The 133,054-nt window shown below is 44.4% G+C and overlaps 3 protein-coding genes across 4 annotated transcripts; 2 read left to right on the top strand and 1 right to left on the bottom strand.

Moving 5' to 3' along the window:
* The first annotated feature begins 2,238 nt into the window (after positions 1–2,238).
* LOC139419050 (SNF-related serine/threonine-protein kinase-like) lies at positions 2,239–6,956 on the top strand. Its single transcript, XM_071168918.1, has 3 exons — positions 2,239–2,246; positions 2,380–2,514; positions 4,889–6,956. The coding sequence occupies exons 1-3, from the start codon at positions 2,239–2,241 to the stop codon at positions 6,282–6,284; spliced, it is 1,539 nt and encodes a 512-aa protein (XP_071025019.1). The 3' UTR covers positions 6,285–6,956.
* Positions 6,957–15,800: 8,844 nt separating this feature from the next.
* Positions 15,801–59,926, bottom strand: LOC139420191 (anoctamin-10-like). The gene is made up of 14 exons (XM_071169998.1): positions 59,873–59,926; positions 58,691–58,912; positions 57,410–57,569; positions 56,560–56,757; positions 56,129–56,263; positions 54,395–54,514; positions 53,607–54,176; positions 53,304–53,359; positions 53,126–53,200; positions 47,346–47,528; positions 46,717–46,908; positions 46,365–46,493; positions 33,148–33,264; positions 15,801–18,700 (listed from the first exon to the last, which is right to left on the bottom strand). Exons 3-14 carry the CDS (start codon positions 57,546–57,548, stop codon positions 18,659–18,661), a joined length of 1,956 nt encoding a protein of 651 aa, XP_071026099.1. The 5' UTR covers positions 57,549–57,569; positions 58,691–58,912; positions 59,873–59,926; the 3' UTR covers positions 15,801–18,658.
* Positions 59,927–62,420: 2,494 nt separating this feature from the next.
* On the top strand, positions 62,421–77,067 carry LOC139420181 (1-acylglycerol-3-phosphate O-acyltransferase ABHD5-like). 2 transcript variants are annotated; one of them, XM_071169973.1, is made up of 10 exons: positions 62,421–62,477; positions 68,109–68,207; positions 68,551–68,648; positions 68,740–68,909; positions 69,460–69,662; positions 74,569–74,723; positions 74,879–74,990; positions 75,363–75,549; positions 75,759–75,827; positions 76,006–77,067. In XM_071169973.1, exons 1-10 carry the CDS (start codon positions 62,446–62,448, stop codon positions 76,102–76,104), a joined length of 1,224 nt encoding a protein of 407 aa, XP_071026074.1. In that variant the 5' UTR covers positions 62,421–62,445; the 3' UTR covers positions 76,105–77,067. The 2 variants fall into 2 exon arrangements, with proteins under 2 accessions (XP_071026074.1, XP_071026084.1); XM_071169983.1 differs by lacking the exon at positions 68,109–68,207 and having other exon boundaries at positions 62,426–62,477.
* Positions 77,068–133,054: the final 55,987 nt, after the last annotated feature.

The following is a 133,054-nucleotide window of genomic DNA, read 5'->3' as shown; positions in this document are numbered from 1 at the left end:
AGAGATATTAACCCTGTCTGAAGGAAGGGCTTTACTGATGATGAGGAGAGAGCAGAGGGATATTAACCCTGTCTGAAGGAAGGGCTTTACTGATGATGAGGAGAGAGCAGAGAGATATTAACCCTGTCTGAAGGAAGGGCTTTACTGATGATGAGGAGAGAGCAGAGGGATATTAACCCTGTCTGAAGGAAGGGCTTTACTGATGATGAGGAGAGAGCAGAGGGATATTAACCCTGTCTGAAGGAAGGGCTTTACTGATGATGAGGAGAGAGCAGAGGGATATTAACCCTGTCTGAAGGAAGGGCTTTACTGATGATGAGGAGAGAGCAGAGGGATATTAACCCTGTCTGAAGGAAGGGCTTTACTGATGATGAGGAGAGAGCAGAGGGATATTAACCCTGTCTGAAGGAAGGGCTTTACTGATGATGAGGAGAGAGCAGAGGGATATTAACCCTGTCTGAAGGAAGGGCTTTACTGATGATGAGGAGAGAGCAGAGGGATATTAACTATTAACCCTGTCTGAAGGAAGGGCTTTACTGATGATGAGGAGAGAGCAGAGGGATATTAACCCTGTCTGAAGGAAGGGCTTTACTGATGATGAGGAGAGAGCAGAGGGATATTAACCCTGTCTGAAGGAAGGGCTTTACTGATGATGAGGAGAGAGCAGAGGGATATTAACCCTGTCTGAAGGAAGGGCTTTACTGATGATGAGGAGAGAGCAGAGGGATATTAACCCTGTCTGAAGGAAGGGCTTTACTGATGATGAGGAGAGAGCAGAGGGATATTAACCCTGTCTGAAGGAAGGGCTTTACTGATGATGAGGAGAGAGCAGAGGGATATTAACCCTGTCTGAAGGAAGGGCTTTACTGATGATGAGGAGAGAGCAGAGAGATATTAACCCTGTCTGAAGGAAGGGCTTTACTGATGATGAGGAGAGAGCAGAGGGATATTAACCCTGTCTGAAGGAAGGGCTTTACTGATGATGAGGAGAGAGCAGAGGGATATTAACCCTGTCTGAAGGAAGGGCTTTACTGATGATGAGGAGAGAGCAGAGGGATATTAACCCTGTCTGAAGGAAGGGCTTTACTGATGATGAGGAGAGAGCAGAGGGATATTAACCCTGTCTGAAGGAAGGGCTTTACTGATGATGAGGAGAGAGCAGAGGGATATTAACCCTGTCTGAAGGAAGGGCTTTACTGATGATGAGGAGAGAGCAGAGGGATATTAACCCTGTCTGAAGGAAGGGCTTTACTGATGATGAGGAGAGAGCAGAGGGATATTAACCCTGTCTGAAGGAAGGGCTTTACTGATGATGAGGAGAGAGCAGAGGGATATTAACCCTGTCTGAAGGAAGGGCTTTACTGATGATGAGGAGAGAGCAGAGGGATATTAACCCTGTCTGAAGGAAGGGCTTTACTGATGATGAGGAGAGAGCAGAGGGATATTAACCCTGTCTGAAGGAAGGGCTTTACTGATGATGAGGAGAGAGCAGAGGGATATTAACCCTGTCTGAAGGAAGGGCTTTACTGATGATGAGGAGAGAGCAGAGGGATATTAACCCTGTCTGAAGGAAGGGCTTTACTGATGATGAGGAGAGAGCAGAGGGATATTAACCCTGTCTGAAGGAAGGGCTTTACTGATGATGAGGAGAGAGCAGAGGGATGTTAACCCTGTCTGAAGGAAGGGCTTTACTGATGATGAGGAGAGAGCAGAGAGATATTAACCCTGTCTGAAGGAAGGGCTTTACTGATGATGAGGAGAGAGCAGAGGGATATTAACCCTGTCTGAAGGAAGGGCTTTACTGATGATGAGGAGAGAGCAGAGAGATATTAACCCTGTCTGAAGGAAGGGCTTTACTGATGATGAGGAGAGAGCAGAGGGATATTAACCCTGTCTGAAGGGCTTTACTGATGATGAGGAGAGAGCAGAGGGATACAGGGAGTCTTGAGTAAACGCCAGAGGATTTATCCCCACTTCCCAGGCATTCAACAGATTGTCCCGCTGAAGCCCCCACCTCCCACCTGACAGACAGACAGTTACATTCTCACACACACACACACACACCACAGCACTTGGCTGAGGATTTCACTTGATTGTTCATTAGCACAGCGTAGAGGAATCCCAGAGGCTGTCGAGGGACGTGAACCAGCCACCTACTGTCATTGACTCCAGAGGGGTTAGAGGGCAACGAAAGGTTAGAACCTGTTATGTTGCTTTGTTACATTTTAGATACGTCGAATGCCGACGTGATTGGGTTTGCTCTGCGGTGACTTGCCTGTTGACAGACCGTACTTGTCTCTCGTATGTGGGTGTGTAACCCTCTCTTGGCCTTCACTCCCAGCCTGTCCTAACATGTTCTGTCCATGGTGTTTGTTCCAGAGCCCTGGAGACCAACAAGTACAACCACATCACTGCCACCTACTTCCTGCTGGCTGAGAGGATCCTGAGAGAGAAACAGGAGAAGGAGGTCCAGACACGCTCCTCCAGCCCCAGCAACATCAAGGCCCAGTTCAGGTGACACACACACATGCAACACATACAGTTGAAGTCGGAGGTTTACATACACTTAGGTTGGCGTCATTAAAACTTGTTTTTCAACCACTCAACAAATGTCTTGTTAACAAGCTATAGTTTTGGCAAGTCGGTTAGGACATCTACTTTGTGCATGACGCAAGGAATTTTTCCAATTGTTTACAGATTATTTCACTTATTCACTGTATCACAATTCCAGTGGGTCAGAAGTTTACATACACTAAGTTGACTGTGCCTTTAAACAGATTGGAAAATTCCAGAAAATTATGTCATGGCTTTAGAAGCATCTGATAGGCTAGTTGACATCATTTGAGTCAAGTGGAGGTGTAGCTGTGGATGTATTTCAAGGCCTACCTTCAAACTCAGTCCCTCTTTGCTTGACATCATGGGAAAATCAAAAGAAATCAGCCAAGACCTCAGAAAAAAAATTAAAGACCTCCACAAGTCTGGTTCATCCTTGGGAGCAATTTCCAAACGCCTGAAGGTACCACGTTCATCTGTACAAACAATAGTACGCAAGTATAAACACCATGGGACCACGCAGCCGTCATAACGCTCAGGAAGGAGACTCGTTCTGTCTTCTAGAGATGAACATACTTTGGTGCTAAAAGTGCCAATCAATCCCAGAACAACAGCAAAGGACCTTGTGAAGATGCTGGAGGAAACAGGTGCAAAAATATCTATATCCACAGTAAAACAAGTCCTATATCGACATAACCTGAAAGGCTGCTCAGCAAGGAAGAAGCCACTGCTCTAAAACCGCCATAACAAATGCAGACTACTTCCGAATTTAACTGTTCATACATGCAACACACACACGCATGTGACGCATACACACAACACCAAAACTATCCCCTCCAGATGAAACCCACCAGATCCAACCACTCTAACTGCAATACCAATGCCTGTTTAATAGCCTGCTACACACACACTCATCCATTTATTGGGGCCATTCAGATTGTCATAATGACGACGACTCAATGACTAGGAGGAGGAAGCAGCCAAGGCTCTGACGGTAATTGACCTCTTGGGTGCTGCTCTGCTTGGTGTCGTTGACCGTGCATTAGGAGGAGAACCCATGCTGTCCTTTCCTCATGGTCTGGTTCCCCTCCCACCCCCTCTGGTCATGTGATCCCTCAACGTGGTGACATGTGTTGTTAAGGCTGACTGCAGTAAATGCTTTGGAGTGACCTAGAAAGGGAAAGTCTGGATTTGATATTCCGAGAGAGAAGCAGAGAGAGGGAGCCACTCCTTTTGGAGGAAGAGGAGAGATCAAACGCATGCAGGCTAAAGCTGCTCCCTCCTGGCCTGCTCGCTGTAACCCATTTGGCCAGAAACCCATTGCCAAACAGGTGCTCGGAGGGAAAAGGCCCAATTTTTAGCTGCTGGGTCGTGGCCCCCTGGGTGCAGGAGCAGAATGTGAGTCAAATCCACTGTCATGTATAGTGCAGCAGTACAGGTTTCTACATCTACTGTTTCTACTGGCCTGCGCTCCTCCATTCACCACTTAGTTTTTGAGGGTTGTTCTGTATTTTAACACAAACACTGTCAGCGTGTGGCATCAGGCAACATGGCATCATAACAGAAATAACATTCTGATAGTGGTTCAATTATTTTTAGGAATAACAACAGTCTACTGTGTATCATGCATGCCAGTTTATATATGCCCAAAACAGTGACCTGGACAAGAGGGCGAATACTAAGTGTGTTAGCATAGTGCCCCCGTGCTCTCTCGCTCTCTGTGCCATCGTGGGCTGAAGCTGAGCTTCATCAGGTAGTTGGCTTCAGGGATTGTCTGTAGAGTCTGTCAGGGTCGTCTGAGGTTGAGAGTGAATGGAGTCTGAGCAGTGTCACACAGCTGAGGTGTGTGTCTGAGAGATTCTACTGTAGTTACGCCTTTTGAAAGCCTGGCTGAATTAACTAGGATGGTGTCAGAGCAGCACTAAGGGCCCTGTGGTGACCCGACCCAGCCTCCACCGCCATGCAGCAGTGTGGAGGGTCACACATGCACCCGGCAGGCAGGACTACCATGGGATTAATTGTGTTAGATTGCGTGCCGCTGGGACATGCCCGGGCTCCGTCGAGAGAGATCCCCAGTGCTCTGTTCTGTTTGTTTTCTCGCTCTGCCATGTCAACAAGGACCTTCTACATTAGAAGAATGTTGACTCACTGAGCTGTTCAGTCAGGTTCAGCAGTTCAGGACTGGATTACACATGAATCATCTGACCTCATTCTAAGATCATACTGTTTATTTTATCTTTGTTTATTTTCTCCTCTGACTCTATATAAAGTCATTGCAGCGTATACTAACCAGGGGAATATTTTGGGTAACTCTGGTCTGCTCTCTGCCCTCCAGGCAGTCCTGGCCGATGAAGATTGACATGCATCAGGACATCGAGGACAGTCTGGCAGCCTCCTCCATCTGCCACGCTGGTGGTCCCCAGTCCCCCGCCCGCAGCGCTGAGAGCCTTCTCAACGGACACCGCACCAAAGGCCTGCTGGAGCTCCGCAGGGACGAGAGCAACGCAGGGGCCTCCGGTGCCCCTGCCCCCGTTTCTGGGCCCCCTAGAGCTGGGGCCACGGCCCCCACACCCTCCACCTCCTCAGCCAAACAGCGCAGCTGCCTGTTCAGGGTGGAGGAGGATGAAGAGGAGGAAGAGGACCCGTCCCCTCTGTCCACACAAGTGATCCTGCGTCGCAAGGCTCCATCTATCACCAACCGGCTGACCTCCAGGAAGAGTGCCCCTGTCCTCAACCAGATCTTTGAGGAGGAGGGTGAGTCAGACGACGACTTCGACATGGACGAGGGCCTGCCACCCAAACTCAGCCGGCTAAAGATGAACATCGCTGCTGCAGCGGCCGGGTCGCCGGGCACCACTCAGAAACGCTATCACCGCCGCAAGAGCCAAGGCCGCGGCTCGTCCTGCTCCAGCTCAGAGACCAGTGACGACGACTCCGAGAGCCACCGCCGGCGTCTGGACAAGGACACAGGCTTCACCTACAGCTGGAACCGCAGGGACAGCAGTGAGGGCCCGCCTGGAAACTCAGGGGGAAATGGTGGAGGGAGCAGTGGAGGGCAGAGTAAACCCCCCGGGGAGGGGGGCAGTCCTCCTGGAGGGGGAGGTGGGGGGAGTAGTGACAATGGAGGGAGTGGTAGTAGTGGGGGGGGAGGTGGTAAGGGACAGGGTTCCCCCTCAAGTTGTTCTAACGGCAGCAGTAACCACTCGTCTTCAGGCTCAGGGTCCACGCGGAGACACTGTGCCTCCCGCAGCCCCGGGGCATCAGAGCTGGTGGAGAGCCTGAAGCTCCTGAGCCTGTGTCTCAGCTCCCAGTTACAGCACAGGGGGAGAAGTGGAGGCCCCGGCCTGGCAGGGGGGATGGGCCAGTTCGTCATAGACCCTCAGAACCTGTCCAATAGTCTGTCCAGCAGCCTGTCAGCTGGCAGCGTCAAGACACAGGAGAGGTCCTCTTGGAAGATGTGCATCGGCTCCAACGGCAGCTTGGACCTGGAGTTAGACACCATCGCTCTGCCCACCACTGCTGTCAACACTCCACGGTCATACACAGACCAAACAGCAGCAGCACTTAGCGAACTGGCCCTGGCCACCAAGGAGAATAACAAGCTGAACAACCTGAAAAATAATGTTCTCCAGCTACCTCTGTGTGAAAAGAGCATCTCTGTGAACATCCAGCGCAGCCCTAGAGAAGGGCTCCTGTGCACCTCTCAGGCCAGCTGCTGCCAGGTCATATGACACACACTCCCTGGCGCCCTCTGACACCACTCTGCCAGTCCAATCTGTCCAACCACAGTCACCGCTGTAGCATACGTCTGACCTCAGAACACCTCCCCATCACAACCTGCCTTCTGCTGTTGTCTTAAAAGATGACACTTGTTATTGTTTTTGTTTGTTCACTAGGACCTATGAGCTGCATGCTGCAGGGGGTTCTTTTGTTTCTGCTACATCACTAGCTCCCCCTGGAATGAGCCGAGGTAACACAACTTAGTTGGGGTGTTGATGTAAACATAAATATGGATGTTGGTTTGATTTTAGATGAACTATATTTTGGGGTACAAAATACCAAACTTTTAACAGTGGGTAAGTAGTAGCACGTGATAGTTAAAGGGTAAGCACTTAAATTAGATTATTGGTCTACTGTCTACTATGTAACGGGTATGCTAGGAGAGGTAGCGGTGGGCAGGACAGAGATACCATACAGCTGGGAGAGATGGGAGGACAGGACAGAGATACCAGTCACCATACAGCTGGGAGAGATAGGAGGACAGGACAGAGATACCAGTCACCATACAGCTGGGAGAGATGGGAGGACAGGACAAAGATACCAGTCACCATACAGCTGGGAGAGATGGGAGGACAGGACAGAGATACCATACAGATGGGAGAGATAGGAGGACAGGACAGAGATACCAGTCACCATACAGCTGGGAGAGATGGGAGGACAGGACAGAGATACCATACAGCTAGGAGAGGTAGAGGAGGACAGGACAGAGATACCATACAGCTGGGAGAGATGGGAGGACAGGACAAAGATACCAGTCACCATACAGCTGGGAGAGATGGGAGGACAGGACAGAGATACCATACAGATGGGAGAGATAGGAGGACAGGACAGCGATACCAGTCACCATACAGCTGGGAGAGATGGGAGGACAGGACAGAGATACCATACAGATGGGAGAGATAGGAGGACAGGACAGAGATACCAGTCACCATACAGCTGGGAGAGATGGGAGGACAGGACAAAGATACCAGTCACCATACAGCTGGGAGAGATGGGAGGACAGGACAGAGATACCATACAGCTGGGAGAGATAGGAGGACAGGACAGAGATACCAGTCACCATACAGCTGGGAGAGATAGGAGGACAGGACAGAGATACCATACAGCTGGGAGAGATAGGAGGACAGGACAGAGATACCAGTCACCATACAGCTGGGAGAGGTAGAGGAGGACAGGACAGATATACCAGTCACCATACAGCTGGGAGAGGTAGAGGAGGACAGGACAGAGATACCAGTCACCATACAGCTGGGAGAGGTAGAGGAGAGCAGGACAGAGATACCAGTCACCATACAGCTGGGAGAGGTAGACGAGAGCAGGACAGAGATACCAGTCACCATACAGCTGGGAGAGGTAGAGGAGGACAGGACAGAGATACCAGTCACCATACAGCTGGGAGAGGTAGAGGAGGACAGGACAGAGATACCAGTCACCATACAGCTGGGAGAGGAGGACAGGACAGAGATACCAGTCACCATACAGCTGGGAGAGGTAGAGCAGGACAGGACAGAGATACCAGTCACCATACAGCTGGGAGAGGTAGAGGAGAGCAGGACAGGACAGATATACCAGTCACCATACAGCTGGGAGAGGTAGAGGAGAGCAGGACAGGACAGATATACCAGTCACCATACAGCTGGGAGAGGTAGACGAGAGCAGGACAGGACAGAGATACCAGTCACCATACAGCTGGGAGAGGTAGACGAGAGCAGGACAGGACAGAGATACCAGTCACCATACAGCTGGGAGAGGTAGAGGAGAGCAGGACAGGACAGAGATACCAGTCACCATACAGCTGGGAGAGGTAGAGGAGGACAGGACAGAGATACCAGTCACCATACATGGTCCTGGAGGAAGGGAAGTAACCTGTAACCTTCATGTTGATATAAGCTCCTGCCATGCAGTCACATGGCAACGACCAACTGAGACAGAAACTTGGTAACCTCTAGAGGTGTTTTAATTTGATTCATTGATTAACCTCATTTTACAGTGACCTACTGTCTGAAACGTTATTTCACTTGGATATTGCACACAGACAATCTGTTTTATGTTTGTATTTTTAAGTGTATGGAATTAAAGATGCATTTTAGATGGCTATACAGCTCACTGAATTGATTTTGAAGGCAACATGGAATGATTGTTTCCAAACCGCTGTTTAACAAGTGCTACTTCAACACATCTGGTTTACTGTGGTGTTCCTGAGAGCCAGTAACCTGGAAAATAAGGCTTCAGCTTCCTCTTTATTCCCATCTCAATGCACTCGTCTTCAGGCACAATACATTCACCTATTTGGGTCAAATACTACTATACTTACTATTGTATAGTGAATACAGGTAGGAGCTGCAATCTTTTAGACACTATTCTAACAGAAAGGGTCATTCATCTGTAATTATAACTACTGCTATTCATTTGCAAATTGGGCAAAACTCCTGAAATGATTCAAAGTTCATGACAACGTGTCAAACTGAATGTAAAGTACACTGGTAGACGAGTAGTGTGTTTTTCTCCTGTGCTGGGCCTCAAGGTAGCAGGCAAGCAGACCCACACAGATTTGATGTGGTCCCGTTCACATGTTGGTCATGGCCTTGGTTGACCACCTGCCATGTTGACGTAACATCTTAGAAAATGCATTTTAAGATCAATAGAAGAGCATGAGAATTGAAAAGAAAAACGTACTAATGAATTGGAAACTGCATTGGGTCTCTGTATTCCAGTGGACCCACACACGTCTTTGTTTTGTTAGACTGTTTCACTTTCTGTTACTGTAACTGACTGGTCTTCTGACTGGCCTGGCAGGCTGGTCTTCTGACTGGCCTGGCAGGCTGGTCTTCTGACTGGCCTGGCAGGCTGGTCTTCTGACTGGCCTGGCAGGCTGGTCTTCTGACTGGCCTGGCAGGCTGGTCTTCTGACTGGTCTGGCAGGCTGGTCTTCTGACTGGTCTGGCAGGCTGGTCTTCTGACTGGCCTGGCAGGCTGGTCTTCTGACTGGTCTTCTGACTGGCCTGGCAGGCTGGTCTTCTGACTGGTCTGGCAGGTGGGTCTTCTGACTGGTCTGGCAGGTGGGTCTTCTGACTGGCCTGGCAGGCTGGTCTTCTGACTGGCCTGGCAGGCTGGTCTTCTGACTGGTCTGGCAGGCTGGTCTTCTGACTGGCCTGGCAGGCTGGTCTTCTGTCTGGTCTTCTGACTGGCCTGGCAGGCTGGTCTTCTGACTGGCCTGGCAGGCTGGTCTTCTGACTGGTCTGGCAGGCTGGTCTTCTGACTGGCCTGGCAGGCTGGTCTTCTGACTGGTCTTCTGACTGGCCTGGCAGGCTGGTCTTCTGACTGGTCTGGCAGGTGGGTCTTCTGACTGGTCTGGCAGGTGGGTCTTCTGACTGGCCTGGCAGGCTGGTCTTCTGACTGGCCTGGCAGGCTGGTCTTCTGACTGGTCTGGCAGGCTGGTCTTCTGACTGGCCTGGCAGGCTGGTCTTCTGACTGGTCTTCTGACTGGCCTGGCAGGCTGGTCTTCTGACTGGTCTGGCAGGTGGGTCTTCTGACTGGTCTGGCAGGTGGGTCTTCTGACTGGCCTGGCAGGCTGGTCTTCTGACTGGCCTGGCAGGCTGGTCTTCTGACTGGCCTGGCAGGCTGGTCTTCTGACTGGCCTGGCAGGCTGGTCTTCTGACTGGCCTGGCAGGCTGGTCTTCTGACTGGTCTGGCAGGCTGGTCTTCTGACTGGTCTGGCAGGCTGGTCTTCTGACTGGCCTGGCAGGCTGGTCTTCTGACTGGTCTTCTGACTGGCCTGGCAGGCTGGTCTTCTGACTGGTCTGGCAGGTGGGTCTTCTGACTGGTCTGGCAGGTGGGTCTTCTGACTGGCCTGGCAGGCTGGTCTTCTGACTGGCCTGGCAGGCTGGTCTTCTGACTGGTCTGGCAGGCTGGTCTTCTGACTGGCCTGGCAGGCTGGTCTTCTGACTGGTCTTCTGACTGGCCTGGCAGGCTGGTCTTCTGACTGGCCTGGCAGGCTGGTCTTCTGACTGGTCTGGCAGGCTGGTCTTCTGACTGGCCTGGCAGGCTGGTCTTCTGACTGGTCTTCTGACTGGCCTGGCAGGCTGGTCTTCTGACTGGTCTGGCAGGTGGGTCTTCTGACTGGTCTGGCAGGTGGGTCTTCTGACTGGCCTGGCAGGCTGGTCTTCTGACTGGCCTGGCAGGCTGGTCTTCTGACTGGTCTGGCAGGCTGGTCTTCTGACTGGCCTGGCAGGCTGGTCTTCTGACTGGTCTTCTGACTGGCCTGGCAGGCTGGTCTTCTGACTGGTCTGGCAGGTGGGTCTTCTGACTGGTCTGGCAGGTGGGTCTTCTGACTGGCCTGGCAGGCTGGTCTTCTGACTGGCCTGGCAGGCTGGTCTTCTGACTGGCCTGGCAGGCTGGTCTTCTGACTGGCCTGGCAGGCTGGTCTTCTGACTGGTCTGGCAGGCTGGTCTTCTGACTGGCCTGGCAGGCTGGTCTTCTGACTGGCCTGGCAGGCTGGTCTTCTGACTGGCCTGGCAGGCTGGTCTTCTGACTGGCCTGGCAGGCTGGTTTGTTTGTTTGTTTTTAAATGGTATATGTTGAGTATGTATATATGTTTTAAAAAGTTATATTTTTGAACGATCTGCTGTTTTAAAAATGATTCTGTGTTGAAGTGGGCCCGTGAGTCTCTCGTTGGGGACTAACATCGCAGTGTGTGTCACACACACCCACACCTTACTGGACACTGCAGGGTGAACGTTTTACATTCAGGATTAGTGGTTCAGTAGAGCACATGCACCTTTCAGGAGAGATTCCTGTCTGTAAGCTTTAAAGGACTGGGCTTAGTAAAGAAGGAAAGAAATGGGGTTGTAGGGAGATGTGGGGATATATTTTAAGGGCATTGGCAATAAGCTACATGTTGCAGCTATCTGTAAATCAACATATTTGTGTTTTATATTTAACCCTGTACAGCCTTAGATTGAAAGGCACCTCGGACTAAAAACTAACAGAGAAAGATATCTTGAGTATTTTTTTTCTTTTGAAACAAAATGTCTGTAAATAGAGATGTAAATATGGTGCTCTATATTTAGAGACGGCAGAGTGAACCTCTTGGTGCAGAGCTGTAAGTATAGCCTTATTAGGAATGGGTGTCTCCAAGAAAAGAACATGACTTTATTCATGTCAGCCAGTCTGACCGTTGTCTTACCCAGATGTAAACAGCTGAATGACATGTGCATGTGTTATATGTTTAACATTATCGATCCAAGGACATCGAGAGAGGAAGAACCATCCACTGAATGTTACTGGACCAAACCATGTACTGGCTAAATGAAAATCTGAAATGGCAGAATTATTCAATGTATTATTCTGTAGTTGATACCTGTTGTGAACAGTTACATATAGCTATGGTGATATCCTAAATAAAATGTTGTGGGAAATGACGTCTTCCAAACGAGTCTAGTCTTTTCTGTGCTCGGGATGCATTGATGACACGCCTGTCTCCCAAGTGGGTCTGTGTTCTGTCAGATGCAACTTCGATCACTTGTTGCTAAAGGAATTGACAGAAAATAATCCATTACACTGTACAGTGTCGATCCCAAATGTTGCACCATAACTTTATCTTGTCAACTATTTACCTCAGAGCTTCATCTAAGAGGTGGATCACTGATCGGTGTGCTGGTAGTTTACCTGGTGGCCTTGCTTTTAAGATTAACCATCAGCCTAATCTCTGTTAATGTCCCAAATGGCACCCTATTCCCTATATAGTGCACTAGTTGTCATGATCAAAAGTAATGCACAATGTAGGGAGTAGGGTGCCAGTTGGGGCACATGATTTAGGAGAACTCTAATTAGAACAATCTTGGTGCATCACCATGATCAGACTCCAGAGACTATTCCCTCCAGGGTAGAGACCAGTTAAATATGCAGGCCACAGAGCCCCTCTGCTGAAAGGTATTCTGCCAGGATTTACAACTCCTTATGCTGCTGCCAAAAGACACCAGTAACCCCTGAAGAGCAACTTATATAGAGCCTTCACCTCCAGTGCCTTCAGAAAGTATTCGGAACCATTTTGTGTTGCAGCCTGAATTCAAAATGTAGTCAATATTTTTTCTGTCACTCATCGACATAATACCCCATAATTTTATTCAATGGTAGCAAATGTATTAAATGAAATGCAGAATTAGGTCTGTATCAGCTTTGAGTCGTCTTGGCTAGGTCTGTATCAGCTTTGAGTCGTCTTGGCTAGGTCTGTATCAGTTTGCACAACTAAATTTGGGGATTTTCTCCTATTCTTCCTTGCAGATTTTCTCAAGCTGTGTTAAGTTAGATGGAGAGCGGCGGTGAACAGCAGTCTTCAAGTCTTTCCACAGATTTTCAATGGTATTCAAGTTTGGACTTTGGTTGGATCACTCAGACTTCCACATTGTTCTGAAGCCATTCCAGTGTTGCTTTGGCTTTATGCTTGGGGTCATTGTCCTGTTGGGACGTAAATCTTTGCTCCAGTCTAAGGTCGTTTGCGTTCTGATAAAGGATTTGCCTGTATTTGGCGCCATTCATTGTTCCCTCCATCCTTAACAGTCTCCCAGTCCCCTACTGCTGAAAAGCATCCCCATAGCATGATGCTGCCGCCACCATGCTTCACAATGGGGATGGAGTTAGACTGGTGATGAGCTGTGCCTGATTTTATCCAGACAGAGCTTTGCATTCAGGCCAAATAGTTTTTAAAAATGTACCTTTTTGAAAACTCCTGGCATGCTGTCATGTGCCTTTTTCTCAGGAGTGGCTTCCTTCTGGTCACTCTCCCATAAAGCCCAGTTTGAAGTGCTGTAGAGACTTGTCCTTCTGGCAGGTTCTCCCATCTCAGCCAAGGACAACTCTGTAGTTCGGAGTGGTCATTGGGTTCTTGGTCCCTTCCCTGACCAAGGTCCTTCTTGCCTGTTTGGTTGGTGGACAGCTCTTGGCAGAGTCTGGGTAGTTCCATTTTATTATTTCCCAATGATGGAGACCACTGTGCTCTTGGAAACTTTCAACACTCTAGAACTTTTTCATGCTCTTCCCCAGATATATGCCTCATCACAGTTCTCTCTCTCTGAGAGTTACGGACAGTTCCTGGGACTTTATGGTATAGTTTCTGCACTGTCAACTGTGGGACCTTATAGACACGTGTTTCTTTCTAAATCAATTGAATTGGTCACAGGTGTCACTACAACTTGGAGTCCATCTCAAGATCAAAAGAGATTGGATGCACTGGAAGTCAATTTGGAGTGTCAAAGCATAGGGGTTGGATACTCATACACATTATTGTAGATTTCTCTATTTCGTTGTCAATAAATGTGCAAACTTTTCTAAAAACATGTTTTAACTTTGTCATTATGGCGTGAAAGGTGAGATTTTTCATATTTTAACATTTTGAATTCCGGTTGTAACAACAAAATGTGTAATAAGGCAAGAGGTATGAATACTTTCTGAAGGCCCTGTACCTCTGTCCTTACAGAGGTAGAACATGTAGACGGGACACCAGAGGGATCATCAACTAGATTCAGACACAGGCTGAGTGGATGGTCAGAGGACCGGAACATAATTACAGATCTGTCCTTACAGAGGTAGAGCATGTAGACGGGACACACTAGAGGGATCATCAACTAGATTCAGACGAGGGACAAATGTTCTGAAGTGGATGGTCAGGGGGCCAGAACATAATTACAAATCTGTCCTTACAGAGGTAGAGCATGTAGACGGGACACACTAGAGGGACAAATGTTCTGGAGTGGATGGTCAGGGGACCGGAACATAATTACAAATCATTTGTAGACTGCAAATTTACCGCTAGAAGCAAAAACAGATATTTGACTAAACGACCATTTCAAACCTTGTTTACAGTTGATAAACGATAATGTCTCTACTATGCTTGGGAATAGTTGGGAACAGATTTCCTAATGTTTTTACAGTCTTGTGAACAACAAAAAAGTAGTTCCATATATTTTTTTCCATTTCCCAATTATGGAGACCACTGTGCTCTTGGAAACGTTGAATACTTTCTGAAGGCCCTATTGGAACTGCCTAGAGCTTGACCAAACTGAGCTACTGGGCAGGAAGGACCTTGGTCAGGGACGTGACCAAGAACCCAATGAACACTGACAGAACTTCAGAGTTCCTTGGCTGAGATGGGAAAACCTGCCAGAAGGACAACAGTATCTACAGCAATTCAGAAAACGGGGCTTTATGGGAGAGTGGCCAGACGTGAGCCACTCCTAAGAAAAAGGCACATAACAGCACACCTGGAGTCTGCTAAAAGGCATGTGAAAAACTCATAATGCAAAAGATTCTGTGGTCTGATGAAACAAAAAGGTAACTCTTTGACCTGAATGCAAAGCACTATGTCTGGAGAAAACCAGGCACAGCTCATCACCTTCCTAACACCATCCCTAACGTGAAGCATGGTGGTGGCAGCAACAATGAATGGAACCAAATACAGGCTAATCCTGATGAGAATCTGCTTCAGAGTACAAATAACATACTGGGGAGAAGATTTATGTTCCAACTGGACAATGACCCCAAGCATACAGCCAAAGCAATGCTGGAATGGCTTCAGAACAAGAATGTGAACATCCTTGAGTGGCCCAGCAAATGTCCAGACTTGAATCCCATTTAAAATCTGTGGAAACACTTGAATCTCCAAATCCATATGTGCAAAGCTGATACAGACATACTCAAGACGATCAAGGTGTAATAGCCGCCGAAGCTGCTTCTACAATGTATTGACTCAGGAGTGTGAATACTTCTAGAAATGAGGTATCTGTATTTCATTTTCAATACATTTGGAAAAACTTGGCACTTTGTCATTATGGGGTATTGTGTGTAGATGGGTGGGGAGAACCTGAACTAGAGAATGGAGACACTTTGTCATTATGGGGTATTGTATGTAGATGGGTGGGGAAAACCTGAGAGTGGAGACACTTTGTCTGTGAACTAGAGAATGGAGACACTTTGTCATTATGGGGTATTGCGTGTAGATGGGTGGGGAAAACCTGAACTAGAGAATGGAGACACTTTGTCATTATGGGGTATTGTGTGTAGATGGGTGGGGAAAACCTGAACTAGAGAATGGAGACACTTTGTCATTATGGGGTATTGTGTGTAGATGGGTGGGGAAAACCTGAACTAGAGAATGGAGACACTTTGTCATTATGGGGTATTGTATGTAGATGGGTGGGGAAAACCTGAACTAGAGAATGGAGACACTTTGTCATTATGGGGTATTGTGTGTAGATGGGTGGGGAAAACCTGAACTAGAGAATGGAGACACTTTGTCATTATGGGGTATTGTGTGAATGGAGACAGATGGGGTATTGTTTGTAGATGGGTGGGGAGAACCTGAACTAGAGAATGGAGACACTTTGTCTAGACCTGAATAGAGGAGACACATTATGGGGTATTGTGTGTAAGCATATGGAGACACTTTGTCAATGGGGTAGAGTTTTGTATAGATTTGAAAGAGTTTTGTATAGATTTATTTGAGGAAAGGGATGCTGGGTTTGTTTGGTTTCAATAATGCTGTTCTGAACCATTTTTAAACACTTGGTGATATTGTGATGGCAAACTGTAGTGAGTGTAGGTACAGTATATAGCATATAAAACAAATCTTGACCGCATGTCATGTCAAAGGCACAAGCCCGCTCTGAGGGGGTCTTCAAGAGCACATGGACTAATAGCATAAACTTTTAAAAAATCAATGAATTTCCACTCACATACATTCTAAGTATCACTACTTCTGATTGATAGTCATTGATTAGACTGAGTAACAATGACCATGATAGTTGCAGGCTGTGAGGAGTATTTAACATTACGTAGCATACCATGCTTCAGTATGATACAGAGGAGGCTGGTAGAAGGAGCTATAGGAGGATGGGCTCATTGAAATGTATGGAATGGAATCAAACATGGTTTCCATGTGTTCCATTAATTCCATTCCAGTCTTTACAACTTCTCTGTAGCGTACTGAAACATCACCATTGATAATTAGATCTTTCCTATCTCCATGTGTAGTATCACTATGGATCAGATAATACCCTGGCCTCAGTTGTATCTCCATGTGTAGTGATCAGATAACACCCTGGCTGTGTGGCTCAGTTGTATCTCCATGTGTAGTATCACTATGGATCAGATAACACCCTGGCTGTGTGTCAGTTGTATCTCCATGTGTAGTATCACTATGGATCAGACCCTGGCTGTGTGGCTCAGTTGGTGAGCGCGCTGCAACGCCAAGGATCCTGGGTTTGAGTCCTGCTGGAGCCATAAATACATCATGATACATGTCTAAGTCAATTTGGATAAAAGTGTCTGCTTAATGGCATATATTATACTCTGGCAACACTATGTAAACGTTTCAAGGATCTCACTGCTAGAGCACATAATTATGCCAGAATTCCTAAGACTTCCATTTTGAAAGCAGTTCTACTTAGATAACGTCTCTGACAGACCTAGTGATACTGGATGGAGCCCTACCCCATAACTGACTATAGTGGCTTTTAAGCAAAGCTGTTGGTCTAAAACTATTGTCTAATGTGAAAACCTATTTTTGAAAAGTAATTCATGTCATCTGTTGGTGGAATACTGTCTGGATATAATTACCATAGGCCATCTATCTCAAACTGAACCACCTCCACCAATTCCATAATGGCCATATGAACATGAAAAGTCTATGTAATACAGCATACTACCCTCAACCGCATCCATACACCTTCAATGACCTATTATCTAACACCTTAACCAGGGCCTGACATTCAGGGCTGCCCGCTGGCCCGGGTAGGTTTTGGAAACCCTCCGGGACAGTTGATGAAAATAAATATTGTAAAAATGCTATATTTAATCTAGGCTATATAATAAAGAATTCCTGAAGCTGTGAGTTCGTTATGTTGATTATTTATCATACGCGCACCATAAACTACACATTAAGCCTAGCTGGAGATTGTTGTGTGGAGCAGCTCACTGAAGACCGACAGCGGTAGGGAACATCTTCAAAGTTCTGATAAATACCAATAAATGTTAAGGCAAGTATAGGTATGCAAACCTGCAATAAAACGTTCCTTTGCGCAATTGTCATCATAGAATAGCCTAACTTGATAATCGGACATTTCTTCGAGGCTATTTGGTCCTAGAAAAGTCATTGAAGGTAGCCGATTTAGAAGTTGCACTGCAATATAATTATTCCTTGATTGAATTTATTTCTGATCCGTTTTTATGAGATCTATCCGCTTTCATTTGTTTCCCGCGCAGGTCTGTTGCCATCTTTACCGTAAAACCACGTGCAGTGATTATGAGCAAGACAACCAGTGGAATGTTGGTTTTCCATACACATCGTTCCGTTACAAAGGGAACCCGGTTTTTACTCACTTTGTTTTAAAACATGATACAATAAGCCCTCAACATTTCAAATGGTGAGACTGACTATCTGCCACAGACATCATTAGTGTGTTGGGAGCATCTACATACAGTCTATTAGTCAGGCAATGTCCACTTTATTCTGACAGGTTTTAGAATGTAAAATATGTTTATGTCATTTGGAAGGCTTAATTAAACATGCATTATTCTCTAAGTTGTTATGCATACTTTTCTGCTTACTAATTTTGGGGGGATTTTTTTTCGATAGGTTATGACAACAATTCAATATAAAATGCAAGTCCTTCAAAATTACAATTAATTGCTTGAAAAATCATTGAATTTGACTTCCCAATGTCTGTATGAATCCTGTAGGCTACTTGCTCAGCCCAAATGAAAGATAAAATCCCTAGCTGTTGAATTTATGCGTGCATCATTCACTTGCCTGCCAGATGTTGACTGGTGCCAGTATTTCTTCCATTCGGCCTAGTCTAGTGTGCCATTGCAAATTGACCTGAATGTCAAGCCCTGCCTTAACATTACATTTGGTACGTAGCAATGCATTTCCAACAGTGGTTTCCGGAGGACATTAACATAAAGTCTTGTTCTCCGGTCAGATCTGAATCTTTAGTTTAGAGGCTGGTCTTCATGATTGTTTTAATCACATCCAGTAATGTTGTATAGACATCTGCAGGTAATACACTACACTCAGCAAAACAAACAGAAATACCTGGCAACAGTGCAGAGGTTAAGAGCATAAAGCCAGGTTTAACAACCAACCGTTTATATATATATAAAAAGAAAATAACTTTTGGATATTTTATGCATAAATAAGCTTTGAGCTAATTGAGGTGTTGTAAAGAAAACAGTCTATGTGAATATTTCTCCTTTGGAAGGGCATGTTCCATCTGGAGTTTAGCCCATCTTCGTCTTGTCAGTATCTGAACGATCGGCCTCTTCTCTCCTCATCACTTATCAGTCTTTGGGATCCCCGAGGCCTCCAGCATTTTCTGTAACAGTGTAAAATGTGATTAATATCTCTTATGTTCTACCGAACAGCCACATGAAATACAGGCTACCTGTTAGGCCTATTATTGGGGATGTCATATAAACAGAATAAACCTTCCATAGAATACATTGTTCTCTGTAGCTCAGCTGGGAAGCTCAGCTTCCATAGAAGGAATACATTGTTCTCTGTAGCTCAGCTGGGAAGCTCAGCTTCCATAGAAGGAATACATTGTTCTCTGTAGCTCAGCTGGGAAGCTCAGCTTCCATAGAAGGAATACATTGTTCTCTGTAGCTCAGCTGGGAAGCTCAGCTTTCATAGAAGGAATACATTGTTCTCTGTAGCTCAGCTGGGAAGCTCAGCTTCCATAGAAGGAATACATTGTTCTCTGTAGCTCAGCTGGGAAGCTCAGCTTCCATAGAAGGAATACATTGTTCTCTGTAGCTCAGCTGGGAAGCTCAGCTTCCATAGAAGGAATACATTGTTCTCTGTAGCTCAGCTGGGAAGCTCAGCTTCCATAGAAGGAATACATTGTTCTCTGTAGCTCAGCTGGGAAGCTCAGCTTCCATAGAAGGAATACATTGTTCTCTGTAGCTCAGCTGGGAAGCTCAGCTTCCATAGAAGGAATACATTGTTCTCTGTAGCTCAGCTGGTAGTTTTTGAAGCTGCAGTAAAAGTACAATAAGTTGTCGGCTGTGGTATTTTGGATGCAGTATTTGCAAGAATAACTGCAGTTATACTGCACTGTAACGCTTCGATCACACCGACAGCGTCATTACATGTTGGTACACCAGAGTTACATTCATTCCCAAGGAAACGCTGCGTTTGCCTTGCAGTGCGTTCGGTGTGGTGCATGTTGGATTTATCGACCGCATGCATCAAACTGTATGTGTAGACGGCTTGACAGAAATGGTAGCAGAAGGTGAATGTTGAACTTTGTTACATTCAAATCCAGGTGATGCTGTGTTGGCAGCGTAACTGCAGTTACAATGCAAAAGTTCTGCAGTAAAAAAATATATATAATTTTGGACACAGTATTTGCAGCATACTGCAGGTATACTGCACTCTGATTGCAATCTGTTTCCATAAGGGAGAGCATGGCGTTGTAACAAGGTAGTGGGTTTCATTTCTGGAACCACCCATACTTAAAATATATGCACGCATGATTAAGTCGCTTTGGATAAACGCGTCTGCTAAATGGCATATATTATAATATATAAATATTAACGCTTTTTAAAATAAAACAAACATAAGCACACTGTTAGCTTGCTTTAACAGATATACAGAGTTCTCCTCTCTCTCTAAATGACATTAAGCCTCCCGAGGAGAGGAACCCAGAGCTTTAAAACAGCATTACAGCTCCAAATTACAGTGGTTCTGGAACCTCTTAACAAGACCTGGAGATCTTCACCAGATTGACTTCTTATTTTAAAATAGAATACTTTTCTACAACACAGGCCTTCTCCCCAGACTCTAATCTCAGCTGAGTTACATTTAATCAATTCATTCCACTGCCTCCAGCGCACCCGAGCAAATTACATTCTGGGTTCAAATGTGTTACGTGCAATTAACGCTTCAATCCAACACACGGATCAATGGGAGAGTTTCTTTGCTGATGGAGGTCTTTTTATTTACAGTGGATTCCATAAGGGGAGAGCAGGATTAAAGACCTCCGGTTCCCCACAGGGAGAGAGTGTGGAGGATTGTCCTCAACACCCCGCCCTGGCTAATCTACTGCAGCTACTTGTTCTGGAAAACCAAACGGACAGTCACATTAATAGTGTGTCATGGTCTGTTAAATGCAGTCTGTATTTATGCTGTTGTTTGCACTTGCCGGAACATTCTGAGGTTGTCCTTCTGACAGACTTGTTTGCACTTGTCGTTGTAGTCGCCATAACTACAGTGCAACGAAAAACACACAGACAGACACATACACACTCGCGCCACAGAGGATATTCATCTCATTTGTAATTTCAGCAGTAACAGAAATCAAACTCCTCTTGCTCAGAGACTTGTTCAATGGCTGCCAGGATCCTGCCGGGAGCCATACAAAGTCCTCTCTGAGGGAAGCCCATGGCAATAAATGATGCCTTCACAGCTCACACCACTTATCAGAGGAGAGAGAGAGGAGGGAGGAGAGGGGCAGGCAGCAAGGTAGAGAGAGAGGAGGGAGGAGAGGGGCAGGCAGCAAGGTAGAGAGAGAGGAGGGAGGAGAGGGGCAGGCAGCAAGGTAGAGAGAGGAGGGAGGGGCCGGCAGCAAGGTAGAGAGAGAGAGGACGGAGAAGAGGGGCAGGCAGTGAGGTAGATAGAGAGAGAGAGAGAGGGAGGAGGGAGAAGAGGCAGGCAGTGAGGTAGAGAGAGAGAGAGAGAGAGAGGAGGGAGAAGAGGGGCAGGCAGTGAGGTAGAGCGAGAGGAGAGAGGGGCAGGCAGCGAGGTAGAGAGAGAGAGAGGAGGGGGGAGAGGGGCAGGCAGTGAGGTAGAGAGAGAGAGGAGGGAGGAGAGGGGCAGGCAGTGAGGTAGAGAGAGAGAGGAGGGAGAAGAGGGGCAGGCAGCGAGGCAGAGAGAGAGAGGAGGGGGAGAGGGGCAGGCAGTGAGGTAGAGAGAGAGAGGAGGGAGGAGCGGGGCAGGCAGTGAGGTAGAGAGAGAGAGGAGGGAGAAGAGGGGCAGGCAGTGAGGTAGAGAGAGAGAAAGAGAGAGAGAGAGGAGGGAGGAGAGGGGCAGGCAGTGAGGTAGAGAGAGAGAGAGAGAGAGAGAGAGAGAGGAGGGAGGAGAGGGGCAGGCAGTGAGGTAGAGAGAGAGAGAGAGGAGGGAGGGATGGAGGAGAGGGGCAGGCAGTGAGGTAGAGAGAGAGAGAGGGGGGAGGGAGGAGAGGGGCATGCAGTGAGGTAGAGAGAGAGAGGAGGGAGGAGAGGGGCAGGCAGTGAGGTAGAGAGAGAGAGGAGGGAGGAGAGGGGCAGGCAGTGAGGTAGAGCGAGAGAGGAGGGAGGAGAGGGGCAGGCAGTGAGGTAGAGCGAGAGAGGAGGGAGGAGAGGGGCAGGCAGTGAGGTAGAGCGAGAGAGGAGGGAGGAGAGGGGCAGGCAGTGAGGTAGAGCGAGAGAGGAGGGAGGAGAGGGGCAGGCAGCGAGGTAGAGCGAGAGAGGAGGGAGGAGAGGGGCAGGCAGCGAGGCAGAGAGAGAGAGGTGGGAGGAGAGGGGCAGGCAGCGAGGCAGAGAGAGAGAGGAGGGAGGAGAGGGGCAGGCAGCGAGGCAGAGAGAGAGAGGAGGGAGGAGAGGGGCAGGCAGTGAGGTAGAGAGAGAGAGGTAGAGAGAGAGAGGTAGAGAGAGAGAGAGAGGTAGAGAGAGAGAGAGGTAGAGAGAGGTAGAGAGAGAGAGAGGTAGAGGTAGAGAGAGGTAGAGAGAGGTAGAGAGAGAGAGAGAGAGAGAGAGAGAGAGAGAGAGGAGAGGGGCCGGCAGCGAGGTAGAGAGAGGAGGGAGAGAGAGGGGCAGGCAGCGAGGTAGAGAGAGGAGGGAGGAGAGGGGCAGGCAGCGAGGTAGAGAGAGACAGGAGGGAGAAGAGAGAGACAGGAGGGTAGAGAGAGAGAGAGAGAGAGACAGAGGAGGGAGAAGAGAGAGAGAGAGAGACAGAGGAGGGAGAAGAGAGAGAGAGAGAGAGAGAGAGGAGAGAGAGAGACAGAGGAGAGAGAGAGAGAGAGAGACAGGAGAGAGAGAGAGAGAGAGAGAGACAGGAGGGAGAAGAGGGGCCGGCAGGGAGGGAGAGAGAGAGGGGGGATGGGAAGTCCACGGTCACGTTGTAACAAAGCTCCAGCACACTGTACTGTCCAGACCCCTCCCTCCTACAGCCCCTCTCCCTGTAGTATACACTAGTAAGTCAACTAATGCCCTGGTTTTCCAGCATGTTGAGCTAATTGCCTAGGCATGTTAGTATTGATCATGTAGGAGGAAGGCTGAAGCAGAGGGCTTTATAAAGCATCCCCAGCAGATTGACAGGGAGGGCCTCTCTCTCACACTGCACTGCTCAGGTTGTGGCCTATGTACTAGGATATACCTCCCACTCACTGCACTGTAGAAACAGAGGCGACGCATATCCATATTCACTACTGCTCGTATGCCCCATTTTCATCCCATCTTGTATTCCTCTCTGCACTGGGCCCCAACTTCCCTGGACTATCAGGCGTCAGTAACAAGCCTCTCTCCTGATGATGAACTTCCCTGGACTATCAGGCGTCAGTAACAAGCCTCTCTCCTGATGATGAACTTCCCTGGACTATCAGGCGTCAGTAACAAGCCTCTCTCCTGATGATGAACTTCCCTGGACTATCAGGCTGCAGTAACAAGCCTCTCTCCTGATGATGAACTTCCCTGGACTATCAGGCGTCAGTAACACGCCTCTCTCCTGATGATGAACTTCCCTGGACTATCAGGCGTCAGTAACAAGCCTCTCTCCTGATGATGAACTTCCCTGGACTATCAGGTGTCAGGAACAAGCCTCTCTCCTGATGATGAACTTCCCTGGACTATCAGGTGTCAGGAACAAGCCTCTCTTCTGATGATGAAATCCCTGGACTATCAGGTGTCAGGAACAAGCCTCTCTCCTGATGATGAACTTCCCTGGACTATCAGGCTGCAGTAACAAGCCTCTCTCCTGATGATGAACTTCCCTGGATTATCAGGCTGCAGTAACAAGCCTCTCTCCTGATTATGAACTTCAAGTCAATCCCATAGAGAGAGAGAAGTTTAGTTGGACTGCAGCTAGCAGCTTCTCTCTGAGCTGGCCTGTCTCTCTGAGTGTCTGAGGTGACAGAGGTCTTTGATGACTCAGCCATCATCCCACATAACCACTCCTGTGTCTGTGACATCATGCCTGGTCAGGCTCACACCAGACAGAGAGATGCAAGCAGGCTCAGGAACACAAGAACACACACACTCACCACTGGACTCCTCACACTCAAAATACACATACACTGACAAGGTGCTCTGCCCTGGACTAAACCTGGACTAAGGGTCTTCTGTACAGTATCTGTCTTTGTGGCCTTCTGTCTCTATAGTACAGTATCTGTCTCTAGCTCTTTCTATAATACAATATCTGTCTCGCTATAGTACAGTATCTGTCTCTAGCTCTTTCTATAATACAATATCTGTCTCGCTATAGTACAGTATCTGTCTCTAGCTATTTCTATAGTACAATATCTGCCTCGATATAGTACAGTATCCGTCTCTCTAGTATTCATCCCTCTCTGCGTTTTTCCTATTTTGTTGCATTACAACCTGTAATTTAAATGGATTTTTAAATATACACAAAATAGTCAAAATTTGTTAAGTGAAATGAAATGTTTAAAAAAAATGTCAAAAATGAAAAGTGGAGCGTGTATATGTATTCACACCCTTTGCTACGAAGCCCCTAAATAAGATCTGGTGTAACCAATTACCTTCAGAAGTCACAGAAATAGTTAAATAAAGTCCACCTGTGTGCAAACAAACACACACAATCTCAATCATATACATATGTATATACATACATACATACATACATATATATATATACATACATACATACACATATATACATACACATACATATATATATATATATATATATACACTCACTGGACCCTATGATCACTCGGCTACACATGCCTATCCCTAATGTAAATATGCCTTGTCCATTGCTGTTTTGGTTAGTAATTTTTGTCTTAATTTACTGTAGAGCCTTCAGCCCTGCTCAATATGCCTTAGCTAGCCCTTATGTTCCACCCCCCACACATCCAGTGACCGCACCTGGCTTAAATGGTGCCTCTAGAGACAAAACCTCACTCATTGTCACACAATGCCTAGGCTTACCTCCACTGTACTCACATCCTACCATACCCTTGTCTGTAACTTATGCCTCAACTATTCTTCCCACGCCTAGAAACCTACTCCTTTACTCTCTGTTCCGAACGCACTAGACGACCAGTTCTTTAAGCCGTACTTTATTCTACTCCTCCTTTGTTCCTCTGGTGATGTAGAGGTTAACCCAGGCCCTGCAGCCCCCAGCATCACTCCCATTCCCCAGGTGCTCTCATTTGTTGACTTCTGTAACCATATAAGCATTGGTTTCATGCATGTTAACATTAGAAGCCGCCTCCCTAAGTTTGTTTTATTCACTGCTTTAGCACACTCCGCCAACCCAGATGTCCTAACCGTGTCTGAATCCTGGCATAGGAAGGCCACCAAAAATCCTGAAATTTCCATCCCCAACTATAACATTTTCCAACAAGATAGAACTGCCAAAGGGGGCGGAGTTGCAATCTACTGCAGAGATAGCCTGCAGAGTTCCGTCATACTATCCAGGTCTGTGCCCAAACAATTCGAGCTTCTACTTTTAAAAATCCCCCTTTCCAGAAACCAGTCTCTCACCTTTGCCGCTTGTTATAGACCCCCCTCAGCTCCCAGTTGTGCCCTGGACACCATATGTGAATTGATCACCCCCATCTATCTTCAGAGTTCGTACTGTTAGGTGACCTAAACTGGGACATGCTTAACACCCCGGCCGTCTTACAATCTAAGCTAGATGCCCTCAATCTCAATCAAATTATCAAGGAACCTACCAGGTACAACCCTAAATCCTTAACCATGGGCACCCTTTTAGATATCATCCTGACCAACCTGCCCTCTAAATACACCTCTGCTGTCTTCAACCAGGATCTCAGAGATCACTGCCTCATTGCCTGAGTCCGTACTGGGTTCGTGGTGAAACGACCACCCCTCATCCCTGTCAAATGCTCCTTAAAACACTTCAGCAAGCAGGCCTTTCTAATTGACCTGGCCCGGGTATCCTGGAAGGATATTGACCTCATCCCGACAGTAGAGGATGCCTGGTTGTTCTTAAAGTGCTTTCATCTCCATCTTAAATAAGCATGCCCCATTCAAAAAATGTAGAACAACAGATATAACACTTGGTTCACCCCAGACTTGACTGCCCTTGACCAGCACAAAAACATCCTGTGGCATTCTGCATTATCATCGAATAGCCCCTGCGATAAGCAACTTTTCAGGGAAGTCGGGAACCAATATACTCAGTCAGTTAGGAAAGCGAAGGCCAGCTTTTTCAAACAGAAATTTGCTGTAGCACAAATTCCAAAAAGTTCTGGGACACTGTAAAGTCCATGGAGAATAAGAGCACCTCCTCCCAGCTGCCCACTGCACTGAGGATAGGAAACACTGTCACCACCGATAAATCTACAATAATCGCTAATTTCAATAAGCATTTTTCCACAACTGGCCATGCTTTCCACCTGGCTACCCCTACCCTGGCCAACATCTCAGCACCCCCTGCAGCAACTTGCCCAAACCCCCCCGCTTCTCCCTCACCCAAATCCAGACAGCCAATGTTCTGAAAGAACTGAAAAATCTGGATCCCTACAAATCTGGACCATCTCTTTCTAAAAATTATTCGCCAAATTTGTTGCAACCCCCATTACTAACCTATTCAACCTCTCGTGTCGTCTGAGATCCCCAAAGATTGGAAAGCTGCCGCGGTCATCCCTCTCTTCAAAAGGGGGTAGACACTCTCAACCCAAACTGTTATAGACCTATATCCATCCTGCCCTGCCTTTCTAAAATCTTCGAAAGCCAAGTTAATAAACAGATCACCGACCATTTCAAATCCCACCGTACCTTCTCCACTCTGCAATCTGGTTTCCGAGCTGGTCAGGGGTGCACATCAGCCACGCTCAAGGTCCTAAACGATATAACCACCATCGATAAAAGACAATACTGTGCAGCCGTCTTCATCGATCTGGCCAAGGCTTTCAACTCTGTCAATCACCGCATTCTTATCGGCAGGCTAAATAGCCTTTGCTTCTCAAATGACTGCCTCGCCTGGTTCACCAACTACTTCTCAGATAGAGTTCAGTGTGTCAAATCGGAAGGCCTGTTGTCCGGACTCTGGCAGTCTCTATGGGGGTGCCACAGGGTTAAATTCTCAACAAAATAGGAAAAATGTCAAGGGGGTGAATACTTTCGCAAGCCACTGCATATAAACTAAGCAAAAAAAGAAACGCCCCTTTTTCAGGACCCTGTCTTTCAAAGATAATTTATAAAAATCCAAATAACTTCACAGATCTTCATCGTAAAGGGTTTAAACACCCATGAATGTTCAATGAACCATAAACAATTAATGAACATGCACCTGTGGAACCGTCGTTTAGACACTAACAGCTTAGTGTAGGCAATTAAGGTCACAGTTATGAAAACTTCTACTGACTCTGAAAAACACCAAAAGAAAGATGCCCAGGGTCCCTGCTCATCTGCGTGAACGTGCCTTAGGCATGAGGACTGCAGATGTGGCCAGGGCAACAAATTGCAATGTCCGTACTGTGAGACGCCTAAGACAGCACTACAGGGATACAGGGTGGACAGCTGATCATCCTCCCAGTGGCAGACCACGTGTAACAACACCTGCACAGGATCGGTACATCCAAACAACACACCTGCGGGACAGGTACAGGATGGCAACAACTGCCCAAGTTACACCAGGAACACACAATCCCTCCGTCAGTGCTGACTGTCCGCAATAGGCTGAGAGAGGCTGGACTGAGGGCTTGTAGGCCTGTTGTAGGCAGGTCTTCACCAGACATCACCGGCAACAACGTCACCTATGGGTACAAACCCACCGTTGCTGGACCAGACAGGACTGGCAAAAAGTGCTCTTTACTGACGAGTCGCGGTTGTGTCTCACCGGGGGTGGTGGTCGGATTTGCGTTTATCGTCGAAGGAATGAGCGTTACACCGAGGCCTGTACTCTGGAGCGGGATCAATTTGGAGGTGGAGAGTCCGTCATGGTCTGGGGCGGTGTGTCACAGCATCATCAGACTGCCTGCAATGACAACAAGCTCAATCTCAACGCTGTGCGTTACAGGGAAGACATCCTCCTCCCTCATGTGGTACCCTTCCTGCAGGCTCATCCTGACATGACCCTCCAGCATGACAATACCACCAGCTATACTGCTCGTTCTGTGCGTGATTTCCTGCAAGACAGGGATGTCAGTGTTCTGCCATGGCCAGGGAAGAGCCTGGATCTCAATCCCATTGAGCACGTCTGGGACCTGTTGGATCGGAGGGTGAGGGCTAGGGCCATTTACCCCCAGAAATGTCTGGGACCTTGCAGGTGCCTTGGTGGAAGAGTGGGGTAATGTCTCACAGCAAGAACTGGCAAATCTGGTGCAATCCACAAGGAGGAGATGCACTGCAGTACTTAATGCAGCTGTTGGCCACACCAGACACTGACTGTTACTTTTGACCCCCCTTTGTTCAGGGACACATTATTCAATTTCTGTTAGTCACATGTCTGTGGAACTTGTTTAGTTGTTGAATCTTATGTTCATACAAATATTTACACATTAAGTTTGCTGAAAATAAACGCAGTTGACAGTGAGAGGATGTTTCTTTTTTGATGAGTTTATATCTCCTCTCTATATAGTACAGCATCTGTGTCTCCTCTGTATTAAGAGGTCGACCGATTAATCGGAATGGCCAATAACAATCGGTAATCTGCATTTTTGGTCACCGATTATGGCCGATTACATTGCACTACACGAGGAGACTGCGTGGCAGGCTGTCTACCTGTTACGCGAGTGCAGCAAGGAGCCAAGGTAAGTTGCTAGCTAGCATTAAACTTATCTTGTGAAAAAAATGAATCAGTCTTCACATAATCACTAGTTAACTACACATGGTTGATGATATTACTAGTTTATCTAGCTTGTCCTGCGTTGCATCTATTCGCTTAACGGGTGATGATTTAACAAGAGCATTCGTGCAAAAAAGCACTGTCGTTGCACCAATGAGTACCTAACCACAAACATCAAGGCCTTTCTTACAGTCAATACACAAGTACATATTTAGTTAATATTGCCAGCAAACATGAATTTATTTTAACTAAGGAAATTGTGTCTCTTCTCTTGCGCAACGGTTCCGTATTTCACTGAAAGAATAAACATTTTGTTTTCGAAATGATAGTTTCCGGATTTGACCATATTAATGACCTAAGGCACGTATTTCTGTGTGTTATTATAATTAAGTCTATGGTTTGATATTTGATAGAGCAGTCTGAGCGGTGGTAGGCAGCAGCAGGCTCGTAAGCATTCATTCAAACAGCACTTTCATGCGTTTTGCCAGCAGCTCTTCGCTGTGCTTCAAGCATTGCGCTGTTTACGACTTCAAGCCAATCAACTCCCGAGATTAGGCTGGCAATACTATAGTGCCTAAGAATATCCAATAGTCTAAGGTTAATGAAATACAAATAGTAGAGAGAAATAGTCCTATAATTCCTATTATAACTACAACCTAAAACTTCTTACCTGGGAATATTGAAGACTCATGTTAAAAGGAACCACCAGCTTTCATATGTTCTCATGTTCTGAGCAAGGAACTTAAACGTTAGCTTTTTTACATAGCACATATTGCACTTTTACTTTCTTCTCCAACACTTTGTTTTTGCATTTTTTAAACCAAATTGAACATGTTTCATTATTTATTTGAGACGAAATTGATTTTATTGATGTATTATATTAAGTTAAAATAAGTGTTCATTCAGTATTGTTGTAATTGTCATTATTACAAATATATTACAAATAATTAAAAATAATTAATGAATTAATTAAAAAATATATATTTTTTAAATCGGCTGATTAATTGGTATCAACCATAAATCGGTCAACCTCTACTCTGTATAGTACAGTATCTGTCTCTGTGGCCTTCTCTCCAGTGGGTCACAGTCACCTCTGGCAGTGGTGGCTAGTGCTGGTGGACAGCCAGCGACTAAGGTGTTGATAGGGGGTTTCCACCGGTGAGGCACCTGCTCTGATCACGACTACATTCCTCCTGTGCCAAAGGAAGGAAGGGATTTTCCCCAGGACATTGGCTGCTCCCTTCAGTGATAGATACACTTAGCTAGTTTTACAGTATGTATGTATGTATGTATGTATGTATGTATGTATCTCTATGGCTTCCCTCCCCTTGCTGAAGCAGTGGAAAATGCTGGATTTTAGCCCATGCACCTGCTCTGATCAGTTCCCCCTGTGCCAGAGGAAGGAAAGGGTTTTCCCCAGGCCACAAAGCCCATTGGCTGGCAAGACCGCTTATTCGCCTCCGCCTGCTGAAGCGGTGGAAAATGTTGGATTGACTAGGCCAGATGCAGACAGACACAGGAAGATGGCCGTCCCTCCGTCCTCCTCTCACAACTGACCCCGGACAGAACTCCAGTGGAATAAAGGCTTTCTTTCCATCAGCTCTACTCCTAATAAAACTCCAGTGGAATCAAGGCTTTCTTTCTGTCAGCTCTACTCCTAATAAAACTCCAGTGGAATCAAGGCTTTATTTCCATTAGCTCTACTCCTAATAAAACTCCAGTGGAATCAAGGCTTTCTTTCCATCAGCTCTACTCCTAATAAAACTCCAGTGGAATCAAGGCTTTCTTTCTGTCAGCTCTACTCCTAATAAAACTCCAGTGGAATCAAGGCTTTCTTTCCATCAGCTCTACTCCTAATAAAACTCCAGTGGAATCAAGGCTTTCTTTCCATCAGCTCTACTCCTAATAAAACTCCAGTGGAATCAAGGCTTTCTTTCCGTCATCAGTAGACATTGCAGTACAAGGTGATGCATGATGACATATCCAGTGGAAGGCTGTGGTTCTGACTGATTACCTGACATGATACAACACCTTGGGGTTGACTGAAAGGTCCATCAACTCCTGTCACTCAAAGACTCAATGCCTGCCCTGGCCTGCCGACTGCCCCCCACCCTGTCTGGCTGGCCGACTACCCGCCCGCCCTGTCTGGCTGGCCGACTGCCCGCCCGCCCTGCCGACTGCCCGCCCGCCCTGCCGACTGCCCGCCCGCCCGGCCGAATGCCCGCCCGGCCGGCCGAATGCCCGCCCTGCCGAATGCCCGCCCTGCCGAATGCCCGCCTGCCCGACCGCCTGCCTGCCCGACCGACCGACTTGCTGACTCACTGCCTGCCTGGCTGGCTGGCTGGGATCATTAGTGATATAGAGAAAAGGCCAAAGGTGGAGTGAATTAATTTCATCAAGAATGTTAAACCTGATGAAGCAAAGGCCAAGTCAAACTTGAGAATATCTGTAATGATTAGGAATCAAGATGGACAGCCACAAGATGATATGAATTGGGTTTTGATGGTGGGATGAGGAGAAGGACAGTGCTAGAGGGAGATTAAAATGAATGACTTATGAGGAAGAGTTATTAAGACAAACGGCAAGACATTCAATAGCCATGGTAGCAGGGGCACTACTCATGTGCCTGGGACTGGCTTGAAAACACAAGGCAGTAACCAAGTACCATCACAACACATACCATACACAAACCTCACCACAAGACCAACTTGGGCAAGACACGTAGACATTATTAAGTAGCTTATCCTTCTCTATTCACAGGATTAATATCAGGCATTAGGTATTAAAGGAGAAGCTTTCAATTCAAACCAGAACCAGACAAACTCACAACCTGCATAGCAGAGTTCAGTCAGACGACCCAAAGCAACTTACCGCCCATGGGCCTGGCTCTGCACAAACAAACCAAGAAATCAACCTATCTGCTTAAATTCAACATTCAGCTGGACAAGAACAAGAAGCATCAGAAATACCACCAATCAATGTGATGTATTTCATGGCCCGCCCTTCTTTCTGCAGTGCTGAGAGAAATGATAGCTAGCTAAGACATGCTAGTTTATTGCTGAAGCACTCAGCCTTAATCCAGTAAATGACTGCAGTGCCAAGCTGAGGCAAGCTACTGCTCAACAGCATACTCATATCAATACCATTAACCTAACTCCTGTCATTTATCTTTACCGAAGTGCTCTGGGACATGTATTGAGGGACTGAATACATTACATGAAGCTGTTATGGAGAGAGATATGGGTCTGTATTATGGTGTTATGGAGAGATATGGGTCTGCATTATTCTGTTATGGAGAGAGATATGGGTCTGCATTATTCTGTTATTGAGAGAGATATGGGTCTGCATTATGGTGTTATGGAGAGAAATATGGGTCTGCATTCTATTATGGAGAGAGAGATGGGTCTGCATTATAGTGTTATGGAGAGAAATATGGGTCTGCGTTATTCTGTTATGGAGAGAGATGGGTCTGCATTATGGTGTTATGGAGAGAAATATGGGTCTGCATTATTCTGTTATGGAGAGAAATATGGGTCTGCATTATTCTGTTATGGAGAGAAATATGGGTATGCCTTAATGTATTATGGAGAGAGATATGGGTCTGCATTATTCTGTTATGGAGAGAGATGGGTCTGCATTATTGTGTTATGGAGAGAGATATGGGTCTGCATTAATGTATTGTGGAGAGAGAGATGGGTCTGCATTATTCTGTTATGGAGAGAGATGGGTCTGCATTATGGTGTTATGGAGAGAGATATGGGTCTGCATTATTCTGTTATGGAGAGAGATGGGTCTGCATTATGGTGTTATGGAGAGAGAGATGGGTCTGCATTATGGTGTTATGGAGAGAGATATGGGTCTGCATTATTCTGTTATGGAGAGAGATGGGTCTGCATTATGGTGTTATGGAGAGAGATGGGTCTGCATTATGGTGTTATGGAGAGAGATATGGGTCTGCATTATTCTGTTATGGAGAGAGATGGGTCTGCATTATTCTGTTATGGAGAGAGATATGGGTCTGCATTATTCTGTTATGGAGAGAGATGGGTCTGCATTATTCTGTTATGGAGAGAGATGGGTCTGCATTATTCTGTTATGGAGAGAGATATGGGTCTGCATTATTCTGTTATGGAGAGAAATATGGGTCTGCATTATTCTGTTATGGAGAGAAATATGGGTCTGCATCATTCTGCAAAATAATCTGTTGTTTTGTCCTTAATTATACACGGTATGTAAGCCGTTTATAGACAGGTTCTTTCTGGTGCTGAAAAATCAGATGATGGTGTCCTCTGTGTGAGTGTGTGTGACCTGCTTCTGAGCTACATGCAAGGTGATAAACATCTGCCAAAATAGCAGAGCCTCATTAACACATTACAATATTGCACACGCACACACAGTTTGTTAGTTAGCTGCAGCGTGAACAACCTTCTACATGGATCATTAAACCATCAGACCTAGATGATAAACCTGATGGGTGTCTCAGAGAGAGTCACGTCAGCCGTACACCTCATATACCCAGCTTATCCACCCAGAAGTCTGTGGCTTTCCTTCATCTAGGGTTACTTTATACATGTTATTCACCTTGAAGTCCCTTCATGTTATTTTTGGGAACTTCATAGTTGTTTGGTTTATACACACCCCCAAAAAAGTTGAGTTTAAGGTTGAGTGATGGTACCTGCTTTTTTTCACCTTAGACTCAAGTTAGGTCAAACCACTCTGTATGTCATGCTAGTGTTATTCAACACACCATACAGTTGAGGGGTTCAGTCAGTCAGTCAAACTTACCCTTTTCTTCAGAGCCTCCAGGGACTCAAACTCCAGACGTGACAGTTTGATCTGGATGTGTTTGGGGACGTCTGGGATCACAAAGGTCAGGATGAACTTGGAGGCCAAGAGGAAGTGCTGCAACCACAACAGCAGACAGAGGAACAACAGGGAAGTATGGGGAGACTTTAGGACATGTAACAGGAAAAGTAGACATGTATGATGATGTTATATTGTACTGAGAAACTATATTTCTCTATTATCCTAGAATTCAGAAACATATATAGTTGATATAGTTGATATCATTAATAGTTTTAAACTGATTGAACAGATGCAACGTGAAACATCACAACACAATCTAAACTGCTCTGAGACAAACAAACACCATCACCGACCGGTGTCCAATCATTGACATTACAAAACTAGACAATCATTGGTGTCAGGTGTGATATCCCTCTAAACAGCTGGTTAATGTTCCTATCTAGCTGGTCTTCTTTCATCTGTATATGCTGGATGAAACTTGTGAATTTTGTATTGTAATTTGTAGTCTACTGTAATTTAAACATGTACATGATACTGCAACAACATTTCCCCAATGGGACAACAACGTCAGTCAAGTTAACCAGAACATTCCCTGTTCTTTCAGAACTAGCTCCATTCCTTCTCAGAGCGAGGCTAACAACAAGCAGCTGACCTGACCCACACAGTCTGAAAACAGTCCTGTTGTCACATGAAACCTGCAGATCAGGTCAATGTATGAGCCAATCCATTGTCTCGTGTTTTCACGTGAAACCTGCTGATCATGTATGAGCCAATCCATTGTCTCGTGTTTTCACGTGAAACCTGCGTCAGGTAAAAGTACGAACGAACCCGTACAACGATAAACACGCCAAACCATAGAATAATGATTTTTATTTTTTATTTATCCGTTATTTTACCAGATATAATGCTGAAAGGGTTACCCTTTAAGAGATCACGCCTCTTAACTAAAGACCACATAATCAACGAATGTCTTGAAATACTGTAAGCAAAACAGGAGACTACAGGCTGACAAACATGCAGTAAGACCCTGCTGATTATTCTGTGTGAGAGTTAAGAAGCTGAAGACCCTTCTGGACCCTAACTCTTTAAATCAGCCCCTAAGCAGTTCACTGGAGCTCAATATTAAACTGTAATGGTAAAGACAGGCAAGAGGGCTTTGCTGAAAATACAATCCCAATCTCTCAAAAGGAAGAGAGAAGAGAGTGCTGTGAATACAGAAAGAGGCCCCCCAGTACAACACTGGCCCACCCTCCTCCCTCTGAGGTGATTGGAGGAGACAGATGAACAGCAGACAAAGGGGAAGTGGGGTGAGGAGGACGACTCTTGTGGCAAAGAGCACACCTGTTATCTTCACAGCCCCTCTGAGGTGAAGTGAGGTAAGATAAGGTGTGAGAGAGAGAGGTAGCAACCTGACCAATATCCAACACATACATCATTTTTTTCTCAATACATTTTTTACGGCCGAGAGAAGTGTACTTCGAACTGCATGACCAGAAAGCAGCTTTATTACTCTGAATCGATGCCAACACACCACTATGCAAAGCAGGTCTGTCATTGCTGGAGAATTGCCAGCTGCCACAACACGCTGTACCTCATCAGTATGTGCCAGCCAAAATTCCATCGGATTCAGCCACCGCTTTCATCGCAGTAAAAGGCTTCATACATGTTAGGCCTGACAGATGTTGTCGACTGAAAACTTCCTAACACTGTTATTACAGGCTGTTTTCTCCTATGGAAAGTGTTCTTCAGATAGGTGGTTTGGGCTAGAAGGATGGGGAGGTGTGTGTGGCGCTCCCTCTCTCTCAGTCCTTCAGCCGTACACTACTTTATTACAGACAATTGTGTATCCCAATTGGCAACATAATACCTTTATAGTACACTACTTCTGACCAGGGCCTCTCAGGGGTAGTGCACAATGTAGGGAAAAGGGGGCCATTTGGGATGCAGATGTGTGAGCTAAGTAGTAGAAATGTGAGCTAAGTAGTAGAATTTACAGTAGAGCGAATGTAAAAGGGCGAAGGGAGTCCGGTCTGTCTGGCCTCAACGCTGACTGAGGTTGTTACACTGATTGAAATGCAACATTAAAAACACCACAGCCTTTTAGCTGATTGGTACTTGACAATAGGAGTTTATGGGCATTTAGAGAGATAGGGTTGGCTTGGCACACGTTGGAAAACCAAAGAACACTAACAAATGCAAATGTTAGTTGAAAGGGGTACATTTCATCTTGAGGCCCTGACTCAATATCAAACTACTTCTCTATGATGCTCTAAACAGTGCAGAAGTGTGAATTGAGACAGTACCTGTAAGTGCTAGCATGGCAATCTGTGGCCTTTTGTACCACAATCCCCTCTGCTCAGTATTCACCCCATGTAGCTGGGGCCAGAACTGCACTGCCTTGTTCATTTAGCAAATTAGCATTTCAATCCACCTTGATTCCAACTGATCGGGAGTCATTTTTTACAATTTATTCTGTGAAGCGGCACGAACAGAATTTCTTAATCTAACTTTTCACGTCGGGGGTTTGTGAATAGATCTCGTCTGAAAGGCGGCCATTGGTGGCTTGCCATAAACACTTCGACATGTTGCGGAGACATGCATGGTTCTGCAGTAACCCTTGGGACAGCCAACTGCAGTGACAATGAGCCTCATGGAGCACCGTGCAGTCACACAATGTGACAGGCCAGAGTCTGGCAGCAGACTGTGTGTTCTATAAGGATATGAGACTAATGCAGAAAGAGGTGGCACGTTTCCCACATGAGAATGAATGATTACATCAAGATGATTCATACCAAGTTACTTCAGCTCGATCCAATTTCCGTTTATTGATCTCTCGAGGCAGGTACTGTTTCCTCTACTGTTCCTCGATGTACCCCGAGGTCGGTGTGAGACCTGTTCCTCTGGGCCCTGGTCAAAAGTAATGCTCTATATAGGGAACATGGTGCTATTTGGGATTGCACCCAAGGCATTGATGGGCAGAGGAGACAGGGAGGGTTGTGGAGAGGTCTCCAGGCCTGCAGAGATTATTCAGTACAGCAGGCAGGTAGCTTCAATAAGACTAGACTGGAGTCATATATAGTAGAAGAATAGCATTGAACAGGACTACAAAGGGCTGTAAATAGAGTTGCCAGTCAGCAGGGGGGCACAGCTTCACACAGAGCTGATGCACACTACATTAATACACAGGTTCAGTCCCAAATGGCACCCTATTCCATATATAGTGTACTACTTTTGACCTGTGACCTATGGGCCCTGGTCAAAAGTAGTGCACTAAATAGGGAATATGGTGGGATTCAGGGCACAGTATCTGAGTCAATGCACAGATATGACTAGAGCTAGCACTAGACTGATCGTGCTCTACAGAACAGAAAAGGAGACCACAACCATGGTGACAGAATCAGACATTCAGTTACTGGGTACAAAGGGTTCTGGACTTCAACAACACACACCACAGACTACATCACAGTGGCTTCAGAGGATAATAGCCGATTTCCCTTTGGCAAAGCAAACCGTGAGGGAGAAAGATAGACAGCGTTGTTAGGAGCCAAACAAATAAAGCCAGCTGCATTATACAAGGCAGTGTTATCATATTTTAGCATTATAAAGGACCAAGACAAGAAGGGACGGCTAAGGAACGTTCTATTTTGTTGTTGTCATTTAGCAGATGCTCTTATCCAGAGCGACTTACGGGAGCAATTAGGGTTAAGTGCCTTGCTCAAGGGCACCGACAGATTTTTCACCTAGTTGGCTAGGGGATTCGAACCAGCAACCTTTCGGTTACCTCCCTATACATTCTGACATCTCTTGACTCTGTCATAGTACTAAACACGTCCTAATAACCATCTTTAAGGGCCGCCCACACCTATGACGATGACTACAACAAAAACTATCAAGATACAAATCTAAAATTATCATTCTAGTTAATGTCCTAGGTGTGGACGGCCCTCAACACTGCAGCCCACTTTATTTACAGTGCGAGTTCAATTTCAGTTCATCCCCATGAAAAGAATAGCCCCTCTCCCACTTCCCATACCTACAGTAGATATATGCCCCCGTTCATTGTCACTCATGTTGTGAAATACCAACCATATGGGGTTTTGCGGCACGATTTCAGAGGCACAATTCAGATATCGTCAGCACACTAGTGTTATGGATCTGTGACACCCTCCTACTATTCTGGCTGTTACACCAATGACACAGTAAGAGTGGTTAATAAGACCATACACAGTCTGCAGTAGAGTTGGGCTGCATACACTCCCATTATGTCCCATTTAAGAAGTCGTCTACACCTGCGTCCTTGATCGTCAGCAGGCTAAACGGACATCTTCACTTCACCTCTGCAGTAGCGGTGTGCCAGCCCAGCTTCTGTGTCCAGACAGAGGTACTTACTACTCCACCATACATCACAACTCCCCTTCCTCTCTCCTCTGTGTCAACCTTTATTTGAGATAAATCACCAGGACAGACAGAGCAAACCGAGTGACTGACTGACCGTCCTCTCCTCTCCCAGACATCCTCTATGCATCCCCCAGACAGGTCATTAGTATTTCATCCTGGGTTGTGAATTACAGGACAAACCTCTGTTAGAGTTGTCACTGGATGTTCTGTTTCTGTCCACACACACACACACACACACACACACACACACACACACACACACACACACACACACACACACACACACACACACACACACGTTAGCAGGTAATAGCCGGCTTTCGGGATAACATTTTTTGAAAAGCCAACAAATAAAATTGGAAAGGCCAATTTTACATTTTTCAGCCAAATGTTCTGGTCTGTTGCATAAGATTCATTGCTTTTTAACATTTTTTTTCTATTGTCCCAAAACTGTCCCAGGGTCTGTTTGGGCTATTTTGTTTCTCGACAAGCTGACCAATAGAATAGGTCAATTCTTTTTACTATGGGGGATAGTAGATTGACATAGGTGGCGAGCCCATAATGCTAGGGGAAGCTAAGCTTTCCCTAAGTAAATTGAAATAAATTGCCAAAATGATATTGCCTAATTAGCCTACAATACAGAAATAAAATCATTCAAAATAGGCAACTAAATCATGATTTAGCCACAGAGGACCATTAGCTTCCCCTAGTCTAGTTGTTTTAAATCTCATTGACTACAAGTCGGAAGGAAAGACAGCTCGCGCAATTTAGGCTGTGCACGTTGCAAATATCAAATAGATGATTGTTGGAGGTACAACTGTCAAGGAAAAGTAGAAGACCAGCAAGCCGTATCGCAATAATTATAAATTAAATTGTGGGGAAACATAGTTTGGAAAGCAAATGGCTATTGCTGTAAAGAGACGACAATGAAAATACTCAAATCTGTCTTTTAGTTGAGTAATGTCTGCAGTTTTCGGTTTGGCTATTTGTTTCAAGAGTATTAGTCTATAAATAAATCTCTTTGCCAAAATTCGTCATCTCTCCCATGTCTTATTCGACTAGTAGTTGTTCTGAAATGTTTATTGCTTGACTACATTTTACTCCCTTGTCTGTAATATAACACACATGAATTATTAATTTTGGTTGCCTATCCTGTTTGTTCTGTGGAAGGTATTTGACTGTTGTGAGCCACAGAAAGTATTTGACTATAGCCACAAAATTAAGGAAATTAGAAAGGGGGGTGGGGGATTTCGGCCAGAAAATACACTTGAAACAAATAGCCAAACCGAAAACTGTAGATATTACTAGTGCCCCCCCCCGTGATCAAACCGACATAAAAAAATCAAATGAAACACAGCCTAACTGATCAGAAATCTCAACTAGCAAGCAAGTCGCAGCAATGAAGAATTGAGTGTGTGCGCGTTCACGTGAAGGGGGGGGGGGGGGGGGGTGTTCTGGCAGGGGGAGATTTGAGGCACAACACCGGCGCCAAAACGAATCAGTTGGATGGCCTTTGATAGACATACGCGGGCACGGGACCTCCTATGTCTGCACGCGCTTGCTCGTTCACAAATATGTTTAATGTGTGTTATAGTAAAGCACACAGGCAGCTCCTGAGTTTCAAGTTTGGGGAAGTTTACAATCTATCCTACCATTTCTACCGACCTGCGTGACAGTTAGGATTATTTTATATGCACATTTTCATGGAACAGTTTCATTTCAATAATACAATTGTAATTTCTCAAAATCATTGTCACGTGGATAATCATAGAAATCTGAAGTAAAATGCTAAATATGTAAAAAGGCGAGAGTGCCAGCCTCCACCACATGGACACACTGTGATCCATAAATATGTAAAGGTGAGAGTGCCAGCCTCCACCACATGGACACACTGTGATCCATAAATATGTAAAGGTGAGAGTGCCAGCCTCCACCACATGGACACACTGATCCATAAATATGTAAAGGTGAGAGTGCCAGCCTCCACCACATGGACACACTGTGATCCATAAATATGTAAAGGTGAGAGTGCCAGCCTCCACCACATGGACACACTGTGATCCATAAATATGTAAAGGTGAGAGTGCCAGCCTCCACCACATGGACACACTGTGATCCATAAATATGTAAAGGTGAGAGTGCCAGCCTCCGCCACATGGACACACTGTGATCCATAAATATGTAAAGGTGAGAGTGCCAGCCTCCACCACATGGACACACTGATCCATAAATATGTAAAGGTGAGAGTGCCAGCCTCCGCCACATGGACACACTGTGATCCATAAATATGTAAAGGTGAGAGTGCCAGCCTCCACCACATGGACACACTGATCCATAAATATGTAAAGGTGAGAGTGCCAGCCTCCACCACATGGACACACTGATCCATAAATATGTAAAGGCGAGAGTGCCAGCCTCCACCACATGGACACACTGTGATCCATAAATATGTAAAGGTGAGAGTGCCAGCCTCCACCACATGGACACACTGTGATCCATAAATATGTAAAGGTGAGAGTGCCAGCCTCCACCACATGGACACACTGATCCATAAATATGTAAAGGTGAGAGTGCCAGCCTCCACCACATGGACACACTGATCCATAAATATGTAAAGGCGAGAGTGCCAGCCTCCACCACATGGACACACTGTGATCCATAAATATGTAAAGGTGAGAGTGCCAGCCTCCACCACATGGACACACTGTGATCCATAAATATGTAAAGGCGAGAGTGCCAGCCTCCACCACATGGACACACTGATCCATAAATATGTAAAGGTGAGAGTGCCAGCCTCCACCACATGGACACACTGTGATCCATAAATATGTAAAGGTGAGAGTGCCAGCCTCCACCACATGGACACACTGTGATCCATAAATATGTAAAGGTGAGAGTGCCAGCCTCCACCACATGGACACACTGTGATCCATAAATATGTAAAGGTGAGAGTGCCAGCCTCCACCACATGGACACACTGATCCATAAATATGTAAAGGCGAGAGTGCCAGCCTCCACCACATGGACACACTGATCCATAAATATGTAAAGGTGAGAGTGCCAGCCTCCGCCACATGGACACACTGTGATCCATAAATATGTAAAGGTGAGAGTGCCAGCCTCCACCACATGGACACACTGTGATCCATAAATATGTAAAGGTGAGAGTGCCAGCCTCCACCACATGGACACACTGTGATCCATAAATATGTAAAGGTGAGAGTGCCAGCCTCCACCACATGGACACACTGTGATCCATAAATATGTAAAGGTGAGAGTGCCAGCCTCCACCACATGGACACACTGATCCATAAATATGTAAAGGTGAGAGTGCCAGCCTCCACCACATGGACACACTGTGATCCATAAATATGTAAAGGTGAGAGTGCCAGCCTCCACCACATGGACACACTGTGATCCATAAATATGTAAAGGTGAGAGTGCCAGCCTCCGCCACATGGACACACTGTGATCCATAAATATGTAAAGGTGAGAGTGCCAGCCTCCACCACATGGACACACTGTGATCCATAAATATGTAAAGGTGAGAGTGCCAGCCTCCACCACATGGACACACTGTGATCCATAAATATGTAAAGGTGAGAGTGCCAGCCTCCACCACATGGACACACTGTGATCCATAAATATGTAAAGGTGAGAGTGCCAGCCTCCACCACATGGACACACTGTGATCCATAAATATGTAAAGGTGAGAGTGCCAGCCTCCACCACATGGACACACTGTGATCCATAAATATGTAAAGGTGAGAGTGCCAGCCTCCGCCACATGGACACACTGTGACCCATAAATATGTAAAGGTGAGAGTGCCAGCCTCCACCACATGGACACACTGTGATCCATAAATATGTAAAGGTGAGAGTGCCAGCCTCCACCACATGGACACACTGTGATCCATAAATATGTAAAGGTGAGAGTGCCAGCCTCCACCACATGGACACACTGATCCATAAATATGTAAAGGTGAGAGTGCCAGCCTCCACCACATGGACACACTGTGATCCATAAATATGTAAAGGTGAGAGTGCCAGCCTCCACCACATGGACACACTGTGACCCATAAATATGTAAAGGTGAGAGTGCCAGCCTCCGCCACATGGACACACTGTGACCCATAAATATGTAAAGGTGAGAGTGCCAGCCTCCGCCACATGGACACACTGTGATCCATAAATATGTAAAGGTGAGAGTGCCAGCCTCCACCACATGGACACACTGTGATCCATAAATATGTAAAGGTGAGAGTGCCAGCCTCCACCACATGGACACACTGTGATCCATAAATATGTAAAGGTGAGAGTGCCAGCCTCCGCCACATGGACACACTGTGACCCATAAATATGTAAAGGTGAGAGTGCCAGCCTCCACCACATGGACACACTGATCCATAAATATGTAAAGGTGAGAGTGCCAGCCTCCGCCACATGGACACACTGTGATCCATTGGTGGCTAAAGAAGAGCGCATTGAACTCAGATATAGGCCTACTGCTGCATTGAACTCAGAGATAGGCCTACTGCTGCATTGGCCTATAGGCTATATCTTCCATCATCAACTAAGTACATTACATAGGCCTAAAGCTGACAAATAAAAACAGTAGAAAATATCCTGATTAAAATGTTGGTTCTTTCAATCACATGAATCTCTACTCCACCTGTCTGCCTCTCTTTCTGTCGGTCTTGACTTAGGCTATTGCTAGTGAAGTGCAACATTGTATCAAATCATCAACTGGGTCTGGCCAAAAGCTGTTGATAGGGAACTTGCAACACTGTATCAACTAGCCTATTCCAGCCCCTTGAAGTTTCTGTGCCAGTGAACTCCGGACAGACAGCGGTGTTTTTAATGACGTTTCCACTAGCTATATGGGATCATCAGATCATGATACTTCTCTTTTTCACACCAACGCTTGGTGATTATCGAGGCCGGGAGTGTTGGAAAGATTTTTCTAATTCTGAGGAACTATCTTTCACAATGGATGTTAAAAAAAAAAACAGACTTCGTTGACAATGTGAGGCGAAGAAAACATGACTGAGGAGCTCAGCTTATTATTTAAGAACTTGAAACTATATACTAGTGATTTTGCTGTTGGTCAGTCGTCTTGTTGGCTGAGAAAAAGTTAAATGTGGACAGTTATTCTAACCTATTAAAAGTGGTAAGGACGCACGTCATTGCATCCTCCACCTGCATGTTCTGTTAAAATGAATTACCATCATCTAAAATGTGACTTCTGTCATTCTGAGCACCGTGGGCAGACACCCTAATCATATTGGACCAGTACATTCCTTAAATGTCTGTTAATTAAATGAAAATGCTATAGGTCAAATGTCTGGCACCACATTTTCACAACGGAAACCCTGACACAGAGAGAGAGCTTAGGTAACATTTTCTAAAAATGTGTCACTGTTTGATAGCGATAAATACATTTACATATTTAAATCAAACAGCAAAGTAAAAGCCACACTAGATGCAGTGTTCAGGGATTAAGTTGGTACACAGGACACATCCCAAATGTCACCTTATTCCCTACATAGTGCACTACTTTTTGACCAGAGCACTATGGGCCGTTGCCAAACCTAGTGCACTAGCTACTGTATATAGGGATTTGATTGGTTGGTACAGGGAATGCCAACTGTCAGTGCCCAGGGTCTGGGGCATGGCAAACCTGCTGCTGGATTCTAATCTGATTATCTGAAAAACACAGTAAAATGGGATTGGCTCTCTGACTCCCTGCCTTTTTAACCCTCATGGAGAAAGTGAAAACAAAGACTACTGATGTGTTTTACTAGCATAAATAGTATAGGCTATATCTGGGAATAGGATGGAAGGTAAAATATAAATATTTCCTCCCGATTTCTCCTTTTTCCGTTGAATGTTTAATCCATCTAGTTTTTAATAAGTATAGTCAGTCTGTGCTTTGGTCAATGGATAATGCATGAAAGGGTAAGTTAACATGAACTATAACTCTATTACATAATCTGTGCAAATGTACAAACACATTCAACTTGACAATGACAACAGCATTTTAGTGTGTGCAAACTTGGTGTAATAATAATAATCTTTGCATGTAGGCTAATCATTACATCTAGGAATGTTCCATCAATCCAATGTCTAGTGACCGCTTATACTGGGATCAGTGCATCAGAGACAGAGGTTGGAGAGAATGCCTGGCCTGGATGCCCTGACTGCCAAGGCATCATCAAGTGTTTCAATTACTCCTGATCCTTAGCCGTCTCTTCTCTCTCCCCTCCTTCCGACCGTCTCTGTGTCCGTGGCTCGGCTACCCTGTTGCCTGGTTACTGCTCTGTGAAGTATGCCATGCTGTACAGTAATTACCCAGGTATCACCTGCTTAACAATGAGCCCTGTCCCAGCCAATCACAGACAGGAGAGAGGAATAACAGCTAGCCAGGAGAGCGAGAGAGACAGAGCCGAAGGGCCCTCGTAACATTTTGCATTGACTAGACTGAGTCCATGGCCTTTAAAACACAAACTTATGCAAGATAGGCTAACTTCCATACATGTGATCTATCAATGCGCCATTATATGGTTGTGAAGAAATCAAATTCCACAAGATACATTTTTTTCATTTGATGCTACAGATGTTTTTTAAATGGGGGGGGGGGGGGGGGGGGGCGTCAGTATTTTCCCCACTCTCCTCCTATATGATCTGGTGGTCTGGTCCCACAACATAAGTCACTGCACTATAGTACTGTCTGCACCTCAAAGGTGAAATGAGGTATTGTACAGCAGCAACATATCACTCTGTGTCGTAGAGCTGGATGGACTCAGAAAGACCTGTTCTCTGTATCTTAGAGCAGGACTGACATCCCTGACAGAAGGCACTAGAGGCCCTAATAGCCATATCCTGCTCTGCTTCCTGTAACTGGCTTGGTTATTATGTCAGCATTCTAAATGGTACACTATTTCCCTATAGTGCACTACATTTTACCATGTCCCATAGGGGAGAATATGGAATAGGGTGCCATTTGGGATGCAGGCTATATGTGCGCAACATTGACTGCCTCTGTAGCACTACTCATAGAATAGAATCTAGATATTCATAGAATATAATCTAGATATTCATAGAATAGAATCTAGATATTTATAGCCTCTGCCACAGTGTATCATGTGGATCAGTGATTCATGAATATTTCTCAAATCGTTTCTGGCAGATATTTTGCGGTGATTATGTATTGACAACGTTCAATGAATACATAAACAAACAATGCATCCAGAAAAGGATCAGTGTGTGTGTACCCTGTCCCTGCATGCTGAATAGCAGGGCTGGTTCTGCTGCTCCAGTCTGTAATGGACTGAATCATCTGGCAGGGAGACGCCAACCCACAGATCTACAGGAAATGTGCTGCTTGGCAGCAGTGTGAAACGTGCCTGGATGTACAATAAGCTAGTGAGGTAGGTTCATCTCTCTCAGCTACTACCCTCATTTCTCCTTCTCTCGCAACCTTGTGCTCTCTCCTATTTCTCTCTTGTTTTCTTTATCCCTCCCTCACGATCCCTCTCTCTTTTTCATGCGCAGACAACCAAACAGTAATTCAGTGTGATAACCCCCGTGCTGTAGATTTGTGTGACATCACATGTTCTACAGAGTGAGGTGGATTGCAGAGACAGAGCGAGAGAGAAAATAGAAAGAAAATAAACTCTGATCCACCCTGCTCTCTGCAGCAGCTCACCTCCGTGCCAACTTCAGCCTGAGCTACTGAGGTTAGAGGTCACGGCATTATATTACCACACAGCATCAAGGCCTGAGCAGCCGAGCACAGAGCCCAGGCACAGAGTATACAGGCCACACACGCTCTTCATTCTCACAGGGTGGTCAGGGCAACTCCCTGGGCGCTGGAGACATACAGTATGTGCAGGAGGAGGTGTGTTGTATTTACTGCTGCCTATCTGGATGGCCATGATTCTGTCTGTATTGCTGCTGGTCTGTATTAGCTGGTGCAAAGACAGGAAATCAATAAATGCACAAATCTGAAGTGTTTGAACTGCAGTAAAGGGATTGTCATACACAGTTAGTATTAAGAGAACTGGTTTACTTGCTCTGCAGCTGTTCTGTAGACAAATGCAAAAACTATTTTCAACCAAACATGCACCCATGACCTCGTTTCAAATCCATAAAAATACAATGTTGTTTAGCATATAGATAAAACACACTAGAATGGCCTCTAAGGACTAATAAAATAAGTGTATTATATTCTAATGAACTACCTCTCCTCTGCTTCAGGCCCCCCCTCTGCTCTTTTTTGTCTTAGTTATTTTAAGCATTTTCTCTCGAGGGCTGGAGGTGCAAGCGGAGGATGTTGCACAACGAGCTCCCCCAATTGTGATCCTAACAAACGTGGATTGACTGGAGTTATTCTGGGTCTGGAAGCTCTAACAGTGCATCTTCCACACATATCTCCCCCACTAACACAGGTCCTATCTATTGGCCTACCCTCTGTACGCTTACCTGCTTACAGCTGCACTCAAAGACACAGTGGAGGAGACGAGACAAGACCTACAGTACAGCCAGGACATAAACACCCTGTCATCATCATCTTTTCACACGCTACCAAAGCAGCAAGGATGGAGCTCTCATTCTATGACTCTCTGGCATCATCTGCTGGCCAGCCTGCTTCAAATCTATTTAGGCGCAAGAAGCACCAAAACAGACACAATCTTGGAAATAAGTTTAATTCGATTTTAAAATGAGTAGGAAATGATTGCATACATGTCTAGTCAGATTGTGTGTGAAGAGTGAGAGGTGTGAAAATGGTACAGTACCTCGAAGCCCACCACCCACATTATGAGCTGTGTCTCTGACTCCGGGAAATAGGACTTGACTTGGGGGGACATGCCAATCAAGGCACAGTTGGTCACCACGGCGATCACACTCATGGCCTCAAAGGCAAGCTGGAAGAAAAGAAAACACAGGAACTTTCCCCCTCTGACTGGTCTCCCTTTCCTTCCTATCCACCACAGTTCAAAACAATCATCACAGTTCGACATAAACCTTTTTATCCTTGAAAACGTTATCTCCTTTAATTATCAAATAAAGTCCATCAAACCAACCAACCACACTAAATGTACTATAGAGAACTAAACAGAGTAGAAAGAGCTATTGGGTCAGCCTTACCTGCCACACCCCTATATTGGCTGCAGGCTCAGAGAAGGGTCTTTTGAACACCTTGCACATCTTGAAGGCATCCGAGTAGACCTCTGTGACGTTGTTGAGCACCACCAGCACCGCGGCCAGAGGGTAGACACAGGAGAACAGACTGACATAGCCAAACAGCAGGAACAGCTCCAGGTAGTCATCAAATGTTCCCTTAATAGAACACAACAGAGTTTATACAGATTCATGAGGTTAGACGAGAGCATTACAATACCCACTTCAGCCACTGGACTCTTCATCGATGTCTTTGTCTAAACACTGCAGTAACATTTCACTTGATGGGGGTATTCTGTGCATAAGGCAAGCATAACAGCATAACCAATCAAGACGGTGGTTAAGAGCGTTGGGCCAGAAACCGAAAGGTTGCTGGTTCGAATCTCCAATCCGACTAGGTGAAAAATCTGTCGATGTGCCCTTGAGCAAGGAATGAACCCTAATTGCTCCTGTAAGTCGCTCTGGATGAGAGCGTCTGCTAAATGACTCAAACGTATTGTAAAGATACTGCAACGCACATGAAGGTATCATTCACATTCATCACACCCTTCCTAGTTACACATTCATTCCCCCGTAACTTGAGTCCAGCAACTCACCAGGTAGGTGCTCATGTCTGCCTCCAGCTTGACCTGCTCAGAGAGGGGCAGCTCCTTGTCTTCCATGGTTTTTATCATCCTCTTATGGGCCTTCTTGTTCCTCCTCCTCTGGAGCCAGTAGGGCAGGAAGGCCTCCATGATCTGGTTCAGGATCTGAGACGTTATCAGCAGCGTGGCCAGACTCTGAAAGGAAATAAAAGAGGATATTGATAGTAGATAGTAGGAGCAGCAGTAGTATGAGTAGTAGCAGTAGTAACAGTAGTAGCAGCAGTAGTATGAGTAGCAGCAGTAGTAACAGTAGTAGCAGCAGTAGTATGAGTAGTAGCAGTAGTAACAGTAGTAACAGTAGTATGAGTAGTAGCAGTAGTAACAGTAGTAGTAGCAGTAGTATGAGTAGTAGCAGTAGTAATAGTAGTAGTAGTAGTAACAGTAGTAGTAGCAGTAGTATGAGTAGTAGCAGTAGTAACAGTAGTAGTAGCAGTAGTATGAGTAGTAGCAGTCGTAATAGTAGTAGTAGCAGTAGTATGAGTAGTAGCAGTAGTAATAGTAGTAGTAGCAGTAGTATGAGTAGTAGCAGTAGTAACAATAGTAGTAGCAGTAGTTTGAGTAGTAGCAGTAGTAACAGTAGTAGTAGCAGTAGTATGAGTAGTAGCAGTCGTAATAGTAGTAGTAGCAGTAGTATGAGTAGTAGCAGTAGTAATAGTAGTAGTAGCAGTAGTATGAGTAGTAGCAGTAGTAACAATAGTAGTAGCAGTAGTATGAGTAGCAGCAGCAGTATGAGTAGCAGCAGCAGTATGAGTAGCAGCAGCAGTATGAGTAGCAGCAGCAGTATGAGTGGCAGCTGTAGTATGAGTGGCATCTGTAGTATGAGTAGCAGCAGTAGTAGCAGCAGTAGTAGCAGTAGTATGAGTGGCAGCTGTAGTATGAGTGGCAGCAGTAGTAACAGTAGTAGTAGTAGTAGCAGTAGTATGAGTAGCAGCAGTAGTAGCAGCAGTAGTATGAGTAGCAGCAGTAGTATGAGTAGTAGCAGTAGTATGAGTAGCAGCAGTAGTAGCAGTAGTATGAGTGGCAGCTGTAGTATGAGTGGCAGCTGTAGTAACAGTAGTAGTAGTAGTAGCAGCAGTAGTATGAGTAGCAGCAGTAGTATGAGTAGCAGCAGTAGTATGAGTAGCAGCAGTAGAATGAGTAGCAGCAGTAGAATGAGTAGCAGCAGTAGTATGAGTAGCAGCAGTAGTAACAGTAAGTAGTAGTAGCAGTAGTAACAGTAGTAGTAGCAGTAGTATGAGTAGCAGCAGTAGTAGCTGTAGTAGCAGTAGTTTCAGAAGCAGTATTAATAGCAGCAGTAGTAGTATCTGTAGTAGCAGCAGTAGTAGCAGCAGCATTAGTAGTAGATGTAGTAGCAGCAGTAGTAGTATCTGTAGTAGCAGCAGTAGTAGTATCTGTAGTAGCAGCAGTAGTAGCAGCAGCATTAGTAGCAGTAGTATGAGTGGCAGCTGTAGTATGAGTGGCAGCAGTAGTAACAGTAGTAGTAGTAGTAGTAGCAGTAGTATGAATAGCAGTAGTAGTATGAGTAGCAGCAGTAGTATGAGTAGTATCAGTAGTATGAGTAGCAGCAGTAGTAGCAGTAGTATGAGTGGCAGCTGTAGTATGAGTGGCAGCTGTAGTAACAGTAGTAGTAGTAGTAGCAGCAGTAGTATGAGTAGCAGCAGTAGTAGCAGTAGTAGCAGCAGTAGTATGAGTAGCAGCAGTAGTATGAGTAGCAGCAGTAGTATGAGTAGCAGCAGTAGGATGAGTAGCAGCAGTAGTATGAGTAGCAGCAGTAGTAACAGTAAGTAGTAGTAGCAGTAGTAACAGTAGTAGTAGCAGTAGTAGCAGCAGTAGTATGAGTAGCAGCAGTAGTAACAGTAAGTAGTAGTAGCAGTAGTAACAGTAGTAGTAGCAGTAGTATGAGTAGCAGCAGTAGTAGCTGTAGTAGCAGTAGTTTCAGAAGCAGTATTAATAGCAGCAGTAGTAGTATCTGTAGTAGCAGCAGTAGTAGCAGCAGCATTAGTAGTAGATGTAGTAGCAGCATTGGTAGCAGCAGCAGTATGAGTAGCAGCAGTAGTATGAGGAGCAGCAGTAGTATGAGGAGCAGCAGTAGTATGAGGAGCAGCAGTAGTAGTATGAGTAGTAGCAGCAGCAGCAGCTGTAGTAGCAGCAGCAGCATGAGTAGCAGCAGCAGTATGAGGAGCAGCAGCAGTATAAGTAGCAGCAGCAGTAGATGTAGCAGCAGCATTGGTAGCAGCAGCAGTATGAGTAGCCGCAGTAGTATGAGGAGCAGCAGTAGTATGAGTAGCAGCAGTAGTAGTATGAGTAGTAGCAGCAGCAGCAGTATGAGGAGCAGCAGCAGTATGAGGAGCAGCAGCAGTATGAGTGGCATCTGTAGTATGAGTAGCAGCAGTAGTAGCAGCAGTAGTAGCAGTAGTATGAGTGGCAGCTGTAGTATGAGTGGCAGCAGTAGTAACAGTAGTAGTAGTAGTAGCAGTAGTATGAGTAGCAGCAGTAGTAGCAGCAGTAGTATGAGTAGCAGCAGTAGTATGAGTAGTAGCAGTAGTATGAGTAGCAGCAGTAGTAGCAGTAGTATGAGTGGCAGCTGTAGTATGAGTAGCAGCAGTAGTAGCAGCAGTAGTAGCAGTAGTATGAGTGGCAGCTGTAGTATGAGTGGCAGCAGTAGTAACAGTAGTAGTAGTAGTAGCAGTAGTATGAATAGCAGCAGTAGTATGAGTAGCAGCAGTAGTATGAGTAGTAGCAGTAGTATGAGTAGCAGCAGTAGTAGCAGTAGTATGAGTGGCAGCTGTAGTATGAGTGGCAGCTGTAGTAACAGTAGTAGTAGTAGTAGCAGCAGTAGTATGAGTAGCAGCAGTAGTAGCAGTAGTAGCAGCAGTAGTATGAGTAGCAGCAGTAGTATGAGTAGCAGCAGTAGTATGAGTAGCAGCAGTAGGATGAGTAGCAGCAGTAGTATGAGTAGCAGCAGTAGTAACAGTAAGTAGTAGTAGCAGTAGTAACAGTAGTAGTAGCAGTAGTATGAGTAGCAGCAGTAGTAGCTGTAGTAGCAGTAGTTTCAGAAGCAGTATTAATAGCAGCAGTAGTAGCAGCAGTAGTATGAGTAGCAGCAGTAGTATGAGGAGCAGCAGTAGTATGAGTAGTAGCAGCAGCAGCAGCTGTAGTAGCAGCAGCAGTATGAGTAGCAGCAGTAGTATGAGGAGCAGCAGTAGTAGTATGAGTAGTAGCAGCAGCAGCATGAGTAGCAGCAGCAGTAGATGTAGCAGCAGCATTGGTAGCAGCAGCAGTATGAGTAGCCGCAGTAGTATGAGGAGCAGCAGTAGTATGAGTAGCAGCAGTAGTAGTATGAGTAGTAGCAGCAGCAGCAGCTGTAGTAGCAGCAGCAGCATGAGTAGCAGCAGCAGTATGAGTAGCAGCAGCAGTATGAGGAGCAGCAGCAGTATGAGGAGCAGCAGCAGTATGAGGAGCAGCAGCAGTATGAGGAGCAGCAGCAGTATGAGGAGCAGCAGCAGTATGAGGAGCAGCGGCAGTATGAGGAGTAGCAGCAGTAGTAGTATCTGTAGTAGCAGCAGCAGCATTAGTAGCAGCCACAGTATTAGTAGCAGCAGCAGTAGCACCAATAGTAGCAGCAGGATAAGTAGTAGCAGCAGTAGCACCAGTAGTAGTAGTAGTAGTAGTAGCAGCAGTAGTAGCAGCAGCAGGATAAGTAGTAGCAGCAGCAGTAGCAGTAGTAGTAGCAGCAGCAGCAGCAGCAGTAGTAGTAGTAGTAGCACCAGTAGTAGTAGTAGCAGTAGCAGGATAAGTAGTAGCAGCAGCAGTAGTAGCAGCAGCAGTAGTAGCAGCATTAGTAGCAGTAGCACCAATAGCAGTAGTTGCAGTAGCAGCAGCAGGATAAGTAGTAGCAGCAGCATTACTAGCAGCATTAGTAGCAGTAGCACCAATAGCAGTAGTTGCAGTAGCAGGATAAGTAGTAGCAGCAGCATTAGTAGCAGCATTAGTAGCAGTAGCACCAATAGTAGTAGTTGCAGCAGCAGGATAAGTAGTAGTAGCAGCAGTAGCACCAATAGTAGTAGTTGCAGTAGCAGCAGCAGGATAAGTAGTAGTAGCAGCAGTAGCACCAATAGCAGTAGTTGCAGTAGCAGCAGCAGGATAAGTAGTAGTAGCAGCAGTAGCACCAATAGTAGTAGTTGCAGCAGCAGGATAAGTAGTAGTAGCAGCAGCAGCAGCAGTTGTAGCAGGATAAGTAACAGCAGCAGCAGGATAAGTAGCAGCAACAGCAGAAATAGTAGCAGCAGTAGTAGTAGTAGCAGCAGTAGCAGCAGTTGTAGCAGGATAAGTAACAGCAGCAGCAGGATAAGTAGCAGCAACAGCAGAAATAGTAGCAGCAGTAGTAGTTTATTTCTCTTGAGCCCTAGGACCATGCCTCAGGACTACCTGGCATGATGACTCCTTGCTGTCCCCAGTCCACCTGCGGCTATGGAACCCTGACTTGTTCACCGGACGTGCTACCTGTCCCAGACCTGCTGTTTTCAACTCTCTAGAGACAGCAGGAGCAGTAGAGATACTCTGAAGGATCGGCTATGAAAAGCCAACTGACATTTACTCCTGAAGTGCTGACCTGTTGCACCCTCGAAAACCACTGTAATTATTGACCCTGCTGGTCATATATGAACATTTGAACATCTTGGCCATGTTCTGTTATAATCTCCACCCGGCACAGCCAGAAGAGGACTGGCCACCCCTCATAGCCTAGATCCTCTCTAGGTTTCTTCCTAGGTTTTGGCCTTTCTAGGGAGTTTTTCCTAGCCACTGTGCTTCTACACCTGCATTGCTTGCTGTTTGGGGTTTTAGGCTTTTAGGGTTTTAGGCTGGGTTTCTGTACAGCACTTTGTGACATCAGCTGATGTAACAAGGGCTTTATAAATACATTTGATTGATTGATAGCAGAAGAAGCAGAAGCAGCAGCAACAGAAGTAGCAGCACCAGCAACAGAAGAAGCAGCAGTAGTAGCAGCAGTAAACAACTCTGGTTGCATCCCAAATGGTACACTTTTCCATTTACAATGCACTACTTTACACCAGGGCTCTAGGGCTGTGGTTAAAAGTAGTGCACTATATAGGGAATAGGGTGCTATTTAGACAGAAAATGAAACACAATAACAGCATTGGGGATATTGCTAGTAGTGAAAGCCTTATATATCTATCGCTGTCTCTGTTGCTAGTGCCTCTAGCCATCCATGTCTGGAATGATGGATCACTTGAATCGGAACATCTAAGGCCAAAGGCTAGTAGTGACCAATGATGTGTATAAACTCTGGATTGCTGATGCTATGCTATGGCTCTCCCCAGTGGGAGCAGTCCTCTATAGGAATGAATGGAATTCTACAGTATTGAAATTCAATAGGACAGAATTACATGTATTTAAGATGTTTTGTTGTAGTAGTAGTAGTAGTAGTAGAGACAGTAACAATATAACTATATATATATACACTAAGATTTTTTTTATATCTTTGTTTTGTTTTATGTTTTGCTAACATAGAATATAAAATGATGCATTTGTGTCCGTAATAGAATATACATGTCAAAAACAAATGTAGACATTAACACATGCATTTCTATAGCTTCCAAAATCTTGTTTACAATGAAGGAGGGTTACCAAGATGGCTGCGCGGTGGCTTCAATACAGCGCCCCCTGTTAGTCATCCAGGGTATATATACACATCATTGGTAGTGACCCACCTGTCTGAGAAGCACCATATCCTGCATCACAAAGGCAATGTAGAATAGGGAGGCAAAACAGTTGAAGAAGTTGAACTGGGGAGAGAAGATGACAAGTAAACTGTTAACAAAAGGATTTTCAAAATCAATGGAAACTTGAAATGATCATGGAAACAAACCAATTTCATGTATGACTCACCACCAGTACTTTAAGGACCAGGTGATTTTGAAATGTTGACTCAAGCCTGTGGTTTTCTAAAGCAAAAATAACATTGACTTCATAAACAGTGTGTCTTCTATCAAGTCAACAACTCTCCCTACAGTCAGCAAAAGAACAAGAGGAACACAGGAAACACCACTGTAGCATTAAGACAATGTATTTTTAGCCTCAATGATGTGTGTGTTCTGTTGTTTTCTGCATTGTTAAAACAACATTGTATGTATTATAAAATATGAGCTAAAATGCATTCATCCACCCACCCACCCATCCAATCCCACTCACCCCAGCCAGTGAGGAACTCTGCAGCATAGCGGTATATGAGGTTCATGATCTCTATAACCACAGCGTAGATAATACTAGGGATAAAAAGTAGCAGTCCTGTCCAGAAGGTAGGCTCCTCATCATGGATCATCAAGGCCCAGCCCTCCATGTCAAAGTAGATCATCATGACGTACAGAGACAGGTAGAGGCACAGCAGCACAAAGGGAACAGACACCAGGTAGATCCTCAGCTGACGCTTGGCGTTTGAGTAGAGTGGCTCCGCCCGCCCCGTGACGGGATTGACGCCCAAGACGCCGTGGAAGCCCGGCCTCGGCTCCTCGAAGGCTTTCTTCCTGCTCAGGGTGCCCCAGCCGTACGCCAGCGAAGCGCTGAGGCGCTTCCACAACTCCAGGATCACCGTGCACCACACCAGGTTGAAGCCGGCGAACACCGTGAACTTGTCGTAGTCCTCCCAGTCGAAGAGGTAGTATGGTATCCCTATGAGGGCCATGGGGATCAGGGCCAAGGTGAAATACTCCAGGAAACCAAAGTAGAGTGCCATACCCTCACCAAAGTAGTGCCTGATGTCATCTGGATGGACCATGGGGAATCATGGGGAGGATTTAGTCACAAACAAGCTATTAGAAGGTTCTTAGAATGTTCCATGTCTTGTACATGGTGATAGCCTAATCATTGTATATACACTCCAGTGAAGTTCATATTGAAAGAGATGGATAACACTAAGATAATACTGTGTAGCCTTAGGATTCAAAGGGCAAAATGATCAAGCCATGGCAACTGTAACTTACCAAGAGGCTGGAAGGACAACTTGATCTTTTTGAACCAGGAAAAGGAAAGCCTTTTGAGTTCCTCCTTCTCATGCAGAGGGAAAACTTGGACAAGGATCCCCTTTGATTGCATTCTGCGTACTGAGATTACATTAAAAACAGAAGAGTCAGTCCATTCACACCCCCCCACCCCCAGTCTCCTGACGCTATTTGTCATGTGATTCTAGCCATCTTTATTAGATAAACATAACGAAACTTGAACTAGTGGCCCACGCCAGTGTTTCCCCAACTCCAGTACCTCCAACAGAACAAACATGTTGTTACAGCCTCAGACAAACTCACCTGGTTCAACTCATTGAGGGCTTGATGATTAGTTGAGGAGTTGAATCAGGTGTGTTTGTCTGGAACTACAATAATAAATGTGTACTGTTGGGGGTACTGGAGGACCAGGGTTTTCAAAGGCCTATGCTCTTTTGGTGAGAGATAATTCCCTTGTTAAGTTGCTGAAGTGCTAAAAATGACTGAGAACATTGGCTACTTGAGAGCAATGAAAACAGTTGAGTTTAAACTGTTAACTTTCCTCATAATGAGAGAAAGCTTAGTTTTCTAAAACAATAGCATACAGACCCACATATTTACTAGTATATTTGTATAAAAATAAAAAGCTTTAATTTCATGTCATTTCTTGACTAAATTATTTCTAAAACGTTGCATTATTTTTCTAAACAATTGGTTAAGCTGAATAGCAGTCTATCTGCTCAGCAAGAGCATTGACTCCTTATCTGGTATTTAAATAATCCACTGACATTTGCATATTTATTGTCCTTATTGCTGACTCTGATGGGGAGACAATGTGAGGATTATGTATGTTATGTTTCAAATATGGAATTGGCTTCAGACCTGGGTTCAAATAGTATTGGTTTTCATGTGTGCTGAACTTGACTGAGACATACAGAAGATCTATACACCTGACTGACATCAGCATGATGGAAAAGGAACAGGGATTCGTTGGGCCAGGTGATGTTTTTACACTTCTCAATTGTTCAGTATTGGTGATTGCATCCCCACTGGAGCTGCTTCTTGTCTTTAGCTGATGGGAGTGGAACCCAGTGTGGTTGTCTGCTGCAATAGCCTATCCGTGACAAGGACTGACGAGTTGTGCGTTCCGAGATGACGTTCTGTGCCGTTATTTGCCTGTTTGTGGCCCGCCTGTTAGCTTGTACGATTTTTGCTATTCTCCTTCGACCTCTCATCAACGAGCCGTTTCTGCCCACAGGACTGACGCTGACTGGATGTTTTTTGTTTGTCGTACCATTCTCGGTAAACCCTTGACACTGTCATGCATGAAAATATACTGGAACCGGCACGCCTGGCACCGACCATCATACCACGCTCAGTCGCTTTGCCCATTCTAACGTTCAATCGATCAGTAACTGAATGCCTCGCTGCCTGTCTGCCTACTTTATATAGCAAGCCACGGCCACATGACTCACTGTTTGTAGGAGCGCACTATTTTGGTGAACGGAGTGGTGTACCTAATAAACTTCCCACAGTGTTAATGGCTCTGAGCTTCCCTAGCACAATAGAACCAATGGAATAGTCACAAAAGTCCAAACCCTGCCCATCTGGCATTCCAATCCAGGCAGCAGGCTCAGAGTATTTGAAAGAAAATGTATACTATTTGAACCCAGGTTTGATGACTGTGCACCCAGTGTTTCAGTGTGGCTGAGGTCATAGGGTCAGTGGTGTACTTACTGACTGACTTCCCTGGATACAGTTTCATCTTCGGATATCCAGGCACGTGGGCCTCATCCTTGGCCCTCAGGTTGTCCAGTTCATGTTTTATGATGTATTGACACTCTGCCATGCTCAGAAAACCATCCCCATCACCTGTAGTATAGAGACACAGACAATTAACACATTTAGTCACTTTACAATACAATAACGTGCTCTTACACTAGTGTAGTAATGATGTTTATTTAAACAACACGCTGTATTTACATAATCTAATTATTGTGTTGTATTGTAATTGTATAGTAATATAGTTGTAATAATATAATACAGAACATTTAAAATACTATTCATCATCTACAGTACATTCACAGTTTACTATGTATGCATCACTAATGGCACCCTATGCGATAAGGAATAGGGCACCATTTGTGACGTACTGTACCCTAGATTACCTTGGAACTCTTTGAAGTTGTGCTTGTTGGCATACGTGAAGCCTCTCATGGAGCCGTCGTTGAACTCCTTGAAGAGGCCCACGTCCTCAGCTCCGTATAGGAGCCTTTGCCAGGAGGCCCCCACCACATACACATTGGGATTGTCCTTCTCCGTGCCCTGAGCCCCTGGAGTCAGCTGCTCCACCAGCAGCTCAGCCCCTAACACAGCAGAGGAATCAGGACAGGTATGAAGGCATCAATAGACTAGGTGTTCATCCCAAATTACACCCTATTCCCTTTATAGTGCACTACTTTTGACCAGGGCTCAGGTCAAAAGTAGTGCACTATGTAGGGAATAGGGTGCCATTTTGGGACGTAGCCTAGGACAACCATATTGTATCAACAGAGCCAGACTGACTGGTTAATAGATACAGTAACTAAAAGGGACTTTCACACTATTGTACCGAACCGTGCTCTTTTCAGTGAGTATTTCACGATATAAGTGATAAGGTCAGCCTGCTTTGTTTTCACATAGCTTATCACAGGTGGCATCAGGGCCCGTATTCATAAAGGGAGTGCTGATCACTGGGAGTGCTGATCTAGGGTCAGTTTTGCTATTTAGATCATAATAATATTTTATAAACAGATCCTAGATCAGCACTCCTACTCTGAGACGCTTTGTGGAAACGGGCCCAGATATGTTATCGGATCAGTTTCGCTCACTTTCAGAGAGCACGATAGAGTGAAAGCCAAAAGAGAGGAAGCAGAGGCAATTTGAAAAGCGACGGAGAGAAGAATGTTTAAACTGTTGGGAAGCTTCAAATCTCTGTTCCCAATATACAGTAGGTAAGCTAAGCTCAATGTACTGTACCTCCATCTTGCTGCTTGTCTCTGACCCTGTTTAGTAACCATGCGATGGCTTCCTCTTTGGTTTCCGAAACCAACTCGATGACCACCAGAGGTACAAATGTTGAGCCATCACTGTCATACACTGACAAGCTTTTTTGCATTTTCCCCTCTCCCTGTGAAGCCTGGGGAGAGACAAGATAGGAAACAAATGAATTAAACATGACTGCCTACAAGGACCAAAATGACAAGGCCAGAATAGCATTCTTCAGTTTTGAACATCCGAGTATCAGTGTACAGTGAAAATATGTTTTGCATAGCCTAAATACATAAACATTGGCTATTTAAATCTATAAAATAAAATAGCAGTTGTTGCACATACAAATGTTGCTCTAGGTAACCAAATTACTTATTGCTCCTCTTGCAAATGTGAGTTGCAGCACCTTCACCTGGCCTAAAACAATCTTATATTACCTAACAAGGTGTGGTATGTTCAGGGGTTCAGCCTTGAGGCGTTTTACTAGTCTGAGTACCAGTCTCTTTAGCTAACATTCCACTCCTTGGCATTGCCAAAAAAGCTGGCCTTTAAGCAATCTCAACGTTCAATAGAGAGAAATAGTAATGGCGTCTTTTTGTATGCATTAACTCCGCCATAGCTCGCTGGACAAAGCTTACGGGAAAACGAATGAAGTTTTGTAGGTTTTTTGGGCTAAAGAGACTGGTCTGATTCAGACGGGTTGGGTTAAATGCAGAAGACAAATTTCAGTTGACTGGATTCAGTTGCACAACTAACTAACTAGGTATCCCCCTTTACCTTTCCCAGGCTAGCTTTTTACAGTCTGAAGTCGTTAACTTCTGAAGTTGCCTTCATATTCTAAAACGCCTTCTCTTCAAGTCATTCTTATGGCTTGGGTTCAGCCCAACTGATTGATGTCATTCGACTGTTTACTTTAGACGTTGAAACACAACGGCTTAAAAACAGATTTTCCATGTATTAAAGAGGTTAAAATGTAATTTGCTCCAAAATCTGATTCTGAATATCAGCTAAAGCTGGCTAGTGACAGTGACAGCTGAGTGTTTTGGTGTGAGAGAGGGCGGGGCATGAACCGCACGTTCGTTGCAGTATCGATGGGTGGCTATAAACACTGTTACAGGGTATACTCATGATTGCTTTACTCTGAAGAAATGTGTTGAGCTTTGACGTAACATTGTCACGTACAACTGGGGAAACATTTGACGCAAATCGGAAAAGTAGATACCGGTAGGCCTTTTACATCAACAAATCTCTATAAACAAGGCTACTCACCACGTGCTTCGTTCGCTGGCGCAATAAGGTCCACTTTTAAAGGTTGCCCGCAATGCCAAGTCGACAATAAATACCTATTTCGAATCTTCTATTGTCTTGAGAAATCAGAAGAGTTGCTTGACTTCTGCCTCTCCACGTCACTGGCACTGACAGGCAAGCGCCGCTGTAGACTTCAGCCCGCAGTTATCACACCCACCAACGTGCTTTGCTGTGTGTGTAGGCCTACATAGCATAGAGATAGTTAGAGGACGCAACATTGTATCTCTCCTATTATGGCGCCTGTGAGAGCATGGGCAGTATAGTCACTTTTGTTCTTCTGCTACTTCTATGAGATAGTAAACGAACTGAAAGGGTGCATACTGCCACCTGGAGTGTGTTGTTTGAAAAGGTACAAAGCCAAGGTTGGTGATTGAATGCCACCTGCAGTTATGGAATGTTTGCTCACAATATAATTCATTGGCTGATCCCTCCTGATGATCTGGATGGAATTATGTGTTCATTCCTTAACCGATAAGAAGTCCCACCCCAATGAATACTTCAAAATAGTGAAAGTCTTCAAATGCGCTGCCCATGCTTAGACCGGTTTTGGGGCACTAGAGTCCTGTATCTATCTCTATGGAACGGAGGCAAGTAAATCACGACAAGAACACTTTCAATGGGGCTTCCTCATTTTAATAGGATTCTAACACGTTTTTCTAGCAGGACAGGCATACGGCATATGTCTTTATTATGAAAAAAAAATACAGTAGTTATAATGTTGACAATATTATTTTAACCTTTTATTTAACTAGGGATGTCAATAAAGAACAAACTCTTATTTACAATGACGGCCTACCGGGGAACTGCCTTGTTCAGGGGCAGAACGACAGATGTTTACCTAGTCCGCTCAGGGATTCGACCCAGCAACCTTTCGGTAACCTTTCGGTTACTGGTCCAACGCTCTAGTGGTTACCTGCCTTGTGGTTAGACTAAACCTCACCAGACAATCAGGTGAGGGTTATTATGATTATGGTCTTGCTCCCAGGATACAAGTATTGGTTCTTGTTAGTTTGGTTTGGCTAGTTTATTATTACTATTGAGGTTGTCATATAAAACACAGAATCCATAGCATTGTCTCTGATAAGAGCCTATCGAATACGACTACCAATTTTTGTGTAAATAATTGTATTTATTTTACCATACCAGAGTTAATTTGTGGCGTGTGTGTGTATCTTCCGCAATATCACATCCCACAGCGTCAGTAAAAAAAAGTCGCGTTCTTCTTCAGGGGTGTATTACTGAAACCGTTTACTTCAAACGGAAAACGTTTTGCAACGAAAACGAGACTTTATTGGTCAAGTTTATCAAAATTTGGGAGTTTATGTAGGTAGGTCCCTCCCCGTCTCGTTCGCTCAGAGGAAGAGACGAAGTGAGAAGTTTTAATCGTCACAAGATCTGGCCACGAAAATAAACCAACTAAGTAAATCATTTTTGTATGGAGGTCAATGAGTGTCGAATTTAGTAAACAAAAATGGTAATTTCTCATTTGCTACTTGACGCTTATTTTATTTAATAGGACGTTTCGTAAATCTTAGGTGTTATGTGTGTGTGTGTGTATATATATATATATATATATATATAAGTGGACGCTTGTGGCATTTCGGCAAAAAATGACTTTATATCTTAGTTGTGCCTGTTGTCAGAGCTTCTGTCCCCAGCCAAGGAGGGCATACAGCAACACCTAGATATTCTCCGCAGATTCTGTCAGACCTGGGCCCTGACAGTGAATCTCAGTAAGACATAAATAATGGTCCTATAAAAGGTCCTGTTTCCAGGACCATGAATATAAATTCCATCTAGACACCGTTGCCCTAGAGCACACACAACTATACCTACGATGGCCTAAATATCAGCACCAAAGGTAACTTCCGAAAAGCTATGAACGATCTGAGAGACAAGGCAAGAAGGGCCTACTACGCCATCAAAAGGAACATACAATTTGACATCCCAATTAGGATCTGGCTAAAAAAAATACTTGAATCAGTTGTAGAACCAATTGGCCTTTATGGTTGAGGTCTGGGGTGCGCTCACAAACCAAGAATTCACTAAATGAGGAAAAACAAAATTGAGACTGCATGCAGAATTCTGAAAAAACATCCCCTGTGTACAAGTCAAACACCAAATACTGCATGCAGAGCAAAATTAGGATGATACCCGCTAATTATCAAAATCCAGAAAACAGACGTTAAATTCTACAACAACCTAAAAGGAATTGATTCCAAAACCACAATAAGACCCAACCAAATCACGAGAATACAAAAAGGTCATTTCTTGACAAATTTGGAAAGAATTAACTAAAAAATAGAGCAAACTGGAATGCTATTTGGCCCTAAACAGAGAGTACACAGTGGCAGAATACCTGGCTACCATGACTGACCCAAAATTAAGGAAAGCTTTGACTATGTGCAGACTCAGTGAGCATAGCCTTGCTATTGAGAAAGGCTGCTGAAGGCAGACCTGGCTCTCAAGAGAAGATAGGCTAGGCGCACACTGCCCATTAAATGAGGTGGAAATTGAGCTGCACTTCCTACCCTCCTGCCAAATGTATGATAATGTTAGATAAATATATTTCCCTCAGATTACACAGACCCACAACGAATTTAAAAACAAATCACATTTTGATAAACTCCCATATCTATAAGGTGAAATACCACAGTGTACCATCACAGCAGCAAGATGTGACCTGTTGCCACAAGAAAAAGGCAAACAGTGAAGAACAAACCCCATTGTAAATACAACCCATATTTATGTTTATTTATTTTCCCTTTTGTACATTAACTATTTGCACATCATTAGAACACGGTATATAGCCATAATATGTTGTCAGTGTAATGTTTACTTTTAATTTCTGATTGTTTATTTAACTTTTGTTTGTTATCTATTTCACTTGCTTTGGCAATGTAAACATATGTTTCCCATGCCAATAAAGCCATTTGAATTGAAATTGATAGAGGACTCATCATGGATATTATCCAATTTGTCATGGACATTGCCATTGAGGGCTATCACCATTTATACGTTTTCAACTGGATGGGGATTCCTATGAGTTGGTAGCAATCAGCCAATGAAGAAAACAATTGACTACTTTAAAATGGAGATAGCTTTAATGGGACTGCCCAAACTGTCACAGACGTTATAATGGCACAGATACAAAGATGAGTCCTCCATCTCTATGGCCTGTTGTTCACACGCGTATCTGCCCTCTCATTGGCTAGAATGGGCTCCTGAGAGGCACAGCGGTCTAAGGTACTGCATCTCAGTGCTAGAAGCATCACTACAGACCCTGGTTTGTTTCCAGGCTGTATCACAACCGGCCGCGATTGGGAGTCCCATAGGGCGGCACAGAATTGGCTCAGCATCGTCCGGCCGGGTTAGGGATGGGCCGGGGGAGGCCGTCATTGTAAATAAGAATCTGTTCTTAACTGACTTGCCTAGTTAAATAAAGTTTTTTTTTTTTAAATGGTCCCACCTGATCTCACCTCCTGCCTGCCTTCCATATTTGAGGACATGTGTTTTGATTGTTAGAGCATATTTGAGGACATGTGTTTTGATTGTTATCTTATCAATACAATAGACACTCTTTAGTTTGCTTCCGTTTAGATCCTGAAGTATTGTAAAAGGTTTCCATTGCAAAAGTTTTGCAACGGAAACCTCCTAATGAATACACGCCAGGTGATGTCATGTTTTGTGGATCATGTGATTTGGCTGTGTGAAGAATGGCTGACCAAGCCGTGACTACTGAGAGAGGGTGAGTGTGTTTTTTTTATAAACAAACTTAGAACCGCTCTTTTAAATATAACAATATTGATAAAAGCGACCCACAAAAAGTGAATCATGATACAATATGTTTCCCTTGTGTCTTGTTATTAGCTAGTCCTAGCACGTTGATTGTTCTTGTTTGTCGTCAAGCACCTGAAGTTAGACTGAAGTTAATTTTCAATTGATTTAACACACTCGTGGCAACAATGTTGCCATTTCAGGACTTGACGTGTAAGTCGCCTTGTTTATAGTTTATGCCGGGTTCCGGTGCACGTCGGAGCTAGGAAACTCGGACATTTCGACTTGCTAATTAGTTGAACGCGGTAGGTGATTGACAACAACAAGTTAGAAAGTCGGACATTTCCGATGTTCCTAGTTCCGATTAGCACGTGAAAGCGGCATTGATCCGCGTTAAAAAGTCATGAAACCGACGGAGCGGTTTAAAGCTTGAAATGAACAGCTGTGTTGGAATGCGAACAATATGAGTGTCAGTTCTGACTGTATGGTGCGGGAGGATGACGGGAATGGTCGGTAGTGGAAAGGCATAGGAAGAAGAGAGATCATGATACAGAAAGCAGTGAAGCGTCTAGTGAAGAAAGCATGAAGAGGGCCTAGGTATGAAGCAAGGGTAGTGATGTGTTGGAGTGGAAAGCGGTGATAGTGTTTGATGAGACCACGGGGCCTCACTTACACCCTATCTGACTAACTCATGCCGTAGAGAAAAATGTAGGTGAAGTGAAATTAGCTCGATTCATTGGAAATGGTAGATTGTTAATATAGTGTGGTAGCCAGGCTCAGCAAGAGACTATTCTGAAAATGGAAAAGCTTAACGTTAATGGGAAGAAGATTAAAAGCCATGTCCCTGGTTCTTATGCCAGATTGGGGGAAGTCATCACTGTGGTCCCAATATCTATGTCCAGGGGCGGCAGGGTAGCCTAGTGGTTAGAGCGTTGGACTAGTAACCGGAAGGTTGTGAGTTCAAACCCCCGAGCTGACAAGGTACAAATCTGTCGTTCTGCCCCTGAACAGGCAGTTAACCCACTGTTCCCAGGCCGTCATTGAAAATAAGAATTTGTTCTTAACTGACTTGCCTGGTTAAATAAAGGTAAAATAAAAAAAAATATAAAAATTGAGGCCAAAAGGTTGATTGGTAGGAAAGAGGGTCAAACAAGTGAAAGCTTATCAGTGGTGGTGAGGTTTGATAAAGTCTTGCTGAGAAAAGTACATATCCGATTCCTTAGCTTCAATGTTAGAGAACTTGTCCCATATGCACTGCAATGTTTTAAATGCCAAAGAATGTAGCGGCTCAGTGTAAAGGAAAGAAAATATGTGCCAAGTGAGTAGGGACACATGGTTACGGTGAATGTGGGAGCAATGTGACGGTTAAGTGCTGTAATTGTGGGGGGACCACTGTAGCATTTGGTGGATGCCAAGTACAGAGAGAGGCTCGGAGATATAGGATCAGTCGTGATGTATCGTATACAGAGAGAGGCTCGGAGATATAGGATCAGTCGTGATGTATCGTATGCAGAGAGAGGCTCGGAGATATAGGATCAGTCGTGATGTATCGTATGCAGAGAGAGGCTCGGAGATATAGGATCAGTCGTGATGTATCGTATGCAGAGAGAGGCTCGGAGATATAGGATCAGTCGTGATGTATCGTATGCAGAGAGAGGCTCGGAGATATAGGATCAGTCGTGATGTATCGTATACAGAGAGGGGCTCGGAGATATAGGATCAGTCGTGATGTATCGTATACAGAGAGAGGCTCGGAGATATAGGATCAGTCGTGATGTATCGTATGCAGAAGCCGTGAAACTGATTGGTAGAACTACAGAGCGGACTTATGGAGCTTACATGGATGTACCTGTAGTAGGTGGACCTACTGTCAGACTGATGGAGCTTACATGGATGTACCTGTAGTAGGTGGACCTACTGTCAGACTGATGGAGTTACATGGATGTACCTGTAGTAGGTGGACCTACTTTCAGGGCTGGTGCTTCTGATGGTTTGGAGGCCTGTAAAGAAATCTTGTGCTCATTCGTGTGTGGTGTCAAAGGACACTTTGATAATTAATAAAGTTGACCTCATAGCTTTTATTGGTAAGGTTATTAATGCGACTCGGGTTGTGAAAAGCAGAAGGTTATTGTGGAGACGGCAAAAGAGATATTGGGGGTAACAGATGTTACTGTTGAAATGGTTGTTGAATTGTTGAACAATCCTAAGGGTGTTTCAGCATGATACAGATACATTTTAATGGTGTTAGTGAGGGTTTTGGGGGGCAGTGTGGAGGGTGTCTTTGACAGTGTCATATCTCAAGATGTTTTAGGTGTTGTTTACATGTACATAGACTACTCATAGACTACTTAGACTACTTACAGTGCCTTGCGAAAGTATTCGTCCCCCTTGAACTTTGCGACCTTTTGCCACATTTCAGGCTTCAAACATAAAGATATAAAACTGTATTTTTTTGTGAAGAATCAACAACAAGTGGGACACAATCATGAAGTGGAACGACATTTATTGGATATTTCAAACTTTTTTAACAAATCAAAAACTGAAAAATTGGGCGTGCAAAATTATTCAGCCCCTTTACTTTCAGTGCAGCAAACTCTCTCCAGAAGTTCAGTGAGGATCTCTGAATGATCCAATGTTGACCTAAATGACTAATGATGATAAATACAATCCACCTGTGTGTAATCAAGTCTCCGTATAAATGCACCTGCACTGTGATAGTCTCAGAGGTCCGTTAAAAGCGCAGAGAGCATCATGAAGAACAAGGAACACACCAGGCAGGTCCGAGATACTGTTGTGAAGAAGTTTAAAGCCGGATTTGGATACAAAAAGATTTCCCAAGCTTTAAACATCCCAAGGAGCACTGTGCAAGCGATAATATTGAAATGGAAGGAGTATCAGACCACTGCAAATCTACCAAGACCTGGCCGTCCCTCTAAACTTTCAGCTCATACAAGGAGAAGACTGATCAGAGATGCAGCCAAGAGGCCCATGATCACTCTGGATGAACTGCAGAGATCTACAGCTGAGGTGGGAGACTCTGTCCATAGGACAAAAATCAGTCGTATATTGCAGAAATCTGGCCTTTATGGAAGAGTGGCAAGAAGAAAGCCATTTCTTAAAGGTATCCATAAAAAGTGTTGTTTAAAGTTTGCCACAAGCCACCTGGGAGACACACCAAACATGTGGAAGAAGGTGCTCTGGTCAGATGAAACCAAAATTGAACTTTTTGGCAACAATGCAAAACGTTATGTTTGGCGTAAAAGCAACACAGCTCATCACCCTGAACACACCATCCCCACTGTCAAACATGGTGGTGGCAGCATCATGGTTTGGGCCTGCTTTTCTTCAGCAGGGACAGGGAAGATGGTTAAAATTGATGGGAAGATGGATGGAGCCAAATACAGGACCATTCTGGAAGAAAACCTGATGGAGTCTGCAAAAGACCTGAGACTGGGACGGAGATTTGTCTTCCAACAAGACAATGATCCAAAACATAAAGCAAAATCTACAATGGAATGGTTCAAAAATAAACATATCCAGGTGTTAGAATGGCCAAGTCAAAGTCCAGACCTGAATCCAATCGAGAATCTGTGGAAAGAACTGAAAACTGCTGTTCACAAATGCTCTCCATCCAACCTCACTGAGCTCGAGCTGTTTTGCAAGGAGGAATGGGAAAAAAAATTCAGTCTCTCGATGTGCAAAACTGATAGAGACATACCCCAAGCGACTTACAGCTGTAATCGCAGCAAAAGGTGGCGCTACAAAGTATTAACTTAAGGGGGCTGAATAATTTTGCACGCCCAATTTTTCAGTTTTTGATTTGTTAAAAAAGTTTGAAATATCCAATAAATGTCGTTCCACTTCATGATTGTGTCCCACTTGTTGTTGATTCTTCACAAAAAATAGTTTTATATCTTTATGTTTGAAGCCTGAAATGTGGCAAAAGGTCGCAAAGTTCAAGGGGGCCGAATACTTTCGCAAGGCACTGTATATTTTAAATGTCCATGTTTCTATTTTCTGATCTTAATTTAGGACAATTCCACGGTGATGGAATTATCCTGAGAAATTCTATGGTCATGGAATTATGCCCAGACTCAGAATTTTCACTTTAAAATGTATACCAAACAAAAAAACATTGATTTCAAAGTTTAACCAACCATATAACTCTATGCAAAAGGACTTAACCATTTCCACAGAAAATATACAGTAAGAACTGTGCAGATATAAAGTTTGGTAACAGAATATCAGAATAATCGCTCTCGTTGGCTGGCCCTCGCGTCATACTCGTCGCCAAACCCACTGGCTCCATGTCATCTACAAGACCCTGCTAGGTAAAGTCCCCCTTATCTCAGCTCGCTGGTCACCATAGCATCACCCACCTGTAGCACTCGCTCCAGCAGGTATATCTCTCTGGTCACCCCCAAAACCAATTCTTCCTTTGGCCGCCTCTCCTTCTAGTTCTCTGCTGCCAATGACTGGAACGAACTACAAAGATCTCTGAAACTGGAAACACTTATCTCCCTCACTAGCTTTAAGCACCAGCTGTCACCAGCTGTCACAGATTACTGCACCTGTACATAGCCCACCTATAATTTAGCCCAAACAACTACCTCTTTCCCTACTGAATTATTATTCATTATTATTTATTTATTTATTTATTTTGCTCTTTTGCACCCCATTATTTTTATTTCTACTTTGCACATTCTTCCACTGCAAATCTACCATTCCAGTGTTTTACTTGCTATATTGTATTTACTTTGCCACCATGGCCTTTTTTTCCTTTACCTCCCTTATCTCACCTCATTCGCTCACATCGTATATACCCTTGTTTCTACTGTATTATTGACTGTATGTTTGTCTTACTCCATGTGTAACTCTGTTGTTGTATGTGTCGAACTGCTTTGCTTTATCTTGGCCAGGTCGCAATTGTAAATGAGAACTTGTTCTCAACTAGCCAACCTGGTTAAATAAAGGTGTTCTCAACTAGCCAACCTGGTTAAATAAAGGTGTTCTCAACTAGCCAACCTGGTTAAATAAAGGTGTTCTCAACTAGCCAACCTGGTTAAATAAAGGTGTTCTCAACTAGCCAACCTGGTTAAATAAAGGTGAAAAAATAATAATAATAAAAAAATAAAACCCAGGGAGATTTTACTGTAATTTTGTTACCAAATTTAGCATCTGCACAGTTTTTCCAGTAAATTGTTCAAAGTAGTCATTGTGCATAGAGTTGGTTTGTTAAACTTCTAAATCAATATTTTTTTTGATTGGCATACAGCGTAATTCAGCTACTGTGGAAATGCCATATTGACAATGCCTAAAGTAAAATGTTTTAGGAAGGCTTGAAAGCTTTGTTCAAGTGTTTTTGTAGCCTATAGGCCAGTACACTACAACCTTCTCCACTACTGCAACCCAATTTCAAGAACCAATTATCCAATACCTTATCTGTTTTTTAATTTAGGATGTAACTAAGTCCAATGCAGCGAATCCCATCCCCAACACTAACTGCATTTCCCCATTCAATTAACACAAGCAAATGTGATTAATAAGGCTATTGCATGTCGTCCCTGGCATATAACATCCCTTTTTCCACTCTGTTTTTTAGTTTGTTTTTTGGCTGCAGACTGGCTCAGCGAATACTGATGTTTCTTGGTATTCATAGTCTTTTCTACAATTTGTTGAGTGTCCTGGACAGAACGTTGAGGTAACCTACCTACCGGTGTGATTGTCAGACTAACGCCACTTCCCCGGCTGCACCCCACTCATATGCTGCTAGTGCAACTCTAACTCCCTGCTGCATGCAGTGCTTGAGGCAGGAAGTAACATCCCTGGCAGTAATCAGTTAACAAACCCTGCATGTAATTTTATTTTCACCTATCCCCGAAGCATGTTTACAAGTTGTTGTTTTTTTACATTTAATGTCTCGTCTCCTTTTTGCTGTGAAATATTACAACCGTCAGCAACATGACTCCTGACTACCAATGTAATCCCAGACCGTTTAGGCTATAGCCTAGGCTGGTTGATGAGTTGTGTCTGTGTCTATGCAGGTCCTGGACTTCCACGGCATGGATCACCAGCTGGCTGCCCTCCTGGTGCCCCACCTCCCAGAACCAGCTCAAGACTGCAGAGGAGAAGATGCTGCAATGTAAGGAATTTCTCTCTCCTTTACTATCAAACTGTATTTCCAGCCATGGCCAATTTGTGGATTATTATGTGTGGATCCTTCTCATCCCCAGGCATCACAGGCAAGGTGTCCCAGCAGTATGTCCCAATCTCGGATGGTAACATGCTGTGGACCCTCACATTGAATGGAAACATGAAGAACCAGACTCCCCTGGTGCTGCTGCATGGCTTCGGTGGAGGGGTGGGCCTGTGGGCCCTCAACCTAGACGCCCTGGCCCAACAGGTTAGTCTCTGAAGCACAGGCTTCTCTTGTAGCGTTGGAAAGCCTGAGGAAGTTCTCCTCAGAGAGACCATGTAAAGGGGTGTGGTACGACAGAGTCTAGATAGAAACTAGTGCACATTGCCATATATCAAACCACTGCAGTATTTTGCATGGTTGCGGCTCTGAACAGGTTGTTATAATCATATTTCTGATGTTTATGTAAGGATGAATAAGGTATGTAACTAACGGTGTATAGGCTACTACAAGGTAGGAAAAGAAACAAGGAAATGCCTCTTCGGAGGGGAAACTTCATTTCTACTCACAGCCAATCACATACTGAATTTCTCCAGACTTCCAAAAGAGATTTGAGGATGGTCACAGGAAACTACCAATAGGTCAACTGGTCAACCACACCTGCTATATGTAACTAGCTCTAATTGTTGTCTGACTGCTATATATTTTGTGTATGCTTTCTTTTTAACACTGACTTCTATTTTTAGTAAGTTTTATCATGTTGTGTCGTGCCTTTACAAATAAAATTACTTTTCATTATTATTATTGTTAATAATAGAGGCCCGTCTATGCCTTTGACCTGCTGGGCTTCGGCCAGAGCAGCAGGCCCTACTTCAGCTCCAACGCCAAGGAGGCTGAGGCCCAGTTTGTGGACTCCATCGAGCAGTGGAGGGCTAAAGTCGGCCTGGAAGCCATGGTCATGCTGGGACATAACTTTGGAGGTTATTTGGCAGCTGCTTATTCGCTCAAGTATCCCACCAGGCAAGTATCACCGGACACCACCCAACACTTTCCCCAGTTCAGAACCATAGACAAGTTTCAATATGAATGGCTGTTTTATTCCTTAGTATTTAGCCACCTCCTTGGTTAAAGATAGAATACTACATGTGTTTAGCCACCTCCTTGGTTAAAGATAGAATACTACATGTGTTTAGCCACCTCCTTGGTTAAAGATAGAATACTACATGTGTTTAGCCACCTCCTTGGTTAAAGATAGAATACTACATGTGTTTAGCCACCTCCTTGGTTAAAGATAGAATACTACATGTGTTTAGCCAGTCCTTGGTTCACCCTCCTATGCTTGACTAATACTGTACACCCCAGACCTCACGGGATGTTGGTATGCAGGTGCTAACCTCTGATAACAACATGAATGTCCTTAAAAAAGGTCCCCTCTGTGCTGTATCTCAACTGAATCATCTTCTCTCACTGTGTTGCTAAGATTTCAGCAGGAACCTAACTCATTATAAATGTCTCCAAAACCTCATCACACTCAGATCAGAACAGCTTAAAGCAGCCAGCCAGCCAGCCACATCCTGTCCTTCTAGTATTAAAGCAGCCAACCACATCCTGTCCTTCTAGTATTCAAGCAGCCAGCCAGCCACATCCTGTCCTTCTAGTATTAAAGCAGCCAGCCAGCCAGCCACATCCTGTCCTTCTAGTATTCAAGCAGCCAGCCAGCCACATCCTGTCCTTCTAGTATTCAAGCAGCCAGCCAGCCAGCCACATCCTGTCCTTCTAGTATTAAAGCAGCCAGCCAGCCACATCCTATCCTTCTAGTATTCAAGCAGCCAGCCAGCCACATCCTGTCCTTCTAGTATTCAAGCAGCCAGCCAGCCACATTCTGTCCTTCTAGTATTAAAGCAGCCAGCCAGTCAGCCACATCCTGTCCTTCTAGTATTCAAGCAGCCAGCCAGCCACATCCTGTCCTTCTCTAGTATTCAAGCAGCCAGCCAGCCACATCCTGTCCTTCTCTAGTATTAAAGCAGCCAGCCAGCCACATCCTGTCCTTCTCTAGTATTCAAGCAGCCAGCCACATCCTGTCCTTCTCTAGTATTCAAGCAGCCAACCACATCCTGTCCTTCTCTAGTATTCAAGCAGACAACCACATCCTGTCCTTCTCTAGTATTCAAGCAGCCAACCACATCCTGTCCTTCTCTAGTATTCAAGCAGCCAACCACATCCTGTCCTTCTCTAGTATTCAAGCAGCCAGCCACATGCTGTCCTTCTCTAGTATTCAAGCAGCCAGACACATCCTGTCCTTCTCTAGTATTCAAGCAGCCAACCACATCCTGTCCTTCTCTAGTATTAAAGCAGCCAGCCACATCCTGTCCTTCTAGTATTCAAGCAGCCAGCCACATCCTGTCCTTCTCTAGTATTAAAGCAGCCAGCCACATCCTGTCCTTCTCTAGTATTAAAGCAGCCAGCCACATCCTGTCCTTCTCTAGTATTAAAGCAGCCAGCCACATCCTGTCCTTCTCTAGTATTCAAGCAGCCAGCCACATCCTGTCCTTCTCTAGTATTCAAGCAGCCAGCCACATCCTGTCCTTCTCTAGTATTCAAGCAGCCAGCCACATCCTGTCCTTCTCTAGTATTCAAGCAGCCAGCCACATCCTGTCATTCTCTAGTATTCAAGCAGCCAGCCACATCCTGTCCTTCTAGTATTCAAGCAGTCAGCCACATCCTGTCCTTCTCTAGTATTAAAGCAGCCAGCCAGCCACATCCTGTCCCTCTCTAGTATTAAAGCAGCCAGCCAGCCACATCCTGTCCTTCTCTAGTATTAAAGCAGCCAGCCACATCCTGTCCTTCTCTAGTATTAAAGCAGCCAGCCACATCCTGTCCTTCTCTAGTATTCAAGCAGCCAACCACATCCTGTCCTTCTCTAGTATTCAAGCAGCCAGCCACATCCTGTCCTTCTCTAGTATTCAAGCAGCCAACCACATCCTGTCCTTCTCTAGTATTCAAGCAGACAACCACATCCTGTCCTTCTCTAGTATTCAAGCAGCCAACCACATCCTGTCCTTCTCTAGTATTCAAGCAGCCAACCACATCCTGTCCTTCTCTAGTATTCAAGCAGCCAGCCACATACTGTCCTTCTCTAGTATTCAAGCAGCCAGACACATCCTGTCCTTCTCTAGTATTCAAGCAGCCAACCACATCCTGTCCTTCTCTAGTATTAAAGCAGCCAGCCACATCCTGTCCTTCTAGTATTCAAGCAGCCAGCCACATCCTGTCCTTCTCTAGTATTAAAGCAGCCAGCCACATCCTGTCCTTCTCTAGTATTAAAGCAGCCAGCCACATCCTGTCATTCTCTAGTATTCAAGCAGCCAGCCACATCCTGTCCTTCTAGTATTCAAGCAGTCAGCCACATCCTGTCCTTCTCTAGTATTAAAGCAGCCAGCCAGCCACATCCTGTCCCTCTCTAGTATTAAAGCAGCCAGCCAGCCACATCCTGTCCTTCTCTAGTATTAAAGCAGCCAGCCACATCCTGTCCTTCTCTAGTATTAAAGCAGCCAGCCACATCCTGTCCTTCTCTAGTATTCAAGCAGCCAACCACATCCTGTCCTTCTCTAGTATTCAAGCAGCCAACCACATCCTGTCCTTCTCTAGTATTAAAGCAGCCAGCCACATCCTGTCCTTCTCTAGTATTCAAGCAGCCAGCCACATCCTGTCCTTCTCTAGTATTCAAGCAGCCAGCCACATCCTGTCCTTCTCTAGTATTCAAGCAGCCAACCACATCCTGTCCTTCTCTAGTATTCAAGCAGCCAACCACATCCTGTCCTTCTCTAGTATTCAAGCAGCCAGCCACATCCTGTCCTTCTCTAGTATTCAAGCAGCCAGCCACATCCTGTCCTTCTCTAGTATTCAAGCAGCCAGCCACATCCTGTCCTTCTCTAGTATTCAAGCAGCCAGCCACATCCTGTCCTTCTAGTATTCAAGCAGCCAGCCACATCCTGTCCTTCTAGTATTCAAGCAGCCAGCCACATCCTGTCCTTCTCTAGTATTAAAGCAGCCAGCCAGCCACATCCTGTCCTTCTCTAGTATTAAAGCAGCCAGCCAGCCACATCCTGTCCTTCTCTAGTATTAAAGCAGCCAGCCACATCCTGTCCTTCTCTAGTATTCAAGCAGCCAACCACGTCCTGTCCTTCTCTAGTATTCAAGCAGCCAACCACATCCTGTCCTTCTCTAGTATTAAAGCAGCCAGCCACATCCTGTCCTTCTCTAGTATTAAAGCAGCCAACCACATCCTGTCCTTCTCTAGTATTAAAGCAGCCCGCCAGCCACATCCTGTCCTTCTCTAGTATTAAAGCAGCCAGCCAGCCACATCCTGTCCTTCTCTAGTATTAAAGCAGCCAGCCACATCCTGTCCTTCTCTAGTATTCAAGCAGCCAGCCACATCCTGTCCTTCTCTAGTATTAAAGCAGCCAGCCACATCCTGTCCTTCTCTAGTATTAAAGCAGCCAGCCACATCCTGTCCTTCTCTAGTATTAAAGCAGCCAGCCAGCCACATCCTGTCCTTCTCTAGTATTAAAGCAGCCAGCCAGTCACATCCTGTCCTTCTCTAGTATTCAAGCAGCCAGCCACATCCTGTCCTTCTCTAGTATTAAAGCAGCCAACCACATCCTGTCCTTCTCTAGTATTAAAGCAGCCAGCCAGCCATATCCTGTCCTTCTCTAGTATTAAAGCAGCCAGCCAGCCACATCCTGTCCTTCTCTAGTATTAAAGCAGCCAGCCAGCCACATCCTGTCCTTCTCTAGTATTAAAGCAGCCAGCCAGCCACATCCTGTCCTTCTCTAGTATTAAAGCAGCCAGCCAGCCACATCCTGTCCTTCTCTAGTATTAAAGCAGCCAGCCAGCCACATCCTGTCCTTCTCTAGTATTAAAGCAGCCAGCCAGCCACATCCTGAGTATCCTAATTGGCTCTGAATTAAGGACAAAATGCTCTTAATCTGACTGGGGCACTTTGGCTATGTTTAGACAGGCAGCCCAATTCTGTTATTATTTTCCACTAATTGGTCTTTTGACCACTGATCTTTTCACATCAGATTTTTTTCAGAGCTGATCTGATTGGTCAAAAGACCAATTAGGGAAAAAAATATCAGAAATGCCGCCTTTATTTCCCCTGTTCAGTTCACCGATGGACAGATCACTTAATAAACTGTGCCCTAGTGTGGTTTAGATTATTTCCTTTCCAGACCTTTCAATACGACATCAACTTATTTTGTTCACAACCATAGAGGCGTTTCAGTTATTTCAGATTGGTGTTGATAGTGTATGGTCTTTCCTCTTCACTCTCCTGTAGGGTGCTGGTTGAGCCGTGGGGCTGACCTTTCCTCTTCACTGTCCTGTAGGGTGCAACACATGGTGCTGGTTGAGCCGTGGGGCTGACCTTTCCTCTTCACTGTCCTGTAGGGTGTAACACATGGTGCTGGTTGAGCCGTGGGGCTGACCTTTCCTCTTCACTGTCCTGTAGGGTGTAACACATGGTGTTGTTGAGCCGTGGGGCTGACCTTTCCTCTTCACTGTCCTGTAGGGTAAAGCACATGGTGCTGGTTGAGCCGTGGGGCTGACCTTTCCTCTTCACTCTCCTGTAGGGTGCTGGTTGAGCCGTGGGTCTGACCTTTCCTCTTCACTGTCCTGTAGGGTGCAACACATGGTGCTGGTTGAGCCGTGGGGCTGACCTTTCCTCTTCACTGTCCTGTAGGGTGTAACACATGGTGCTGGTTGAGCCGTGGGGCTGACCTTTCCTCTTCACTGTCCTGTAGGGTGTAACACATGGTGCTGGTTGAGCCGTGGGTCTGACCTTTCCTCTTCACTGTCCTGTAGGGTGTAACACATGGTGCTGGTTGAGCCATGGGGCTGACCTTTCCTCTTCACTGTCCTGTAGGGTAAAGCACATGGTGCTGGTTGAGCCATGGGGCTTACCTGAGCGTCCAGACACAGAAGACCAGGACAGGCCCATCCCCGTGTGGATCAAAGCCCTGGGAGCCATGTTGAGCCCGTTCAACCCCCTGGCAGGGCTACGTCTGGTGGGGCCACTGGGTAAGACTGGCAGCCTGTCTGACTAGATGGATGACAGACATAGAAATACTACTGTAAATTACATTTCAATTACATACCTGTCTGACTGGATGACTGCATTGTTTATGGGGTGGAGTTTTTACCAGCATTCAAACCCACCTCCTTTGTTCTTCAAGGTCCCACACTTGTTTCAGCTCTAAGACCAGACTTCAAGAAGAAATACTTATCCATGTTCAACGACGATACGGTCACAGAGTATATCTATCACCTGAATGTCCAGACTCCCAGGTTAGTCCCTCTCTCTCTCTCTCTCTATTTAGTTCCTGTTTGAGTTCACTGGCTTTTTATCTCCACTTACTCTGGGCCTGTATTTACAGTCTCAGTCTGAGTGAGTTTCAATACAGTTCACTTCCAATGTTTTCCTCTTAGACCATAATGAAGATGTTATGATTCAATTCTGAAATGCTTTTGTAATATAGGCTGTAATTTTCATTTCTCACACCCTTATTTCAGTGATAATGTTAGTTTTACTCTGTTGTAGTGGTGAGTTCAATGTAGCTGCTTATTAAGGATTATTCTGAGAAGATCAGATATATCGTATACATTACTGCTGTACTTCTCCCTCTTTAGTAATAATCATGTTTGTTTACTCTGTTGCAGTGGTGAGACAGCCTTCAAGAACATGACCATCCCATACGGGTGGGCCAAGAGGCCTATGCTGCAGAGGATTGGCCTGCTCCATGCTGACATCCCTATTACTGTGATATATGGGTCACGCTCCAGCATCGACGGTAACTCGGGCAACGCTATCAAAGAAATGAGGCCAAACTCTCATGTGGAGATCATAGTACGTTTCATTTCCTTTAAGCTGAACACTTAAGATGCTGTCTGTGTGTGGTTGTCTAATGCGTGAGACAGCTGGCTCAGCTCTTATATTCAGATTTATTCAGCAGGTGGCAGGAAAACAAGTCAATTGAAGTGTTAAATCCTAGATGAATAGGATTTTCCAGAATGTGTATCTGATCTCATATTTCTACTCCTCCTCCTCTCTCCCAGGCTATCAGAGGAGCGGGCCACTACGTCTATGCTGACCAGCCAGAGGACTTCAACCACAGAGTGCTTCAGGTGTGTGACGCGCTGGGCTGAGGGGGGGGGGGGCACTAGTTAACCTGCGGAGAGTGACGTGTTACACCTGTCATGCCCAGAGCTTGTCCTCTCAGTGTGCATGTGATCTGTGAGGATAGAGAGGACTGGGCATACAGCTCAATAGGGCTTTATTTTACCTCGATCATCCTCACTTTAGGTCCTCAGTAGTAGACCTACCACCACCAGCACAGCAGACCTGCTAACTAGGGAAGGACCCCGTGTTGAAAAGATGATTCTCCTGGATTGTTTGGTTTGACACTTGTATTCATTCTACTGACAAAAGAGAATGGCTCATAGTTGTTACTGCTTGTTGTGATTTTGGTCATTTTGTGATGAGTGTGTCAGCTTTTAATCTGCTGTTTTAAGAAATGTGATTCTCAGAACGATACAGACTACAATTTGACCACTTGTGGATTATTCTCATTCTGTCAAAGATCCTTTGTGAGATTATTTAGAAATGTGTCATTTGCGTCATAACAGCTCATGTAGATATGACCACGGACCATAGTTTTCATTTAAAAACACATGATTGTGGAACTTCTAGACCTCTGGTTTTGCTGATGGGCTCCTGAGTGGCACAGCGGTCTAAGGCACTTCATCTCAGTGCTTCATCTCAGTTCCAGGCTGTATCACAACCGGCCGTGATTGGCAGTCCCGTAGGGCGGCGCACAATTGGCCCAGCGTCGTTAGGGTTTGGCCGGGGTAGGCCGTCATTGCAAATAAGAATTTCTTCTTAACTGACTTGCGTAGTTAAGGTTAAATAAATCCCAAATATAAAAAGATTTCCCCATGACAGCCGAAGTGCCTTTTTAATGACCTAGTATGTGACCAGGGACTACAGTCATTGCTGCTGCTTTTTGGTCTTGTCTTTTTATGGGTCCTTTTGTAAGTGGTCGTTTTCACTTCAAGATGTTCTAATTATGTTCTCATTCATAGTGTTTTGGCTCTTGTTGTGGTCTAGTGTTAAAATAATCCACGTATTAATAGCTGGCGTGTGCAGGTGAAGGAAAACGAAGCAGCAGAATCTAGTAATTGAAGATAACTACTCCATTCTTCTCAGCTGCCATTGTGGGGAAAGAAGGTTCGGCCTCAATAAATCCCATTCATTCATTGCAACAGTATTTGATAGCATTATTAGGCACATGTCCAGGGTGTCTGGAAAAGCACAGTATCCAGGTCTAAGATCAGTTAGCATAGCTATAGCAGCCTGTCCTCTTATTTCATATAGGTGGCAGCTAATATCTCTGTGTGTGAAGTTGCAGATTGGGTGGGTTACTTAGACTTCTACAGCCACTTTACCCAGTGCAACCTTTAAAAAACAATCTAAAGCACCGTTTACTAGATGTGCTGAGCCCAAGGATAAGGTTTGATTAACTCCTGAACATGTGGATGCCTTTGTATTGTTGTCCTGTATATCATTGTAAGTCTCCAATCACAAGTCAATTTCCGTGGGGAAGAACAAATGGTGCTTCTCTATTCATGTATTGTAAAATACCTGTAAATAATAAAGATTATATTATGATTTCCGTGGCCTTTGTTGTGACACGTATATTTAGACTTGTGTTGTGAAGATCAACAATATTTCAGTCTTAAACACTACAACTCTCATGGGCATTCTGTCTGAAAACCACCTTTACAATAAAAGATTGCAGTAAAAGTGGAGTAACTGAAGTAATTGCGGAGTAACTGAAGTGTACTGCAGTCAGAGTGCAGTATAACTGCAGTTACACTTCAAAATTACTGCAGTAAAATAACTTGTTGTCACGGTGACTTTATCAAGCATTTTTTTATCCACACTGATTTCTGTTCAAAGAGGAGAGCTAATCTCAACCGCTTTCGTTCCTATGAATTGTTCCTTTGAGAGAGATGAACCCCACTGTGTGAAATGTGGTCGTCAGAGCTCCAGAGGAAGAACATGGGAGCTTTTTAGGACCCATAAAAGTACAGAACTGCAACATGGACATCAGTATGACGTTCAGGGGTGGACTTAACACCAGTCTGGGTTATTTGTTATTGTGCTCTAAAATGGAGCAAAGCAAAGGTGAACATTTATCAATATTTCCCCCAACCCCGTTGACATGTCAGAGCTGCCAACTGTCGGTTACTAAGAGTAATGGTTCGTATCTGTGATGAGGGCAGGCCTTGTCTTTCAGTACATGACCACTAGAGGGAAACCTCCCTCAGATCAGGAAGGGGATGGAGGGAGCCTGCCTTGCTGAAGTGCAGTTAGCGAATCATCAAGGTCAATGTTACATCATTCAGTTCTGCTTCTCATCCTATGACCACTTAAAATATCAATAGGCTGTGTAAAAGGAAGAATGGTGTTTTTCTGCATTAGGGTCTATATATGGCTGCCATAGGCTAAAGAAGAAAGGGCTGCAGCGTTGCATTTTAACTTGCTCCATTACAGTGAGCAGGTTGACGTTTATTGGGATGAGTCTTGTCCTGGAGGCCCAACTGAAAGATTTCCTCGATGAGCCAGCTGCAAAGTCAAAATTGGCAATATTGTTAAAATGTATGAAAACAAAAATGAGCTATCTGGGCTACATTTCAGGTTAGTAGTATGCTTAACGTTAGGTTTAAAATGAGATTTTATGACTGGCCGTGCCAGCTAGTGACCACTCACAGCAGAGCTGCCTCCAGAAGAAGATTCATGACGACAACGCTAACCTGCTTACAGTGAGGGTGAATTAGGACAAGGGAGAGGCAGAAGCTCTGAGGGAGGGTAGAATGTGGTGCTGAAAATGTGTCCGGACAAAGATGTTAACAGTGATATCTATATCAACGACATCCTATCCTTATTGGTTCAGCCCCGGATCAATTGTCCATGAATGCTGTATGAAAATGTGCAAACTCGTATGGAAATAGTACAGACTTCTAAGGAAAGAGCCGATGGTATAGGATACTGTACTTCCTTAGGTGAAAGCTAAGATGCAGAGTGGTGCAGTGTGCACTTACAGTAATGTATACAGGGTGTGCTTGGGTGTAGGGCGGCATGCCTAGCGGTTAGAGCGTTGGGTCAGTAACCAAAAGGTCGCTGGTTCAAATGCCCGTGCTGACAAGGTGAAAAATCAGTTGATGTGCCCTTGAGCAAGGCACTTAACCCTAATTTGCTCCAGGGGCATTGTACTACTATGGCTGATCCTGTAAATCAACACATTTCACTGCACCTCTGTGACAATACAATCCTTCTATTTGCTTATTTGAGCTGTTCTTGCCATAATATGGACCTGGTCTTTTACCAAATAGTGCTATCTTCTGTATACCACCCCTACCTTGTCACAGCACAACTGATTGGCTCAAACGCATTAAGAAGGAAAGAAATTCCACAAAGTAACTTTTAACAAGGTACACCTGTTAATAGAAATGCATTCCAAGTAACTACCTCATGAAGCTGGTTGAGAGAATGCCAAGTGTGCAAAGCTGTCATCAAGGTAAAGGGTGGCTATTAGAAGAATCTCAAATATAAAACATATTTTGATTTGTTTAACACTTTTTTGGTTACTACATGATTCCATATGTGTTATTTCATAGTTTTGATGTCTTCACTATTATTCTACAATGTAGAAAATAGTAAAAATAAAGAAAAAAAACCTTGAATGAGTAGATTGTAGGTTTGTCCAAACTTTTGACTGGTACTGTATGGAAATAAGGTATTTGTTAATGTTTTTTTAACCTGTTTTCGCTTTGTCATTATGGGATATTGTGTGTAGATTGATGGACATTTAAAAATATATATTTTAGAATCAGGCTGTAACGTAACAACATTTTGAAAAGTCAAGGAGTCTGAATACTTTCCTGAATGCAATATATGAACCTGGTTTACAGTAAAGGGTCTAGAACTGCAGTACTATGTAGTGTAGCTACAGTGCAGTATGTATGAACCTGACATGGGGCTAGAGGAGGCCGCTTACAGAGCAAACAGGCCAGACGCGGTGCGGTTGCTAGGAAACCAGCGTGGCGCCTATATTAGATCGAATTTATTATATTCTGCCAGTCGTCATCCCCCCCCCTCCCCCCTCTCTCTCTCTCTCCCCCTCCTTCCTCTCAGACTACATTGACAGACAGAGAGTGTACACTAAGGCTCTGCAGCAGCTAGCGTTTCCACTGCCACCCCCATATCTCTCACACACACGGTACCATGAGTCCTACCCTTAGGCAAGACCTTCTCTGACTTCCAGGGCTTAAATCTGCGCTCTGTCTAGACACCAGGTTGCATCACACGACTTCCCAATCTGCACCACTAGTCTTATCGCCTGCATCTGTTAGTGCCTCATACTTCCTCTAAATGTCAAGATTTGTTTAGTCTCTAAACGAAGACGATCCATGAAGCAGTATCCATTCATTCACCAGAAGGATGTGATAGTTGTTAAATAAAAATGCTGCTGACATATAGCTCTGTTTGCAGATGGACATTCTACATCAATATGTTAAGTACTGTACGAGGTGTACGGAACCTTTAATTCACTGCATACAAGCACGATATGTTTTGACAGGTGATATCACAGGATTGGTACAATATTCACCCTTATGTCATATCATCTCATGTCCTCTCACATTTATAAAAATGCTTTTAATGTATGATTTAATTAGCTATCTTGTTTCATTTTATTTTATGTCCAGCATTTAGTTAGAAACAAAGCATTATACAAATCGTTATAACTTTATGTAATTGTTGAGCCAGTACAAACACCAAAAGGAAGTCAGATGAATATCTAAATTGAACCCACATCTAGACACATTCTCCCCCTCTGCTCTCCTCGTCCAGAATGGAGATGATGTCGCTGTACTCTTCATAGTTCAGGACAGGTCACATTCAATGAAAGCCATGGTGATAACAGTTTGAGCATGACACATCCATTTGACGCAGAGGCTTTGAAAGCTCCCTCCCAGCGGGGGCTATAGGGATGTTATCTGGCAGTGTGAATACAACTACAAGGCAGTTAAGGAAGCACTGCATTCCACTGCTGAGAAGACTAGTGGACTCCTGGGAAATGCACTTGTTTGTGTCATCGAGGGAGTAGCCACGTCATCGAGGGAGTAGCCACGTCATCGAGGGAGTAGCCATGACCTCAACACAATAAGCTCAGTGTCACTGTCCTATATCTGTAAGATGACCTGATTTCAACACTGACTTCAAGAGAAGTGATGTACCGCAGGTAAAAAGCATTTGAGGGCAATGCAGGGACCTCTCTCTGTTTGTCTGTCAGGAGGTTATAGAAGCCCTCTTTCAGAGTAAGTCCTCTACTATTTGACCATGGAGGAAAATGTGACTAACCATGACTTGGCAGACGTGTGTTTCAGAGAGAGAAGTCTAGAGATCGGGGGGAGAGAATAAAGCTAAATGGGCGTCGACAGTAAAGGAGGAAGAGCAACCACCTCTTCCTCTGTCCTCTCGCTCTTCTCTCATTGTCATTCCCCTACTACTGTTAGACCTGCTGATTTTCCAGAAAACTGACATCCTGATTAATGAATTGGTTCACCTGCCACACAAACTGCTTTCCAGAACTTATTTGTTTTTTCATTGAAGGATGAATGTGAAAAGGAGATGAAAGGTATCAGTGGAAAAGTACTGTCTGTCTGTAGCCCTGCAGATGCTGCCTCTCAGCCGCAGCAGGCCTGTCTTCTCTTGTCTTCCACACTGGGAGACTCCATGTCTTCCCTCTCTTTACCTGTCTTGTCTTCCACACTGGGAGACTCCATGTCTTCCCTCTCTTTACCTGTCTTGTCTTCCACACTGGGAGACTCCATGTCTTCCCTCTCTTTACCTGTCATGTCTTCCACACTGGGAGACTCCATGTCTTGTCTTCCACACTGGGAGACTCCATGTCTTCCTTCTCTTTACCTGTCTTGTCTTCCACACTGGGAGACTCCATGTTTTCCTTCTCTTTACCTGTCTTGTCTTCCACACTGGGAGACTCCATGTTTTCCCTCTCTTTACCTGTCTTGTCTTCCACACTGGGAGACTTCCTCTCTTCCCTCTCTTTACCTGTCTTGTCTTCCACACTGGGAGACTTCCTCTCTTCCCTCTCTTTACCTGTCTTGTCTTCCACACTGGGAGACTTCCTCTCTTCCCTCTCTTTACCTGTCTTGTCTTCCACACTGGGAGACTCCATGTCTTGTCTTCCACACTGGGAGACTCCATGTCTTCCCTCTCTTTACCTGTCTTGTCTTCCATACTGGGAGACTCCATGTCTTGTCTTCCACACTGGGAGACTCCATGTCTTCCCTCTCTTTACCTGTCTTGTCTTCCACACTGGGAGACCCCATGTCTTCCCTCTCTTTACCTGTCTTGTCTTCCACACTGGGAGACTCCATGTCTTCCCTCTCTTTACCTGTCTTGTCTTCCATACTGGGAGACTCCAAGTCTTGTCTTCCACACTGGGAGACTCCATGTCTTGTCTTCCACACTGGGAGACTCCATGTATTGTCTTCCACACTGGGAGACTCCATGTCTTGTCTTCCACACTGGGAGACTCCATGTCTTGTCTTCCACACTGGGAGACTCCATGTCTTGTCTTCCACACTGGGAGACTTCATGTCTTCCCTCTCTACCTGTCTTGTCTTCCACACTGGGAGACTCCATGTCTTGTCTTCTACACTGGGAGACTCCATGTCTTGTCTTCCACACTGGGAGACTCCATGTCTTGTCTTCCACACTGGGAGACTCCATGTCTTCCCTCTCTTTACCTGTCTTGTCTTCCACACTGGGAGACTCCATGTCTTCCCTCTCTTTACCTGTCTTGTCTTCCACACTGGGAGACTTCCTCTCTTCCCACACAGATCACGACTCACACACAGCTCTGCTTCTGTTACAGGCCACATGGAGAGACAGAGGGAGACAGACAGAAATATTGAGAGATTGAGAAAGAGACAAAAATATACTGTGTATAGAGGAAAAAATAGAGGGAAGACGAGAGAGAGCGCAAGAGAAGGATAGATAAAGAGAAGGAGGAATATAGAGAAAGAGATGTAGAAATAGAGAGAGATAGCAAGAAGAGAACGACAGATGGAGGGAGAGAGTGAGTGAAATCAATCTGCTGTGCAGGGCTGGTTGTGTCAGATTCTTCCGGAAGCACGACTAAAAATACAAGCGACTGGAGACGATGTGTGGGGGAGCGTAAAACAAAAGAAACAGGCCTGTGAAAAATCCATAAAACATGATGGTACAGTGTGTGTGTCACAGTGTGTGTCACACGCGGGGCATTAAGTTGACATTTATAACACTTAAAACACACTTAGGTATCCGTGGCGACAGAGCTGGGAGTTGTGTGTCGCTGTGTCTCAGAACACCTGCTGGCGGTGTGGAAGTGTTCAGGTGAGGTGACCGCACGCTAACGTCGTCATTATTGACAATGAAAACCCTAAACTTGAGCTGAAGTAGACAGCTTGACAGCCTGGCTGTGAAACATTATATATACAAAAGTATGTGGACACCCCTTCAAATTAGTGGATTCGGCAATTTCAGCCATACCCGTTGCTGACAGGTGTATACAAGTAACAAGTCAGTCAGTTCGTCAAATCTCTGCCCTGCTAAAGCTGCGTCGGTCAACTGTAAGGGCTGTTATTGTGAAGTGTAAATGTCTAGGAGCAACAACGGCTCAGCCGTGAAGTGGTATGCCACACAAGCTCACAGAACGGGACCGCCGAAAGCTGAAGCACGTAGTGTGTAAAAATTGTCTGTCCTCGGTTGCAGCACTTACTACCGAGTTCCAAACTGTCTCTGGAAACAACGTCAGCACAATAACTGTTTGTCGGGAGCTTTAATGATATGGGTTTCCATGGCCGAGCAGCCACACACAAGCCTAAGATCACCATGCGCAATGCCAAGCTGGAGTGGTGTAAAGCTCGCCGCCATTGGAGTCTGGAGAGGCGTAATGAATCAGGCTTCATCATCTGGCAGTCCGACGGACCAATCTGGGTTTGGCGGATGCCAGGAGAACACTACCTGCCCCAATACATAATGCCAAATCTAAAGTTTGGTGGAGAAGAAATAATGGTCTGGGGCTGTTTTTCATAGTTCAGGAAATCTTAAGGCTACATTATAAAATTACATTTTAGACAATTCTGTGCTTCAAACTTTGTGGCAACAGTTTGGGGAAGGCCCTTTCCTGTTTCCATATGACAATGCCCCCATGCACCAAGCGAGGTCTATTCTGAAATGGTTTGTCGAGATCAACCTCATCAAACACCTTTTGGGATGAATTGGAACGCCAACTGCGAGCCAGGCCTAATCGTCCAACATCAGTGCCCGACCTCAAGCTCTTGTGGCTGAATGGAAGCAAGTCCCTGCAGCAATGTTTCAACATCTTGTGGGAAGCCTAACACACACTGTTATAGCAGCAACGGGGGGACCATCTACATATTAATGCCCATGATTTTGGAATGAGTTGTTTGACAGGCCATGTCCACATACTTTTGGCCATGTAGTGTATCTGCAGAGGGAAATAGATAGAGAAAGGAACTCGGGTAAAAGTGGTTTTTACTGACTTGAAAAACTCTATTCAACACTTCATATTGCTACTTTCTCCTCTCTTCTATAGCCTGCCATAACCCCCAGCTACCAAACGCTGACTCGGCTGCTGCACGTTCATAGGGGAATGAAAGAGGAATCAGCCATTAGACTGGAGGGGCACACAGCCATAATAATAAGTGAATCTCAAGTCTACATGAAGAAGTTGAACTGATGCATCTAAACAGCTTGACCCTGTGGTTGACTCATCACACAGTCAGTCAGTTAGTCAGTCAGCCAGTCAGTCAGTCAAACACACAAACACTCAATTCCCACAACCTGTCAGGCGTGAGTGAATTGCCAGAGGCTGGCCCATCAGTTGTGCGGACGGGGGGCTGCAGTCGGCTGTTTTTCCAGCGTCGTAGCTCCCGTTAGCCCACCCTGCTGTATGTATCACCCCTGCTTGGAGTGCTGACCCCACAGCATGAGGAGGCCTTGGCCCCCACTTCTTCCTCTCATTGGGCTAGCAGACATGCTGCACACCACCACCACCACCACCCTGCAGCCGTGGCCCATAAATATCCTGCCAGCTCTGCACTAATAGTCCTAATGGTTCCTGAGGAGCTGCCCGGAGCTGCATTAGGCCTGGATGGTCCATTGATTTAAAGCAAAGAGGCCGGCCCTGCCCTGCCGCCCGCTGCTCTATATGGGCCGGCTTCCAGTCACTGACCCACATGGTTATCTCCCAAATGCAATTAAGACGCTTAAAAGTGCTTTTTCAGGAAGACACTGGGAGTAATGAGGGAGAGGCAGGCTGGACCGGGCCTATGCTGAGTGAGTGGGTGTAGGGCCCCAGCCCTCCCCCAGCCGCGCACTAGCCGGGAGGGACCGGCTCAAGTGAGGAAATGAAAGAAACCCTGGCTATGATATGTAATATCACCAGAAGGTGCAGCTCTGAATGGATGTCTCAGGGATAGGAACAGAGCAATGTTTTGTAGCCCCAGTGACCAACATAGTGTCTGTGTCCCAAATGGCACCTTTTTCCCTTTATAGTGCACTATAAACACAGGGCTCTTGTCAATAGTAGTGCACTATAAACACAGGGCTCTTGTCAATAGTAGTGCACTATAAACACAGGGCTCTGGTCAATAGTAGTGCACTATAAACACAGGGCTCTGGTCAATAGTAGTGCACTATAAACACAGGGCTCTTGTCAATAGTAGTGCACTATAAACATAGGGCTCTGGTCAATAGTAGTGCACTATAAACACAGGGCTCTGGTCAATAGTAGTGCACTATAAACACAGGGCTCTGGTCAATAGTGGTGCACTATAAACACAGGGCTCTTGTCAATAGTAGTGCACTATAAACACAGGGCTCTGGTCAATAGTAGTGCACTATAAACACAGGGCTCTTGTCAATAGTAGTGCACTATAAACACAGGGCTCTGGTCAATAGTAGTGCACTATAAACACAGGGCTCTTGTCAATAGTAGTGCACTATAAACACAGGGCTCTTGTCAATAGTAGTGCACTATAAACACAGGGCTCTGGTCAATAGTAGTGCACTATAAACACAGGGCTCTGGTCAATAGTAGTGCACTATAAACACAGGGCTCTGGTCAATAGTGGTGCACTATAAACACAGGGCTCTTGTCAATAGTAGTGCACTATAAACACAGGGCTCTGGTCAATAGTAGTGCACTATAAACACAGGGCTCTTGTCAATAGTAGTGCACTATAAACACAGGGCTCTGGTCAATAGTAGTGCACTATAAACACAGGGCTCTTGTCAATAGTAGTGCACTATAAACACAGGGCTCTTGTCAATAGTAGTGCACTATAAACACAGGGCTCTGGTAAATAGTAGTGCACTATACAGGAAATAGGGTGCCATTTGGGACACCCCCAGGGAAAGTCATACTCAGAGGATGTGGGAACATTAGTGTTTAATGGGGTAATTATGTCAGCTGTTCTTCGTCTCGCTGTGTATGCTGGGCCTTATGCAATTCTGACTGGATGAAGACAATTGAGTTTCGTCATTGGACACTCAGGGAAAATGTGTGATGGTCCCGACCTCGCTGCCCTAAGTACCTCCACAGCACATAATAACAACCTGGCATTTGTCTGTAATGCAACGTTTTATCATGGATACTTGTAATTCCATTTTTTATTTACTCAGGAATGTGAACCATATAGATTGTGTTTTGATGTTGTTGCATTAGCTATAGTACATTTCTTGGATATTAAAGCAAGCTGTCCTACATTCTGTGGAAGTCTGCACTAAATGTAGAGTATTATTATTGTGTATATGCGAGAGAGGGGGAGAGAGAAAGAGTGTGTGTGTGTGTACGTGAGAGCTAAAGAGCGAGAGGAAGAAAGAAGGAGAGAGAGAGAGAGAGAGAGGGAGAGAGAGCGGTCTGATGCCCTAAGGCCCAAATTAATCATAATGGCTTTTTCATATAAAGAGACAAGAAAAAGGGAGATTTGTATAAGAGTGGTTGGGAATAAAATAGAGAGGAGAGGAGGATGGGAGGAGATGGAAGCTAACGCACTAAAATAATGAAGATGGAGAGAGGGGTGGGGGAGAGATAGGGATCGAGAGAGAGAGATGGGGATGGGGTGAGAGAGATGGGAAGAGAGAAAGAGAGATGGGGAGAGAATGGGGGTATGGGGAGAGAGAGGGATGGGAGAGAGAGAGAGGGATGGGGAGAGAGGGGATGGGAGAGAGAGAGAGGGATGGGGAGAGAGAGGGGATGGGGAGAGAGAGTGAGAGAGAGGGATGGGGAGATAGAGGGGGGATGGGGAGAGAGAGAGAGGGTGGATGGGGAGGGAGGGATGGGGATGGGGAGAGAGAGAGGGGGATGGGGAGAGAGAATGAGAGAGAGGGATGGGGAGATAGAGAGAGGGGATGGGGAGAGAGGGTGGATGGGGAGGGAGGGATGGGGAGAGAGAGAATGAGAGAGAGGGATGGGGAGAGAGGGTGGATGGGGAGGGAGGGATGGGGAGAGAGAGAGAGGGAGTGGATGGATGGATGGGGAGAGAGAAGGGGAAGGAGACAGAGAGGGAAGGAGACAGAGAGGCATCACGAGGGCTGCAGACTGCTGCTGTTATGCTCAGCTGCATCCAGTACAACTCCACCGTTTCTTCATCAACAGCCTCATAACTTCACCCAAATCACTGGGCTTACCGTTGTTGTGAAATGGCAACAAATCACTGGGCTTACCGTTGTTGTGAAATGGCAACAAATCACTGGGCTTACCGTTGTTGTGAAATGGCAACAAATCACTGGGCTTACCGTTGTTGTGAAATGGCAACAAATCACTGGGCTTACCGTTGTTGTGAAATGGCAACAAATCACTGGGCTTACCGTTGTTGTGAAATGGCAACAAATCACTGGGCTTACCGTTGTTGTGAAATGGCAACAAATCACTGGGCTTACCGTTGTTGTGAAATGGCAACAAATCACTGGGCTAACCGTTGTTGTGAAATGGCAACAAATCACTGGGCTTACCGTTGTTGTGAAATGGCAACAAATCACTGGGCTTACCGTTGTCGTGAAATGGCAACAAATCACTGGGCTTACCGTTGTTGTGAAATGGCAACAAATCACTGGGCTTACCGTTGTTGTGAAATGGCAACAAATCACTGGGCTTACCGTTGTTGTGAAATGGCAACAAATCACTGGGCTTACCGTTGTTGTGAAATGGCAACAAATCACTGGGCTTACCGTTGTTGTGAAATGGCAGCAAATCACTGGGCTAACCGTTGTTGTGAAATGGCAACAAATCACTGGGCTTACCGTTGTTGTGAAATGGCAACAAATCACTGGGCTTACCGTTGTCGTGAAATGGCAACAAATCACTGGGCTTACCGTTGTCGTGAAATGGCAACAAATCACTGGGCTTACCGTTGTTGTGAAATGGCAACAAATCACTGGGCTTACCGTTGTCGTGAAATGGCAACAAATCACTGGGCTAACCGTTGTTGTGAAATGGCAACAAATCACTGGGCTTACCGTTGTTGTGAAATGGCAACAAATCACTGGGCTTACCGTTGTCGTGAAATGGCAACAAATCACTGGGCTTACCGTTGTCGTGAAATGGCAACAAATCACTGGGCTTACCGTTGTTGTGAAATGGCAACAAATCACTGGGCTAACCGTTGTTGTGAAATGGCAACAAATCACTGGGCTTACCGTTGTTGTGAAATGGCAACAAATCACTGGGCTTACCGTTGTCCTGAAATGGCAACAAATCACTGGGCTTACCGTTGTCGTGAAATGGCAACAAATCACTGGGCTTACCGTTGTTGTGAAATGGCAACAAATCACTGGGCTTACCGTTGTTGTGAAATGGCAACAAATCACTGGGCTAACCGTTGTTGTGAAATGGCAACAAATCACTGGGCTTACCGTTGTTGTGAAATGGCAACAAATCACTGGGCTTACCGTTGTCGTGAAATGGCAACAAATCACTGGGCTTACCGTTGTCGTGAAATGGCAACAAATCACTGGGCTTACCGTTGTCGTGAAATGGCAACAAATCACTGGGCTTACCGTTGTTGTGAAATGGCAACAAATCACTGGGCTTACCGTTGTTGTGAAATGGCAACAAATCACTGGGCTTACCGTTGTCGTGAAATGGCAACAAATCACTGGGCTTACCGTTGTCGTGAAATGTCAACAAATCACTGGGCTTACCGTTGTCGTGAAATGGCAACAAATCACTGGGCTTACCGTTGTTGTGAAATGGCAACAAATCACTGGGCTTACCGTTGTCGTGAAATGGCAACAAATCCCTGGGCTTACCGTTGTCGTGAAATGGCAACAAATCACTGGGCTTACCGTTGTTGTGAAATGGCAACAAATCACTGGGCTTACCGTTGTCGTGAAATGGCAACAAATCACTGGGCTTACCGTTGTCGTGAAATGGCAACAAATCACTGGGCTTACCGTTGTCGTGAAATGGCAACAAACCACTGGGCTTACCGTTGTTGTGAAATGGCCACAAATCACTGGGCTTACCGTTGTTGTGAAATGGCAACAAATCACTGGGCTTACCGTTGTTGTGAAATGGCAACAAATCACTGGGCTTACCGTTGTTGTGAAATGGCAACAAATCATTGGGCTTACCGTTGTCGTGAAATGGCAACAAATCACTGGGCTAACCGTTGTTGTGAAATGGCAACAAATCACTGGGCTAACCGTTGTCGTGAAATGGCAACAAATCACTGGGCTTACCGTTGTCGTGAAATGGCAACAAATCACTGGGCTTACCGTTGTTGTGAAATGGCAACAAATCACTGGGCTTACCGTTGTCGTGAAATGGCAACAAATGACTGGGCTTACCGTTGTTGTGAAATGGCAACAAATCACTGGGCTTACCGTTGTCGTGAAATGGCAGCAAATCACTGGGCTTACCGTTGTCGTGAAATGGCAGCAAATCACTGGGCTTACCGTTGTCGTGAAATGGCAGCAAATCACTGGGCTTACCGTTGTCGTGAAATGGCAACAAATCACTGGGCTTACCGTTGTCGTGAAATGGCAACAAATCACTGGCACCGCAGCCAACATAAAACTTGGTCTGCTAAGCTTGACGACGAGACAAATATTCAATTTATCTTTATCAAGATCAGTTATTACGAAGTGTCAATGGGATTCTGAGGGAAGTAAGCTAAGAGTGCAGGAATCTGACTGAGTACACAGGAGTGCAGGAATCTGACTGAGTACACAGGAGTGCAGGAATCTGACTGAGTAAACAGGAGTGCAGGAATCTGACTGACTACACAGGAGTGCAGGAATCTGACTGAGTAAACAGGAGTGCAGGAATCTGACTGACTACACAGGAGTGCAGGAATCTGACTGAGTAAACAGGAGTGCAGGAATCTGACTGAGTACACAGGAGTGCAGGAATCTGACTGAGTACACAGGAGTGCAGGAATCTGACTGAGTACACAGGAGTGCAGGAATCTGACTGAGTAAACAGGAGTGCAGGAATCTGACTGACTACACAGGAGTGCAGGAATCTGACTGAGTAAACAGGAGTGCAGGAATCTGACTGACTACACAGGAGTGCAGGAATCTGACTGACTACACAGGAGTGCAGGAATCTGACTGAGTAAACAGGAGTGCAGGAATCTGACTGACTACACAGGAGTGCAGGAATCTGACTGAGTAAACAGGAGTGCAGGAATCTGACTGAGTAAACAGGAGTGCAGGAATCTGACTGACTACACAGGAGTGCAGGAATCTGACTGAGTACACAGGAGTGCAGGAATCTGACTGACTACACAGGAGTGCAGGCATCTGACTGACTACACAGGACAAGGCAATGAAGCAATAGACTAACTGCTAGTAAAAATGGTCCTTAAAATAAATGAGGCTTTATTTGATGCCTACGTACTGGAGATTTGTTAGTTTGCAACAAAGGTATCTATTGTGTGTTTGATAGGCCTGGGTAGTGTGTGAACAGGACATGTATTTGTTCATCTCCAATACCCTGGTATGTTCAGAATCAAATGCCTTATGCAGGAGTTAAAATAAAACCCCACTGTGTCACGAGCTAACATGACAAGCCTTGAAGAAGAATCCCATCAACCCAGTCTGCTATGTTGGGTTGTGAGAGAGTGGATCCATATGCATGCAGGAAAAGATTGTGTCCCAAATGACACCCTATTCCCTAGATAGTGCACTACTGGGTATGCATCAGGTGGAAATCACAACTATAAATGCCACAGTGGTGTGTGTGTGTGTGTGTGTGTGTGTGTGTGTGTGTGTGTGTGTGTGTGTGTATTGGGCCTTTAATGGCTCTATATGAAAGAGTGCTAGAGCAGAGGAGGAGTTTTTCAGAGTGTCATTACTCTCTGTAGTGGTACTGTTCATATCTAAAGAGAGGAGTAGTTTTTCAGAGTGTCATTACTCTCTGTAGTGGTACGGTTCATATCTAAAGAGAGGAGGAGTTTTTCAGAGTGTCATTACTCTCTGTAGTGGTACTGTTCATATCTAAAGAGAGGAGGAGTTTTTCAGAGTGTCATTACTCTCTGTAGTGGTACGGTTCATATCTAAAGAGAGGATAAGTTTTTCAGAGTGTCATTACTCTCTGTAGTGGTACGGTTCATATCTAAAGAGAGGAGTTTTTCAGAGTGTCATTACTCTCTGTAGTGGTACTGTTCATATCTAAAGAGAGGAGTTTTTCAGAGTGTCATTACTCTCTGTAGTGGTACTGTTCATATCTAAAGAGAGGAGTTTTTCAGAGTGTCATTACTCTCTGTAGTGGTACGGTTCATATCTAAAGAGAGGAGGAGTTTTTCAGAGTGTCATTACTCTCTGTAGTGGTATGGTTCATATCTAAAGAGAGGAGGAGTTTTTCAGAGTGTCATTACTCTCTGTAGTGGTACGGTTCATATCTAAAGAGAGCGCTTCATGTTCACTTTCATGTTCACTGTCCTTACTTTGTCTCAGTCCTGATGTGTAAACATAGACACACACACACACACATGATAAAAAGATGGAACACACTGTATGTAAATGACAAACATACAGATGTAGCCTACTCTGTGATACAACGTTTTGTTTGTTACATACTGTCTGACAAGCTTGTGGGACTCAGCTGTCACAGACAGTTTCTGAGCTGTTTGGCTTTTTCTCTGAGGAAAACCTGCAATTTGCAGACAGCCAGCCTACGCACTGCACAGCCAGCCTCAATACATTGTCCCCAGACACCACAGTGATGGTGATTATAATCTTTAATACCATCGCATTGCAGTTGACCATTATTGCCTTCTTTCACGGGGGGTGGGGGGGGGGGATGAATATTTGCATTACCAAAGATGTCAGTTGGATTCTTTTCTCTCTAATTCAACCAATTTTCCCCATGACAGAGCAGGGGTCCATTTTGATCGTTTCCAAACAACTCTGTGGAGGTATTGAGAATGTAAGAGCCGCCTCCCATCTCATGACTTTTTGCATTCCAAAGTAATGTACACTGGGTTAAATGACCTATTGAAATATTCATGTATTCAGCCCAGCTCTATGTGAGCGTTTACACCTACACAGAGCTGGTGACAGCCAGACAGTTTGTTTTACAATCAGCTCTCTCCCTCAGGAGAGACGTGCTAAAGGCAGGAATTGAAATCTGAAAAAGCAACATTAAGAAGGGCTTTTTCCTCTCACGATGAGTGTGTGATTGAAGGCTAGAAGGCTGAGGCTGGGCTGTTAAGGATGGAGCCAGGGGATAATGAATACAATACAGGTGCTGGGGTTTAGCTCAGGTTATGATGAGGTGTCAAAAAACCACATTACAATGGCAGGGGGTTCTCTCCCCTTCTTTCTCTCTGCAACACACAGGCACACACAGATACACACAGCCATGTAGGAACATAGACACACACACACACACACACACACACACACACACACACACACACACACACACACACACACACACACACACACACACACACACACACACACACACACACACAGCTAAGCATGTTGTCTTTCACACACACTCTCTCTCTTCTCACTCTCTCTGCTGGGTCAGCAAAATAATGTTGAAGTGATACAGAGCAGTGCATTGCGGAGGTGCATGATTTGTAATAAATAAATTAATCAATTCTGTGAAATATCACAGTATGTCATTTGGCCGTCATGTACAATTAAGAATTTTCTCTTTAAAACGAGGGCTATAATATCTTAATATGTCCCAGTTACTTGCATTTCTGACAATCAATGTAGCAAAAGTAGATCATCCATCACTACGTTTCAGATGATACAGGACAGCTATGGTGTGGTGCAAGTTATGATGTCTGCATCACTAGCCAGCATCCTCTTAGCTTGTCTTTGTTGTGTTGTGTTGAGGATGGGGTTGTTTCACATGCTGTTTCTGTCTTTGATGTGTTGAGGATGGAGGTTGTTTCTGTCTTTGTTGTGTTGAGGATGGGGCTGTTTCTGTCTTTGATGTGTTGAGGATGGAGGTTGTTTAACATGCTGTTTCTGTCTTTGATGTGTTGAGGATGGAGGTTGTTTCTGTCTTTGTTGTGTTGAGGATGGGGCTGTTTCTGTCTTTGATGTGTTGAGGATGGAGGTTGTTTCACATGCTGTTTCTGTCTTTGATGTGTTGAGGATGGAGGTTGTTTCACATGCTGTTTCTGTCTTTGTTGTGATGAGGATGGAGGTTGTTTCTGTCTTTGTTGTGTTGAGGATGGAGGTTGTTTAACATGCTGTTTCTGTCTTTGATGTGTTGAGGATGGGGTTGTTTAACATGATGTTTCTGTCTTTGTTGTGTTGAGGATGGAGGTTGTTTAACATGCTGTTTCTGTCTTTGATGTGTTGAGGATGGGGTTGTTTAACATGATGTTTCTGTCTTTGTTGTGTTGAGGATGGAGGTTGTTTCTGTCTTTGTTGTGTTGAGGATGGAGGTTGTTTAACATGCTGTTTCTGTCTTTGATGTGTTGAGGATGGGGTTGTTTAACATGATGTTTCTGTCTTTGATGTGTTGAGGATGGGGTTGTTTAACATGATGTTTCTGTCTTTGTTGTGTTGAGGATGGAGGTTGTTTAACATGCTGTTTCTGTCTTTGTTGTGTTGAGGATGGAGGTTGTTTCTGTCTTTGTTGTGTTGAGGATGGAGGTTGATTCTGTCTTTGTTGTGTTGAGGATGGAGGTTGTTTAACATGCTGTTTCTGTCTTTGTTGTGTTGAGGATGGAGGTTGTTTCACATGCTGTTTCTGTCTTTGTTGTGTTGAGGATGGAGGTTGTTTCTGTCTTTGTTGTGTTGAGGATGGAGGTTGTTTCTGTCTGTTGTGTTGAGGATGGAGGTTGTTTCTGTCTTTGTTGTGTTGAGGATGGAGGTTGTTTCTGTCTTTGTTGTGTTGAGGATGGAGGTTGTTTCACATGCTGTTTCTGTCTTTGTTGTGTTGAGGATGGAGGTTGTTTCTGTCTTTGTTGTGTTGAGGATGGAGGTTGTTTCTGTCTTTGTTGTGTTGAGGATGGGGGTTGTTTCTGTCTTTGTTGTGTTGATGGAGGTTGTTTCTGTCTTTGTTGTGTTGAGGATGGAGGTTGTTTAACATGCTGTTTCTGTCTTTGTTGTGTTGAGGATGGAGGTTGTTTCTGTCTTTGTTGTGTTGAGGATGGAGGTTGTTTCTGTCTTTGTTGTGTTGAGGATGGAGGTTGTTTCTGTCTTTGTTGTGTTGAGGATGGAGGTTGTTTAACATGCTGTTTCTGTCTTTGTTGTGTTGAGGATGGAGGTTGATTCTGTCTTTGTTGTGTTAAGGATGGAGGTTGATTCTGTCTTTGTTGTGTTGAGGATGGAGGTTGTTTAACATGCTGTTTCTGTCTTTGTTGTGTTGAGGATGGAGGTTGTTTCTGTCTTTGTTGTGTTGAGGATGGAGGTTGTTTCACATGCTGTTTCTGTCTTTGTTGTGTTGAGGATGGAGGTTGTTTCTGTCTTTGTTGTGTTGAGGATGGAGGTTGTTTCTGTCTTTGTTGTGTTGAGGATGGAGGTTGTTTCTGTCTTTGTTGTGTTGAGGATGGAGGTTGTTTCTGTCTTTGTTGTGTTGAGGATGGAGGTTGTTTCACATGCTGTTTCTGTCTTTGTTGTGTTGAGGATGGGGTTGTTTCTGTCTTTGTTGTGTTGAGGATGGAGGTTGTTTCTGTCTTTGTTGTGTTGAGGATGGAGGCTGTTTCTGTCTTTGTTGTGTTGAGGATTTGTTTCTGTCTTTGTTGTGTTGAGGATGGAGGTTGTTTCTGTCTTTGTTGTGTTGAGGATGGAGGCTGTTTCTGTCTTTGTTGTGTTGAGGATGGAGGTTGTTTCTGTCTTTGGATGGGGTTGTTTCTGTCTTTGTTGTGTTGAGGATGGAGGTTGTTTCTGTCTTTGTTGTGTTGAGGATGGAGGTTGACAGGTTGTTTCTGTCTTTATTGTGTTGAGGATGGAGGTTGTTTCTGTCTTTGTTGTGTTGAGGATGGGGTTGTTTCTGTCTTTGTTGTGTTGAGGATGGAGGTTGTTTCTGTCTTTGTTGTGTTGAGGATGGAGGCTGTTTCTGTCTTTGTTGTGTTGAGGATGGAGGTTGTTTAACATGCTGTTTCTGTCTTTGTTGTGTTGAGGATGGAGGTTGATTCTGTCTTTGTTGTGTTGAGGATGGAGGTTGATTCTGTCTTTGTTGTGTTGAGGATGGAGGTTGTTTCACATGCTGTTTCTGTCTTTGTTGTGTTGAGGATGGAGGTTGTTTCTGTCTTTGTTGTGTTGAGGATGGAGGTTGTTTCACATGCTGTTTCTGTCTTTGTTGTGTTGAGGATGGAGGTTGTTTCTGTCTTTGTTGTGTTGAGGATGGAGGTTGTTTCTGTCTTTGTTGTGTTGAGGATGGAGGTTGTTTCTGTCTTTGTTGTGTTGAGGATGGAGGTTGTTTCTGTCTTTGTTGTGTTGAGGATGGAGGTTGTTTCACATGCTGTTTCTGTCTTTGTTGTGTTGAGGATGGGGTTGTTTCTGTCTTTGTTGTGTTGAGGATGGAGGTTGTTTCTGTCTTTGTTGTGTTGAGGATGGAGGTTGTTTCTGTCTTTGTTGTGTTGAGGATGGAGGTTGTTTCTGTCTTTGTTGTGTTGAGGATGGAGGTTGTTTCTGTCTTTATTGTGTTGAGGATGGAGGTTGTTTAACATGCTGTTTCTGTCTTTGTTGTGTTGAGGATGGGGTTGTTTCTGTCTTTGTTGTGTTGAGGATGGAGGCTGTTTCTGTCTTTGTTGTGTTGAGGATGGAGGTTGTTTCTGTCTTTGTTGTGTTGTTGATGGAGGTTGTTTCTGTCTTTGTTGTGTTGAGGATGGAGTTGTTTCTGTCTTTATTGTGTTGAGGATGATGTTTCTGTCTTTGTTGTGTTGAGGATGGAGGTTGTTTCTGTCTTTATGTGTTGAGGATGTCTGTTTTGTTGTGTTGAGGATGGAGGTTGTTTCTGTCTTTGTTGTGTTGTTGATGGAGGTTGTTTCTGTCTTTGTTGTGTTGAGGATGGAGGTTGTTTAACATGATGTTTCTGTCTTTGTTGTGTTGAGGATGGAGGTTGTTTAACATTATGTTTCTGTCTTTGTTGTGTTGAGGATGAGGTTGTTTCTGTCTTTGTTGTGTTGAGGATGGAGGTTGTTTAACATTATGTTTCTGTCTTTGTTGTGTTGAGGATGGAGGTTGTTTAACATGATGTTTCTGTCTTTGTTGTGTTGAGGATGGAGGTTGTTTAACATGATGTTTCTGTCTTTGTTGTGTTGAGGATGGAGGTTGTTTAACATTATGTTTCTGTCTTTGTTGTGTTGAGGATGAGGTTGTTTCTGTCTTTGTTGTGTTGAGGATGAGGTTGTTTCTGTCTTTGTTGTGTTGAGGATGAGGTTGTTTCTGTCTTTGTTGTGTTGAGGATGGGGTTGTTTAACATGATGTTTCTGTCTTTGTTGTGTTGAGGATGGAGGTTGTTTAACATAATGTTTCTGTCTTTGTTGTGTTGAGGATGGAGGTTGTTTAACATGATGTTTCTGTCTTTGTTGTGTTGAGGATGGAGGTTGTTTAACATGATGTTTCTGTCTTTGTTGTGTTGAGGATGGAGGTTGTTTAACATTATGTTTCTGTCTTTGTTGTGTTGAGGATGGAGGTTGTTTCTGTCTTTGTTGTGTTGAGGATGAGGTTGTTTAACATTATGTTTCTGTCTTTGTTGTGTTGAGGATGGAGGTTGTTTAACATGATGTTTCTGTCTTTGTTGTGTTGAGGATGGAGGTTGTTTAACATGATGTTTCTGTCTTTGTTGTGTTGAGGATGGAGGTTGTTTAACATGATGTTTCTGTCTTTGTTGTGTTGAGGATGGAGGTTGTTTAACATGATGTTTCTGTCTTTGTTGTGTTGAGGATGGAGGTTGTTTCTGTCTTTGTTGTGTTGAGGATGAGGTTGTTTCTGTCTTTGTTGTGTTGAGGATGGGGTTGTTTAACATGATGTTTCTGTCTTTGTTGTGTTGAGGATGGAGGTTGTTTAACATGATGTTTCTGTCTTTGTTGTGTTGAGGATGGAGGTTGTTTCTGTCTTTGTTGTGTTGAGGATGAGGTTGTTTCTGTCTTTGTTGTGTTGAGGATGGAGGTTGTTTAACATTATGTTTCTGTCTTTGTTGTGTTGAGGATGGAGGTTGATTCTGTCTTTGTTGTGTTGAGGATGGGGTTGTTTAACATGCTGGGTGGTGAGCAGGGAACCTGAGGAGAGAGAGAGGCTCTATCTCAATTGCTTAAAATCCTTTCTCTTTTCTTCTGGTCAGTTCTTTCAGAACCGAACAGAGAGAGCATGCTGCGGTAAGGTGTGTGGTACTGTGTGTGGTATAGTGTGTGCAGTACAGGTGGTGCAGTACTGGGTGTGGTATAGTGTGTGATATAGTGTGTGCAGTACAGGTGGTGCAGTACTGGGTGTGGTATAGTGTGTGATATAGTGTGTGCAGTACAGGTGGTGCAGTACTGGGTGTGGTATAGTGTGTGCAGTACAGGTGGTGCAGTACTGGGTGTGGTATAGTGTGTGATATAGTGTGTGCAGTACTGGGTGTGGTATGGGTGGTGGATGCTTTGTTCTGTAACAGCAGCGGCTCTCTTGCTAAGGACACTGGGAGTGTCAGAGGGAGTTCCAAGCTGTCAGGCTATTAATCCATCTACAGGGGCCAGGGAAGACTAACAACATGTTGACTACCCTAACAGAAGAGACTAACAGCATGTTGACTACCCTAACAGAAGAGACTAACAGCATGTTGACTACCCTAACAGAAGAGACTAACAGCATGTTGACTACCCTAACAGAAGAGACTAACAGAAGAGACTAACAGCATGTTGACGACCCTAACAGAAGAGACTAACAGCATGTTGACTACCCTGACAGAAGAGACTAACAGCATGTTGACTACCCTAACAGAAGAGACTAACAGCATGTTGACTACCCTAACAGAAGAGACTAACAGAAGAGACTAACAGCATGTTGACTACCCTAACAGAAGAGACTAACAGCATGTTGACTACCCTGACAGAAGAGACTAACAGCATGTTGACTACCCTGACAGAAGAGACTAACAGCATGTTGACTACCCTGACAGAAGAGACTAACAGCATGTTGACTACCCTAACAGAAGAGACTAACAGAAGAGACTAACAGCATGTTGACTACCCTGACAGAAGAGACTAACAGCATGTTGACTACCCTGACAGAAGAGACGAACAGCATGTTGACTACCCTAACAGAAGAGACTAACAGCATGTTGACTACCCTAACAGAAGAGACTAACAGCATGTTGACTACCCTAACAGAAGAGACTAACAGCATGTTGACTACCCTGACAGAAGAGACTAACAGCATGTTGACTACCCTAACAGAAGAGACTAACAGCATGTTGACTACACTAACAGAAGAGACTAACAGCATGTTGACGACCCTAACAGAAGAGACTAACAGCATGTTGACTACCCTAACAGAAGAGACTAACAGCATGTTGACTACCCTGACAGAAGAGACTAACAGCATGTTGACTACCCTGACAGAAGAGACTAACAGCATGTTGACTACCCTGACAGAAGAGACTAACAGCATGTTGACTACCCTGACAGAAGAGACTAACAGCATGTTGACTACCCTGACAGAAGAGACTAACAGCATGTTGACTACCCTAACAGAAGAGACTAACAGCATGTTGACTACCCTGACAGAAGAGACTAACAGCATGTTGACTACCCTGACAGAAGAGACTAACAGCATGTTGACTACCCTAACAGAAGAGACTAACAGCATGTTGACTACCCTGACAGAAGAGACTAACAGCATGTTGACTACCCTAACAGAAGAGACTAACAGCATGTTGACTACCCTAACAGAAGAGACTAACAGCATGTTGACTACCCTGACAGAAGAGACTAACAGAAGAGACTAACAGCATGTTGACTACCCTAACAGAAGAGACTAACAGCATGTTGACTACCCTAACAAAAGAGACTAACAGAAGAGACTAATAAAACTATAACAGACTACAAAGGGAAGCACAGCCGTGAGCTGCCCAGTGACACAAGCCTACCAGACGAGCTAAATTCATTCTATGCTCGCTTCGAGGCAAGCAACACTGAAACATGCATGAGAGCATCAGCTGTTCCGGAAAACTGTGTAATCACACTCTCCGTAGCAGGGCCAGACAGATTACCAGGATGTGTACTCCGATCAAGCGTTGGCTAACTGGCATGTGTCTTCACTGACATTTTCAACCTGTCCCTGAGTCTGTAATACCAACATGTTTCAAGCAGACACCACAGTCCCTGTCCCCAAGAACACTAAGGTAACCTGTCTAAATGACTACCGACCCGTAGCACTCATGTCTGTAGCCATGAAGTATTTTGTAAGGCTGGTCATGGCTCACGTCAACACCATTATCCCAGAAACCCGAGACTCACCCCAATTTGCATACTGCCCCAACAGATCCACAGATGATGCAATCTCTATTGCACTCCACACTGCCCTTTCCCACCTGGACAAAAGGAGCACCTATGTGAGAATGCTGTTCATTGACTACAGCTCAGTGGTCAACGTCATAGTGCCCTCAAAGCTCATTACTAAGCTAAGGACCCTGAGACTAAACTTCTGCAACTCAATCCCGGACTTCCTGACGGGCCGCCCCCAAGTGGTAAGGGTAGGAAACAACACATCCGCCATGCTGATCCTTAACACAGGGGCCCCTCACTGGTGCGTGCTCAGTCCCCTCCTGTACTCCCTGTTCACCAATGACTGCACAACTCCAACACCATCATTAAGTTTTCTGATGACACAACAGTGGTAGGCCTGATCAACGACGAGACGGCCTATAGGGAGGAGATCAGAGACCTGGCTGTGTTGTGCCAGGACAACAACCTCTCCCTCAACGTGATCAAGACAAAGGAGATGATTGTGGACAACAGGAAAAGGAGGACCAAGCACGCCCCCATTCTCAACGACGGTGCTGCAGTAGAGCAGGTTGAGAGATTCAAGTTCCTTGGTGTCATGTTAACCAAATTAGTATTGTTTTGTTTTCCATAAATTATACAGATCTGTATTAATTCCATTGTTAACTTGCTTTTTACATGAATCACAATTAATTATCCAATTTGATTCATCTAAAATTGGGGGAAAGGGCAACATTTTGTTGGTCTCTTGTGTCAGCTTGAACATAGCTGATTTGGGGCGTGCTCAGCACGACACATTGATTTGGAGCGTTCAGTTAGAAATAGGTAGAACAAACATGACTCTCTGACATGTAGAATAAGGAATCATATCAACTCTATTCATGGCATTTCTATCTGCATTGTTCAATAACGTTTGGCAACTGAACATGGCCTTGGTTCTGGGTGCTGAGATTAGACATAGAGCATAAACAATAAGTATTTGTATCATTTCATAAGTGTAAATATACATGAATATAAAAAATATATATTGCGCTTGATATTCTAAAATCATCACAGTATTGCTGTTAATTTTGCTTTTCTTATTTTCTTTCATTTCATTCTAACTACTAAATCTAAACTATGTTGTTTCTGTCAGACATTAAAGGGCCTAAATAGTATTGATAAATTCTGTATTTTTGTGACAGTGATGAGATTCATGCTTAAAATAGCTTGTCCCTCCTGGATAAATATTACAGGAAATGAAATCTCCTGCAGGAGATGAAAACTAAAGAACAGTGTATTGAAATAAATTCTAAAAACTAAACTAAAAATATATTTTTTGGGGGGGATACTCAGATTCCATTTCCATCATTGTAGCACTGTGCCCATTTTAACACACATTTGATTATCATACCCGATGTTATTTTAAAACACTTATTTTGAAATTAACATTTGGAATAATGAAACACTACTTAAATGCAAATTCTGAGCAATTGAAAACATTAACGAATTAGAGGAAATCCACTCAGTGTGTGTTTGTGTGCGTGCAAGCGTGCGTACATGAATCCTCATGCATGTGTGCCTGTGTGTACATACGTGTGTGTGTGCATGCATCCTCGTGCATGCGTGTCTGCGTGTGTGGTTTTTGGAATTTCTTAGCTCACTAAATCCTATATTAAATCAGATAGCTGGGTCCACTCTCTCCTTGTGTTTCCTATCTGTTTTTTAGTAAAGCTGAGTGTTCTGGTCTCTGTGTTCTAGTAAAACTGAGTGTTCTGGTCTCTGTGTTCTAGTAAAGCTGAGTGTTCTGGTCTCTGTGTTCTAGTAAAGCTGAGTGTTCTGGTCTCTGTGTTCTAGTAAAGCTGAGTGTTCTGGTCTCTGTGTTCTAGTAAAGCTGAGTGTTCTGGTCTCTGCGTTCTAGTAAAGCTGAGTGTTCTGGTCTCTGTGTTCTGGTCTCTGTGTTCTAGTAAAGCTGAGTGTTCTGGTCTCTGTGTTCTAGTAAAGCTGAGTGTTCTGGTCTCTGTGTTCTAGTAAAGCTGAGTGTTCTGGTCTCTGTGTTCTAGTAAAGCTGAGTGTTCTGCCAGTCAGCCACGTGCTTCCTAGGCACCGCGACAGGCTCGGGTGATTCAGTCTTTTCTCAGTGCCATCCCCACAGTGCAGCAATGTGCTCGGCTGCCCGGCTCGCTCCACACAACACAAAGACACTGGAGGCTCACAGACGTTCTGCCTTTCAGAATAAAGACAATTAGACAACACTCCTTCTGGTTACATCCCCACAGCATTTTCCTGTTGTACGGTTTTCCAATATTTCAACCCCATTGCTGTTGCAACCACATTTTTGGAATTTGTTTGTAATTCACACATTTAAATGTGTGTGTGTGTGTGTGTGTGTGTGTGTGTGTGTGTGTGTGTGTGTGTGTGTGTGTGTGTGTGTGTGTGTGTGTGTGTGTGTGTGTGTGTGTGTGTGTGTGTGTGTGTGTGTGTGTGTGTGTGTGTGTGTGTGTGTGTGTGTGTGTTTAGTGCATGGCTTCATAGGCTGATTATTCAGACTATCAGTCAAGGCATTTAATAGTACTAGCCACTGGGTAAAGCCACGATGAGTGAATGAATTGCTTGTCCAGCTTAAATATTTGCTCAACCATTACAGTAGTGTTCATCTCAGTCTGGAGTGAAACAGCTATTTGACAATTTACCATAATCCTGGTACCTCTCTTTCTCATAGCAGACATATAATGAAAGTTCATTTTGGGGTTTTCTAATTCACATTATACATATCAGTTCCAGTGTGTTTAATTCAAGACCTAATTTACATTGTTAAGACACATAACAGTTGTCACTGGGTAAAGCCACATTGAAGTAATTGCTTGTCAAGATAAAATATTTGCTAAGCCTTTATAAATTATAGAATAGTGCATTAGTCTGTGTTAATGTTTGGATTGAAACAGTCATGTGCCATTTAATTGACCCTAAACCTAGAACCTGGCTTTCTCATAGCAGACACAGATTCTAATGGAAACAGTCATGTGCCATTTAATTGACCCTAAACCTAGAACCTGGCTTTCTCATAGCAGACACAGATTCTAATGGAAACAGTCATGTGCCATTTAATTGATCCTAAACCTAGAACCTGGCTTTCTCATAGCAGACACAGATTCTAATGGAAACAGGGCAGCAGAGATGTAGCAGTTGTGACACAGTGGCTCTTAGTCATTGATGATGTATGATATTGACTCGTGTTGCCAGTAGAGGTGAGGTGACTACTGTATAATGGTGACTGGTGTATAATGTCGATGTGAAAGCCGATGTGTCAGGCTGCTGTTGCCTCATTGCACCTCTAAGGACCTGGTTTGATCTGTCTCTGTCCGGGAACGGATGAGCGTGTCTGCAGAGAGAAGGATGGAGGGAGGAGAGTCTGAGGGATGGATAGTTGGAACGGATGGATTGATGGAGGGGGGGCGGACAGAGACAGGGATGTATAAGAGGGAGGGATGTAGATAGGGAGGGATTGAGGAAGGGAGAGGGAGGGATTGAGGTAGGGAGGGATTGAGGAAGGGAGAGGTAGGGAAGGATTGAGGGAGGGAGGGAGCTGGTGCATGGGAGGTGCTGGTGCATGGGGATTTGAGATGACAAGTGGACTGGCAACAGGAAGAGGACAAGGCTACAGGAAGTGGACTGGTTATATTATATTGGCTGGGGTGGTGTGGTAGCCTACAGGAAGTGGACTGGTTATATTATATTGGCTGAGGTGGTGTGGTAGCCTACAGGAAGTGGACTGGTTATATTATATTGGCTGGGGTGGTGTGGTAGCCTACAGGAAGTGGACTGGTTATATTATATTGGCTGGGGTGATGTGGTAGCCTACAGGAAGTGGACTGGTTATATTATATTGGCTGAGGTGGTGTGGTAGCCTACAGGAAGTGGACTGGTTATATTATATTGGCTGGGGTGGTGTGGTAGCCTACAGGAAGTGGACTGGTTATATTATATTGGCTGGGGTGGTGTGGTAGCCTACAGGAAGTGGACTGGTTATATTATATTGGCTGGGGTGATGTGGTAGCCTACAGGAAGTGGACTGGTTATAGTATATTGGCTGGGGTGGTGTGGTAGCCTACAGGAAGTGGACTGGTTATATTATATTGGCTGGGGTGGTGTGGTAGCCTACAGGAAGTGGACTGGTTATATTATATTGGCTGGGGTGGTGTGGTAGCCTACAGGAAGTGGACTGGTTATATTATATTGGCTGGGGTGGTGTGGTAGCCTACAGGAAGTGGACTGGTTATATTATATTGGCTGGGGTGGTGTGGTAGCCTACAGGAAGTGGACTGGTTATATTATATTGGCTGGGGTGGTGTGGTAGCCTACAGGAAGTGGACTGGTTATATTATATTGGCTGGGGTGGTGTGGTAGCCTACTTGAATGACATTCTACTATATCCTTTGGGGTTGTTGAGTGCAAGGCCCTCAACAACATGTTGATGAAGGTCAATAGAATGGCTATAGCTAGCATAGGACATATATAGCCATCCAAACCTTTATGTACTGTAACTACCTCCTCTTACCGTACTCCTCATGTAACCATCTCATCACAAGACTCAGATTGGCCAGCATGGGAATAATGGTGAAAGGACAGTAAATTACCTGACAATGACTCACTAGGAGAAAAACAAGAGGCTAGGGATATTACTAAGATATTTATAAAGGCTTAGATTACTGTTTACAGAATGTTCTCCCATCATGCAACAAGAATAACTGCAGTATGACTCATTGAAAATACAACCACACAGGGAAAGCAATTTGACTTGAATATATTCGCTAAACAAAAATGATCAGCTGCACTATAATCAATTACAGTGTGGAGAAGTAAAAATATAATCTTGGGTATTACAGTGTAGAGAAGTAAAAATATAATCCTGGGTATTACAGTATAGAGAAGTAAAAATATAATCCTGGGTATTACAGTATAGAGAAGTAAAAATATAATCCTGGGTATTACAGTGTGGAGAAGTAAAAATATAATCCTGGGTATTACAGTATAGAGAAGTAAAACTATAATCCTGGGTATTACAGTATAGAGAAGTAAAAATATAATCCTGGGTATTACAGAATAGAGAAGTAAAACTATAATCCTGGGTATTACAGTGTGGAGAAGTAAAAATATAATCCTGGGTATTACAGTATAGAGAAGTAAAAATATAATCCTGGTCATTACAGAATAGAGAAGTAAAAATATAATCCTGGGTATTACAGTATAGAGAAGTAAAAATATAATCCTGGGTATTACAGAATAGAGAAGTAAAACTATAATCCTGGGTATTACAGTGTGGAGAAGTAAAACTATAATCCTGGGTATTACAGTGTGGAGAAGTAAAAATATAATCCTGGGTATTACAGTATAGAGAAGTAAAAATATAATCCTGGGTATTACAGTGTAGAGAAGTAAAAATATAATCCTGGGTATTACAGTATAGAGAAGTAAAAATATAATCCTGGTTATTACAGTGTAGAGAAGTAAAAATATAATCCTGGGTATTACATTATAGAGAAGTAAAAATATAATCCTGGGTATTACAGTGTAGAGAAGTAAAAATATAATCCTGGGTATTACAGTGTAGAGAAGTAAAAATATAATCCTGGGTATTACATTGTACTCTTATAAAACTCACTGACACTGTTCAACTAACAAGCTTGTAAGCTAAAGTTGGCGGTCATTGGAGCTCATTGAAGGTGAATGATACAGCGAAATTCATTGAAACCCAATGATGCTCATGGTACTGGACCAAACTCCCTGAAACAATCATTCCAAGACCGATGCCTATTTTTTATCCTTGGCAGAAAATGCCCTGCTTGAAGTCCACAGCTCACTAGGAACAGCCGTCCTCCCCAGCTCAAGATCAAACGACGCCAGGCTAACTAACGCTTGTTGAATCGACGATGGCTGATCCTCCACATAGCAGGCGAATTCAGGTAAATTCATTAGATGTTTATTTAAAAATATAGAGAACACAACCCAACCAAGCCGCACTGCTTCTTGACACAATGCCCACTAAACCAATGTGTTGGAGGAAACACCGTACACCTGGCGACTGTGTCAGTGTGCACTGCACCCGGCCCGCCACAGGAGTCGCTAGTGCGCGATGGGACAAGGACATCCCTGCCGGCCAAACCCGGACAGACAACGCTGGGCGAATTGTGCTCCGCCCCATGGGTCAAACCCAGAATCTCTAGTGGCACAGCTAGCACTGTGATGCAGTGCCTTAGACCACTGCGCCACTCAGTAGGCAGTTCAATAGGTGTTCAACTAGACTTTCTCTAGACAGGTAACAGGTAAGTAAGAATAGGCAACAGATGTAGATGCCCAACAACAGATAGTGTCTCTTTTCAACCCAATGACTCTTGAGCAGAGTGTCCTCAGAGTGTCCTCAAAGTGTCCCTGTGTAACAGCTAAACCAGAGTTCACGCATTTGGCCCGCACTTAACAAGATTTCTCATTCGCTAAACCAAATCAGGTTACTGAGTCCATATCCATTTAAAATGTCTGACTAATTAAGTAGACTTCCAATAATTCAAACCAACAGTGCATCTTTGATTGACAGGTTGTTTGTTTTGAAGTTTAAACTTGAAAGCAACATAATTGTTTGATGCTTTGCAACACAACATAGTAAAACGTAGTGTATCTAAAACATTGTCTCGTCTGATGTGTCTGATGTGGCAGGGCTTGCAAACCATTACAGACTACAAAGGGAAGCACAGCCGAGAGCTGCCCAGTGACACGAGCCTACCAGACGAGCTAAACTACTTCTATGCTCGCTTCGAGGCAAATAACACTGAAACATGCATGAGAGCATCAACTAATCCAGAAGACTGTGTGATCACTCTCTCCGCAGCCGATGTGAGTAAGACCTTTAAACAGGTCAACATTCACAAGGCCGCAGGGCCAGACGGATTACCAGGATGTGTACTGTGAGCATTCACTGACCAACTGGCAAGTGTCTTCACTGACATTTTCAACCTCTCCCTGTCCAAGTCTGTAATACCAACATGTTTAAGCAGACCACCATAGTGCCTGTGCCCAAGAACACTAAAGTAACCTGCCTAAATGACTGTGCTTTGAAAGGAAGTGCTTTGAAAGGCTGGTCATGGCTCACAACACCATTATCCCAGAAACCCTAAACCCACTCTAATTTGCATACCGCCCCAACAGATCCACAGATCAAATCTCTATTGCACTCCACACTGCCCTTTCCAACCTGGACAAAAGGAAGACCTACGTGAGAATGCTGTTCATTGACTACAGCTCAGCATTCAACACCATAGTGCCCTCAAAGCTCATCAATAAGCTAAGGACCCTGGGACTAAACACCTCCCTCTGCAACTGGATCCCGGACTTCCTGACTGGCCGCCCCCAGGTTCTAAGGGTAGGTAACAACACATCCGCCACGCTGATCCTCAACACGGGGGCACCTCAGGAGTGCGTGCTCAGTTCCCTCCTGTACTCCCTGTTCACTCATGACTGCACGGCCAGGCACGACTCCAACACCATCATTAAGTTAGCCGATGACACAATAGTGATAACAACAACAACAACGATGAGACAGCCTATAGGCTGTAGGGAGGAGGTCAGAGACCTGGCCAAGTAGTGCCAGGACAACATCCTCTCCCTCAACATGATCAAGACAAAGGAGATGATTATGGACTACAGGAAAAAGAGGACCGAGCATGTCCCCATTCTCATCGACAGGGCTGCAGAGGAGCAGGTTGAGAGATTCAAGTTCCTTGGTGTCCACATTACCAACAAACTAACATGGTCCAAGCACACCAAGACAGTCGTGAAGAGGGTACGACAAAAACCTATTCCCCCTCAGGAGACAGAAAAGATTTGGCAATGATCCTCAGATCATCAAAAGGTTCTACAGCTGCACCATCGAGAGCATCCTGACTGGTTGCATCACTGCCTGATATGCTAACTGCTCGGCCTCCGACCTCAAGGCACTACAGAGGGTAGTGCGAACGGCCCAGTACATCCCTGGGGCCAAGCTTCCTGCCACCCAGGACCTCTATACCAGGTGATGTCAGAGGAAGGCCCTAATAATTGTCAGACTCTAGCCACCCTAGTCATAGACTGTTCTTTCTACCACACGGAAAGCAGTACCGGAGCGCCAAGTTTAGGAACCCCCCTTTTTTACACCACTGCTACTCGCTGTTGTTATTATCTATGCATAGTCACTTTAATAACTCTACCTACATGTACATATTACCTCAACTAACCGGTGCCCCTGCACATTGACTCTGTACCGGTACCCCCTGTATTTAGTCTCGCTATTGTTATTTTACTGCTGTTCTTTAATGACTTGTTCCTTTATTTCTTATTCTTATCCGTATCTCTTTAACTGCATTGTTGGTTAGGGGTTCGTAAGTAAGCATTTCACTGTAAGGTCTACAACTTTTGTATTCGGCGCTTGTGACTAATACAATTTTATTTGATTTGAAAAGGAATATTGTCTTTGTCCTTGGCTCTTTGTTCTTGATTATATGGCTCTGTAACGGCTGTTGGGAGGAGAGGACCAAGGTGCAGTGTGGTATGTGTCCATAAATGAACACGGAAATAACAAAGAGAACGACCGAAACAGTTCTGGCTGGTGCAGATACACAACAGAAAACAATCACCCACAACTCAAAATGGGAAAAACAGGCTACCTAAGTATGGTTCTCAATCAGAGACAACGATCGACAGCTGCCTCTGATTGGGAACCATACCAGGCCAAACACAGAAATACAAACATAGAAATCACAACATAGAATGCCCACCCCAACTCACGCCCTGACCAAACTAAAACAGAGACATGAAAAAGGAACTAAGGTCAGGACGTGACTTGCTCATATTTAGCTGTGTACCGTAGTGCCCTGGTCTACAGCAGTACACAGTATAGGAAGGGGGTGCCATAGTCCAGCAGCAATACAGCATTTACACAAAAAAGAGCTTGAAAAATATGTATATAACTACAGTCAGTATATTATATAGCGTCGATCCATGATAATTGCGATGGTAGCAGTCCCTCATTAACATTGTTGCATTATGCTAATTGTGGCACTTGGTTGGTTACATAACCACAACAGAAGGGAGGAAGTGTTCTTCAGGCTCTAATGATTTGCTTCTTTCCTGTAAAATCCTTCCAAATAAAAAGGCTTAAGCAGCCTCACACACACCCCTGTTATACTACTGGCTGCATACCCAGAAAAGTAGATGCTTTAACTGTCATTTTTCGGTTATTTTCTAGAAATGTTTAAAAGTGGGAATGTTTGCGTCAAAGAAAGGTGGTCTTACTGTACTGTAAAAACCTGAGTACAGCCATAGCCCTGCAGTATGCATTCTACACAGGAGCCGAGGTAAAGTGGGGCTGGGACAAATGGTGAAAGTGTTTGTAATGTTAGTCTGGGAAGTGTCTGCTACTGTAGCTTTACTACACCTAATGTTCACAGTCAGATGTTGCCAGAGGGTGCCATGATACACAAACAAGAGTTCTGTCATCACCTGACATCAGAACACACACACACCTAGACTATTCTCACCTTTTCCAGAATCACCCTCCAATCCCCTCTCCTCCAATCCCCTCTCCTCTAATCCCCTCTCCTCCAATCCCCTCTCCTCTAATCCCCTCTCCTCTAACCCCCTCTCTTCTAATCCCCTCTCCTCTAATCCCCTCTCCTCCAATCCCCTCTCCTCTAATCCCCTCTCCTCCAATCCCCTCTCCTCTAATCCCCTCTCCTCTAACCCCCTCTCTTCTAATCCCCTCTCCTCTAATCCCCTCTCCTCTAACCCCCTCTCCTCTAATCCCCTCTCCTCTAATCCCCTCTCCTCCAATCCCCTCTCCTCTAATCCCCTCTCCTCTAACCCCCTCTCCTCCAACCCCCTCTCCTCCTTTCCCCTCTCCTCTAACCCCCTCTCCTCTAATCCCCTCTCCTCCAATCCCCTCTCCTCTAACCCCCTCTCTTCTAATCCCCTCTCCTCTAACCCCCTCTCCTCTAATCCCCTCACCTCTAATCCCCTCACCTCTAATCCCCTCTCCTCTAACCTCTCCTCTCCTCTAATCCCCTCACCTCTAATCCCCTCTCCTCCAATCCCCTCTCCTCTAATCCCCTCTCCTCTAACCTATCCTCTAACCTCCTCTCCTCTAATCCCCTCACCTCTAATCCCCTCTCCTCTAACCTCCTGACCTCTAATCCCCTCACCTCTAATCCCCTCTCCTCTAACCTCCTCACCTCTAATCCCCTCACACACCTGACACTCTTTCTATATTCTATCTCTTTCCTCTCCTGTTCTATACTGTATTGATCTCTCTCTTCCCTTTTAAACTAACGCTTCATCTGAAAATAATTTCTGTGCTCACAGCATACTGAGCGCAGCGTGGAGCCTGGATAATGGGGACCTGTGTGGTGTTTCCTCTGTCTGTAGCAGACGGTCTGATAATGGTCATCTCAGCTTCCTGTAGCAGACTGTCTGATAATGGTCATCTCAGCTTCCTGTAGCAGACTGTCTGATAATGGTCATCTCAGCTTCCTGTAGCAGACTGTCTGATAATGGTCATCTCAGCTTCCTGTAGCAGACTGTCTGATAATGGTCATCTCAGCTTCCTGTAGCAGACTGTCTGATAATGGTCATCTCAGCTTCCTGTAGCAGACGGTCTGATAATGGTCATCTCAGCTTCCTGTAGCAGACTGTCTGATAATGGTCATCTCAGCTTCCTGTAGCAGACGGTCTGATAATGGTCATCTCAGCTTCCTGTAGCAGACTGTCTGATAATGGTCATCTTAGCTTCCTGTAGCAGACTGTCTGATAATGGTCATCTTAGCTTCCTGTAGCAGACTGTCTGATAATGGTCATCTCAGCTTCCTGTTAGCAGACTGTCTGATAATGGTCATCTCAGCTTCCTGTAGCAGACTGTCTGATAATGGTCATCTCAGCTTCCTGTAGCAGACTGTCTGATAATGGTCATCTCAGCTTCCTGTAGCAGACTGTCTGATAATGGTCATCTCAGCTTCCTGTAGCAGACTGTCTGATAATGGTCATCTCAGCTTCCTGTAGCAGACTGTCTGATAATGGTCAGCTCAGCTTCCTGTAGCAGACTGTCTGATAATGGTCATCTCAGCTTCCTGTAGCAGACTGTCTGATAATGGTCATCTCAGCTTCCTGTAGCAGACTGTCTGATAATGGTCATCTCAGCTTCCTGTAGCAGACGGTCTGATAATGGTCATCTCAGCTTCCTGTAGCAGACTGTCTGATAATGGTCATCTCAGCTTCCTGTAGCAGACTGTCTGATAATGGTCATCTCCAAGAGGAAGTGATGCTGTACGGCCGTGTTATTTCAAATGTAGCTGATGTATAATACCGTTGTTAATCATGTCAATATCCGCCTCGCACACCTACAGCGTAAAGCAGCAGACAGACAGACAGACAGGCACTCTGCTTTGACAAGGACAGACATACAACACACACACACACACACTTGCATATGCGTACACACACACACACACACTCGCATATGCGTACACACACATGCTCATCAAATACGGAGGCTGCTAGGGGATTTCTACAGTAAGTAGATGCGGACGGAGTCAGAAAGTGTTTCATCTCCTCTCAACCCACACTGACTTACTGAGACAGAGAAGGAAAAGGCAGAGAGAGGTCTGCTGAGCTGCAGCAGTGAGGGTAATACGTGCAGAGCAGCTGCAGGAGACACACACAGCTTTAGTATTGACTGACACACTGACATATCTCCTAATGGCTCCCTATTAGCCCTCATCAAACGTACTTAGTTTCAGTCACAAATACTGTGGCATCTCTGCCTGAGTAGATCTCTCTGTTGTCAGAATCCATAGAATACCTCTCATAGCACACACACTCACACAGGCCAGCATGCACCTTTCCTTTGTGTGGCTGGCTGTCAATCAAACCGCCTGTCCATATGAGACCCGACGGCCATTGAGCTCAGCCATATGTTGTTATGAGTAGCAGAACACTGCTCAACATAGACCGTGTAGGAAGAATGCCTATCTAGAGGAATTTAGCTCAGATGCTACGGCAGGAATGTAGGATAAGTGAAGGGTTCATTATATGTGCTTTGATGCCCAGGATGGCGCCAGATCATTGTGATTGCGTACAGTGTGAAATTCCATTCTACCGCTTTGCAGTTCATGCCAAAATGGTAATCAATTTACTATTTGAGAAGACTTCACAATGCAAGCCTTGAATAATTGCAACTGCTTTCCTCCAAGCTGATGGAACAAGGTTGGCTCTGAAAACACACTATAAACCAGCTGATCAGTGCACTGCTGTCAAGGTATTTACCTTCATATTTTAGTAGAAGAGGAATCAGGTGTAGTAGCCATGATGAACAACTACAGAACTCTTTACAGGCAGACTGCTGCAGTCACTAGAATGAATAACATCTCTGGCAGACTGCTGTAGTCACTAGAATGAATAACATCTCTGGCAGACTGCTGTAGTCACTAGAATGAATAACATCTCTGGCAGACTGCTGTAGTCACTAGAATGAATAACATCTCTGGCAGACTGCTGTAGTCACTAGAATGAATAACATCTCTGTCAGACTGCTGTAGTCACTAGAATGAATAAACCCTCTGACATACTGCTGTAGTCACTAGAATGAATAACATCTCTGGCAGACTGCTGTAGTCACTAGAATGAATAACATCTGGCAGACTGCTCTAGTCACTAGAATGAATAACATCTCTGGCAGACTGCTGTAGTCACTAGAATGAATAACATCTGGCAGACTGCTGTAGTCACTAGATTGAATAACATATCTGGCAGACTGCTGTAGTCACTAGAATGAATAACATATCTGACAGACTGCTGTAGTCACTAGAATGAATAACATCTCTGGCAGACTGCTGTAATCACTAGAATGAATAACATCTCTGGCAGACTGCTGTAGTCACTAGAATGAATAACATCTCTGGCAGACTGCTGTAGTCACTAGAATGAATAACATCTCTGGCAGACTGCTGTAGTCACTAGAATGAATAACATCTCTGTCAGACTGCTGTAGTCACTAGAATGAATAACATCTCTGTCAGACTGCTGTAGTCACTAGAATGAATAAACCCTCTGACATACTGCTGTAGTCACTAGAATGAATAACATCTCTGGCAGACTGCTGTAGTCACTAGAATGAATAACATCTGGCAGACTGCTGTAGTCACTAGAATGAATAACATCTCTGGCAGACTGCTGTAGTCACTAGAATTAATAACATCTCTGGCAGACTGCTGTAGTCACTAGAATGAATAACATCTCTGGCAGACTGCTGTAGTCACTAGAATGAATAACATCTGGCAGACTGCTGTAGTCACTAGAATGAATAACATCTCTGGCAGACTGCTGTAGTTCTCTAGAATGAATAACATCTGGCAGACTGCTGTAGTCACTAGATTGAATAACATATCTGGCAGACTGCTGTAGTCACTAGAATGAATAACATCTCTGGCAGACTGCTGTAGTCACTAGAATGAATAACATCTCTGGCAGACTGCTGTAGTCACTAGAATGAATAACATCTCTGTCAGACAGCTGTAGTCACTAGAATGAATAAACCCTCTGACATACTGCTGTAGTCACTAGAATGAATAACATCTCTGGCAGACTGCTGTAGTCACTAGAATGAATAACATCTCTGGCAGGCTGCTGTAGTCACTAGAATGAATAACATCTCTGGCAGGCTGCTGTAGTCACTAGAATGAATAACATCTCTGGCAGACTGCTGTAGTCACTAGAATGAATAACATCTCTGGCAGACTGCTGTAGTCACTAGAATGAATAACATCTCTGTCAGACTGCTGTAGTCACTAGAATGAATAACATCTCTGGCAGACTGCTGTAGTCACTAGAATGAATAACATCTCTGGTTTACCTTCATTCATGGTTCGCTGCTTATTCATTAACATGAGTAACTTCACATATCCACGTTTGCATAAGCATTTCCAGGTCTTTAGAATAAGTCTATTGAACCATAACGCTGAGGAGCAGATGATGCTGAGGACAATGCATGTATTAACAGTGGAGGGAGGAGGATATATGGTGGGCTGGCAGACAGTGTGACAGACAGTCAGACAGACAGACACCCTGGGGCATGACATGAGGAGATTCTTAGACACACACACCCGCACACACACACACACACACACACACACACACACACACACAAACACACCATCATTTTGATGGTTAAAGCCTGTATGCAAGAGGAGTGTGAACTAAAAGACAGTGGAAGTCTGCATTAACACCCAGTCAGAGCTTTCTTGTTTCCCATGTCAAAATGAATAATGCTATTGTCTACTACGTCTTAAGCCCAGAGTCTCCACTGAATCAGTATTTAAAGCTTTAAGGCATCTATCCCTCCTATTCCTCTCTCTCTATCTTACCTCTCTCTCTCTCTCTCTCTCTCTCTCTCTCTCTCTCTCTCTTGCTCTCTTTCTCTCTTTTTCTCCCCCTCTCTCTCACCTCTCTCTCTCCCCCCCACTCTCTCTCTCCCCTCTCTCTCTCTCTCTCTATCTCTCTTTCTTTAGGATTCTTATAATGTTATTGAGGGGGAAGCAGGACCTCCAATCAGAGCAAAGAAAAAGGAAGAGACCAATCCCAGGGCAGACAGAGGGATGAAGGGAAGGAATGGCTGGAGAGCGTTAGTCTAACCCTCCTCTCCTCCTTCTCCCCCCACCCCCTCATATTTCTCTTCTGGGTGGTACAACCTGGTAGATTACAAAACACCCCTCCCATGTGCCTCACTGCTCTCTGTACCAGGCTGGAGAGAGTGATCTGATTCTTCTGAAGCACATGTCAGAGAGGAGGAGGAGGGAGGGAATGAACCAGGAAGAGAGAGAGAGAGAGAGAGAGAAGGCAGCCTCCGGTTGACAGTACATGGAGGTCTGCAGGATCTCCAGGACCAGGAACCATCCCTGGCTGCTGCGCCTGGTGTGTGTTCCGCCTGCTGCTATCACAAGGGGTAAGTCTGAAGGGTGCTCTCACACTCTGTCACATACTCTGTCTATATTTGTCTGTTCATTGTCCTGCTTCCCTCAGCTGCCGTAACTACCTAGCCTCATACATACATACATACATACATACACTCTGTGGTTTATTGCTGAGCTTGACTCACTCACAACACCTAACATGTCTTGTTTTAAACAAGGTAACAGATACACCTGGATCATTTCAAATGGACAGACCTGAGAAGAGATCGTAAAACAGGCACTCCTTTTGATTAGTTTGGCATCACCTGAGGGTCAAAGTTGGACCTTCGTCTTCTTAAGTTCTTCAGTCTCTTCCTTCCTTTGTCTTTGTTTCCACAGCTCGGTAGAACACAGAGCACCTCTTTCTTTTTGGAAAGATAGGAAGGAGCATCGCTAAGAACGAAACACGGCACTGATAGAGAGAGGCGCTTTTGCTGCATGTAATCAGTTTCATACAGTGTCTGACATGTTGTCATGGAATCCTTAGTTAAAATCCCCTGGAGACAAAGAGCTGCTTGAAGAGCCCAGAGCAAAGAGGGACGCCTGTGTTTTTCATTTACATCCTGTAATGGGATCAATGCTGAGAGACACACAGTCGCTGGTACACAATCAGCCTTTCACATCACACCAGCCTCCACACAGACACCTCACTCTGAAGTATCCGCCCATTTAGCTGCCCTGCCCAAAACCACCAAGTCATTTTTCTCCGAGGCATGCAGGCACAGCCCCATGTATGGTGGGCCAGTGGGTTTTTATGTTTCTCCAGCGAAGACCAGAGAGAAAGAGGGGGGGTGTAGAGAGAGAGAGGATACAGTGTTGTGGAGGGATTGGTTGGTTGGTTAACCCTGTAGATTCAAGAGCCAGAGCGTGCTGCATTAGATGGAGTGGGAGGACATTTCTGTAGCGGGAGGACGAGTCACCCCTAACATGTCCCTATTAGAGGCGCTCCTGTGTCTGTGTGGCTCAATTGATAGAGAATGGCACTTACAATGCCAGGATCATGGGTTCAATTCCTACTGGAGACATACAAAAATGTATGCACGCCATAAATGACTGTAATCTACTTTGGATAAAAGCATCAGCCATATTGGACTGGTGTGACCGGTCCTGGCCAGTGTGACTATGGCAGCCATGTTACAGAGTTGATGGGCCTTGACAGCTGACTGCTGGTGACTCCAGTGATAGACAGTCATGGTGGAGAGGGGATGTGATGGAGAGGGGATGTGATGGAGAGGGGATGGGGTGGAGAGGGGATGTGATGGAGAGGGGATGTGATGGAGAGGGGATGTGATGGAGAGGGGATGTGATGGAGAGGGGATGTGGTGGGGATGTGGTGGAGAGGGGATGTGATGGAGAGGGGATGTGATGGAGAGGGGATGTGATGGAGAGGGGATGTGGTGGAGAGGGGATGTGGTGGAAAGGGGATGTGATGGAGAGGGGATGTGATGGAGAGGGGATGTGATGGAGAGGGGATGTGGTGGTGGAGATGAGGATGAATTGGAGTTGAGGATGTAACTCTAAATTGGATAACTGTGCTATGGCATGAACCTCCCTGTCTCCTGACACTGCTTCTTGTAGGATTTGTCCTCAGCAGATTAATACGTGTGTGTGTGTGTGTGTGTGTGTGTGTACTAGTGTTTCTGGATGTCTGTCACAGTCAGAGGGAGATCTCCTTAGATGGCTCAGGAGGAGCAGGTAGATGAGCCGCCATGCAGCCCCGGGAGCCCCACCCCACAGGTTGCCTAGGAGGGGTTGCCTAGGAGGGGTTGTCGAGGAGGGGTGCTATGTGTGACATTTGGAGCTCCTTCCTGTCTCCCTCTCTCTCCGATCTTTACACACACATCTATTTCTCCCTTCCATTTTCATCTGAGAAAGAGGTTGACTTTCTCAGACGTTTCTCCTGTTTAGCCAGCACCCAGTCTTTTAGTGTTTTATATGAATTGCCCAGAGGGGATGTATAAGGATATGGTGCTATTAGATGTTTTTAGCCCAAATACATTGGGTCAGTTGAGTTTTCAGGCCCTGAAGCTTTTACTTATGCATTTTGATCAAAGGGAGTGGGAATTTGAATAGATATCAAAACCCACAGTCTACGAAGCATTTCAAAAAATATATATCTGATTAAACAACAAATGACTAGATTATATAGCAACCCCTTACAGCTATAAACAATTACCAATACCAATGTAGACACATGAATCCATATGGGTGTAAGTGTCAGGCTGGGCAATATAAGAGCCTTTATTTAGCTACCCCAAAATTATTTATTTTATATAGAGAGACAAATCAATTAAAACCAATAAATGGATTACAGAAAATGACGACTCAATTTGATCAATCTGACATTAGAATCATCTGTCATTACATCTGTCATTACTCCCTACAACAAATGATATGATGTCCACGAACAATGTATATGCATACAGGTATGTTTGGCAAAATAATATGATAATTCTGCACTAACGAATACAGCTGGTACTTTTATAGAATGGTATGAATAATGATTCTGTAGAGAGAATGTGTAAGAACTCTTTGACTTGTAGTGTTACTGTGTACCATAGTCCCCTTGGTTCTTCATCCTGCTGTCAGAGGACGTATGCATTCTTCTGACCAGATGGATACATCCTAACAAAACCACATGCCATAGCTTTGTGTTACTAGACGTGTGTATTCTAGACATAATTGTATATCTGAAAAGGGATACTAAGTATTATAAAATAAGAAATTATTCAAGCGTCACATGCAGTTATCATAATTCTGGGATCTTTACTGTAATTGGATGAAATTCAACTGCATTTAAATGCTTTGGCATCCCTCTCATCCACTCAGCCCTGCGCCCTGCAACAGATATCAGCCTCATTCTGGCTATGCAGAGTTTGTCCTTGTAATGCATTTATGTGCATAGCACCCAGTCATGCAGTCTGTGAAGTGCTTGGGCTTGCCGCTATATGCTGGAAAATCCTTGGGTGTGGTGACATTGCTCACGTTGTCCTGAGGACATGGGACAGTAGATTTACCACACAAATAGCCAGCGACATAACACATTGTAAGTGTACTATAATACATTATCAAGTATTATATGTATGTACTTCATAGGAAGTGGTATCACTGTAGCCGTAGCCTTTTCCATACTCTAGCAGGCCTGTCTGGGTACTGTCATGGTTTGGCCATTCATTCACCAGGGAAATACGGCGTTTCTCAAATGCTCTTCCTTTTCCTCACAATTTCTGTCTTGTTCATATGAGCTCATATATATAGTTAGACTGTCTTGTTCATATGAGCTCATATATATAGTTAGACTGTCTTGTTCATATGAGCTCATATATATATAGTTAGACTCTTGTTCATATGAGCTCATATATATATATAGTTAGACTGTCTTGTTCATATGAGCTCATATATATAGTTAGACTGTCTTGTTCATATGAGCTCATATATATATAGTTAGACTGTCTTGTTCATATGAGCTCATATATATATATATAGTTAGACTGTCTTGTTCATATGAGCTCATATATATATAGTTAGACTGTCTTGTTCATATGAGCTCATATATATATAGTTAGACTGTCTTGTTCATATGAGCTCATATATATATAGTTAGACTGTCTTGTTCATATGAGCTCATATATATATAGTTAGACTGTCTTGTTCATATGAGCTCATATATATATAGTTAGACTCTTGTTCATATGAGCTCATATATATATATAGTTAGACTGTCTTGTTCATATGAGCTCATATATATATAGTTAGACTGTCTTGTTCATATGAGCTCATATATATAGTTAGACTGTCTTGTACACATTCCATATAGGATTTGATTTACATTTAAAAAATATATATATATGAAATGTTTTGCATGCACCAATGATTATTTTATTTTTTAAACTCGGATATCCAATTGCTGGTGCAGATAGAACAATCTACATTGAAATGAGGAAGTAGACCAGGAGGTTAACTAGACCTATTGCATAGTTGTCAATATTTTTGAAATAATAATGTAGGCATCCGTGTTACACTTCATTCCACTGCTAGGGATATTTCACTAACCCACGGTAATAACCAACCATATCCACTAATTATAGTTATCAGAATACAGCCTATACACTCTGTTTTATATACACTCTGTATTATATACACTCTGTATTATATACACTCTGTGTTACACTCCATTCCACTGCTAGGGATATTTCACTAACCCACGGTAATAACCAACCATATCCAATAATTATAGTTATCAGAATACAGCCTATACACTCCGTGTTACACTTCATTCCACTGCTAGGGATATTTCACTAACCCACGGTAATAACCAACCATATCCACTAATTATAGTTATCAGAATACAGCCTATACACTCTGTATTATATGCACTGTGTATTATATACACTCTGTATTATATACACTCTGTATTATATACACTCTGTATTATATACACTGTGTATTATATACACTCTGTATTATATACACTCTGTATTATATACACTGTATTATAGACACTCTGTATTATATACACTCTGTATTATATACACTCTGTATTATATACACTCTGTATTATATACACTGTATTATATACACACTGTATTATATACACTCTGTATTATAAACACTCTGTATTATATATACACTGTATTATATACACTCTGTATTATATACACTCTGTATTATATACACTCTGTATTATATACACTCTGTATTATAAACACTCTGTATTATATATACACTGTATTATATACACTCTGTATTATATACACTCTGTATTATATACACTCTGTATTATATACACTGTATTATATACACACTGTATTATATACACTCTGTATTATATACACTCTGTATTATATACACTGTATTATATACACTCTGTATTATATACACTCTGTATTATATACACTCTGTATTATATACACTCTGTATTATAAACACTCTGTATTATATATACACTGTATTATATACACTCTGTATTATATACACTCTGTATTATATACACTCTGTATTATATACACTCTGTATTATATATACACTGTATTATATACACTCTGTATTATATACACTCTGTATTATATACACTCTGTATTATATACACTCTGTATTATAAACACTCTGTATTATAAACACTCTGTATTATATACACTCTGTATTATAAACACTCTGTATTATAAACACTCTGTATTATATACACTCTGTATTATATACACTCTGTATTATAAACACTCTGTATTATATATACACTGTATTATATACACTCTGTATTATATACACTCTGTATTATATACACTCTGTATTATATACACTCTGTATTATATACACTCTGTATTATAAACACTCTGTATTATATATACACTGTATTATATACACTCTGTATTATAAACACTCTGTATTATATACACTCTGTATTATATACACTCTGTATTATATACACTCTGTATTATATACACTCTGTATTATATACACTCTGTATTATATTATACTCCATGACAAAGGATTATAAAACCCTGTTTCTTTAGACATGGTAATACACTGAACCTTGAATACCAGCCCGTCCAACGTACACGCAGAAGAATGCAACAGAGATGGTTGTAAGATGTGTTAGTGAGGAACCAGTGTGAGGGGCGTATGGTATGTTATGGTGGGGGTTCAAATCCTTTGTTCTCTCAGAGGGCATGTGGAACAAAGGCAGTTGGGAACTAATGAATTAGATTTTTAATGAGAGAGTTTACAACACCATTTATTTTGTCATTGCCTTTCAGAAATGTCATGAACTAAAATACACACATGTTGTAAAATAGTGTATATTGAAAATGGAGAAATGACTCCTCAGAAAATAGTTGTTACTAAATCCCACGGCGTACATTTTACTAGTAGATTAGAGACAGAATGACATAGATATGATTGTTTATGTCTGTTTATTAGTACCATCATCCTCCAATAATAACATATAGAGAGAGAGACATATCAAACATGTTCAGTAACTGGGTTGTAATGGGTCCATTAATTATATGGTACAAATATAACATACAGTATACAACACATATTTATGTTTACAAAATCATACAGAGTGAAATTAGTCATAAAAAAAGGTCTGTTAATTATCTATAGGAGAATTCACATGTGACATTTAACGAAAAAATATCCTTAGAATCTTTCCAACATAGCAATGTACAACATCAGCGTTACTATACTGTGTGTGTGTGTGTGTGTGTGTGTGTGTGTGTGTGTGTGTGTGTGTGTGTGTGTGTGTGTGGGTGTGTGTGTGTGTGTGTGTGTGTGTGTGTGTGTGTGTGTGTGTGTGTGTGTGTGTGTGTGTGTGTGTGTGTGTGTGTGTGTGTGTGTGCGGGTTTGTGTATGTGTGTGTGTGTGTGTGTATGTGTGTGAGGGTTTGTGCATCTTCCATCTGTACAATTCATCCCTCTACATTGCTCACTGTTAGAACATTTAGATGGATGGAAATGTAATGAAATAAAAATGATTTTGATTGAGTACTAAAATCTGCAGCAACAATTAAAACCACAAAAGGAAAATCAGTCGGTGGAGAAATATGGAGGTATTTGTTAAGTAGTAGTCTGCCTTGCTGCCCCTGCTAGCTGCTTAGAGATGTATCCCCAATCTGAATGGTCTGGGTGAAAAGACTGCGTCCCAAATGACACCCTATTTAGTCCGGCCGGCCCAGCTGTGTGGAGACAGTGGACGGGGTGAAATCCCTCCATTCAGCAGAACGTGGTGGTGCCCAGGCTTGCCCTTCCACGTCTCACCTCTTCTCTCCTCCATGTTAAAACAGCGACGCTCCTATTCCATATAATGGAAGCATTAACGTGTTAATAATGCAGCTGGGGTAAGTATCTGGAGTCGTGTGCTCCCCTAGGGGCTGGTAAAACAGATGTGGGCTATATCCTCTCTGCTGCCTTCTGATGGCTGTCGCCCAGGACTGGGGGACTGGGGGCCCGGGGGGGCTGGGGTCGGGAAGGTTCCTGTTTGTTTTCGCTAGTAGCTAGCCCTCTGGTGAAACAGAAATACACACTTGTACAGTAGTAATATACACACTCACTCCATGCACACACACACATACACATAACATGCACGCAAAAATACACACACACGCATGCATACGTGCAAACACACACACACACATTGACATACTATATACTATATACGCACTCACTCTCACACACATCGCATGATCATATGGGCTGAGAGGGAGAGTCTTTTTGTGGAGCACATACGCTGAGAGAGAGAGAGAGAGAGAGAGAGAGAGAGAGAGAGAGAGAGAGAGAGAGAGAGAGAGAGAGAGAGAGAGAGAGAGAGAGAGAGAGAGAGAGAGAGAGAGAGAGAGAGAGAGAGAGAGAGAGAGAGAGAGAGAGAGAGACTGTATGCACAGGGTGGGATTCCGAGCGGTGATGGAGGGGGGATGGTGCTGGGGGTAGACTGTTACTCCAGCATATTTCCATCCAGAGAGAGAGAGACAGAGCAAGCTGTGTGTGTGGGAGAACAATGATGGGTTCTCTCTCGTCTGCCTGTTCATATAGTGTGTGTCTACTCTCATGTTCTGGTAAAGGAAGGTAAGACCCTTTTATCTCTCTTTGTACCGGCTGTGGCTGATACGCACAGGGTTGTCGTTCTTAGTGTCGACTGTTTATCCATCTTCTCCTTTATGAAAACATTATATTTCATTGTTCTAATATTAATGTATTTTATTGTGATATTATTCAGTAATTATGAGGTAATTATTTTTGTGAACAAATACTGTCTTTATGTCTGAAGAGAAAAATCCACAGACATTTAAAAATGTTTTTGATTGGGCAATATCAATTATATGATTCATAAGATCTCAAGACTCGTCCATAAGATATCTATTATTTTTGTTACGAGTTGATTCTCTCAGCCTTTTGTGACAACCTGTCTGGCAGGGAGTCACATAGTCCAGTGAGCCATATGAGTTCATTATCTGCCATCAAGTTATTCCATCAATGACTTTTGCAATTTGTCATATGTCAATATGACATGCATATGGGCGGTGAGGGCTTCAACACATGTTCAAAGAGGCATACCCTCAGTCCCAATTTGTTGAAGCATTTTAGAACAGGGTCCCCAAAGGAACCTCCATTCTTCATTGTCTTCCCACGCTTCCATAGCCCACATGTGTAGTTAGTCAAATATACACCAGCACATTTCCATATCAAAGGTGCTGAGGCACCAATGGAGCTATTACTGACCATATATTCTTCATAATAATTATTGTGCAGGCTAATAGTAGCTGCTGGCAGTGGGTTGGGTGACATCTAAAGGGACAGAACAGAGGAGATGGTATGACAGAGTCAACGTGGAGTGATTTTCACATGCTTCACTGGTCTGTGCAGACAGACACCTCACCTCGGCAGGGACAGGAAGAGTGACGAGTCTTTGGTTGACGTATACAGATGTAGGATCTTCATTTGAGACAGTTTGCTACAGCAGGAAAATAATCCTGCAGCAACAGGGAATGTGAATTATTATGTGGATTATAATGAATGGACATTTTTGTAGGGGTTGATACATTTTTCGTCAGGGAAAATTAAGTCTGAAATGTCAACGTTGAAATTACAAACTTCAGAAGCCTTTTTAAAACACACTACAAGTTTTAAATGTCCTGCACTGCAGAAAAGTTATCCTGCAACAGGGTGATCACATTAAGATCCTACATCTGTACACCAGTATTTCTCAAGTTATTTTTTACCACGAACCAGCATACTCTGGTCCCTCTTGTGTCAGGGACTGATAAACTGTGATTTTTCCTCCTTGACTAAATCAGGGATCAGCCAGCAACATCCCGTGGACTGGCACCGGCCCGTGGACCGGAGGTTGAGAAACACTGCTGTACAGTATATTACCATTTGGCTCAGACTTGTGGGCCGTATGTATCAAGTGTCTTAGAGTAGACGTACTGATCTAAGAGTATGTCCCTCCTGTCCATCTAATCTTATTCATTGTGATTTAAAAGGTAACACTGATCTTAAATCAGAACTCCTCTGAGACGCTTGATATACGGTCCCTGCTATCTACAATCTAGAACACACTCTTAGGAAAAAAGGTCATATCTACAACCTAAAAGCGTTCTTCGGCTGTCCCCGTAGAATAACCCTTTTTGGTTCCAGGTAGAACCCTTTTCACAAAGGGCTGTACATGGAACCCAAAAGGGTTCTTCCTGGAACCAAAAAGGGTTCTCCTATGGGGAAAGCCGAAGAATCCTTTTGGAAGCCTTTTTTCTAAGAGCGTACCTCATGCTGTTTCTTACAGCAGGATAGGAAGCCTTTCATCACGATCCATCTCTGCTTCGTTAACCCCAGGTAGTTAACCCCAGGTAGTTACCCCCAGGTAGTTACCCCCAGGTAGTTAACCCCAGGTAGTTAACCCCAGGTAGTTAACCCCAGGTAGTTACTCCCAGGTAGTTAACCCCAGGTAGTTAACCCCCAGGTAGTTAACCCCAGGTAGTTAACCCCAGGTAGTTAACCCCAGGTAGTTAACCCCAGGTAGTTACCCCCAGGTAGTTACTCCCAGGTAGTTACTCCCAGGTAGTTAACCCCAGGTAGTTAACCCCAGGTAGTTAACCCCAGGTAGTTAACCCCAGGTAGTTAACCCCAGGTAGTTACCCCCAGGTAGTTACCCCCAGGTAGTTAACCCCAGGTAGTTAACCCCAGGTAGTTAACCCCAGGTGGTTACCCCCAGGTAGTTAACCCCAGGTGGTTAACCCCAGGTAGTTAACTCCAGGTTTTCTGTCTGTGCCAGGTGGAGGTCAAGATCTCATTTGATTCTGCATTAAACAATCCTATCCTATAAATGTGAGATTTAACCTATATACTGACTGAGCCTTAGTACGCATCCCAAATGGTGCCCTATTCCATATATACTACATAGAGCTCTGGTCAAAAGTAGTGCACTACAGTGCCTTCGGAAAGTATTCAGACCCCTTGACTTTTTCCACATTTTGTTACATTACAGCCTTATTCTAAAATTGATTAAATTGTTTTTTCCCCTCATCAATCTACACACAATACCCCATAATGACAAAGCAAAAATAGTTTAAAAAAAATGCTTGTAAATTGTTAAAAATAAAAAATGGAAATATTACATTTAAATAAGTATTCACACCCTTTACTCAGTACTTTGTTGAAGCACCTTTGGCAGCGATTACAGCCTCAAGTCTTCTTGGGTATGACACTACAAGCTTGGCACACCTGTATTTGGGGAGTTTCTTTTATTCTTCTCTGCAGATCCTCTCAAGCTCTGTCAGGTAGGATGGGGAGTGTTGCTGCACAGCTATTTTCAGGTCTCACCAGAGATGTGCGATCAGGTTTAAGTCCGGGCTCTGGATGGGCCCCTCAAGGACATTCAGAGACTTGTTCCGATGCCACTCCTGCGTTGTCTTGGCTGTGTGCTTAGGGTCTGTCACGCCCTGACCTTAGTTCCTTTTTTATGTCTCTATTTTGGTTTGGTCAGGGCGTGAGTTGGGGTGGGCATTCAATGTTGTTTTTCTATGTTTTCTTTTCTATGTGTTTGGCCTGGTGTGGTTCCCAATCAGAGGCAGCTGTCTATCGTTGTCTCTGATTGAGAACCATACTTAGGTAGCCTTTTCCCACCTGGTGTTTGTGGGTTGTTGTTTCCTGTCTTGTGTTTTCACCTTTCAGGACTGTTTCGATTTTCATTTCTTACATTCACTTTGTTATTTTCTATTTTCGTGTTCTGGTATAATAAATAATTATGGACACTTACCACCCTGCGTTTTGGTCCGATCCTTCCTACTCCTCATCCGATGAAGACGCAGATCGTTACAGTGTCGTTGTCCTTTTGGAGGGCGAACCTTCGCCCCAGTCTGAGGTCCTGGGAGCTCTGGAGAAGGTTTTCATTAAGGATCTCTCTGTACTTTGCTCTGTTCGTCTTTGCCTCGATCCTGAATAGTCTCCCAGTCCCTGCCGCTGAAAAACACCTCCACAGCCTGATTCTTCCACCACCGTAGGGATGGTGCAGGGATGGTGCTATGTTTCCTCCAGACGTGACGCTTGGCATTCAGACCAAAGAGTTCAATCTTGGTTACATCAGACCAGAGAATTTTGTTTCTCATGGTCTGAGAGTCTTTAGGTGCCTTTTGGCAAACTCCCAGCGGGCTGTGCTGCAGACATTTTTTGGTACCCTTCCCCAGATCTGATCCTCGACACAATCCTGTCTCAGAGCTCTACAGACGACTCTTTCAATCTCATGGCTTGGTTTTTGCTCTGACATGCACTGTCAACTGTGAGACCTTATATAGACAGGTGTGTGCCTTTCCAAATCATGTCCAATCAATTGAATTTACCACAGGTGGACTCCAATCGAGTTGTAGAAACATTTCAAGGATGAACAATGGAAACAGGATGCACCTGAGCTCAATTTTGAGTCTAATAGCAAAGGGTCTGAATACTTATGTAAATAAGGTATTTCTGTTTTTAAGTTATTATAAATTTGCTAAAATTTCCTAACATCTGTTTTTCATTATGGGGTATTGTGTATCCATTTTAGAATAAGGCTATAATGTAACAAAATGTGGAAAATGTCAAGGCGTCTAAATCATTACCGAAGGCACTGTATGTAGGGAATAGGGTGTCATTTGGGAAGCACACTTAGACATCTCAGTAGCCTAGGGTAACCTAGTGGTTAGAGTGTTGGGCTAGTAACCGAAAGGCTGCAAGTTCAAATCCCCGAGCTGACAAGGTACAAATCTGTCGTTCTGCCCCTGAACAGGCAGTTAACCCACTGTTCCTAGGCCGTCATTGAAAATAAGAATTTGTTCTTAACTGACTTGCCTAGTTAAATAAAGGTAAAATAAAAAAAATAAAAAATATCAGATACTGAATATCCGGAAAAGCGTATAGGTTGAGGTCAAATAATTACTAATTTGTCACATACTTGGTAAACAACTAGTGTAGACTACAGTGAAATGCTTACTTACAAGCCCTTCCCAACAATGCAGAGAGAACAATGTAGAAAAATGATAACACAAGGAATAAATACACAATGAGTGACGTTACCTTGGCTATATACACGTGGTACCAGTGCTGAGTGGATGTGCAGGGGTACGAGGTCATTGAGGTAGATACAGTATGTACATATGGGTAGGGGTGAAGTCACCGAAAATTGTGGAATTGGGTTGAAAGAAATAATAGTAACTCTAAACACTTCTGAAATTCTTCAAATGTCTTTCTTGGTGTTTAGCTGACAGTTTTGACAACATTGTACAGTACATACGCTGTGGAGTATCAGTGAAGCAGCCTCCTCCTCAGTGACCATGTTAATCTAGAATGGTAGTGCAGCAGTCTCCTCCTCAGTGACCATGTTAATCTAGAATGGTAGTGCAGCAGCCTCCTCCTCAGTGACCATGTTAATCTAGAATGGTAGTGCAGCAGTTTCCTCCTCAGTGACCATGTTAATCTAGAATGGTAATGCAGCAGCCTCCTCCTCTGTGACCATGTTAATCTAGAATGGTAGTGCAGCAGCCTCCTCCTCAGTGACCATGTTAATCTAGAATGGTAGTGCAGCAGTCTCCTCCTCAGTGACCATGTTAATCTAGAATGGTAGTGCAGCAGTTTCCTCCTCAGTGACCATGTTAATCTAGAATGGTAGTGCAGCAGTCTCCTCCTCGGTGACCATGTTAATCTAGAATGGTAGTGCAGCAGTTTCCTCCTCAGTGACCATGTTAATCTAGAATGGTAGTGCAGCAGTTTCCTCCTCAGTGACCATGTTAATCTAGAATGGTAGTGCAGCAGTCTCCTCCTCAGTGACCATGTTAATCTAGAATGGTAGTGCAGCAGTCTCCTCCTCAGTGACCATGTTAATCTAGAATGGTAGTGCAGCAGTCTCCTCCTCAGTGACCATGTTAATCTAGAATGGTAGTGCAGCAGTCTCCTCCTCAGTGACCATGTTAATCTAGAATGGTAGTGTAGCAGTCTCCTCCTCAGTGACCATGTTCATCTAGAATGGTAGTGTAGCAGTCTCCTCCTCAGTGACCATGTTCATCTAGAATGGTAATGCAGCAGTCTCCTCCTCAGTGACCATGTTAATCTAGAATGGTAGTGCAGCAGTTTCCTCCTCGGTGACCATGTTCATCTAGAATGGTAGTGCAGCAGTCTCCTCCTCAGTGACCATGTTAATCTAGAATGGTAGTGCAGCAGTTTCCTCCTCGGTGACCATGTTCATCTAGAATGGTAATGCAGCAGTCTCCTCCTCAGTGACCATGTTAATCTAGAATGGTAGTACAGCAGTTTCCTCCTCAGTGACCATGTTAATCTAGAATGGTAGTGCAGCAGTCTCCTCCTCAGTGACCATGTTAATCTAGAATGGTAGTGCAGCAGCCTCCTCCTCAGTGACCATGTTAATCTAGAATGGTAGTGCAGCAGCCTCCTCCTCAGTGACCATGTTAATCTAGAATGGTAGTGCAGCAGCCTCCTCCTCGGTGACCATGTTCATCTAGAATGGTAATGCAGCAGTCTCCTCCTCGGTGACCATGTTCATCTAGAATGGTAGTGCAGCAGTTTCCTCCTCAGTGACCATGTTAATCTAGAATGGTATTGCAGCAGTCTCCTCCTCAGTGACCATGTTAATCTAGAATGGTAGTGCAGCAGTTTCCTCCTCGGTGACCATGTTAATCTAGAATGGTAGTGCAGCAGTCTCCTCCTCGGTGACCATGTTAATCTAGAATGGTAGTGCAGCAGCCTCCTCCTCGGTGACCATGTTAATCTAGAATGGTAGTGCAGCAGTCTCCTCCTCCGTGACCATGTTAATCTAGAATGGTAGTGCAGCAGTCTCCTCCTCGGTGACCATGTTAATCTAGAATGGTAATGCAGCAGTCTCCTCCTCAGTGACCATGTTAATCTAGAATGGTAGTGCAGCAGTCTCCTCCTCAGTGACCATGTTAATCTAGAATGGTAGTGCAGCAGTCTCCTCCTCAGTGACCATGTTAGTCTAGAATGGTAGTGCAGCAGTCTCCTCCTCAGTGACCATGTTAATCTAGAATGGTAGTGCAGCAGCTTCCTCCTCAGTGACCATGTTAATCTAGAATGGTAGTGCAGCAGCCTCCTCCTCAGTGACCATGTTAATCTAGAATGGTAGTGCAGCAGTCTCCTCCTCGGTGACCATGTTAATCTAGAATGGTAGTGCAGCAGTCTCCTCCTCAGTGACCATGTTAGTCTAGAATGGTAGTGCAGCACTCTCCTCCTCGGTGACCATGTTAATCTAAAATGGTAGTGCAGCAGTCTCCTCCTCAGTGACCATGTTAATCTAGAATGGTAATGCAGCAGTCTCCTCCTCAGTGACCATGTTAATCTAGAATGGTAGTGCAGCAGTTTCCTCCTCTGTGACCATGTTAATCTAGAATGGTAGTGCAGCAGCCTCCTCCTCAGTGACCATGTTAATCTAGAATGGTAGTGCAGCAGCCTCCTCCTCAGTGACCATGTTAATCTAGAATGGTAGTGCAGCAGTCTCCTCCTCGGTGACCATGTTAATCTAGAATGGTAGTGCAGCAGTTTCCTCCTCAGTGACCATGTTAATCTAGAATGGTAGTGCAGCAGCCTCCTCCTCTGTGACCATGTTAATCTAGAATGGTAGTGCAGCAGCCTCCTCCTCAGTGACCATGTTAATCTAGAATGGTAGTGCAGCAGTTTCCTCCTCGGTGACCATGTTAATCTAGAATGGTAGTGCAGCAGCCTCCTCCTCAGTGACCATGTTAATCTAGAATGGTAGTGCAGCAGTTTCCTCCTCAGTGACCATGTTAATCTAGAATGGTAGTGCAGCAGTCTCCTCCTCAGTGACCATGTTAATCTAGAATGGTAGTGCAGCAGCCTCCTCCTCAGTGACCATGTTAATCTAGAATGGTAGTGCAGCAGTCTCCTCCTCGGTGACCATGTTAATCTAGAATGGTAGTGCAGCAGTTTCCTCCTCGGTGACCATGTTAATCTAGAATGGTAGTGCAGCAGTCTCCTCCTCGGTGACCATGTTAATCTAGAATGGTAGTGCAGCAGTCTCCTCCTCAGTGACCATGTTAATCTAGAATGGTAGTGCAGCAGTCTCCTCCTCGGTGACCATGTTAATCTAGAATGGTAGTGCAGCAGTCTCCTCCTCGGTGACCATGTTAATCTAGAATGGTAGTGCAGCAGTCTCCTCCTCAGTGACCATGTTAATCTAGAATGGTAGTGCAGCAGTCTCCTCCTCAGTGACCATGTTAATCTAGAATGGTAGTGCAGCAGCTTCCTCCTCAGTGACCATGTTAATCTAGAATGGTAATGCAGCAGCCTCCTCCTCAGTGACCATGTTAATCTAGAATGGTAGTGCAGCAGCCTCCTCCTCAGTGACCATGTTAATCTAGAATGGTAGTGCAGCAGTTTCCTCCTCGGTGACCATGTTAATCTAGAATGGTAATGCAGCAGCCTCCTCCTCAGTGACCATGTTAATCTAGAATGGTAATGCAGCAGTTTCCTCCTCAGTGACCATGTTAATCTAGAATGGTAGTGCAGCAGCCTCCTCCTCAGTGACCATGTTAATCTAGAATGGTAGTGCAGCAGTCTCCTCCTCAGTGACCATGTTAATCTAGAATGGTAGTGCAGCAGCCTCCTCCTCAGTGACCATGTTAATCTAGAATGGTAGTGCAGCAGTTTCCTCCTCGGTGACCATGTTAATCTAGAATGGTAGTGCAGCAGTTTCCTCCTCTGTGACCATGTTAATCTAGAATGGTAGTGCAGCAGTCTCCTCCTCAGTGACCATGTTAATCTAGAATGGTAGTGCAGCAGCTTCCTCCTCAGTGACCATGTTAATCTAGAATGGTAGTGCAGCAGTTTCCTCCTCAGTGACCATGTTAGTCTAGAATGGTAGTGCAGCAGTTTCCTCCTCAGTGACCATGTTAGTCTAGAATGGTAGTGCAGCAGCCTCCTCCTCAGTGACCATGTTAATCTAGAATGGTAGTGCAGCAGCCTCCTCCTCAGTGACCATGTTAAACTAGAATGGTAGTGCAGCAGTTTCCTCCTCAGTGACCATGTTAGTCTAGAATGGTAGTGCAGCAGTTTCCTTCTGGAACAGTAGAACAGTAGTAGTTCATCCTTATCTGACCTCCCACCAGTCCACTTCTCCATGGGAATGGCTCCCACAACATAGTTCCCAGCCCACCTCTCAGCTAACACTGAAGGGGAGATGGAAGGATACGGAAGGAGAAGTTAGACCCTACGTCCCCTATGGCCTAGAGAGCATGAGCCACCCGCTGAAAGTAACTAAGCAACTGGAGGCTGCAGGGAACTGCGACAGACGTGTCTGCCACATCTGCCATTCTAGGGCTTTCAGATGTAGTTTCCTATTGGAAAATGACTGGGGTTTTAACTCTGAATGGTGTAGCATGGTGTAGTCTATCAATATACACTTTGTGACTCCCCAAGCACAGTCTGTCTACTACAGGATTGTGTTATAAAATGACTTAAAGGGTGAGTGGTGAACTACTAGGATGTAGAGGAACAAAGCTGCTCTGAGGATAATAAAATACAGCTTACCCTCTCCTGCCTGCTTCAATATGCCGTCTGTGTGATACCGTGAAACCTCGTACAAACACGCTGGAAGTATGAGTAAGACTTCTAAAAGTGAATCCATTGTCATGTTTAAAGGCAAGGTCAGGAGTGGGTCTGCTGCAGAACGGCCTTAGGAGGCGTCTCAAATGGCAACCTATTCCCTACATCATCCGTGGAGCTTTAGTAGTGTACTAATTAGGAAATAGGGTTCCGTTTAGGACGTGGTCTTAGTAAAAACTGATCTGGGGCCTGCTGTACTGTCATCCTCAGGGACTTTCTCACGGAATCCTTTAACGTGCTCCTTTTCAGACATGTTCTTCTCTTTGTGATTCAGTAACCTTGGTACTGCAGTCATGTTTGTTTGCTGCCCGAGGACATGCTTGTTTCCGCTGCCACGTATAGATAGGAAATTAAACAAGAAACAATTACCCTGGCTGGTTTTCTCTGTGTACACACACTAACAAAATAAACAGGAGATTGGCTGGGGGACTGAGGCTATAAGAATGTGATGCATTTGACACCTACAGGCCTTGTTCCATATTTTGAGAGGGGTATCTTTTCAATGAGATGACAAGCTTTCTGCAGGAATCTGTCCTAAATGGATTTCACACTCAAGTCCTCTCAACAGGGGATTTGCTGCTGCCGGGCAAGTGAGAAAAACTCTGCCACAAAATGTCAGCGATTTCCATGCCGCCATTTGAGCCGTCTCCTATGTGGTGGGGTGGTACCAGCCAGTTTATTTATATTAGACCTGTTATTTATCACACCATACTAGTATTTAAAGAAACCAAAAGACATTCATGTTTTAGTATGAAGAAAACATTTGGGTTGTGAACCCCAAATCTGTCCTTTTTTTACACCGCTAAATTATTAGCTCTAAATTTAATCCACCCGGCCTTCTGCTTAGCTTCTTCTTACTCCCCTTAGCTTACTTCTTACTCCCCCAGAGAGAGAGAGAGAGATAGAGAGAGAGAGTGCTTTAATTCCTCGCTGAGGATGGCAGGTATGTTAACGGAAGATAAAAAGTGACATTAATTGAGTGACAGAGCTCGCTATGGGTTTTATCTACAGGAGTTGGTGTGTGGCTGCTTTAGGAAGCTTAAGAAACACACACACTCACATACACATCCCTTTCTCTGTTCTCCTTGCTCATTTTCACCTTATTAAGTGAAGTGTATTCACTATGTAAATCTTGGCAGATAGAAGTCATATATCGTAACATACAAGATAAGCATCAACCACATTTGCAAGAAACACTTAGTGTAAAAATATTTTCCGCAAATCCATAGACATGCTCACACCTGACCACTGAAAAGCAGACGCCATAGAGGTAGACAAAAAAATATTTTTCGTTTGCACTCATTTCAAATGTTATACTCAAACTACAACGAAGCATGTTTCATATCGAATGTCTTGTAGTTTCCCAGTATTTATCTGACAATGTAAGGAAAAGACATAGCTACAACACATAGCTACTGTGTAAAACCAGACGAACCACCACAGGTGTTCAGTGTCCACACAGCTATATCCTTTCATTAGTGGGGCACACAGAGACAGAAGCCATTTTGACTGGCCCCGGGAGCTTTGTCACGTTTCTATTTCAATCCATGTTTTAGACTGCCCTAATTCTGTATCCTCCTTTAAAAAGAAGGCTTATTATGTGTGTTCTCTCTGTTGTGTATTTTCAGGTTAGGGTGTTCTATGTAAAATCATTGTTTGTCCAGCAGCATATGGTTTGAAAGACAATGAGGGAGCGCTGAGAATAGACAGGGATTGAATTAAACTCCAACTGTCA

Source organism: Oncorhynchus clarkii, chromosome 2 (genome assembly GCF_045791955.1).
Source record: "Oncorhynchus clarkii lewisi isolate Uvic-CL-2024 chromosome 2, UVic_Ocla_1.0, whole genome shotgun sequence".
In the NCBI taxonomy this organism is placed as follows: Eukaryota; Metazoa; Chordata; class Actinopteri; order Salmoniformes; family Salmonidae; genus Oncorhynchus; species Oncorhynchus clarkii.
Note: the sequence above shows the minus strand (reverse complement) of the source record. Positions and strands in the feature narration are given on the sequence as shown.

What these genes read in the sequence shown, in the direction of transcription:
- LOC139419050 (XM_071168918.1), top strand. An exon ending in AACATCAAGGCCCAGTTCAG is followed by an intron (nt 2,515 to 4,888) that starts GTGACACACACA and finishes TCTGCCCTCCAG; the next exon opens with GCAGTCCTGGCCGATGAAGA.
- LOC139420191 (XM_071169998.1), bottom strand. Translation starts at nt 57,548, where the DNA reads ATGCAAAAAAGCTTGTCAGTGTATGACAGTGATGGCTCAACATTTGTA. An exon ending in CCAATATAGGGGTGTGGCAG is followed by an intron (nt 46,494 to 46,716) that starts GTAAGGCTGACC and finishes CTTTTCTTCCAG; the next exon opens with CTTGCCTTTGAGGCCATGAG. An exon ending in TGGAGGCTCTGAAGAAAAGG is followed by an intron (nt 18,701 to 33,147) that starts GTAAGTTTGACT and finishes ACACTGTTACAG; the next exon opens with AAAATGCTGGAGGCCTCGGG.
- LOC139420181 (XM_071169973.1), top strand. Translation starts at nt 62,446, where the DNA reads ATGGCTGACCAAGCCGTGACTACTGAGAGAGG. An exon ending in CTGAATGTCCAGACTCCCAG is followed by an intron (nt 74,991 to 75,362) that starts GTTAGTCCCTCT and finishes ACTCTGTTGCAG; the next exon opens with TGGTGAGACAGCCTTCAAGA. An exon ending in TCAACCACAGAGTGCTTCAG is followed by an intron (nt 75,828 to 76,005) that starts GTGTGTGACGCG and finishes TCCTCACTTTAG; the next exon opens with GTCCTCAGTAGTAGACCTAC.